The sequence below is a fragment of the Epithele typhae genome (genome assembly GCF_022376455.1).
Source record: "Epithele typhae strain CBS 203.58 chromosome Unknown BXZ73scaffold_37, whole genome shotgun sequence".
NCBI lineage: Eukaryota > Fungi > Basidiomycota > Agaricomycetes > Polyporales > Epitheliaceae > Epithele > Epithele typhae.
The window spans coordinates 1-129,947 of NW_025954228.1; the positions used below are offsets into that span (position 1 = coordinate 1).

Here is a 129,947-nt window from a genome sequence, read left to right on the forward strand (position 1 = left end):
TAGTGCTACCAATTGATTTACTACCGATTACTACTGGTAATAGTGAACTGATGCGCGCCTGGTTACACAAAGAAATAACTCTATCGAAGTATTGGCTGCTCCATGAGTCTGACTCACATCAGGGAACTTGCGGCCCTTGAGCACCTTGGGCAAGGTCCACAAGTGTCACAAGGGCTCAAGTTCCTAGTGATTTTACTGATGCTAGCTTAACCATAAAGTGTCTAGATCTCCTCCCTCTGAAACACACCCTTGGTAATTCTTACTATATAATTTTTTGTATAAATGCCTATACAGTTAGAGGGTGATAACTTGCACATTTTGCTACACATCTGTTACTTCTATCAGCATATAAATGTATGTCACTCCTTGAAAGCAAGGTGCGGCACTACACAGACTGAATCAGCACCTTTTACAGACCTTAGCTACCTTCCACAACCTCCACCCCCTCGTACTCAGACAGATGCAGCCCAAGTTCGCGCACACTCGAGATCGCAATCAGCAGATTGTGTGCGGGGTCGAATGTGCGCACAAGCTTGCCCATGTCCTCAAGCGCGAAATCCTCCATCTCCTCCATAAACATCAGGTTTTCCCGATCCTCGCGGATCTCCACCACCGGCTTCGTGGCGCGCCCCTTGCGCTTGTCAGCGAGCGCTTGGAGCTGTCTTTGCGTCGCCTCAGTAAGGCCCTGCACGTACTCGGGTGCGAGTGCGGCGGGGCCGCCCAGCACAAGCATCGCGTCGAGGAAGCACTTGTACAGGGAGGCGAGGAAGGTGGAATCGGATTCGGCGCTGATGCAGTTGATCAGTTGCGTGAAGGTCGCGCCGACCATCTGTGGGGAGAGCGTGCCGCTATGTTTGCCACATGAGAACAACACCGGGACAAGCCTGCGAAGCGTGTCAGAGTTACGCATGAGCATAAAGACGACAGGGACGTACATCGCGCACGCCTCCTGAACGCCGTCATGGATGTAGAAGCGAAGACCCGGTAACGCGAGTTCGAGCACCTGTGCGACATACGGTCCGAACCGTGCGCTGAGCGTCGACGCATGGATGAGAAGCGTCTCGAACGCCTGACACTTGTCGTCGAGCGCGGATGTTTTCACACCGACCTGCCTGCCGTCCAGGGAGATGCTCTCCCAGCCATCGCGGTCCTCGTGCTCTTCTTCGTCATCTATACAGGGTGGCTTAGGAACAAACCGGTAGAATTAGAGGGAGTGCGCGCACCGTATATTGATATGTCAGCTTTTGACCCTGCGACGCGGAGCAGAGGTGGCATGACGACGGGCAGGTAAGGCTCGAACTCTTCTCCAAGAGCTTGGCAGACCTTAGCCCACGTCGCGATAAGGAAATGGCTGAGCATGGTATCGTTTGGATCCTGTGGGCTATCTGGGGAACAAGCGCACGATAAGTTTTCGCGCGCGCGAAAGACACGAGGAGCGCACTCTGTATTCGCATCAACAGTTCTACGAACGTTCTTGAATCTGGACGGAAAATGTCGCGACCGACGGCGATTGCTACAAGCCTCGAAATGAGCAACCGTGGCATCGGACGAGGGTTCAAACCCTACCGATCAGTCCCGCGCACTCCATTGCCTTCACGCGTAACTTCCTATACTCTGGTCCATTGGCATTCTGCATGACGTTAAGCAGTAGCGGCATGATCGACGAGTAATGCTGCAGGGACTTCAGACATGCCCAACCACCAGGGAAATACAACACTCACTTTAGCAAAGGTAGCTTCACTGGCGTCGGCAACCATGGCAAGCGTAGTGATGACCTGTTCTTGAACATACCGCTTCGGTTGTTTTGACGCATCGGTCGCCGCCGGGTTGAGTAGTTTAAGCAGCCTCTCAACGATCGGGTCGAGGTACGGGATGAGCGTCTCACGCTCGACTCCCTCACAGAAGTTGATCAACGCCGCCGCTGCATGCGCGTGAACTCTAGGAGAACGTAAGCAGAAAGAAGTGTGAATGATGGACAGGAGTGAGCACCAACCGCGGTTCAGGGGCCTCGAGCGCGGGAATGAGGGCTGCGAATATTTGCTGGTGGAACTTTTCTTGTACGACTTCCTGTATGATTGAGTTCAGGGACACCCTTCTATCGGCAATGCAGGATACAGGGCGTACCTCAAGATCCGTGCAAAGCTGCCCGCTACCGGAAGAGGTGAGATTCTACCTCAATAGCCACAACGTAGGCAGACATACATGCACTGGCACGCAGCATAGCGCACTCTCGGGTGTGGGTCTGCGAACATCGGCGTAACGAGCCTGCACGAGACACATTAGCGCACAAGTAACTGACACATCAATAAAGCTACATACTCGACGACCTTCCCAAGCTCCTGCTGCATCATTTTACTTGTGCCCTCTGCGATAGCCGCAATAGCCATGAGCCCTGCATGACGCAGTCGCCAGTCGTGACCAAGGAGCATCGCAGGGATGAACGAAAATGCCGGCGGGAGGACCGCCGCGCCACCAAGGGCACACGCGACGCGATCTAGGGCCTGCTCGTACGTGTGCGGGTAATTGACATCCGTTGGATCTTCGGCGGGCTGCAATTCTATCAGTGAATATGGCGCGAGGCGACGCAGACACAACTCACATCGGCTTCGAGCCAAGTATCGGTGTCTTCTTCGGGTATCTCGCCCATGCCCTCCAAGCACCCGCGAACGAGGGTCCGCGACCACTCCTCCACACCTCGAAGCATCGCAGGCTTAGCCTCGCTGAGAGTGGTCATGAATTCAAGAGCGCCCTTTCGCACCTCGTCCTCTTCGCCCGACGGCTTGTCGTCGCCGTCCCCATTCGACGCCGGGGCGATAGGCGGGAACGAGAACGAGCCGCCGTGCGGGCGCGCGACGGTGGGGGTTGGACCGGCATCGAGGACAGGCATGAGGAGGGTCGGCAAAAAGGTGAGGAGAGCAGGGATGTGCGGTCGGAAGAGCTGCGCATTCGTGGATGCAAGCTCGGTGAGCACGGTGAGGAACGGTGGTTGCTGCGCGCGAGGTAGTGAAGGGAGGGTGTTGAGCATTGGGTACATGAGGACGAGCGCTTGTGCTTGCTGGCCTGGGTCGCAGGCACAAAGAAAAGAGACTGCGGCGCGGAGGGAGGCAAGGCGGACCTGCGGAGGGGGAGTGAGCATTGGAACAATGTGACAATGGGGATCGCCGTGAAGACAAAATCAGAATGGCAGTTACAGAACGCGCGGCGAAGCAGAAAGGGCACGAGTACCCTTCCCGTGTGGCCAAACCATTCAAAATTAGGGTCAAAGGTGGGAAGGTGTTTTGTACAGAACGAGGAAATGCGCAAAACATGTGAGTGGAGAGAGGTGCGGGGATGGCTGGACGACCAGACTTAAAGTCACGGCTTCGTGATCATACGATCGCGCGTCGAAGTTCTCTCGAGGAAACGCGGTGGCCTTGAAGGTGCGCCATCGCAGCTGCTCGAGATCTCATGACGGCGAATGCAACGACGAGCGGGACGCCTGCGCGCGAACGATCTGTACGAACCGCCCCACGCGCCCGGTGATGCTCCACGCTACGATCGCGCGAGCAGCAACCGGGTTCGCGAAGTCTGGTGCGTGCAATAATGCCTGACAGAGAAGAGCGTGCGCGCGAGGAGAGGTGACGCTTGCGAAGGATGGTGGCGCCGAAGGAGGCGGGCGTATCTGATACAAAGACCCGGGAGTTTGATATCCGGCAGGAAGGTGCAGAAGATGACGAGAAAAATGGGGGAACGCGGAAAATACGCACTTCGGTGCTCTGTGGGTCCTGCAAGCCTTTCTGGAGAATGGCGACAATAGCGTCCGTTTCGAGATCCATGACCAAGTGTGGGCAGCCGGCGAAGACGCGGAACGCGGACTCGCGCGTGAGCACGTCTGTTGAGTCTGCCATCGCATAGACCTGGGAGCGCAGGGCATGCCACGGGTGGCCGCGCTTCATGGCGTTGTTGGACAGATCGGTAACGGTATCGACTGTCTTGTGCCGGACGACAGAGGCGGGTTCATGGAGGAGGGAGTGGAGAAGAATCCGTTGCAAGGTCTCGATCGCTTGAGGGCCAAGATGGTCGTAGAGAGCAACGCGTTGGGCGGTGGAGGGACGGAAGAGGAGGCGACGGAGGAGGACGAGCGAGAAGGAGCGCATCTTGGAACGGCTCAGCGCGGGGAGCGGGACGGACGAGAGACGGACTCACGAGCTCGGAGTCGGCCGACGTCGCGAACTGGGCGATGGCGAGTAGATAAGGCTCCGGGTTGCGCGCGAGGCGGTCGTCGACTGCCTGCTCCGCACTGAGGGTGCACGGGTGGTCAGCGGAGGTGATCGATGCGGCGGGGGAGGGAAAGGCACCTGGAGCGGATCTGGTTGTCGCCGAGGACAAGGTTGGAGAGAATCTGGGTGATCTCTGCAGTCACCTCGGGCGGGACAGCAACGTCGGACATGGTGGCGGTCGCGGTGAGGAGGACGGCTTCGCGCGCAGAACAACCTCGGTGCCTCCCAAGCAGCGGTGGACAAGTCTCCACGTGCCCTGTTCTGCCGGACCGCTCCCCACCCGCGCGATCCCGCTTTCTCTGTACATAAGTAGTTGGTATCCAATTGCCCCCAACGCTATCACCCGACAAGCACTGATCCGACTCCGACCCCGGACTCCGTTGCCTCCGCTCTCCGCCCCTGAGCCAGCCCGACGACAACGAGCAGGCAGATGGATGCTCGCCTCGTACTTCTCCGTCATCCCGTTCCGTCTCTCCACCTCGGTCGCAGAAGCGGGGGCAATCCGAGCGACTGGACAGCGCGGTACGGAGCACAGTCCGCCCCTGGAGCCATTGCCCAATTGGTGTTTTGACTCAACCGCCCTCGTATCGATGTCCGAGGATGCTCGGGGTGAGATGTGGGGTCGTTGTGGAATATCTGGAACGCTTCCGCCACGGTGTCTGGGACCGGGGGTTCCGGAGGTCTGTGCATGTAATATGTGACGGTAACCCGTTGGCTCGAGTCGACTTTGTGCTCGACGTCGCTCAAGAACGCGACGTGCTGAGGAACTGCACGGTCATAATAAGTGCATTCAAGTGGAACCCGAGGGACAGTCAAGGTGTCGCTGCAGAATGCCGACTGTATATTTCGCCGCCAGTGGGTTCGCTCCTTGAAGTCTACAGTGGCGCGACCTTGTATCTGACATTTCTGTATAAAGTACTTACTATCCTCTCTCGCACTACTGGTGCCGACCACGCCATCGCATCCTCTGGACGTTGGAAAGCAACGCCCCGTGTATTCTGTACATTCTTGGATAGGCACACACGCTCACCCTCACGCCGGCGCACAGGTAATGTACGACCACAGCGAGCCCTTCGCACGCTTCACCTCCTTCACCTGCCATCCCGCCTCGCCCGCCCGCGCGGCGACCTCCTCATAAGTGCGCTCGTTCGCGTTCAGCATGCCAATCATCGCGCCGTCCAGCAGATAGCCGTTCGCACTCGCGCGCCCAAGGTTCGGCAGAAGCGGCGAGCCATTGGGTGCGAGGCGCCCGCGCGGGTCCGCAGGCGTACCAGGCGCATCGCACGCGCAGGGCAAGATGTTGTCGATCCATAACAACCGGGTGGAGGGGCCCGCACCGCGACGGCACTGCCTGAGGATCCTGCGCGCCAGTCAGCCCCCGGGTGACAGCGAAGTGAAAGAGCGAGAGACTCACTCGGTCGCCGGTGCGTCAGGCCAGTTGTGCGCGACGGCGCGCAGGATGAATACCGCGGGAGTGTCCACCATCCCCAATCCTGGGACATTGAGAGGCTCGTGCGGCGCGAAGAGATCTTGTGCGCGGAAACTGACACGTCCGGATGTCAAGAGGTCTGCACGCTTCGCGCCCCACGACTGCAAAGCGCAAGTTAGATGCCAGAACGTGCAAGGATCGACAACGCATACCTGGGGGGCAATAGCAACAACAGGTGCGCGGTCCTCGACAACGAAGCGGAGATGGGGGAATGCCTCTGCAAGCATGACAGAAACAGATCCGATGCCACCGCCTACGTCAACAACGACCGAGTCTTTCGGGAGAGATTCCCAAGGAAACCCTGTGATGCACATCCGTCCGCGTCAGACATTCGGGCATGCGCGCACACAGAGTAGGGCACCCACCGGTGAGGACGTTCTTGGTCACCTCCCAGTGTCTTTTACCGTTCATCGCGTGCGAGAAACGCGCTAGTCTGTGCTCATTGCCTGGAGTCTCAAGCCACGCGAAGTAGTTCAGATCAGTCTTCATCGCGTAGTGGAATGGGGTTTGGGGCTGCTCGGGCGTAGGAGTCCCTCCCGTCTCGAGGAACCAGTCTGTGAATCCGGTCTCGAACTTCATGAGTTCGTCCGTCCTGTGTACACCTTGTCAGTGATCCACCAGAAAGGCATCAAAGCACGGAAAACGCACGCAAGAGCTGCATATGCAGCCACTCCATCCGTTTCGTCATACTTGGTCTGTGGTCTGGAGATGTGTTCACGCGATCGATGGACGCGAGCTACGCGTATGACTACTCACGAAGCTTCAAGTTGCGATGGCGTTTTGCCTGAGTCCAACATAGACGAAAGCCGGTTGTTCGCGAAAACGTCCGGGGACACTTCACGCAGCCAGTGAGTTGTCGCGAGTGTGCGCAGGACATGGCCTGAGCGTGCCTCCGTTCAGCCGAGGCGTAAAGGGAGAACAGGCGAGAGACTCACTGAGCTTCGAAGGGCTGAGATCCGGAACCGCCTCGCCCGTTGTGATCGATCCACACCTAATCTCGACGACCGTCCTGGCAATATCGTTGACGTGCATGCCCCCTGGACCCGCCTCGCGGAGTATGTCGACGATGTGTGCGGTCTCAAGGAACTGGATATACGCGACTGTGACAGACTACAGATCTTCTCAGCACTCTCCTATATCTTTCACTATAAGAAGTCTGCGTACCTGGTCCACACTATCAACGAGCGAAAAGAACGGCTTGTGAACCGTTGCCATGATCTGCCCGCACGCAGCGACGATCCGGTTCGTCGCGTCGAAGACGGCCGGGTCCACCCTGAGAGCCTCTGCCTCCTCTTGGGCTTGTGGATTCGCACCGGCCGCGCTCGGGTAGAAAGGGGTGTCAAGGTCGGGGAAGTCGAGGTGAACGCCGAGCGCTTTGGAGCGCTGGGTGTAGGCGGTCTCAATCTCGAAGATGGAGGTGGTAATGATCGCCTGGAGCGAGCGTAGGTGAGATAGCGTCATATTGTGTATGGGGTGGTCGGGGTGGAGGGAGGAGGAGCAGGGGTGGGCCGGGGTGTGCTCGGTTGAAGTAAAGCGCAAGGAAGGCCGTCACGGACGGTTGGCAGTGATGTCGGTCGTCGAGGACAGGGGTGTCACGAAGTGTACCGAGCGCGGTGTGTGCGGTGGTCTCGAAGCCGAAGGTATCCATAGTCTCCCTTCGGCAGCCCTTCTTGCATTCAAAGGGGTATCCGGTGCGACGCTCTATGGGAATTAGCGCCGGCGACGCGCTGCAGCAAAAGCGACACCATTTCAATCATACTCAGCTTACTTGCATGATTGCATCCCCAGAGGAACATGTAAACGACACGGGCCTCCATCCGAATATGATGGCTGGCTTGAATTGGGTCTTGTAGTTTTTGAGATTTGGATGTCGGTAGGGCTCAGAACCACATTTCAGTTGCGCGGAACTTGTTGGATATCCGAGAAGGGAGGGCCCGTTGCTATGCCTCCGAGATCCCTGCAACGGAGATCGGCGAGGCCAAGGCCGCCCGTCAGAACTCGCTTCAGGCCGTAGTGCTTACTTGTGCATTGTCTTCGACCATGCTCGCTGGCAGCTGGCAGAGGCGCAGTGCTGCTGTCGTCGGAGATGGCACTCGTCAGCCAGCTGCCGGATACGACTCGGCAGACATCGCGCAAGCTTACATCTCATCAGTTAACAGTGATGAAACCTCATGGTTGCGTTGATATATACGTGATAGTACGTTCAGATATACTTAGTATGTGCATTGTGTTGTCAAACAGCTTCCTTGCCGGATCCCACTTCCGCACAAGTTTATTTAAGCCGACCAGCACACTGGAGGCATCTACGCAACATACGGAGCTCGAAAGTGATCCGTGACTGTTTTGATGCGCCAGGGAACGCCTTCGCCAACTCACATAACGGCTCTCCTTGCCTTCCTCGCTCACAAAAAGGCATTTCGACTATTTGGGACGTCGAATCCGATCTCTCAAAGGGAGTGAACATGTGACGCTCCCGCTGATCGCGATGTCGCCGCTGAGTAGTGAGTACAGTTGCGCACCAAGCCGCCGGAGAGGGGATACACAGTACAGTACATTGATAAAGACACTGGTAACAGCTACGAAACGAGTAAACGACAGTCAATGGACGACGCGTCCGAAAACGAGACGGCGCAGAAAGAAAGAACACCAAACGCGCAGCGCCCATCGACGCGGGCGCGATAACAATAAACTAAACCTCGACAACAGCTTCAGCTTGAACAACCAAGGAAGAAGGGAACGAACAGAACATCAAAAAAACTGCTCGCCGCAGCTCACGCCCTAGGCCCGCCGACTCGCCACACTGCCCGTCGAGTCCCGGAGCCTCATCCGCCGCCGCGCCTCCTCCCTGCCCTCGCGCTTCGCCTTCTCTCGCACACTCTCCTGCCTCCCAATCTCCGCTGCCTTCACCGCCTGTATCGCGCGCACGGTCGCGTTCACCACCTCCACATCCGACGCCGAGGTGAGCGTCGACGCACACCCCGTGCCCATTCCCGTAGACGCAGCAGTGCCCAGAGAGCCCAGGGACCCGAACGTACCCAGCGTCCCCAGGGAGTCCTCGCGCTTGAGCGGCCAGACGCCGTCCCTCTCGTTCTCGTCGATATCCAAGGCGGTCCACGAGCTGGGGGTCGTCGCGAGATCCACTTCAGGTGCCGCGCGCCGTTCCATCTCGCGCGGGTTGGGAGCGAATTGGGGGTGGGAGCGCGCTGCACTGGGACGCATGCGACGGTCGACGAGGATAGCGTTCGCAGTCGTCCATGGGCCGGTTGTGGCCAATGCGTCCGCAGATACAACAGCGGGGGTAGGGATGGGGAGTGCAGAACCGAGGGCAGCAGTCGGCGCGAGGTGCTTCGGGAGCGGGTAATGCGCCATGGACGCAGACTCGGGGCTGAACCACGACTTGGTCTCCGGGACGTCCGGGGCGGTCACGTCGATGTGGAGGCGGGAGAGTGTGAGCGCAGGGGGATGAGGCTTCGTAGCCTTGCTCTGCGCTTGCCGGGGGAGCGGGTGCATCGAAGCTTGTTCGAGCGTCTGTGAGAGGCCAGCCGGGGGTGCACGTATGGAGAGCGCGTTCAGCACGGGCGTAGCGAGTGGCGTCTCGAGGGGTGCCGCAGGACTGTTCGCGGGGCTGGGGCTCATTGTCTCGGGCGTCATGTACGCCGACCCGCTCGACATCACTGGCGACGTGGGGGTAACGTTGGATTGCGACTCGCCTGTGGACGCGCTCGCGCGGATGCTCCCCGACCATACACGCGTCTTTGCTCCTCCGCTTGCACCTTGCAGACCCAGCGCCCTCCACCGCTCAGAAAGTCGCCTCTTGCCAGTCTCCTCCGTTCCTGTCTCGGCGGAAGAGCCAATGCTGGAGCGGACCGTCTTGCTCGACATGCGCGTCGCCCGCTTCACATCGAACTCGAATGGGCTACCAGGTGGGGGCGTCGCAAGCGAGTAGGTGAATGTGGAAATGTGTGTTCCCGTGGTGCCGGGGCTCGGCGCGATCCCACGCACGCTAGCGAAGTCCCCGTTCTTGGGCTGCACGGTGTAACTCTCGCGCCTAGGCCCAGCTGGGAGCTCTTTGTTGCTGCGTGCAGAGGTGTCGCGTGTGAGAGCCGGAGGAGGGGAAAGCGGAAGTGAAGGTGGCTTGTGTTTGAAGCGCGTGCTCTTCGGCGGGGTGGGAGGCGGAGGCAGCGGGTCTCGTTTCTCCTCGAACGTCCTCGGCGACGGGGCTGCGGATGTGGGCGCGGAAGACGCGGAAGGGGCAAAGGGCGCGACGATAACTTGAACAGGGTCGAGACCGCGCTCAGGTCGGGTGCGGAACAGGAAGGGGAGCGAGAAACCACGCTTCGAGTCGCCGCAATTGTCCTTACTATCCGCCATCTCGCTATCCTTCCCCACGTCGGATTGATGGCGCGAGGATGCTCGCAAGGCCTTGGATCGGCGGCAGCGATAGTAAAGGATGGCGATAGCGATGAGAATGACGAAGAGGGATCCAAGAACGCTGGAGAGCACGATGGTGGTCTTCGGGATACTGGAGTTTCGGCGAGCAAGAGTCTTCATCGAGATGGTGGTTGCGGATGTCGCAGGCGTGGGTGCGGCGTTGGCACTGGATGTAAGAAGGAAGGTAATAAGGATAAAGAAGGGAAGAGGCATGCGAAGTGATGAAGCCGGAGAAACAGAAGCTTGAAGTGAACGTGAAGTGTAGAACATCGTCGACGCCCCCCCAAAAAACAAGCCCACAGGAAGGAGGGTGAAGAAAGGAGAGAAAGGGGATGGACCGGAACGGACGGGCGTCGACGAGACCTTGAGGCTGGCCACGGCGTGAGGAGAAATCAAACGGCGGACCTGGGCGGGGGCGAGAAATATGGACCGGCGGGCCCATCAAAGACGAGGGCATGATAGACTTCGATCTGCGCAGGGTGATGGCGGTGTCTGCGTCGGTCATGAACCGTGGATCGGGGCGGCCGTCACGTCTAGCATCTGTCATCTTCATCACTGGAAACAATGAGATCAACGGGCGAGCCAGAAGGGATGGGAGGGAAAACACGTACCCCACCGAGATTGCCGTCCACACTCGCTATCCAGGCAGGGAGGGGTGAACCTCTGCGACATGAAAAGGCCGCCGTGCGCCGGTGAAGGGCAGACCCAGGTCTGTCCGCATGCTGGATGGCGGACAGCTGCGAGGCGGTGTATGATGCGAGTCCGTCGGCTCCCTGGCCTCCTGGCGTGTTCTCGTGCGACCTTCGCAAAGCTGTCCAGATGTTCCCCTTCTGTGTCGCGGAATGGCGTAGACTTGCCTGGAGTGAGAGATGTAATCAACATGGCCAAATGTCGGGGCCATAGGAGGGAGCAGCCTGTCGCATGTGCTGGAGGGAAAACAGGAAAGTGAGGGCAGCTGAAGTGACCATACCGGCGTGCTACAAATAGCGAACATTGGTGCGTCGGCCGATAGAAGTCTGCGCTTGAGCTCGTGGGAGCGGTGTGTCTTCGATGGCGGAGTTCGAGTGTGTAACATCGTATGAATGCGATAGAGAAGAGATGTGAACCTGATGCATGATAATCGCAGTCGGGAAGGCCATCCAATCTGCCCGCTTGCATCTATAAATGATCCATGTGCGCATTGAGCGGACTCGGCCACAACAGCTAACATATCGAAGAGGGTTAGTGCGCACCATACCTCACTGGCGCACTGCCTAGACAAGTCGAAGGTATTTGACATCACTGCCATCATTCATAAAGGCCGCCATCGTCGTGCGCAAGGGCGTATGAGGTGAGGATGGGCTCAGAGTAGATGAAGTGTGGATGGGCTCATGAAGGAGGCGGTTGAACGTTGAGAGGTCGTGGCCCAGGTCCAGTGGAGAGCGCCAGTGACAGCGTCTACTGGGACGGCGGTACCACGTGTAGTCGCTCTGCACACTTCTCGGTTTGCTACAAGGCTTCAAAGACCACCATCAAGTTCTCTTTATACAACAACAGGGTTCACACTAAGTTAATGCTCCTCTCAGACCCTGGCAGTAGCAATATCATCTGAGTGACCGCATACGCTGGCGAGGTCCTGGTCTAGGTCTAATCGGTGGGTGCTGTGGCGTTGCGTGTTAGCTGAGTCCAAGCCTAGATCGCAAGGGATAGGACGCAGACCTTCTGGCCTGTCGAGATACTTCTCCTGCAGGTACCAAGCTCCTGCAGATGAGCACATTCAGCAACATCACCATTAACATCGACGTCGCAACTCACGGTCTCCCGTCATTGTCTTCTCAGACCACGTCTGGCCATCTCCGAGCCAGAACATGCTATGCTCGCCTTCGTCCCTGGACTCATAATCGTAGTCCTCCCAGCGCGGATGCTCGAGCGCCCGGAGCGCGTGCAAAGTAGACCCTTTGGTAGCATGTGAGCTGACGACGACTAAGGTACGCAGACGCGCAGACGTACCAGGCCAGAGCCCGACGACACGACCTTCTTCCTTCCCCATCTTGTACCACGAGCGGCACTTCTCGCTGTAGACGGTCTACAAGGCGCAAATCAGCCACAGTATCAGCATCACCCGTACGGAATGCCACTGGCCTTCGGGAAGTAGCTCTGTGAACGCAATCAGCATTACACTTCACCCTGGTTGGAAGTCCAGACAACTAACCTCCAAATACCGATCGTAGTCCTTGACCGCCTTTGTCTTGATCTCAATGCTTTTCAACCTCTCCCGTTGCATCTTGGCGACCGCCTGCACCGCGTAGAGGACTTGGAACTCGCTGAGGGCAAGGAGCGAGCCAGATCCTACGCCCGAGTTCGGCCCAAGTGCCATGAACATGTTCGGGAAGCCGTCGACAGCGACGGATAAGTATGCTTCAGGATGTGGAGTGAAACGGTCGGTGAGTGACTTTCCGCCACGACCAAGCACGGGGAATGGAAGGTGGAAGGAGACGTCATAGCCTGCGTGACGAGAGTGAGGCTTGTAGACGGTAAAAAGACGATTGACATACCGGTAGCGAGGAAGACGATGTCAAGGTCTTGGGTCTTGCCGTCGGCGGTCTCGATGCCAGTCTTAGTGAACGTTTTGATCCGCTCAGAAACAAAGTCGACCTGCGGAAGAGGCGCTGAAAATTGAGGCTATGAGTTCTAAAGACGAGCAGGCCACTTACGTTCTCCTTGCACAACGCTTCAAGATACCCAGGGCCGGGCGTGAGTCTCCGGCATGCAACAGGAAACTCCGGAATGACTGCGAATACCACTGTGTGAGTAGAGTCGGATGAGGCCTAATCTTACAACTCACGCTTCTCGGCGATATCCGGCCGGCTCTCCAGCTTCTTCACCATATTGGCACGGAAGAGCTCCTTGCCCATGATTTGCATCGGCGAACCCCGCTGAGTTGACGGGTGGGCACCCTGGAGGGGCGCGGTGGGGTTGTGAGGCTTTGTGAACGCGGAAAATACGTACATTTAGATCGTGCTCAATGCGCTGCCGGAAGCTCTTATAGAACTCCGGGTCGTCTCGAAGCCTCGCGAGCTCTTCAGGGGTGAACTTGTCTATGAAAAGTCCAAGGTCGTCAATGCCACCTTCGAAGCTGCACGACCTGAGAACAGACTCACAGTCCTCCGCATGCATTTCGTCGCGGCCTAACAGCTCCGCGAATGAACTGCTCTGGAACGGCACTGCGAGCCAGGTCTTGCCTCGGACATAATTTACCAACTTCTGAACCCGCGGTTGCAGAGCTGGAACCAGCTGCAGTGCAGAGGACCCCTAAGATGGCGTGTCAGCACACGGTCACAGACATCAGACACCAGCTGCACTTACCACCCCGACCACGCCCACTCGTTTATCGCGCCATTGCTCTGCCACCTCCTGCCACGTCTTCTCGCCAGGGTCGAATCCAGCTGAGTGGTGCAGCTCGCCCTCAAAGTCTTTCAACCCGGGGATATCCGGCATCTGCCAACGACTGAGTGTCCCGAAGGCCGTGAACAGAACATCCGCGCTGTCTTCAATCTCCTCCGTCTCTCCCGGGGCGTCAGGTTTGACCCGGCAGACGCGAACGTGCCATTTGGCTGTCGGTTCATCGTAGCGAGCATGAACAACTTCGTGGTTGAGCCGGATGTAGCGTTCGAGCTTGTGCTTGGCTGACACGGACTCGAGGTACTCGCGAATCTCGTGCCCCGGCGCGTAAAAGGCAGACCAGTCGCGCTACAGAAGACGCATTGTTAGAGAAGAAACAGCGATGTGCCAAGGCGACAAAACCTTTTCTTCGAACGAAAGCTGGTACTGTAGGCTTAATGTGAGCATGCGTCCTTGATGGAAGGATGGGACATACGCAGTGTGCAGGAATGTCGCATGCAAGACCTCTGAGACATGTGACGATTTAGATTCGCGGAGGGGCGATGAAGGATACGACGTGAACGTACGGATATCTGTTGTTGTGCCATACTCCGCCCACGCCCCCACTCTTTTCGTATATCGTGAGTTGTACATTGGGGATCTTCTGCGGGAAGCTGCAAGAGAGGTGTCAGCATAGAACGTTTTCACAACCATAAACGTCGCAAGAACGCGGGGACCGTTCGTGAAGAGGCGGAACGCATCGTTACGGACGAACACTCACCGAATGCCCGCAATGATACCGCTGAATCCAGCTCCGATGACAATGACTTTAACAGGCTGGTACTCGTCGATGGAGAACTCTCCGAGAGAGAGGTTGGCTGGCGCGAACCCATTCTCAGTGTGGCCACTGATCGTGTGTGCCCCAGGGGAGGTAGGAGACTTGGGGCCCGACTTGGAAGCGCGGTCGGGCTTGAAAAGCCGGGAGAGTGTATCGCCAATCGTCGCTGGCATGGCAAAGAGCTGAGTTCAACGGGGGATTTTGGTGTCCCAAGGGGGCTTTTCAAGCGTAATGAGTGGGAAGAATCTGGAACCCCGACGGGAAACACACCTGTAGCAGTCCCGTGATTTCCCTGTCCCAGCGTTCTCATGACCGATGCATCGCTAGGGGTGCGTGGTCGGTTGACACGGCATAGTGGGGAGAAAGTGGCGTTGTCGGGGGGCGGCGGGGCGATGGGGGGCCTCGGGGGGCCGACGGGGAACAATACTCACATGCGCACCTTTCTGGCCAGGCGGAGAATGAAGACCATGAGGGTGTGATAGGCAGGATTAATTATCCTAGTGGCCGGGGGGACGAGAGGGAGGCCGAGGAGTGTCGTGACTGGTCTCCAGACCGTCTTGTAGCGAGTGGATATCATCTGACGATGGAATCGGCCTCGAGTCCCCATGGAGAAAATGATGGCGCGAAGCTAAGTCTCGCGGTTGTCGCAGTCGGAGGCCGAACAGGATGCGAGGGAGCTGGTGAGAATAGTCATCGAGTGGGTGAACGGTAGAAGCAAGCAAGGGCGCGGATCTCATCTGCTGTACGTGCCCCTCTTTCCGCTATTGCTCCGCCCAAAGAGGTACGCTCGTTTCAAGGTCTTGTACTCAGGTCAAGGATCCGTTCCAGACACGAGATGCATAAACTGTGGGAATATGGTGGTGGGTATGTACATATATCGTCAGGGCTCACCAGCACCAACGACCTGAGCCGCATCTCCACCTACGAGCGACCTGGGGTAACATCACTACGCGAGACAAGTCCGTGTCCGTGTCCGTGTCCGTGTCCCTCTCTCGAGGCGACCGCGATCTCGAGGCGGCCGAGGCCGACACGACGCACGCAGCTGGCCAGGGAAATTAGAGGAGGACACCGAGCAGCGTGCCTCCCAAGCCGAACACAGCTGCGGCCACCACCCCCGCGCCTGACGTCAAGCTGGAGCCAAGCGCAACGTTGTTCGTTGTCGTCGCGCTCGTGCTCGTCGTGCTTGATGTCGATGTTGATGACACATTCGATGGCGCAGTGGAGGTCGACACCGTGGAGGACGTGTTGGAGGCCGTTGAGAATGGATTGGAAAACGTTGTGGCCGTCGCAGGCGGGAAGGTGAGGGAGGTGCTCGTGGAGGCGACTGCGCAGAATTGCTCGGTGATGTTCTCTACCGCAGCGAGATCCGACGTGCACTGAGTACCAGCAATGCAGGCGATGAGCTCCGAAGTGAACTTTGTCGAGCTGCCGTGAAGCACGAGGACAGTTGAGAAGAGAAGAGAACAAGGGCAGAAAAGGCGCGAAAAAAAGTTCGTCACCGTCTGCCGGGAACACAGCAGGGAGAGACGTACTTGGTTTTCGAGCAGAAGCAGTTCAAGTCTGCTAGACTCGAGCATCCAGCTTTCGAAACCGCGAGTCCGAAGCAATTGTTTGCTGTGCGAGTCGGGTACATTTGGCCGTGTGCAGCAGAGCGACTCAGAACTACGCACCACATTCCGACAAGCCGCTCAAGGAAGGAAGGTTCGCAGAGGAGGTAGAGGAGGCTGTCGATGATCCTGTTGAGGATCCCGATGTCGCGGTTCCAGTCGATGTGCCCGAGACGGATGAACTGGAAGCGGCGTGTGTCCCGGATGTGGAGGTCTGAGCCGCGACGAGGGAGCAAAAGGCGAGGGCGAGCAACGGAATCGGGAGCATAAACAGCATCGTAGATGTGCGGGACGGTGCGGTGGAGAGGAGTGGGTGTGGTGAAGACCGACTGCAGAGCGGCTGGGCGGACTTGCGCCAAGGGCCTGCGCCATGAACGGCACAGCGCCGGACCCCGAGCACCCTGTCCTGGCTGGCACTTCGCTGGCTGCGCACAACGCACTAGAAGGACCGGGAGAGAAGAGAGCGGGCGAAGGTGGTGAAGCAGCAGGAACCCATATCACCACCACCATCATCATCATAGGGACACTAGGTACATGAAGGGACTACTAAGCATAGACGAGGTACGAGCAGCGACGGCCTAACAGCAAACGTGAGCAGTACAAGACAACATACCAAACTCTCAATCTGAGTAACCATCATGAGCTAAATTACTTCGCTCAGAACAGGAGAAACGTACCGGAGAACATGAGTAAGTACTCTCAGAACTCGAGCGCGTCGTCGCCGTCTCCAGCTTCTGGAGCAGGCGTGTCCTCTGTCTTCGCCGTCTTCTCCTCCTTCGCCATCCCCTCATCCGTATCCATCTTCACCTCCGAGTTTCCATTTTGCTTTTGATTGTCGTCCGCCGAAGGCTTCTTATCTTCGCCTTCATCCTCGACCGCCATCGCAGTGTCTTCATGCGTGCCATCATCCCCTTTGCTGGCCTTCTGCCGTGTCTCCTCCTCTGCCACGCGTTCACGCAAACGATTGATATCCTCAATGCCCGCCGTGCGCTCCTCTTTGAATACCGACCATTCCAGTTCCGCCGCAGCTTGTATCTGCCGGTGAACATGTCAGCTCTGTGACGAACCGCGAAATTGAAATAACACAAAACGTACCTCTTCCTTGCGCTTCAGCAGGAATGTCTCTTGTGAGGGAAGCAGTTTCGCAGGTAGGTAGTAGATAGGTGGAGGTCGCGACCGGGGTGGCGGTCGAGCTGCTGCCGGTGCATCCGGGTCAGGTTTGGCCAGGACAACGTCTGACGTGAGCAGGAAGTTCGCCAGCACTGGGAAACGTGTTCGCCGTAGTTTATGCTACATACAGGGTATTCAGCGCATTAGCACACGGTGACGAGAGGAGAGATGACAGCAGAGCCACGCACGATGGAGTCTCTCAGCTGGAGCTCCTCCTCCTTGCGGTTCGCACTCGTCTTGTCCTTCTTTGCTTCCTCTGCGCGTCTGACAGTGTCAGTCTCTTTCTGGAGCTTAGACTGTAACCTTTGCTCGATCAGTTGCCTTTTCTTCGCCTGTCCCACCACGCATCCACACCCAGCAACAGTACCCGCACCGTCCCAACCACCGCGAGCACAGACAAAACAAACATACAACTGTTCAGCTCAAACAATACCCTCAGATAGAGGCAAAGACGCACCGCCTCGCTCGCATTCCGCTCCTTGTCCTCGTTCTTCGCCTTGTTCAGCGTCCCCAGCACGAGCCCGAACATCGTCTTGCCGCGTTTGCGCTCTCGCGGCGCGACGGCCATATCGAGTCGTGGCCGCTTTCGCCCAGTCTGCGGCTGCTCCTCCGTGGAGGGGGGCTGAGGTTCCGTCTCCGTTGGCGCAAGGGCCATCGGGGAGTCTTGCGCATGTTCAGGCTCGGGCGTAGCTTGCATCGGTCTGCGAGAGGCGGCGAGAGCAAAAGGTCGTGTCAATGAAGGCAGAGTAGCAGCACAAGACGAAGGGACGCACTCTTCAGTCGTCGCCATTGCTAGGACCAGGACCAGGGAAGGGAGTGAGGGGAGGGGGGAGACCAGCGTCAGAGCGCGCATGGATTGCTTACTTACTGACTTCAGCGCTGAACTAAAGAGTAACAAGTCGCTCATCAAAAGCGACTATAGGGAGACTATAGTCCACAGACTACCTCTGAAGCGCCCCCTCCTCGTCGTTCCATCCTCCCATTTGCTCCGCTCTTCGCCAAGCAGGACACCCGGAGTGCGCTCGAAACCGCGTACTTGCCGCATAAACGCGCCAGATGGATCCCTTCGAAGTCCGCATGCAGTTCCTCACGCTGCTCCGCCGGCTCGACGCGTACGTCCGATCTTCACTGCGAGCACCCGGCCTCCTGAACGACCTGCAGCTCCCAGACGTCCATCAAGAAGATAGTGGGCTACGCCTTGAAATACTTCCCCTCATGCGGAGAAGATCTCTGGGACTGCATTATGGAGGAATGCCAGAAGGTGCGTTCCGCTCATTTGCACGTACATCCCTCTTTGATTCCCCGCATGCAGGGCTCTCTCAACGTGCGAATTAACATCCTCTACCTCCTCGATACCCTCTGCGAGACATGCCTCCTCGCGCTTTCCCGACCCCCACTCCCACCCGTCCCCGGCCAGCTGCCGGCCAGCACCAGCACGAGCTCAACACACACCCCTTCCTACGTCGACTACGTCGCGCGCGACCTCCGCACCCTCGCGGACTACGTCGTCCCTCCAGGCGCACAAGGCACGCCCAACTACCTCTCCGCGGTTAAAGTGCTCGAGTCCTGGCGCACAAAACGCGTCGTGCCCGCCCCCGCCCTCGACGCCGTCCTCGCGACATTCGAGGAACGCCGCGCCGACGCGCTTGCGGCGGCGGCGGCGGCGGCCTCTGCCGCGTCGGTGGACGGGACCCCGATCCCCAACGCACCGGGCTCGGCGCTCGCGCTCGACCCGCACGAGATCAAGCGGAGGATGGAGGAGGACCGGGAGCGGCATAAGCGGCTGCGGGAACGGAGGTGGGTGCAGGTGGTCGGGGCCCCCACCGCGGCTTCAGCGCCGCTCGCGAGCTTCCTGCCGCTCCCCCCGGACGATGCGAGCCCAGAAGACAAAGAGAAGGAGAAGGAGGGCGCGGGGGCGTTGGACGTCGAGTTTGACAACGAATGGGAGGCGACCAGCGATTGGAACGAGGACGACATTGAGGCGGTTGCGGAGGAGAACGATCTCTGTTTTCCGAGGATATCGAGAGGGGGAGGTGGATGGTATGAGGGTCACGGAGAGGAGATGGACATATCGTGAGGTACTCAGGTGTGTGCCTCGTTCCTCTACGTGCGGCAGTTTCTTATTAGAATCCAGGATCTAGGATATGCTCTTTGACGACATACGTTCCTCTGCATTTCTCTCCAACGCTTCTATAACATGATGCCTGCCATGATACCGGCGTTTGAACGGGTGCGTGCATAGATGCTGTCATTGCTGCGGTTGTCCTGTGGCCACAATTTCCGCGAGGGGCTTTGGTGATTGACAGAGATGCGTGATCGCCGTGAATCTTTGCACAACTCAACGTCTACGATTCGAGTTGTGTTATCGTTAGTGCTCTTCTCATTGATTGTGGACACTCAATGCTGTTGTTTTCAGGCAATATGACGAGTTTTGGGCATAGATCAGACCGTCTTCTGATGCTGGCATGCTGCAACTCCACCGTTTCAAGACGTCCTAGTCGGATTGAACCCCGTTCTCGACGCTGCACATCCACTGCTAGGACGCCCCTACCTCGTACTTCCTCTCCCCGGCGTGACCGAGCCCCCGCCTGACGAACGCTGCCCGAAATCGCGGGCGGTCGTTGACCACACGGTACGTACTCCACCAAGGCGCCCAACGCCGCCCAAATCCACTGCGTCTTCTAAAGAGTTCTAACTCCTCGCTAGCAGCATCTCCTCCGCCGGCTCGGCAGAGCGTCGGAGAGGAGCCACATGCATTGCGCTTCTGCGGGGCCCCACTCGCATGTTGCATTTGCTTGAGCAAACCTTCGCAGCGGACGACGGAGGAATCTTCGACGCGGGACCCCGGCACGAACGACGATACGCTCGCGTTTGAAGTTCGTTGGATGGTATCGCGGCGTTTCTAGCGGATGTACCACTCCCCTGCCTGAATGCAACCACGCGGGCATTGATCCTCCCCTCCTAGGGCAGCGGAAACGTCACGGTGAAGGCTGTCACCCGACCTCCCGCCGGCCTGTATCTTTGGACAGCCCATAGCCGCCCTACGTGCATGCGGACAGGCAGCATGCTCATGACGTCCGCATCCTAGCTTTGCCGCCGGCGATACCGAACGGCGAGGGCAGCACCAGGAAGATAGACGGGCGTACCTCGCCCCTCGTGCGCGCAAATATAAAACGATCTCGTCCTCCTTCGCGATGACCTCGCGTCTCCGCCTTCACTCCCGCTTTCACCTGGCTCGCGTCAGCCATGTTCTCCTCCGCATTGTCCACCCTCCCCCTGCTTTCCGTCCTCTCCCTTGCGCTATTCGCGCACGCTGCTCCGCGGCCACACGCGCGGGCCCCATCGCCAGTCGTTTCGCACCCGCGCCCGGAGATGCCCAGGTTGGAGATGGCAGACGAGGACCTCGAACGGCCAGTCGTGAGCCGGAACGGGACACAACTGCCAGCCTACACGAAGACCTACTACTTCAAACAGCTCATTGACCACACGAACCCGAGCCTCGGCACTTTCTCGCAACGGTACTGGCACACGTACGAGTTCTACGAGCCAGGTGCGTCTTTTAATTCACTTCATCTCTTGGCATGCCGTTCTGGCGATGTTGCGGCGGCCGCTCGACTCTGTCGCGCCGAATGTGTGGTCGTGCGCGCGAGGCAAACGCCACTGCATCGCAGAACCAGGTCCGTCCGCCGTTCTAGCGTCGATAACTCCGCGGGCCTGCCTCCGATCCCTGGCGTTCTACTGGACGCTAGAACTAAGAATCATGTTGACCCCTGCCCAGGTGGCCCGATCATCCTTTCAACGCCCGGCGAGGTCGACGCATCCGGTAAGTCCGCGAATCCTCCGACGCCCCGTGACCTGACTTCCTCTTCTTCCGCCATATTCAACTCCCCTACGGCCGCTTTCTCGCCCTTCCGCATTCTCCGCTCGGCATCCGTGCTATCTTCGGACGTTGTAGGCTACACCTCCTACCTCACAAACTCGACCCTGAACGGGCGGATCGCGCAAGAGCTCAACGGCTCCACGATTGTACTTGAGCACCGATTCTTTGGATCGTCCAACCCATACGACGACCTTTCGGTGTCGTCGCTGCGAGTGCACACCGTGCAGCAAGCAATCAACGACCTCGCGTACTTCGCGCAGCATGTGCAGCTGCCCATGCCTGGGGGCGACGCTGTTCAACCGGGCAACGCACCGTGGGTCCTCATGGGTGGAAGCTACGCAGGGGCACTGACGAGCTACACAATGGCCAAGTAAGTCGGTTCTCAGTCTGAGTTCGGAATTCCACTGATGTCACATCCTCAGTGCAACAGATGTGTTCTACGCGGCGTACGCGTCGTCCGCCGTCGTCCAGCCCATCGTGTCTGTACTCTCCGCCGCTCTACCCATCCTATTCTCAACTGACAGGTGTGCACTCTCAGCAACTTCTGGGGATACTTCGAGCCTATCCGACAGTCAATGCCTGCGAACTGCTCTGCCGACATCGCCGCCGTGATCGCGCATGTGGACACCGTCTTGACCGCAAATGTCTCCGCAGACGTGCTCGCGCTCAAGAAAACCTTCGGCCTCGACGGCCTCGCGCACAACGACGACTTTGCCGCTGCCTGTACGTCTCTTTCTCCTACACCACACTTCCCTGTATTGACCATTGTGAGTAGTGCAACAGCCTCTGTACTCGTGGCAGAGTCTCCAGCCGGACAGTGGCCCCGGTCAGGCATTCTACAAGTTTTGCGACGCACTGGAGGTTAAGAATGGTGTGGGTGCGCCAGCGGAAGGATGGGGACTTGATTACGCGCTCGCAACGTGGGGAGCATACTGGGTGAACACCTACTTTGCGCAAAGTGCGTCCTTTTCATTGTTGCGCTTCCTTGGGCTGACTGTTGATTCCGACAGTTTGTGGACACGATGATGACGAGTATGTTTTATACCTTCAAGCACCCCGAAGCCGACACTGACCCTGCTACGCAGAACATGCCTTGGTACTTACGACACCTCAAGTATCTTTTGGACGGAGGACTACACCCCCAACGCCGCTCGCTCCTGGGACTGGCTCACGTGCGTCCCATCCTCCCAGTCCTCTTGCACGTCACTTGACGCTCCTCCGCAGATGCACCCAATTTGGTTTTGACTTCACCGGCGCCCCCATCAACCAACCTACCATTGCCTCCCGCGTCGTGACCCCCGCCTGGACCGAGGTCTGCTCTTCTCTTCTCTTTCCTCCCTCCCCTGCTCACCCCTGACCCTCTCCTTCGCAGCGTCAATGTGGCTACCGCTTCCCCGGCGCCTGGGGATCCTCAGCCGATGTCGCCGCGCCCAACGCCGGTGCCCTCCTCGCCGCCTACTCCGGGTGGAACACCACCACCTCCCGCCTCATCTTCGCGAACGGTCAGCGCGACCCGTGGCGCGAGGCCACCGTCGCCGCGGACGGTGCGACCAACGCCGGCTCCACCGCACAGCCGCACCTGCTCTCGGACGGGTTCCACTGCTCCGACCTGCTTGTGCGCGAGGGCGCGGCGAGCGCGAAGGTGAAGGCGGTGCAAGACCAAGCAGTGGAGATCATGAAGGGCTGGATCGCGGAGTGGGCGCCGAGTGCGTGAGTGGGCACGAGAAAAGTACGAGTAATGTTTGTTCACTGTGTACGTTATTTTTCGTCACTTGCAACGACTCCGATCTGCCGTAATGACACCTGCGGTATCAACTTGTGCTCATGGGTCTTTGGGCTGATTCTGAAAGCCCACAACCACGGGTTAACGTGTGGATGGGGAGTGCAATCGCAATGTCGCTCATCCCAATTGCGTTCCTGCTGCTCTTTTCACTCCGACTCATCCATGGAAAACGGAGATGAAAGTATAAGTTGTTTGCGTTCTTTGTGAGCCGGTCATTCAAAATATGCTACAGAAATTCGAAACATCCAGGGCCCGCCGAAGATTAAATCTGTAACGACCTCCCGGCTTTACTGCCCGTGAATCATCCTCGACACAGGCCATCCACATTTCCTACCGCCAACGTTCCCCGGCACCCTCTAATACCTAAGATGGAACCTGCCGATCGGTCCATCGACAAGCCCCAATAGATTCTCGTCATTCACCATGCCCACTTTGTCCGGGTGGAGGTTACTGATGCTTGACCGCCCGTCAGGCTCCTCCCATCCAAACCTACCTGCCATCCCGTTCCACACCATCGCGCCCCAGTTCAGCACGCCCAGACGCAGGCCGCACGTCGCGCGCCGCCTGAGAGCGTCTTGAAGCACCTCGCGGTGCACCGCCAGCGCCCCCCATGTCTCGTCCTCCCAGCCGTCGGGACGCATCGTCAGCGCCCGCCAAAGCGCGTGCCCCTGCTGCCCTTGCTGCGAAACGATCGGGAAAGCGACCGACAGCTCGTGCAGCTCGGTACAGCACGACGAGTCCCCGAGGGCCTGCAAGAGGTCGTCGGACCAGGGTCCTTGTATAGCGAGCTTCATGATGGTCGGAAAGTCGTGGAGAATGGCGGCGGCCTGTCTGACGGCGGAGAAGCACTTTTCGTGGCCGAGGTACAGGACGAGCTGCGCTGGGGTGCCGAGGGCACAAATATTGGAGAACACTGGCCGAAGACAGTTGAGGGGCGAGCGCTCTTCGCCGGCGGGCGCTGCGAACGCGACCGAGAAGAACTCAAAGTCAACTTGGAGCTCCGACCCCAGCGAGAACCTCAGGGTGGGAGGTTTGTTTGGATCCGTACATGTTGATACGGTGAGCACGCACGTGGAGAGCGGCCGAGGGATACCTTGTTCTATCTCCAGGTCCTTGAAAAGGTCGTACCACGCGCTACCTGTCCGGGGGACGGCGTATGGAAAGGACAAGAAGCGCATGACGGGCGAAGTCCCGGTTGACAGCAACCTCAAGAATGCGATGCAAACTGTTGTCCCGGCGCATAGCCGCACCATCCGCAAGCACGGGAGGGAGGCCTTTCTTCCAGTCTTCCAGTCTTCGTCCCAGTCCGCCTGCGGACGGATTGGATCTTGCATTTCCCAAAGGGGTACTGGCAGCGTCAAGATAAGCGTCTGGAGTTTTGGGCACTTTTCCAATGCCGCCACCAGGCGTAAGTTGCCCCGATCTCCTGAGCCAACGTCGACCATAACCGGTACCTTGAATAGCGGTTTTTTAAGACATACTTGGAACAGGGTGGGGCGGGTTAGGTACGGGAAGAGGTCGAGAGGGACGGGGAGCAAGGTGTGCAGGGCAGGAAAATGAACCCGCCCGAGCGCGTGGAACATGGCATCAGCTGGGTAGTGGTCGTAGAGAAACTCGAGGGGATCCGGCGGTGTTATACCCAACGTCTCGAGACTTGACACGCTGTAGGCTCTGAGGAAGCCGCACAGCACAACTATGCTCTCAACGTTGCTAATGGTGACAGAGAGGTTGACGATTCGGCTGGAGTGCGGTCCTAAGGCGGAGCTTATGGGCGCACTGGGGAAGCCATGACGCAGGGTGAGATGTAGCGGAGCGGCCTGAGACCAGTGGAGAACAGAGGTGGTGTACGCGAGACGACTGGCGTGCCGCGCTTCGAGGTTCTTGTCCAGGTATAAGCCGAGGTTGGATAGGGGCCCGATGGAGGACCCAGCGATGGCGGCCCATAAGCACGGGGTGTCGAGCGCGACTGCCCGCCATTTGCGGCAGACGTGAGCAACGACAAGCGCGTTTGGGTGGTCAGCGAGCACACGTTGGATGAATATTTCGGCAAGAAGCTCGGTAGGGAGGGTGCGGTGGATGAGAGCCATGGCGTTATGGAATGTGATGAGGATGTCGACAAGCTGACGGTACTCGTCGATGCGACTGTGCGCCCACGCTTGAGCCTCGTTGGCGGGTAGCCCGGCGAGTTGATTGAGATCAGAGGGCGGTATTCCGTCGACCAATGGCCATGTGCTTGGTGCGGTCTCGGTTGGCGAGCATTTGGGAGCGGTGGGGGAACTAGCATCGACCATCAGATTTATTGCTGCACGCTGGAGATATGAATGCCTGAAAGCGTACCTGCTCCTCCACTTCTGCATCCATCTCCTCTTATACTCCTTCAATCTCTCTATCCCATGTTGCACAGTTTTGGCCATTTTCGCGGGAACTTCGAATGATACAATTCAGGTGAGTCGAGGAGACGCGAGCAATGCAGCGCTGCCAAGCCGGACACGATGACGACAGCAGTATGCAGCAGTCGCCCCTGTGTGTAACAGTGCAACAGGGCAGTCATGCGACCCGTGTTCTGAGAGCGGTTGTATACACAAAGAGCATGCCGGCGACGGGCGTGTGTCAATGGTCTGGGCTGAGCGACAATTACAGGCGCTAACCGGTCCGTCTCCAGCCGCCGACCAAGGCACCATCCAACCTCAGCCAATGTGCAAGGTCTCGACGTTTCCCCCAACGGATCTGCGAATGTTGGATACCGGGTTTCTTAGCTCGGAAATATATACATTCTCGACAGCCCATCCAAGAACCAGCGAATCCAGTTCTACAGCCCCGGAAAGCTCACTCGCGCATTGACCACATCCCCCACGTCCGACCACGCCTTCGGTTCACCCCCTATGCCTTTCCCATTCTCAGCGACCCAGTGGCTGGCCAGCTTTCACAACAACGTCTCCCTACCCTTGCCCTCGAGGAACGCTCGGTTGGTCACAAGCACCATACCGACCTTGCATCGCGTGAGCATCACGTTCATGCGATTTTGAAAGCTCAGAAATCCGGGCTTCGCCGTGCGCACGACAGAGATGATGATATGGTCTGACTCATGTCCTACACAGTAATCAAACAGGCTTAGTGGCAGTGGGTGTATCCACGACAGCGAGACGTACCCTGATAACTATCGACGTTGTACACGTCCTCACACGGGAGCGCCGCGGCCTTGAGCGCATCCGTGATCGCCTTGCGTTGCGGGTCGTAGGGAGTGATTACGCAGAAGCTTTTTCCAGCGGCTTTGTACGCGCCCGCGATGCGAACCACGACCTGCACTTCATCCTTGTTCTTTACGTGGCCACGGTCAGCCGACACAAGAGACGCACGTGGATGTATACACACCTTCCAGCTGGACCCCACGCGCTCCTCCCGACCGATGCGAACGTCGACAAACCGGACGCAGTTGCGAGTGAGAATTCCGTGCACCGACTTCAGCTTTGCATCGTACACGTGCTTCGAGATGAAACGCCCGAGCTGGATGGGCATTCGGTCTTGCAGCCTCTAATTGAGTGCACGAAGGCGCGACTGAAAGAGAGTCCGACTTACATTGCGTGTCGAGGAAATAAGACCCAAGTTGAAGGTGTTCAAAGTCAAATATAGTCTGCATCTCCGGAGCGGTATCCTTCCCGAAGGGCGGCACTGAGCAGCATTAGTGGATTGTAAACACTACATTCACAGAGAGAAGTCCGCTTACATTGCTTCGGGTCACCGAACAAGCATACTTTCTCGAGTGCCTTGAACTTATGGAACAAATGCTGTATGAACGTTTATGATCGGCAGATCCTGCGCTAAGTCAAAAAGAAGATATATATACCATGAATTGAAATGCATCAATCTGTGACGCTTCATCCACAATCAAGCGCTGCACCGAGACGTGCTTGAAGACTCCAAATGAGTCCATGAATGGATTAGACAGCATCGAGACCGTGCAGAGTAAAATCTTCGTATCACCAATGAGCAGTCGCACGTTGTCCTTGTCGTTGAATAATTTGTTAGACTCGATGAAATGTTTAGAGAGGCGAAGATATAAATGTTCGTGCCTGCGTTCGCTCGGCATCGGAGATGAGCGATGCTTGAGTGAGTTTATGAGACGTACCAGTCGAAGTGGAACTCGTGCGAAACGATGAGCTTGAAGTCAACCCCACGCCTGCACAGTGTCTCGGCAATGTTCTTCACACCAACGTTCGAATGCGCGATCACCCACGCCGACGATCGGTTTTTCTCCCAGTACGTAAGGGCGGCCGCGATCGTTGTGGTCTTTCCGGTGCCCGGGGGACCTGAAGAGGCTTCATTTGAGCCCCTCTCCGCGCGGATACTCAGAAGCACGCACCATGAGCAACAACGAGCTTCTGCGCATCTCCTACCATTGCAGCGGCCACTTCCCTTTGCGAGGGGTTGAGCTTTGCGAACTGGGCTGGGTACACCATCATCGCCTCTCGCTGCTCTCTCCTCGCCTTCGAAGACGGTTTTGACCTGAAATTACCCGTCTGGGGAAACCATATACTCTTGACAAATTGTGACAAGAGGAGGTCTGCTTCGCCTTCCAGCAGCGCGAGAACGTATGCGTCCATGCACGTTTCTTCGTTCGTCGCTTCTTCGCGGCCTCTTACGCATACCGACTTCACTGCGCCCTGGAGCGCGTTTTTACCCAACGGCACGAGAGATGTCGTCTTCCCGTTCGTCCCCACCGCCCGGAAGTGGAACTTCCCGTTTACTTCTACGATCGTCTGTTTTTAACCCCGTTAAACATGCGCGACAAGAGGAACTAGGGGACAACCACTCGCCTTTTTGCTCCGGCGAACGCGCGACTTGTATCGCGAATTGGACAGCAAAATTCCCTCATCGCCCTTTCCATGTTTCACGGCGCCAAACTCGTTCTCGGACCTAGTCGGCTTTTCCATGTCGAGGAGCTCGACGTTGGTGACGAGGCGCGCAAGGCATTCGAGCTGGTTGACCTGGAGCTTCCGTGTGTCTACCTTGGCCTCTTGCGCGACGAGCCGCGCCCCTTTCGCCGTGGAGACGATACTAGCAGGGACAGACGTCGACACCGTCCACGTTCAGAGCGCTGATCACCCGCAAAGAGGAGACAAGGACTCACTTCGCAGTCAACCACGCCCGCAATGCGATATCTTTATCCTTCACGCGCTCCCACAGGCGATCTACGCCGTTGTGCCACACCTTCGCGAACCCGACTTTTTTTGCGAGTGACGCCGGGTCCTCATCCAGGTCTACCGCTCGTACGTGTACCCTGAGCCGGCGCCATAGGACGAGGGCAACACGGGGCGCGTTGAAGTCGGCGAGGACGACTGACGGGTGCGCCAAGACCTCCTCGAGTTCGTTGGGCCTTCCCTTCGACGAGTCGAACTTGACGAGGAAGGTGCGAGTAGATGAGCTGAGCGCGAGGGCTTGAAGCTCCCCGCCTTTCGACAATCGGAACGAGGCACCGAGGACGACAGGACCCGCGGACTGGGCGACGAGGTCGAGGAGGGGGCGGCAGTGCGCCGTGTTCAGGTGTGTCGTGGGGACGTCCTTGGGAAGGGTGGTTATGAAGGTCTGGTTGTATGTCTCTACCAGAGGCGGAGGCGGAGGCGGAGCTGGACCACGGGCCTTGCGCGAGGGCATTGATGGCGCCAAAGGTGGTGGTGGTGACGTGGTCTCAGGAGGTGTGGGCTTCGGTGCCTGTGTCGGAATGGGGATAGGTTGGTGTGTGGCGGATGCAGCTGGGGGCGTTGCTGGACGATCGGGGGACGGGGGCGGGCGAGAGGTGGGTGGTGGAAGGAGTTGGAGAGCTGGCCTGTGTTCGGGGGGCGAGACATTGTCGGGACGGAGAAAGGAGAACGTTGTGGGCGCTGGAAGAGGACGTGAGTGCGCGAGACAGGGAAGGAAGACACGGGCGCACGATAGAGGCTGTCGCTGGCGCCGCCTCGCGGCAGCGCTGGTGCCGCGCGAGGCCGACGATGTCGACGATGGGACCCGTTGGAGCTCCGTCGGGGTGCACGAATGCCTCCTTGCCGTAGCCGCGATCGAAAGTGGAGAATAAGACGATCGTTGCGAGAGAAAAGCGGGCAAGAAATATCCTTTATCTAGACGCCTTTACCATACACTGTTTCTGCGCACCTCCCAATTCGTTTAAAGCTTGCCCGACTCGGCGACCCCCTTCAAGAACTCCCCAATCTTCTCGCCCTCGACCGACCACGCCGGGCGCGGAATGCGGAACGAGTCGCCGACACGCGCGTACGAGATGTCTCCGTTGCGCGAGATGGGTCGCAGCTTCGTGATGTCCACGTTCCCGCGCTCGTTCAGCGTGTCGTTGCGGACGTGGATACGCTTCACAAGACCCAGCACGAGCGTCGTCGTGTGCTTCTTCGTCTCGGGATGGATGATGTCCACGGTTTGGAAGAGCTACAAGAGCGCGTAATCAGGATCGGAGCACTCGAGCGGGAACATGTGAACGTACCTCGCATTCCATGCTGAACGCGCTCTCCTTCACACGCGGAGGCTTGACGACGTCCTAAAACTCAGGCGTAAGCACCAGGTATCGCGCGTACGTGAGCGCGGGAGTACATACACTGGGCACCTTCGTCAAGCCCGTCAGGGGCCACTCGCTCACTTCCGTCGGCGCGTCGATGCATGAGAAGTTTGCGTTCTCGACGAACGTCTCGCTGATGATGTTGACGACGAAGCCTTTCGTCGCCTTGATGTTCGCTGCGGTGTCCTTCAGACCCGTCTTTGTCGTCGGGTTCGACGCTACTGAGATAGAAATCACAGGAGGATTGTGGGTGACCTGCCGTGCAATATAGCGTCAAAGCGGGAGGTCGTTCACGGGAAACGGGAAACATACCATGTTAAACCAGCTATGGTGCATGACAAAATGAGCACATATGCAAGACCTGAAGATAAGGTGCTCACCTGAAAGGCGCCAGGTTCTCCACGCCATCTTCACCAATGCTTGACACAAACGCGACGGGACGCGGGACGATGCCGCTAATCATGAGCTGATACTGCACTCTGTTCGCCTCAGCGTTTCTCAGGACGACCCGCAGAGACTCACCAGCGCCCTGAAATGATTCAAAAGCAACACACCGTCAGCACCTACTTCTCACGGCGCCCTCTTCCTTGCGTAGTATACGGAGATAGGAAGACTCACAGAGGCTCTACAGCAGCGGTGTCCACCACTTTCCACCCCGCCTTCTCGCCCTCAATCCACGTCTTCCCGTCTTCCGTCGCGTCCACACGCTGGCCCACCGTAAAACTCGGATTGTGCGCCACCGTGTACTGCGGCTTCACCGCGTGGGCGTATTGTGGAAGGTCGGTCATCTTCCTCGTCTGCTTGTTGCTGTGTGTTGGTGTAGATGGCGAGGTGGAAGGAACTGCGGGTCCAGAGGTGCTGAGCGCTCTCCAGCGAGATGCGCGAAGTAGGGAGGGACAAGTCAACAAGGAGCAACGCGCTCGGCCGAGCATGCGCGCGCACGCGTCGGCTATATTTCCGAGGGAGGCATGGCGTCGTCGGGCTGATTAAGACGGGCGGAGGATGAGAGCCTTTTGCGGATCAGGCGCGCCACGTGCTCACAGCGGCGGGCCGGGGGTCGAGATAGCGATCCTACGCGACTGCCGGCCATTGAAGGATGACGACGAAAGCCGACACAGTCATTGGAGTTTATAGAGCTCTACTCAGTGTTCGCGCTCTCAGTTTACCTGTCTCGTTGTAGAACACGAGCACAATCCCTTCCTTTTATACATGCATACACCAGCACCGGGTGGGGAGGTGCACGTCCGCGTCTTTGCTGCTCTTTTGACCACAACGCTCATCTCAAACGTAATGTGAGTACTAGTAAGTACTCTCAAATGTAACCTTCAGTAACTCGACCGCTCCATCGACTAGCTCTCCCAGCGCCGCCACGCCGTACGCATCCCAACCCGGATCATACGACACAATCCATCCACCTCGTCGACTCTTGTCCGTACCGACCGTCCCGCACCACGCCCTCCCGCCCCAATGCAACTGCTCCAGACGCGCTGCACCGCTCGACGCGCGCTGCGACAGCACCTCCACGAGCGTCGTCCGACGCGCCGCGAGCATCTCCCTCACGGCTTCTTCCCAGCCGCGCGGCTGCTCATTCAGCGCCTCCCACAGCGCGTGCCCGTCGAGTCCGGGCGTAGAGGTCACTGGGAACCTCACATCGAGCACACGGAGGGAGGGGCAACACGGCTTCTCCGCCGCGAGGGCCAGCAGTAGCGTCTGCGTCCACAGTCCCTCGAGCGCAAGGGTCTGGACGTATGGAAAAGCGCGGAGGATTTCGACGGCCTGGAAGATCTGGCTGGTCGCGTCCTTCGCCTGGTGCTCGAGGACGACGCGGAGATCGACGCTGGATCTCCCAGGGAGGCAGATGATAGCAAGCAGCGGCCGGAGTCGTTTGAATGTTGCGCCCTCGTCGCCGGGTATCACGGCGAACTCCATGCGGAGCTCTTGCTGGGTGGTGTCCTTGCTATTCAGCGTGAGCGTGAACTCGGTGTTTCCATCCGGGCGCGTGTTCGAGTTCAACCGGAGTTTGGAATCGGAAATGGGCCGGAGAAGACATCGTGCGACGTCCTCTTCCTTAGCGAGACCGACCCAAAGGCTGTCGTTGGGCACAATGCCGAAGGACAAAACCTTGTCGACATGAGGGGGGATCGACAGGAGCCTCAAAAGCGGGATGCATATGCTTGGATCGTGACCGGTGTGCACTGTCAAAGAGCACAAGGATGAAAGAGCGGCGTGCTTGCTCGTCGCCCACGGGTCGTCCCCAGAATCACCGTCTAGCCCTGTGCGTGAAAAACGTATGTCCTGCAGAGACATACGGAGCGTGAAGGCAAGTTTCTTGAGTCCTGGACATCGTTCCAACGCGATTACAAAACGCTCGCCCTTGTTGCTCGCGCTGATGGGTGCAGTGGCGAGTTCATTGAAGAGGGGTTCGTGGATGTGCACGCTCCGTAACGTTGGGCGGGACAGGAATGGAAAAATGTCGAGAGGGACGGGATCCAAAGTGCGAAGGGCAGGAAAAGTGACCTTCTCGAATCTTGCACACCTGGTGTGGCCGTAAAGTAACTGCGTGGAGTCCGGTGACCTGATCGACAAAGTTTGAATATTTGACACGTTGTAAGCCGTGATAAAGGCACCGAGCAGTGTCATCGTTTCGCCGTCCCGTATGCATACGTCGAGGTGTGTTATTCGACCTGCATGGGAACCCAATGTTGAGTTGATGGTTTTCGCAGGTATGCCGTGGAAGAACGTGAGATGGAGAGGAACGGCTTTGGACCGTCGTAGAACCAACTGGATGTAGGCGATGCGGTTGTCTCTCTGAGTTTCTGACATTGCTTTCCAGTCCCAGCGGGACAGATGATGTAGAGGCCCGGCTCGGGACCCAACGACGGCCGCCCACAAACGCGGACAGTCGAGCGCGACCGCTCGCCATCTACGGCAGATGTGCGCAACGATCATCGGATCGGACTGCTCCAAGGCAACGCGCTGAATAAAGACCTCTGCGAGCACTTCCGGTGGAAACGCTCGATGAATGGGGGCTATGGCATTGTGGAACGCGACGAGGATGTCGACGAGCTGACGGTACTTGTCGATGCGAGCACGGACCCACGCTTGGACCTCGCTGACGGTAAGCCCGGCCAGTGGTGCGCGTTCAGAGGCGGGCAGCTGGTCAAACAGGGGCCATCCACTTCCTGCGGTGTCATTTTGCGTATGCGAGCGAGTCAGGCGCATGCTAGACAGCAGAAATAGGTTAGATTAAGTATGCGCTTTTGGGTGGCGAGAAGTTCGAACGGAATACCTGTTCATCCACTTGCGCCTCCACCTCGCCGTAGATTCCCTCGTCCTCAAAACGCCACCGCTCAAAAATTTGACCATGCGTGCAGATTCGCGTCGCGGGCTGAGAGAGGAGGTGGACGGAGCGAACAAAGCGAGACAGACGCCAGCCGGTCTGCTCAATCGTGCTGAATAAGCGGGCGCTGCCCATTATATTCCGACTTTCAATGGTCTCTGCATTTCAACTTGTTCACGTACTCTAAACCGAAGTGCTCTCATACGTGAAGTTGAGCACGTCAACCACCCCGTCTACCAGTCTCTCGAGCTCCTTCACACCATACGCGTTCCGACCCGGGTCGTATGCCTCGATCCGCCCACTGCACCGTTGGTCCCACTCCCACCCATATGCCTTGCCCTCTCCCCGCCACGCGTTCTCGCCCCAACACAGCCGCTCCAGACGCACTGCGCCGCACGCCGCGCGCCGTGAGAGCACGGACGCGAGCGAAGCCCGATGCGTCGCCAGCGTCGCCCGTATCACCTCCTCCCAGCCCTCCGGTCGCCCGTTCAGCGCCTCCCACAGCGCGTGCCCATCGTGCCCGATCCGAGAATTCACTGAGAACCGCACCTCGAGCTCGCGGAGGAACGGACAGCACGGCTGCTCCGCCGCGAGGGCCGACAAGAGCAAGTGCGCCCAGGGGCCGTGCAGCGCGAGTCTTGTGAGCGAGGGGAACTGGAGGAGGAGCTCGGTTGCCTGACTTGCCGCCTCCCACCTATGGAGCTTGAGGGCGATGGTGAGGAGGCTGGGGGTTCCCCGTGCGCAGATGACTTCGAGGAGCGGCCGGAGTCGTTCGAGCGGTGCACCCTCGTCCTCGCGGCTCCCCACGAACTCGATCTTCAGCTCCTGCCCCGCGTCCTCGCTCATCAGCGCGACCATCAGGACGGAAAGTCCGCTCGAGTCCACGCTCGACGCCACCCATAGGTCGCACTCCGGGACAGACCGAAAGAGGGTCTGTGCGAGGTTTTCGTCCTTGGAGAGGCCGGCCCACAGGGTGTCCGCCCCGTTGTCCAAGGCGTCGAAGGACAGCACCTTGTTGACGTGGGACGGGATCGAAAGGAGCGCTAGGAATGGGAAGCAGACGGCTGGGCCGCGTTCGGCGTAGAACTCTAGTTGACGCAACGATGGGAGAGTGGCCTTTTCAGCAGTCTGCCAGGCTTGCGCAGCATCCCATTCGCTCTGAGGTTGCTGCAGCGAATGAAGGTGCATATTCCGCAGTGATGGCGGCAGGGAGAAAGTGAGTTTCTCGAGTCGTGGACATCTCCGCAACGCGAACACAAGGAGTTCGCCCTGGTTGAGGTGAGTATTCGGGGGTGGAAGGCTTGCGACTCTCTCTGCCGTCGACAGTGGAGCGAGGGGATGGACGATGTTTACTTCCCGTAGCGTGGGGTGCGGGAAGTATGGGAGGAGATCAAGAGGGATGGGGTCTAAGGTGCGCAGTACAGGAAAGTTGTCGCCACGCAAGTCATATTCTGGGAAGATAGAACGGATCGAACCATACGTGAAGATGAACTTTGTGTGCTTTGGCGGCCTGATTGACAGCGTCTTGATACTTGAACCCTTTCGGTGAGAAGACAAGAAGATGAAAAGCACGTTGAACGTGTGGAAGCTATCGATGTACACGTCGAGGTGGACGATGCGGCCTCGGTGGGAATGCAACACGCGGGTGGGTGGATCGGGAAAGCCGCGGTTGAATCTGAGGAAGAGAGGAGTGGCCTTGGACCATCGGAGGACGGAGGTGATGTATGCGAGACGGCTTTCTCTCTCCGTCTCTTGCAGAGCGCTCCAATCGAGGAAGGAACGAAGCGGCCCCACGCGAGAGCCAGCAAGTGCAGCCCAAAAGCGCGGGGTGTCGAGCGCGATTGCCCGCCAGCTGCGGCTGACGTGGATGATAGCGAGCGGAGTTGGGTACTCGGCGATGGCGTACTGCACGAAGATTTCTGCGAGCACCTCGGCAGGAAGAGCGCGGTGGATGGGAGTGAGAGCGTTATAAAGGGAAAGGAGGTCGAACGCGAGGTTGCAATATTCATCAGAGCGGGCAAGAGCCCTCCCCTGGACCTCGTTTCCGGAAAGCCCGACGAGCTGAACTCGGTCGGAGGCTGGCATTCGCCCGGCGAAGGCGGGGAACGGGAGGCTGTCTTCAGCGGGGGCAGGAGACTCCACGCGAATCGGAGGCATGATGACGTTGGGAGCAAGCTTCTGTACAGTGGTAGCGGGCCCTAAGGCCGAGCGCTAGCCTTCGGTGGAGGTTCGGGCTGACTGCCCACCGAGCGCCCACTGGCCATCCTACCCAGCTTAGTCCCTTTCTACTATGTGCAGCCCCTAATAAGTGGGGCTCGCGCTGGAACCTGAACTCGTTTCCACGCGTTCAGTCACCGGGAGACTTGGTCCCTCGTCCCGCGGGCTCAGCAGAGACTCTCCGTGCGTCAACCCACGCCCCACTGCCACGCCCGCGCGCGAGGCGGCCGACGAGGGTGTTCGAAGCAACTTCCTCCACGTGCACCTTCCCTGGCTCCGCGGGGATGAGAAACATCACTTGCAGAGGATCGAGTTCAGAGAACTGTGTGTCTATATTCTATGTACATGCGCAGATCGCCCGTCGTTTCCTCGTGGAAACACAAGCAAAAACACCAGCCTAGAGCTTGCACGCGTCGGACCCCCTTTTCCATCTCCCTTGCAAGACAGGACGACTGCGAGTATCGTCCACCGGCAGCGATGGAAACGTATCCTCTGTCAGTGGCGCCCCAACGTACGATTGCACTGGGCTCGCCTGCGCCTTGATCCCCTCCACACTGGGCGAAGGGCGCACATTGGCCGCTGCGCCCCATCGAGGCACGAAAGCAGGCGAGAACCCTCCCATCGACGATACGGCCCCCCTCGGACGCTCCGCAAGCCTACCAAGAGGCGAAGCAAGCGCAGTGTTCGCGCTTTGCCCGACCCGACGTACGCCTGGGAGCGAGATGCGCCCAGCGGAGACCTCCAGCGCGTCAACCCATGTCCCGCGGTCGTGCTCCTCCCAATGCTGCGCGAGCCGGCCGAGGAGCGTGTCCCAGCCGGGACCTTTGAGGAAGCTGCGCTTGGTCACAATGACCATGCCCGCAGTGCAGCGGGTAAGCATGACGTTCAGCCGGTTGAGGGACTTGAGGAACCCGGGTGAGGACGTGCGGACGGTCGAAACTAGGACGTATTTCGCCTCATGACCTGTGCATGCGGTTTCTGATTAGAAAACGACACTCAATCAACACCATAGCGCGTACCTTGGAAGCTGTCAACATTGTACACATAGTCCCACGGTAGGCTCGCAGCCTTCAGCTGGTTCTCAATCAAATTGCGTTGCGCGTCGTACGGGGTGATGATGCAAAAGTCCCGGGGTCTGTAATAGTTCTTCACCAGGTTGACAATAGCACGAGCTTCCTCTAAGTTCTATGCGTCCCAGTAAGAATGGATCATAGGCGCGGAGAGATCGAACGACAGAGTACCTACCTGCCAACTCCCACCCATGTACCCCTCCTCGCCCTTCCGCACGTCCACGAATCGAATACATAAACTGTCTTGGTTGCTGTGCTCCGACCGTAGTTTTGAGTTGTACACTTCTTTGGAGATGAATTCGCCCAAAAGTACCGGCATGCGATACTGCGTGTTGAGGAAGTAGGCCGCAGGCTTCAGATGTTTGAAGTCAAAGATGGTTTTCATGTCCGTGGTGTTTTCCTTTCCATAAGGGGGGACTATTCCTTGAAGTGTCAGACTTTGTCAAACGCTAGGAACAGATCACGGCGCTCACGCTGCTTTGGGTCCCCAAACATGCACACCTTTTGCAAGTTGTTGAACTTGTAGAAGAGATGCTATGATGGCACTTCAGTATATCCCATGCGAACACTGAACTGTTTGCACTGACCATCAATTCGAAAGAGTCGATCTGGGAAGCCTCGTCGATCACAAGCCGCTCAACAGGCACCAGGTCCGTCAACCCACACCCGTCCAACGCCGGGTTCGAGAGCATCGACAGCGTGCACACAACGACTTGGGAGTCATCCAGCATGCGCACAGTGTCCGCCAGCTTGGTGAGATCGTCGGATACTATCAAGTGATCTTCGACTCCCCCGTACAGATGCTCATGCCTGCGACCTCATAATGAGATGTAAGCGTGAGCACGTGCAAACGGTCGACGCACCATTCGAAATGAAAATCCTTCGAGACAATAAGCTTGAAGTTAATCGCGTATTCCGGTTTGATGAGCGTCCGCGCTATATTCTTCGCTCCAACGTTCGATTGCGCAACGACCCATACCGGCTTGCGCGCAGAGCTCCAGACCCCGAGCGCGACCGCGATTGTTGACGTTTTCCCCGTCCCCGGAGGTCCTGTGGTCTCCTCAGCACCCCATTTTTTTCGTCCTAGGAAACGCCCAAACGTACCGTGAGCAACCACCAGCATTTCTTCCGGGTCTAACATCGCCTCCACGACCTCTTTCTGTGACCCGTTCAACCGCGGGTGAAAGACGCTCGCTCCGTCTCGCTGTCTCTTCTGCACTTTCGCTTGTCCCTCGGTGAACCACAACGCGTTCACGAAGTGAGCGGACGCAAGCGGCCTCGTCTCCCCCCGCAGCGCTCGAAAGATAAAGCCATCTCTCGCCCGTTCCGCGTTCGTCGCCTCCTCCCGGCCCACAACCCGCACGCTCACGATGGAGCCATCGAGCACCTTCGGCCCTCCCTTCAGGAACAAGCCCGTGGCGCGCCCGGACGACGTTACCGCGCGCCCAGTGAAAGTCTGCGTCTCTGTCTCCACTACCACCTGGGTCTGCGCAGTGTAGGTGAGCACCACGGCCCTCGTCAAAGAAAGGTTGGGGGACCGCACCTGCTCGCTTGCCCGGACGCGCGTCTTGAAGCGTTTGTTGCGGACCACGAGGCGTCCCTCTTCGTCAAACTGCGCTTCTTCGACCTCGCCCTCCGTCTGAGTGGGCCGCAAGGCCTCGACACGTTCGACGCTCGCGTACTGCACGGCGAGACACGTAAGGGCCGCGGCGGGAAGGTTTCGCGTGTCGACTTTAAGCGCGTCTCGGATAAGTTCACAGGACGTGTGCGCGATCCTGCGCGGGACGAGCCGAGTCAGTCAACGGCCAACAGCAGCAAGACGCAAAGACCCACATAGCCGACAGCCACGCCCGCAGGCACACGCTCCGCTCGCCGGCTTCGCACCACAGCTGGTGCACCTCGCCCATGGGCACCCCCCGCGACACCGCATCCCTCGTGCACTCCGCCGCGCTCGCCGGTTTGTCCCCTCTTCCCAACAGCACCCCGAGGTCGACACCAACGACGTGTGCCCCAAGGCGGCGGTGGAGGTGCAGGGCAACCCGCCCCATGCTGAATCCCGCCAGTGGACGCGTGCGGTCGTCCAGCAGGCGCGCAAGAGCAATTTGCGTAGCGCGGGGGAGATCCTGCCGGAGAGCGATGGAGAACACGGCATGAGGGGTGGCGAGGGCGAGGAGGTCAACGTGTCCTTCCTCCGAGATGCGGTAAGAGACGCCGATGGCGGGAGTGGTGTGCGTTGTGGCATGGCGCGCGAACCAGGCGGGGTCGGTGGTGGGATGGGTGTGCAGAGGGATGCTGCTTCGGGCAACAGGTGGGGGCAAGAAGTCTTGAGAGAGCGATGTAGACATTGCGATGTGGATGAGAGGGTTCGACGGTAGCAGGGGTGTTTGTGCGACAACACGACAGACATCCCTTCGGTGAACACACAAAGGGCTTTGGCGCTCGATGCTGCGGTAGCCGACCCGCAAAGGTAAACAAGGAGATTAGCTGAAGATTGCGTGGACGCGGTGACCACATACCTTCTTCCTCGCCCGACAGTTGACAGTCACGCAACGCCGCCGGGAAAGAAGCGATAGACACGGGTATCATATTCGGACAGTTCAGAAGTACAGCAGGAATATCCAAGACGCACAACAGTTCCGGAAGCAAACGCTATCAAATGCAGCACAGCTTCCGCATGACTCCCTTCAACCGAACGAATGGCGATGAGGATGAATCCTCGCTCGCATCAAGCTTCTTGTCCGCGGCTGCGAGCACCGCTTCTTCGTCGAACGCAGCCTGTGAGAGAACACTCTTTCCGAGCGATTCTCCGACCTTGACTAGCGTTTCGATAGGCCTAACAGAATTCTCGAGCAAGTCCTCGTCGAACCTATGGGCAAGAAGACACGTCAAAATGGTGCATGTACGAACACGGCGTCGAGAACGTACTGGCAGACCCCAGGAGGGAAGATGACAACCACGGTGCTGCCTCCGTACGCAAAGTACCCGAGCTCATCGCCGCGATTGACCACAGACCCCTTTGTGACCGTCCAGACAATGCTTCCGACCAGCATCGCCCCGATGGCGACAATTGCGACAGGAGCGGAGGACTGTTTGTGCGTCATGTACATGACTGAGCGTCGGTTCTCGGTGAAGACGTCAAAGCAGCTCTCGTTCACCGCCATAGGATTGACAGTGTAGTACTGCCCTGGGATCTCGGTGATGTCACCAATCACGCCGTCGATGGGACAGTGGAAGCGGTGGTAGTCCTGTGGCGCCAGTCTGCAGTCGTGTCGTTACAATTACAATGTCGGACAAACGAGAAGGGGCCGGACGAACCTGAAGATAGCAATACTCCCGCCAAGGAACATCCGCGCCCGCACAGACCGTGGAATTTCACCGATGAGAGACGGGATGGAAAAGTGGCATCCCTTGATCCTGGTTCGATGGTGTAAGTGCAAAGATTTTGGATGAGAAACGTTGGCAAGCCTACCAGAACTGCTGAGCTGCTCCGACCGACGGGTACACAGTCAATCTACTATCCGCCGCGCTGCAGAACAGCGCAGTGTTTTCGGGATCCTTAACTGGTCGCGAACCGGGCTTCAGCTTGCTGTGTGCAACAACGCTGCGATCAATACTCGAATTCCGGCACGACATCACATACACGCACCGGTGGAAGAAGTCGTTGAAATTCGAGTACTTTGCAATATCAGGCTGAAGCAACTCGTCCAGGCTCAGGGAGTATGTCTTGATGAACGACGGTATTGACTGGATGGACTGTGGTGAATCATATATTCGCCCCTCCTGCGAGCAAGCGCGATGAGTTCTTGGCACCGCATGGAACCAAAAAAAATGAGAAGACATACGCGTTCCGAGAGTTCCTTGAGAAGCTTGATAATGACGGAGGTTCGAAGGAGCTCTATTTGAAGCGCGCCGTAGAACATGAGGTGCATTCCCAGCCTGCGGACGTAGGCATCAGTATTCTGACTGCCTGTGTGCGCTTTCTCGTGGAGGATAGTACAAAGCGGGAAAGGGTTCTCTGAAGAGACCCCGCCTACTCCGCACATAAAATCATGTCCACCCACGAAGGTACGGATCACATCAATAACATCGCACACCCGCGAGCCATGCATGCACTCTGTGCTCATAATGTATATATGCTCGTAATGCATAGCCAGGGCTGTGGAGAAATCGCCATTCGCTACCCAGCAACCGTCTCATGGTGCATATGTATATGCTCATAATGCACAGGCCGACGCGTTGACCGACGCTACGCACTCTGAGCTTTTCATATCGCCGGCCCCACCCTCCCTCCAAACATGCACAACAACGTGAACCGCGAAACTCACCGCGTATACAACGGCATGCTCTCGAACACCTTCCCGCCCTCCTCCTCAGGATCCTTCCCCCTGACCGCGACGTAGTTGCCGTAGTGCCAGCGGTTCGCGAGCTCCTCGAGCCCGGGCAGGCCGAGGAAGCCCTCGAGGTGCGCGGACTCGTCGAACGGCGCGAGTGCGGACGCGCAGACGTCCGCCTCCGTCTCGGAGCGCGCGACGAGGGCCTCGAGCGCGGCGACGACGTCCGCTGGCTTCACGAACGCGGGGAGGTGCGCGTGCAGCGCGGCGACGTCGTCCTCGAGCGGGCGCGCGCCCGCTGCTGCGGCTGAGCGGTGGGCCATCGCTGAGCGGGGAGCGAGGCTGAAGCCAGAGGACTGATGGCTCGACGCGAACGCTGTCCCGAGAGCGGGTGGGAGAGAAGTCGGAGGTGCTGGGACGGGTGGAGGTGGGAGGAGAGGGGATAAGGGCTACGGCTCGAGCTGTGGGTGCCGGTGCATGCTGGGCACGATTAAGTTAGGTACGTGAATTCATGACGCGCTTGCGAGTTGTCGCTGCCGAGCGCCATGCGCAGCAGCGGATGCGGATGATCTTGGATCAATTAATAGCGGGTAAGTAGGAGGTAAGTGGGAGCAGTACTTAGGCACTACAAATGGACTCTAGTAGGAATAAATAGCTGGCATCTAGCCAATACACGGCTTGATGCTGTTTATAGTCCGCTGGAAATAGCTGCGCTGCCTCTTACGGCCATACATTCACCTTCATTCACGCTCAGGCACTCGTCCCAGGCCGTCACGCAAGGCCGCCGACACGACAAATGAGAGTACATTGTACCGCCAAGCATTCTCATACCAAGCTGCGCATGTTGATGGGTTGTCTGAACAGAAACAAACGTCCCCGCACATCCCGTGAGTGCTGCGGCGTGATAGCAAGTACAAACGCCAGCATTCAGCGTAGCGTGCAATACTGCATACAGAAGGTACAATCTCAGCTAACGCGTCTCTCCCGCACATCGGAAATGACCCACATGTCACGCGCTCTCCATCTCGACGTCGCCGTCTGCGTCCGGCTCTGCCCCGTTCACGTCTCGGGTGTCTCGCAGGAGCGCCTCCGCCGCCACACGAATCGCCGCGATCTTGGCGCGCATGACCTTGACCGACTCCGGAAAAAGCTCCTGTGGCGTGTATGGGCCTTCGGATTCAACGCTGACTGGGCATCGAGGTCAGCTGGGCACAGCGCGAAGGGCAGAGAGCGAGGTGTGGGGCGGGTAAGGGGAGGAGCAGAGAACAAGGGACGCACAGATGAACCAATCACGAATACGCTTGAGCTCGACACAGCCCTCAAACTCCTTGTGTCGGAGTGCCTCGCGCGAAACCGTATCCGTGCGCAAGTACCGCTCATCGACCGTGACGGTCCTATTCGCGCCGACCTTGATCACTCCCGGGCTGAAGCATTTGGCAAACTTGTCAGCGTGCTCCGGCGGCACAGGTTTTGACGGGTTGAGGACGATGAGCGGGTGCAAACGGTACGTAGCGGTAGCTGTGCGTGTAGCGCAAGCGTCAACGTGACACCCTCCTTCGCGCAAAACAAATGTGTAAAAATCCGGCACTCACCGACAGGGCTCCACTTCGCGTGCTCTTTCCCAACCCCTTTGATCGCATGGAGTTCCATATCCACCACTTGCCCAGGCCGCAACTTCGCGAGTACGATATCCTTGTTGGTAGCCGCGGCAGGCTTGTCCGCAAACACGGACTCCTGCTCGCCTTGGGGGACCCATACAAGGTCACCACTCGTGACATGTTCGTGGATGTAAGGAGATGCATCTTTTGTGGATTTGCGCGCCCGTTCGCATTGGACGTTCAACCTGCGGAAGGAAGGTGAGGGATGGGACTGTGGAAGGGGCGAGGGGGCGTACTGGAAGACCAGAGTATTCCTGTCGGTGGGGACACCTCCCGTTGGACGATACTCAAAGTAGCGAGGGTCAACATTGAGGGGTATGAGGCCGATGCGTTGGGCGAGGACTTCGTCTTGAATCACGGAGGTGTTGTTATGGACGTATACATCCTCTATTGCGATGGTGGGAACCTGAGGTATTTGTCAACACAGATGCGCATATCCGCGGGCGTAGGACGCGGCCTACGCATGAGGGGACGGGGGTGACCAGTGAAGGAAGGACTGACCTCCGCGATCAATACTCGTCGGAAGGCGTTCGCTATTGATGCGTCCACCCCAACCAAGTCGAACTCGACCGATCGTTGGGACAGTCTCTTGACTGATACGCTCATTTCCTATGTGCAGCCGTGTTGGACCGTCTAGTTCCGGCGAGCACCAGCGGCGAAGACGCACCTTTTTGAAGTCATCCAGGTTCCAACTGTGATCCTCACCGGGGTAATGGCCGGGGAACTCTGTGCTTGCGACGTCGGATACGCGCTCTGCGTGGACACCGACATGTCGCCGTGGGTTGAGGGCGGAGGAGGGGAGGGAGGAGGAAGAGGACGCCATCTGTGCTGAGCGGGCCGTCGCTGCAAATTGACTTTCCTGCGCGCACGTGGGAACGATGGTGTTAGCGCTGCATACAACCCCTTGAAAGGCGTGGTAAAAGTTGAGTACTGTTCCGAATCTCCGACGGCGCTTGTGAGACAAATATTTGATCGGAGATGCTACGTACGCCCAAGGAGCCTTTCGTTGCGAAAACGGCCTCGCATCGCGTAGTATTCCTCTTCGACATCATCAAGTTCGAACTGACCCATTTCCGCTGGACAGGGTTTCCCTGCAACTGGCTCGATCCTTTGCCGGCATGACCAGGCGACGAGTGATGCCGATGTCAACCCCAAGGTTCAATGCCCTGTTTGACGTCCAGTGAACGCTGGGGAGCCGCCGGGTGGGCCCACTACCGCAGCACAGGCCATGGTCTCTTCTCGCTGAGAACGCGTTCCATGAGGCCGCCGCCATGCCCGACTCCGTCGAGCAACACTTCCTTCCCTCTCTTCCCTCCAGCATCCCGCTCTACACCTCGCCCACCCACGGCCCCGCCTGGTTCGCCCAACATGTCGCTGAGCACACCAACGATGTGTCCTCCATCGGCGTCGCCTGCAGGCTCTCAAAGCGCGGAAAACTGAACCTCATCGCCCTCGCCACCCCTTACGCCATCTTTAGCCTCGCCCTGCTCTTCGAGAGCGATGCCACCACCTACGCCGCCTCCGACATCGCCAGCCTCGTTGGAGATCCTGCTCGCCCACTCGTCGCTTTCGGCATGGAGCGGATTGCACTCCACATCCACCGTCGTTTTCAGACGCGCACAGTCGGTGTCGACTTGGTCACCATGAACGGCAAGCCCCGGAGCCCAGCCCAGTGGGCGGCCGAAGTTCTACCAAGCCAGGTGTTGAAGCCTCGGGTCCACGAGCTCTGGTACACCGAAAACGTCGAGTGTGTATGTCTACGCGCATGGCTCGCCGCAAAGTATATCCTCCTCTCTCTATTGTGCCCCCAGCGTCGCTGACTGGATTTTCTCAGGGTAGCCCACGCCCCCAAGGTCCACGATCGCGTCGCGGGCACCCCCAAGATCGACACCCGTAATCTTTCCCCGCCGGAGCTCTTGGTGCTCGCGAAGCTCGTTGCCAATGTCGAGCGCCTCGAGGTCGCGAAGCCGACGGTCTTAGAGGGCGAGCTGGACCACGCAGAGACAGACGCGGACGGGCGCCTCCTCGTCCAGAACGCACGGTACAAGACCCGAATTCGCAAGGGCGAACAGGTACGCCCCGAATCCATCCGCTCAAGCACTCATTCCAACATCCCCGTTTGTGTGCTCTAGACCCAAGTCGTCTTCGAGACCGACGAAGGCAAAGTCACTGGAAAGGCCATGGGCGCCGATGGACGCACGACCAACGTCAAATTAATGGAAGGCCGTGTCCGCGGCGCCATCCGGAGCGTGCGCGTCGAGGGTCGCGAGGATCCCACCACTGCTGACCGAGCCAGGGATACACTTGTGCGTCGTGCGCTCCAGGACCAGGACTTGTCTATCGCAGACGCACTGTTTGTGAAATTGCTGTGGTTCCCAGACCAACATGTCTTGTCCAACGGGCAGATGGGCAGACAACCCCATGTCGGGGTGCTCCTTGACGAGGATGGGAAGAAGCCTCTCAATCCATCACAGAAGAAGGTAGTTGCTGCGATGTTGGATACGGCAGAGCCGATGGTGGTGGTTCAAGGTGCGTAGTCGGGCATTCACATACAGTCGTTTTCTGACGTACATCATTCAGGCCCACCCGGGACGGGCAAAACGTCGACTATCGCTATTGCTCTCAAGAAATGGTGCACCCAGAACGAGCCCGTGTGGGTCATTGCTCAGTCCAACGTCGGAGTCAAGAACATTGCCGAAAAGCTCGTGGAACCTGGGTATGCTGTTGATTTCAAAATCATCGTATCTAAGGAGTTCCATTTTGAATGGTAAGCCTCATGCTCTGATGTATCGAGTTGGCAATAACATCTACAGGCATGAACATCTGTATAAGCAGGGTGTCGAGGAGCACCTGATCAGGTCGGACGACCTACGACTTCATGCTGACACTGAGCGCATGTTGAAGGGATCAAAAGTCATCTTGTGTACTCTTGGAATGCTCTCCAACCCCGCCCTAATCGACTGCGGGCTCCTACGACTTGTTCCCGTTGAGCGCCTTGTGGTTGACGAAGCTTCACAGATCGACTCATCTGAGTTTTTGGTACGCGTTGGTTTCTTATATGCCAGTATTGGCGCTGAACTTTGGATAGCATCTCTTCGTCAAGTTTGATAAGCTTAGGAAAGTCTGCATGTTTGGCGATCCGGATCAACGTGAGTTCTTTGATGAGAGATTATCCCAATGCTGAGTTTCGACTATTCACACAGTGCCTCCATACGGAAGAGAGCATGCGCCAGAAATGGCTACTATCTTCGACTTTGCCCACCTCAAGCGCTCGAGGCATTTCCTTGACACGCAGTACCGTATGCCTGTCCCGCTCGGAAATTTCATTTCGAAAAGGGTTTATCGTGGAAAGCTCAAGTCCATACACCCTATCACTAACCTTTCCTGTATCCGATTGGTCGATGTACACAAAGGAGAGGAAGCTTTTGAAGGTTCAAGTTGGCAGGTGAGACGCCTTTGTTTTTGCCCCTTTTCACCGAGCTGACTCTATGCACCCGCAGAACGTCGAAGAGGTGTATACGATCGTCAACCTCGTCAAGCACTACTATAGTGCCCGTGAATTTTGCATCATCACCCCGTATGACGCTCAACGAAGTCTGATTGTCGCGCGACTTAAAGCGGAGAATCTCCCGTGGCAGCATGTGTACAACGTCGATAGCTTTCAAGGTGTGCACTATCTTCAATCTATATCCCGTCGGATCCCTCTAACGTCCTGCCTGACCAAAGGCCACGAATCTCCCTTCGTCCTCATCTCGACCGTCCGCACGTCGGCCCCGGGGTTTCTCAATTCATTCCGCCGGATGAACGTAATGCTGTCGCGCTGCTCTGCTGGAATGGTTTTCGTTACCAATCGCGCCTTCCTCCATAACGTCGCCGCGCACACGCTCCTTGGCAAGCTTTCCGCTCAGTGGAGTGACCGAGCGTGGATAGACCCTATCGCGGTCTCTAACGTAACCGCCGTCCTTCCCTCGGGCCTCGATCAAGGGAAGCGTGAACAGCGGAAGGCTAGCCGTACGAAGCAGCAGCCACCTCGGGTTGACACTCGGGTGGTGCGCGCAGTGGTCGATAAAGCCCAGGCCACGAGCACTAGTACCGTCCCTTCATTTGCCCCTACTATTGCTGCCACCTTGTCTCCCTTGTCGTCGTCGTCGTCGTCGTCGTCCGCTCCGACTACCACTCCGATTACTCCGGCGTCCAGCACTTCTCTACTCCCATCCGGTTGGAGCGCGGCTAAAAAGAATGAATACACTGTGTCACCACAAAGGGATGTTTCGCAGCCCATGACACGGCTTCCGAGCGGCAGAGGCGTCTCGCATGGAAAGCCCACGACCACCGTCACAACGGCTATCCCTGCTAGAAAGTCAATTTCCGCCATTGGCCTCGACACACCCTCTCCCCCGCGCCCCGCACCCCCTGCTACCTTCTCCGCTGAAGCCGCTTTGCCGCAGAGTGCCGCTCGCTCGCTGACCAAAGCACCTCCTCCGACCCCCCCTCAGACCACAACCGCGCCAACTTCGAACCACGAGAACTGTAGAAGCGTTGCCTTGAAGGTTCAATGCTCCACTCCCCCACGCGCTACAAAGGTCGTGCAATGCGAGGATGAAGGCGAGAATCGATGGAAGACGACACGAGGTCTCGCCTCTGAAACCGCGCCCACTCGCCCTGGGACCAACACGAACTCCGCACAGGCTGCACCTGCCTCGAAGCCCCCCGTCGTTGCGCCAGCGCGTCCCGAGCACCATCGCGCCGACGGGGTGACGTCCCACCTGCCCGCGCCGCCCTTGCCCCCCAAAGCATACCCGTCCGCGCCGCCTTCGTCCCCCAGAGCATACCCGTCCTCTTATCTCGGAGCGCAGGAGGTCCCCTACGCGCCCCTCTCGACGCTGAAGACGACTCCCGCTCCATCCCGCGAAACAAGACAGCCGCAATCTACCAACACGACCACGACCGCCGCGATCACCATGACGTACCGCAGCAGTGCGCCCACTTTCTCTTTCGTCCCCACCGACAAGGCCTCCACCCTCGCTGCCACACATTCGACGATCGCACCCGCCTCGTCACGGTATCCCACCGCCCACCGTGTTCCTACCTCGTCGAACGCTCAGCCGCGAGCCCCAGACCGTACCCAAACTTTGTGGAGCAACGCCATAAAGGACACTGTTGCGCGCGCGGAAGCCGCGCAGCGTGCGCAGGCACAGGGTCAAGACAAGACGAAGAGCAGTTGGTGGACGAGCATAACGTCGATGTTCGGAAAGTGGTCCTGAACGAGCAGTTCCCGAGAAGTCGCAGTATAAAGTCTTGGAAGTCTTCCCAGCGCGACACGGTCTCGCGCATGTACCATACGGATTTTTCCAATGTGTTAGCTTATCCAATATGTGGCGCGCCGGGCGCACGAGCAACTGGGCTCATTCTATGCACAGGTAGTGGCCCCCACCCTTGATCAATCACTCAAGGCAATCCTCCCACCGAGGGCGAGCGCGGAACTAGGCCGACCAGAGTCAGACCGCCAGACAATATATCATCGGGAAACCGGTACGTGCGTACGGGAGACAGCGGGAGAAGGAGGCAGCACTGCCGACTGCGGGGTAAGTATATATGTACAGAGTGCGCCGCACGGGCTCGCTCGCTCTCGTCTTCTTCGACTTCTCCCTCTCTTCCTTTACAACCAGACTGGACAGCCGCAACCGGGCGAGTGACGCGGGTGATGACGGGAACGGGGGAGGAAAACACCAGGGCGCAGAATAATATAAGGTACGAATACGGGTGACGACGGGCGGGCGGGGAACGGGCGGCGGGAGTAGGACGGGGGCCGTTACGTGGGGGTGGATACGGGTAGATGGGAGCTACGTAGTAAGGAAAAGGCCGTCCATGCTGAGTAAGTATTATACGAATGCGAACGCGGGCGGGGCGTGAGTTGAGGGCAGGCTGAAGCGGCAACAGCATAAAGGGTCACACGCGGGGACGTGAGGGGAGGGTGGAGAAGCGTGCGGGGCGAAGGATGGGGCAGAGGCAGCAGGAGGACGCGCAAGTCTATCAATGACATCCCGCACAAACGGACAAACCAAGAGCAGGGCTGAGCAGGGGCGCGCGCCGCACCAGGACAGAATTAGAGGCCGAGCTCGTGCGCAGAGTGGGGATGCGCAATGTCCCAGGCGAGAGGCAGGAGGCGGATGGGGTGGATGGATGGATGGATGGATGGATGGATGGATGAGAGGAGTCGTCCAGGATGGGAAGTCCGACGTTGTCAGTGTGGGAAACCACCGTCCTTCGTCGACATTCGTCGTCATCGTCGGCCGGTCTCTGCCAGCTGTGGTCAGTGAACAAGCGCCACGCAGCGGGTGTGGGAGGCCGCTGGCACCAGCCTCGGCGCGACTGGTAGAGTGCGTCCGAGTTGGCCGGGAGGTTCGATACGCGATGGGCCGTGCGCCATGTGGTGTGCCTTGTACGCCCCGCGAGCCCTGTTCCAACTCGTTCGAGCATGGCTTGGCTGCAATCGCCGGGGTCCGTCGAGAGAACAACGGAAGGACCGTAGGGCACTTGGTGACCGTAACCGTCGGTGGGCGAGGGACACGAAGAGCGGAACGGGCCGCTTACGGCTTGGGCGGCAGAGAACAAGGTCGGCAAGGATGGATGGCGGAGGATGATGCGAGCGATGGGTGACGCAGTGGTGCACCGCCCCCTTCAGCGGTGGAACAACGCGGGCCAGTCGACGTTCCTTCCGGGCGGGCGCGAAGGGCGGACAAATATAGCCGTAGGACGATAAGGAAATCCCGGACAAACCGGAGGTGGAGGATAGGCCGAGAGCAAGCGCGGAGGGATGGAGAGGCGGGTAGGCGAGCCAGAATAGGCCGGACTGGGAGAATGTGGGAGGGGAAGGGATACCAGATGGAGCGACAACATACAAAAGCGACGAGAGATCATGAACGGGCGGACGGGACGATGGAACATGAAGATGGAACATGCGTGCGTGTACAGACAGACGTGAGGCAACGAGCGAATGCGTAAATGCGTGGTGGGACCCTGTGCGAACGGTGACCTCTGATAAGCACCGTGCACGCGCACTGCCCCTGGGCAGGCAGAGGAGGGAAGGCGAAGACGCACCTGACAAAACTAGACATGACACTAACCTCCCCGACATGCAACAATGACAGTGCGAAACATCGAACAGGGGAGGCGAGATTAGAGGATGCCTGAGTCCTTGAGCGCGTTTTGGAGGATCGTCTCCTTCACGGCCGCAAAGACGAGCCGGATATTTGACGTATCAGTCGCTTGTGTCAAGCTGATGCTCACGTTAGCACACAGAGACGCAGGCAACCGCACCGACGGCGAACGTACTGTGGGTACACGCTTAGTCGTGCCCGGTTTGCCTGCATGAATCTCCAGAGGATGTACTTGGCCGCCTTGTTGATGTCGGGGCCGCCCGTGTACTCGGGGAAGTAGCGCTCTAGTGGCACTTTCGGCAGCTTGCTCTTGAAGACGTCGATCTTGTTCAGGAAGAGGATAATGGATGTCCGGAGGAACCATCTTGAGTTGATGACCGACTCGAAGAGGATCAACGACTCTGCCATCCGTTTCTGCAGTTCGCAGTCAGTTCTGGCCCGCACTCTCAAACCTCATGCTCAGACGCACCTGGGTCTTGTCCTCGAGCAGGACCTGGTCGTACTCGCTCAACGCAGTGCAAAAGATGATGCTCGTGACACTCTCGAAGCAGTGGATCCACTTCTTTCGTTCTGACCGCTGGCCCCCAACGTCGAACATGTGTATTCTGCACACAGCCGGTCAGCGGACGGATTCAGGGAGCGGACGGTGGGCAAGGTGATATGGAAGGGGGAACTTACGATAACGGCCCTAATGTAAATCGTGTCTCGGTGATGCCCCTACTTGTCGCTCGAGCGCGGAGCACGTCCGTCTCTGTCGGCACGTAGCTCGCGGTCCCTATTCGGAGGGCCTCGGTGAAGAAACTGCAGGGGGCAGACTGAGTCAGCTGGTACTCGGGGGGTGCGAACGGAGGGACGAGGACTGGTGGGGTGGGAGGGAGATGAACAGGAGAATGGGACTCACTAGCTCGCGCTGTCCATGAGATAGAACTCGCTACTGTGGTCCATGACCTTGGTGATGACCGGGTCCTTCCAGAGGTCGTAGATCGCCTGTGCAATATCCTCGGCAAAGACGGACGTGGGCTCTGGGTCAAGCTGGTAGCCGGTGATCCTGTCGAGCTGCGCGCGGTTGTTAGGGTCCTCGCAGTCGAGGGAGAGCTTGCGCATGGCACCGATGATATGGTTGGCGGAGTCGAGGAGGTTCTTGTATATCGTAGGGCGGTAGGTCATGCGCTCCTCGGGGGTGTAGCCATTCTGGTGGATGATCTTCATCTGCTTGACGATCGTGGACTTGCCAGACTCGCCCGAGCCGAGGAGGAGGATCTTGCACTCCTTCTTGAGCTTGCGCGAGTCCTCCTCGATCCGTTTGTCTATCTCCTGGGAGCGTAGCTGGGCCTCGCGGTCCTGCGCCGACACGCAGTTTCCCATCGCGGCGGGGACGGGGGCACAGGGCGGCGCGCGTGAGTGTGGGGAGGGGCACGGGGGAGGTGGGCGCAACGGCCTTTGTCGGTGATTGGGACGCGGGGGGAGAAAGCAAGGAGAGCGGGGGAACAGGGGAGGCGGTCCCTGGCGCGAGAGGAGGGCGGCGGGGCGGCGGGGGAAGATAGGGAGGGGAGGAAGGGGTCGGAGGGGTCGGAGGGGAGCAGAGGGAAAAGGCGAAGGAGAGCGAAGGGCGACGGACGACGTCGGTGGGGGAAGAGAAGGCAGCGCAGCGGTCGCCCGCCGTCCGCCCGGCCCGTGATGGGCGCACCGGGGCGTGACGTGACGGGTTTGCCGGTGGATAGACGCTCATTGCCTGGCAGATTAAACCATCTGTCGCGGTGCAGTCTGCCAACGACGACCGCGCGTACCCTCGCCGCCTGCACTCGTCCGCACGCACCACTCTGTCCAGATTCCAGGGGCCCGTGTCCAGGAGCCCGTCGCGGTCCGACGTCCTCGCCGTCGTCTCCTCCCGCCTTCATTAGCGTAGCGCTCCACCGCAATATAACCCGCCTCGTCGGGCCCTGATCCGTCTCGCTTCACCGCGCGCCGGCGGCCGAGCAATATGGCCTCCTGGGGACCCCTCGGCGCTCGCCGCTCGTTCCTAGCTCCGGCCTCACGGTCACGCTCCCCGGCCGCGGTGAACTGTGGCGTGCGCATACGACTCGCACAGCCTGTGGACTTGCAGCTCACGCATACGATCGGACCGCAGGAGGTGTCACGCCCCTTTTGTCCAACTCATCCTCTGCTCTAGCACTGTGGCGCTGCCCACCCGTTGGCGTTCGCCCGATCCCCGATCGTCCCGCGCAGCCAGCGCCAGCTCACTGTATATTTCATCCTCGCCCCTTAGAGGTCCCACAATCCCAAACCCGACAGATCCTCGGCTTCCTCCCGTGGCCCGTCCTCGTGCTCGTCATCATCGTCCTTGCTGTCGCTCGACCAACGATCGTGCTCGAGCGGCGGGAGCCCGCGCCAACGTTGCACGCGTACGCGGAGGAGCCGCACGATGTCCGCCGGGGTCTCAGTGCGCGCGAGTGCCATGCGGAACTTGGTGAACCACGGGCGGCGCCCACTATCCTCCGCCCGTCAGTCTTGGTATGGATGGCGTGTCGGAAATGAACGCACCATTTTTTTTCGATAAAGTGTCGGACATGCATCTGCACCGTCTGCATCGTGGCCGTCTCGGGGTGCTCTTCGACTAGCGCCAGATATTCGAGCGAGATCTTGACCGGATCCGGGACTTTGTCCGCGAACAAACTGCCCGGTAGAACGACTCTGATCAGCTGGTATTAACCTCCCACGCTCAAGTAAACCGAGGTCCACGGTGCGCACCATGGATTTGCGAGCAACTCCTCCCCCACCATGACTCCATCCGCTTTCGTCTCCTCCAAATTCCTCCCAATGTCCTCCCAGGTCCGCACGTTCCCGTTGCTGACTACTGGCACATGCACGGCACTCCTCAGGGCTCCGACATAGGCTAGGTCCGCGGCTCCTTGCCTGCGCCGCCGCGCGGATACCTGACGCGCGTGCAAGGTGAGCCAGGACGCGCCGGCGGCCTCGAGACGTGCACCGAGCATGGGTGTATGTGCGGGGTCGGGCGTGAGCCGCACTTTACAGGAGACCGGGACCGGGAGGGAATGGGAGAGCGCCGAGACTATAGAGGAAGACGTCAGCGTGGGTTTATGGTAGGGTGAGAGGCATATGAAGCGCGAATTGGGCTCAAATGCACCGGGAAATTGACGGGCTTATGCACGCAGCTCTCACTCCGGCTTGGATGAGGCGCTGCGGCTCGAAAGCTTGGTAGATAAACTCGTTTTAATGCATGTATGCTCATAAGTACTACGTGACCCGGGGTATGAACAAACATGTGTGCCTTACCAAGCACCTATATCCGGAGGTACTCCGCGCTGTGCACTATAAACGTTACGCATGCCCAATTGATTGGCCTCACACGAACGTGTGACTGGACTGCGTTCCCGGGCCTGCTTAGTGGACCCCAGATGCTCAGCGATGTGACCACCCAGCGTCAAAGCTCGGCAAGCCTTACAGAGATCCGTCATCGATGTCATCAAGGAAACACGCATGCACTTGTTCTGAGCGCAGAACAAGGCAGGAGAAGGCACCTGAGCCCTGCATACGTTCGCGTGATTGGCGAGCGAAAGAAGGGCGCACAGTACCTCATATCCCTTCAATCCATCACTCAGAGAGTCCTCGCAAGCGACGAGGGCACGGAGTCCAAACCAAGGACGTAAAAAACAACGCACCTATGCTCTCCACCAGCGGCCAGTCCTTCTGGCCAAGCAGGTACCCGCCGTAGTGAGCCTCCCTTGCCGCGTCCTGCGGACAGCCCAAGTTCAAATCTGCACGTCTTCCCCCGTCAACTCCGATCGGCCTTCGCTCAGATCGTTCGATCCGCTCGCGGAGGCGCACCTATGGCGTCTGCACGGTGAACGACGGTGCGAGCAGCACGGACGACCGTCTCCGGGTCGTTCCCGCAGAGCTGGACCACGACGGGGCGGTCGTCGCCTTCGCGCAGGCCGCGTGTGTGGAAGGCGAGGTAGTCCGGATCGGAGAGGAGGCGGTCTGGGAGGAGCATCTGGGTGTAGGCGAGCGAGGCGCCGTAACGGCGGACGAGGAGGCGGAAGGGCAGGTCGCTCTGGCCGACCATCGGGGCGGCGATGCGCGAGAGGTCGAGGCTGTGTGAGGCGGGGGTTGCTGCCGGCATAAATGTGGCTTGTTGGCTATGACGGGAGGCGAGGGCCTTTGGCAGGAGTCGGCAGACGACTCAGCAGAGATTGGGTTGTCGAGAAGGCTAGCGGAGAATGCCGACTGTCCCCGGAACGGACGCTTTCCGTCTCCATCTCACCCGCCCAGTGCGCGTGATCGTCGAGCCATGTGCGCGCACACCGCGTCCGTCTTCACCAGCGAGGCTGACCAGTCACCAGATGGCAGAGAACGGCGGCGACAGTGTTCGACAGAGCCGGTCATCTGATCCTGTTCCGCCGCGCCGTTCGCGCCCGCCTGGGCTCAATCTGGGCTCGCCGGACTCGCCCCCGCTGCCGCCGCGGGGCACCGCGCTCGGCCACCGCGAGCACAGACGGCGAAGGGTGGCCAGTGCTTGGCGCGGCGCAGGCCCAGGCGGAGACCGCGCGGTCAGAGGCTGGCGGGCGGGCTGTCGAGTCTTTCTTTGATCGCGATTCGCGACACCTGTGCTTCTTCGCCCTCATACTTATAACCTTCCGGGCCCGTCCCTCCTCCCTTTTTCCGCCCCCGCCGCCCCCGCTCTCTCCGCCGCCCTAGGCCGCGCTCTCCCCCTCCCAACAACCTAATGACCAAACCACGAAGGCTCACGATCTCCCTCCTCACCTCCCAGCCCCGTTGGCTCCTCCTCTCCATCTTCCTCATCCTCTGGTCCTGGTCCTCTGGCTTCCGCCGCTCCTCCACCCCCAAGACCGCCCAGGCTGCGTTTGGTCTAGGCGTCGACGCACGCGCGTTCCCCGACTCGCGTCTCTACAGGCGGGTGTTTGGCCTCCCCGAGTGCGCCGAGCAGTGCGCCGACCAGGCAGTGCAGGCTGTAGGTTGCGGCAACGGACTGTGAGTATTCTCTCTCCGCGCTCCCTCTGCTGGGCATCCCACCCTTTGGACTTGGTGGGACGCTCTAAAAGTGCTGCTAAGATGAGCCATCGCGGTTCTCGAGTGACAATTCCACACACTTTCCCCACTTGATCCTCGCGTCCACCACACCCCCCCCCTCTCCGCCTGGATCCAGGCATCACGTGAATCCTGACACCATCATGCAGGAACTTCGACTGTGCATGCCACAATCCCGACTTCATGCCAGACGCCGTCAACTGCATGACCACTGCCTGCTCCGCGAATGACAAGGCGACGGGCCAGGCCACGCTTATGACCGAGTGCGTGCTCGCTGGTACGTTTCTCCTCTCGTAGCTCCTCTGTGCCTAGCTCAGGGGAGCTGACGTCGCGCTCAGGAACCTCGGTCTCCGTGCCCACAAGCGCGACTTCAACGAGCACCACCTCCATTAGCTCCGGTGAGCCTTTTTTCTGACTTTAGAGTTGTGAGAACGTTTTTGACACATTCGGAATCCGAAGGTATACCCCCTGTCTCCGGCCCGTCGTCCTCTGCATCGTCCAGCACGTCAGCCTCGGTCTCAACCACCACCACCGTCACCGCGTCCATTTCGACAACCACCGTCTCCTCGACCTCGACTTCAGGTGTGTGTTCTCTCGTCGACCCTCTTCCCTCAGCGCCTTGGGAACAACTCGCGTCCTATCCTGTGCCTTTCCTCCGATCCTCTGACTGACCCGTCGCCGCCCACAGTTCCCATTACAGTTGTAACGACGGTTACAACCCAGCCCCCCGCGACGTCCACCCGCTCCTCCACGAGCGCGCGCAGCACCGAGACCGTCTCACAGACCGTCACCGCTCCGCCCGCCCCCTCCACGGGCACTAGCACCGGAGCTACAAACACCGGCGACGCCGCCTCTTTCGGTGCATGGGGTGCGATGTGGGCGGTCGTAGTTGCGGTCGTTGGAGGAGTGCTCGTGTTGTGAGTGAGGCCGGAGGCCAGGAAGGAGCCGAGGCAGGCATGAGCAGAGGCAGAGGCAGGGAGCGACCTGCAGCGCGGGGCGCGGGCGGCCGCGCCCTTTGTAACATCTTACGCGCGGAAAATGTACGTTGTGCTGTAGCCTGGATCTGTACGTTGTACGTGTGTATCTCTACCGACCATTTTGGTTATGTCTCATTGTGATACCCACCGAGAGAGTGCCCCGAATGCACGAACGAACTCGGTCTTGCTCCCCGCCTTCCGCCTACGCAACTTCCTCATGCTCACCCAAGAAAGCATCTCGGCATATCGACATACGCCTACTCAACTCCTCTCAGTCCCAGCCGTCGAATGTCACTCAGAGCCATTGTCACTCAATGAACGTTGATGCTGAGGGTCAACGGGGAGAGCTGGCCCCTGCATATGCTACGCGTACCCCGGCACAAATCTCTTCTTTTCTTCTCGTCCACTACTCAAACAAACGCTCCCAGCTGCAACACGTCTAATGCACTTAAAGCCTGTTCTTTCCTGATGTGGGGCATTTTAATCCTGCTGGTGGGAGCAGTGACTACGCGACATGCTTTCATAAATTCAACATGAATGAGCTTCTAGCGTCATTTCAAACACTCGGAGCTGCTGTTTCCACGCAGCCTGGCCGCCATGTGCCTGAGCGGTCTGACTGACCCTGGCTGACCCAGGGAGATCAACGAGCTCTGAGCTAAGAACTGCTAAGAAAGGCTGTCTGAAGGATATGATGCGATTGGGAGTCAAGGCGAGTCGCCGTGGTATGTCGCACGCCCTCAAAAGGGAACGGCGACTTACCCACACGCTGCAGGCTTGAAATACGACCCGGGAAGGTGGATTCCGTGCCCCGCTCCTCGCCATGCTCCTTGCACCCCCACGCGACCCGAGTCCGACGCCCTCCTCGAGCGTCGACTCCAGCACCGACTTCTTCAGCCTTCCCTCCTCCCCCGCGTCCCCCAGCCCCAGCTCGAGTCTCTTCTTCAGCATTCCCGACCTCCCACGTCTTCCCATCAAGGTCGGCCTCCACCTCATCGACGCGCTCGGCGAACAACTCCACGCCGCCGCCATCGCCGACTACGCCGCCCACAAGTCCCCAGCGCACGCCGCCCTCCGCCGCTGCGCACTCGTCTGCCGCGCCTGGCGCCCCCGCGCCCAAGCCTGGCTCTTCCACACCCTCGAGCTCAACGACCGCCCCGCGCTCGCCCACCTCGCCGCCACCCTCCGCCGCGCGCCCTCGCTCCGCGCCCACGTCCACACGCTCCTCGTCCACTGCACCGTCGCCACGGGCACCCGGAAACAGTACCCCCCCGCGAACCTCGTCGCGCTCGTGCCCCCAGTGCTCGCGCGCTCGCTCTCTGGCCTTCGCGTGCTGGAGCTCCACGCGGGCGCGAACCGGCGATGGCGGGAGAGGTACTCGCCCGCGGGTTTCCTGGTCCACCTCCCCGTGCACCCGCGTGGGTGGGACGCGTACCGCGCGTTCGCGGCGCTCGACCTGCTCTGCCTCGACTCGATCGTCTTCCAGAACTTCGCCGACCTCGCGCGGCTGCTCGCCGCGGTTGGCACCGTGCGCGAGCTCCGGATCTGGGGCGTGCGCTGGGACGTGCTCGGGGTCGTTCCGGGCTTCATGTGCGGCCCGTGTCGGCCACAGTCGCGGGCAGGTGGACCGTTCTTGGGACGGCTGGAGGTCTTGCGTGTGAGTGCGTGCGTGCGCGTGCGCGGAGAGATGCTGACTGCCGTTTGTCAGCTAGATGCCATTGGAGCGCACGGGCTCGAACGCATCGTGCGCGCGCTCACGTCGGAGGCACTTGCGTGTCTCGATCTCGACTTGCCGTACGCGATCTCTGCACCGCACTCTGCTGGTGAGTGACTGCTCGTTCCGTACAGACACGGCTACCAATTGAGATCCCACTGCAGTAGATGCAGCGACTGGGCAACCGCTGGGACTCGATCTCAAACGATTCACGGCACTTCGTGAAATCCATGTGACGAATATGGGCAATCCACTTGTCGCTGCAAGTTCGCAACTCTCCCTTTTAGAAAGCATCTTGAGCTCCTGGAGCACTCCAATAGAGCTTCGCACGCTTGAGATTCAAATTTCGTCGCTCCCACATCGCGCGCCTCGGCCACGAGCTGAGTACATGCACCTCGCATGTTCTGTCGTTCGCATGATCGAGGAGTACTGTTACGGTGAGTGGCTAACTGCGCTTACCTACGCTTCACTTACGTTTAATGATCTTTGACCTGTGTGCACAAGGTACACGGACACCGGTCAAAGTGAAGTTGTGCGATGTTCCCGAGATTGAAAGTGTTAACAGCACCAACGCTTTATTGTGGGAGATACGTCAGTGCTGCCCAAGAATGCACGCCCAAGGGCGTTTACACATGGACATAGGTGGGTTGGAAGTCACCACTCGATCCAGAGCTGTCGCGACTGAAACATTCTTAGAATACGATTGTTACGGCCGGTGGACGGATATTCACCCACTATGACCCCTGCTTGCCCCCCGTTTGGCGCGTCGTCCACCTCGGTGAGTCTCCGTGTTCGCCATCTATATATTGCTCACTCGGCCCTCCAGAATCTCCGCATGTGTTCTTGGATTCTCAAACTTCCCAACGGAGATATACCACCCGCTGTGCGACCCCGGTGAACCATCCTGGCACGCACGTTCCTGCCTTGGCTCGCCAGCCACTCACCACCCGCGGACCCAGCAGGCCCGTCCGTACTCTCTGCCGCCGCGCACATACTCCCCTTTTTGGTCTCCCACCGACCAGTAGGACATGGCGACGCCCGTTCATCCAGGACAACTCCCATCCGGAGGACACGCTGGTCGACATCGCAGCCGGGCATCGGCGGCGCACTGCGGACGACCGTGCTCTCCCGCAGAGACAGGGTTCTGGGCGGGTGGGGCGCGGTCGAGGTGCGCTTCGTGATACACGAGCGGTTGATGGGGCCCTCGGTGTGAGTCGCACGTACGGTCGTCGCGGAGGCGCGGAGGGATGTGTGGGGCTTGTGCAATTGCCGGGTTTGTGAGCGCCTGCTTCCCATGCTTCTGGCGATCTGACGCGGTCATCTAGCTGTGAAAACGCTGCTGGGCGACGGGGACTAGTTGCGTAGCGCAGTCGTGAGTACTGTGCGGAGTCCCCTCGTGAATCATTGCTGTGCCGATGCCTGGCAGATGTGGATGACGTGGATGAGCATTTGACGTAACTGGTAGAACAGTTCTTAGACAGAGGTGCCGGATGCTATGTGAAGTCGAACGGTCAGGGACCATATCATCCCAGCGATAAAGGGGTCAGGGGGTGTCATCACATCTCTTCCCATTACCGTCATCTGCTCACACCATGACGACTCAATCCGCTCTTCCTCCGCTCAGCACGTTCTCAGACTCAGGCGTACCTCCAAATGTCAGTACAGGCTACACTACCCTCGTCTGCTTACACGGGTTCATGTGGCATGGAGGTGCGCCAGCCCACTGCAGTCTCGTTGGCAATGAATACTGACACGCTCCCGCCGCAGCGTCCTTCGCGAAGATGCTCCCTCTCGCCGGCCAGCATAACGCGCGGGTCATCGCAGTGAATCAACTCGACTACCCCGGATCGGCGACGCACTCGCCTGAAGAGCTCGCTGTACTCCAGCGCGCCGTCGCCGCCACCCCCGATGACGGCGAAGCCGCGGCGGAGATGCTCGCGTACTGGCGCGCCCGCGCCCGCGACGTCTTCGACTACCTCGTTGCGCTCGTGCGCGAGAAGGGTATCCCGCCTATGCAGGGAGATAAGGGGGGCATCGTCCTCGTCGGCTGGTCGTTCGGCACACTCTGGATGTCCGCATTCCTCGCGTTCCTCTCCGAGTTCGACGACCCCAAAGGCGTAGAGCTCAACAAGTACCTCCGCCGGGTCGTCTTGTACGGTACGCGCTTCCCCTTCCGGCCGAGGGCGCATCTTGAGATACGTCGCTGACGAATCGCGCAGACGGCGGCTGGTTCTTCCTCGGCACCGCACCGCCCACCCCCTCCCCATACTCTCCCGCGTCCGACCCCGCGTTAACGGAACGCAGCGCGCTCGTGCCCGTGTTCGACCGGTGGCTCTGCAGCTACTACCCGCACACCTACCCGCCCACCGCCGAGGCGCTCGTGCAGTCGACCGCCGCGCCGCTCGCGGACCCCGCGCCCGCGGAGGGCGACCGTGCGTCTGCGCGCCACGCGCCCCCGGAGGACTTCCACCCGCAGGACTGGCTGCTCATCGGGGCGTCGCTGAAGCAGGGCACGCCCCGGACGCTCAAGGCGCGCGCGATGTTCTCCGCCCCGGCGGACTCGAAGTGGAGCGCGCTGCGGGTGGAGTGCGTGTTCTGCGCGCAGTCGTACTGGGAGCCCGTCTGGGGCGCGCACCAGCTCGAGCGGGAGCTCACGGAGGCGAGGCGGGCAGGGAAGCCCGCGAGAGAGGTCACCTTCCTGCGCGTGGACCGCGTGAACCACTTCGTGAGTGCTCACTGGCTTGTTTCGGTGGGACACGGCTCAAAAATCTTACAGGCGCATTGGGTGGTACCGGAGAAGATACTGAAGGTGTTCTTGGGAACTCGTTAAATGCAGTACCAGGACTCTGGCCCAATCTGTAGCCTGCCTGTATCGATATTCTTGGAAGACATGTGTCCCCGCGTGTATAGGCAATGGGAAAAAAAGGAATATCACCGAGTACTGTAGTACTCGGTACTCAGCGCTCAGCGTCCATGTCCCCACGAGGCGCGCGCGTTTCTTACGCCGTGCTTTGGCAAAGCTAGGTGCGAACTTTAGACATCTCCCATACGATGAGCATCACACGGGAACACCCCTCTCTGCGCCTCTCAGTCCTCCCGCAAACGTTCTTCGTTCGTCAGACCACCGAAGTCCCCAACGACGCCCTTGCCAGGCTCTGCGCGGATCCGCGAGCGTTCCTCTCCATCACCCGCACTGCGGACGAGTGGTCGCTCGTCGGGGAGTGCGCGGACGGCGACCTCGACGGGAAATGGATGTGCATCAAGGTTGCGGGACCGATGGACTTTGGTGCGTGCGGCTCCGCCGTGCGGGCCCTGCTGTGCGGGAGATCGCTAGGGTGTCGTGAACCCGTCTGAACCTTGGGCGCAGGGCTGACGGGCATTATGTGCGACTTGAGCACGCCGTTGAAGCGTGCTGGAGTACCGATCTTCGCCATCTCAACATGGTGCGTCCTTTCTGAGGCGTTTGACTCGGTGCTCATGCCGCCTTCGAACTCGACAGGAACACGGACTACGTCCTCGTGCCCAAGGAAAAAGTGGGCGACGCTGTGCTCGCCCTACGCGGAGATGGATGGCTATTTGACAGTAGCGTGCCGGAGATGAGCTCCAGCCAGGGGCCTGGTTGATGGGCGTGCAGTATTTGTACATGCCACTTGTTAACAGTCGACGCCATGTAGGATCCCTTCCTGGACCATGGCAGCTCGCATGGGCGAGACGGTCGTGAATGTCGTGGAAATAAACCAAAGCAGGAGCGTGGGAGTCAGGTGTATGATGCACGGCGGCAGCGACTGCTTGCTGTCATCCACATCCTCCTTGTATCCATGTCTTGCCCTCCACGTCCACCTTATTCCAACCTTGCGCTGCCAAAAATGACCGGGCGGTGTGTATAGGCTTCTGCCAGAAGGGCGATGCCTCACAGTATATCACTGTAAACGTGCTCCGACGCCAAAGCTTTGCCCTCTCTCACTCCCCCATGCGACCTCGAGATGGACTCTTTGCTCGAAGGATGTCCTCTTTCTATGTATCCCTTTCCCGACTGCACATCCTCGCTACCCAGCGACCCCGAATCCGTCGCCAAGTCCACATCTCCGCATGTTCATCCGTATTCGCATGCTTCGATCATCTGGCAGATTGAGGTGAATTGCTCACGTGCGCGCTTTGCATCTGGCGTACCTTCCGGAAACCCGCTTCCACGGATCGGCTCGCGTCAAATGGGAAGATCATCCGATGGTGGGTGTAGCGGGTTTCTCGCGTTCGAACGTCCCCATGTGGGCTGCCCCCAAATGCTTCTCCTCGATTGTGAACCAGTGCCTCAAAGGCGTCGTGTCCTTGCGGATCTCGTGCTCGGAGCCACCCAAGTTTTACGAGCCCGAAGACGCACAAAGCTCGGACAACAGACAGGAAAATCCATCCACAGTCCCTCAGCCTGCGCCAGTGTCGGTCCATCCGAAGACGGTTCACGATATGTGTTTCCCGCAGGTTGTCTGCAGAACCCTCAGCCGTTCCCTCCCCTCTCTTACTCGACTCACCATCGCCGGCGTCCGACTTTGCAACTTCACCGACTTTGCCAACGTCCTCGGCGGCTTCCCGCTTCTTAAATACCTCGCGTGCCGCAACGTACGCTGCTCACAGCTCGGGCGTGCACCGGGGTGGGTTCCCCGCAGGCTTGCGAGAGGCGAATTGCTCGCGCACGGTCGTGGTACGTGTCCACAAGGTCATGCGAAGCCAGGACAGCGCTGATGGCCATGCAGTGTGTCCCCGCGCCCGGACATGCAGGGTTCATTCCAAGTCTGCTGCAGATGCTCCTTCCTGATGTGCTCGACTACCTCCACATCTGGGGATTCCAGGAGCTCGTGGACGTCGAAGATTCATCTCTTGTCCACTTTTTCGTCGACGCGCGTCCTCATCGTGTGGTCGCAGGCATGAACGACGGTCTTTCCCTCGGCCGTTTTTCTTCGCTCCGCAAGCTCGAGGTTGACCTGAATTGGGATGTCCTTCGGCTCCGGCAGATTGACGACGTCATCGTCGTCCTCCAGGCGACGCTTGAGAAGTGGTCCGTCGCGCGACCCCCGAAGCTGGTGCAGGCAGCACCGAAAAGCGCGGCGAGGAGCCAGTGGTAAGTGCGAACTAGGCCTGGGGCCTGGCGATTGCACTCTTCTACGTGCTGAGGCTGTTGATGGGGCATTTGTGATGATGTGGGCTTGCAGATCTGGACGATACTGCGGTCGACGTGCGGCTCACACCTACACCGCCGCGGACGGAAGAGGATGAGCCGATGCAAATGTACCTCTTACGGCGGGCGTGGATTATGCATGGGTGACATATGCTTGAGTATGAAACAGGTGAGTACCTGAGAATTCAGCATGACATGTACAGCTGCTGAACAGACTACCAGAGTACGACGATTGGGCCTGAGATCTGATGTCAGATACCTCCCGAGTCCCGAGCGTAGCGCTTTTCGCTCATGGCGTTGGGCGCTGTAGTCGGCTCCTCAGCTGTCGACTCGTTGCTCTACGTCTTTGTGTAGAGATAACTAAGCCTTCGGAACACATCTTCTCGGGTCATCTCGGTGGAGGCCAGCCGGCTTGCTAATTCCCAGCCGATCACAGCGAACTTGGGGCGCTGCGCGTGCTGGAATCGTTCTCTGGCCCCGTCCGCAGTACTTCTGAAGTGTTCGTGGGGAAGCCGTCCTCCTCGTGCCGGGATGCGGAAAAAGCGAGTCAATGGGTCTCCACTTCTCTGAGGCAGAATAAACAGTCTCGATGACATCTGGACGTGTGTGAAGGACCAGTCGCCGGCTTTCTATGATTGGAGCGTGAGAAGATGACGACCACACTCTCTGCGTTTTGAGTGCGAGCTCCGTCTCATCCTCTCCTCGCTCTCCCGCTAGTCCTTTCTCAGCCCTACTTCCCAGTCCACTGTCTGCTTCGTCGAGCTGGCATGCTCATCACCACTTGTAACTGAACGCACGAACACGCCGCAGGGGTATTTCCTCAACGACAACGTCTAGACGCCAGGATGTCGTCTTCCTTTGGCCTGAAGGCTTGAAGGACCTCTCAACCGTTCACCATGTCAAGCCCGAGTCTGCTCGCCTCGACATGCTCACCTCGACGCCGCGAGTCTGATCGTCGTTGTCCACGCCCATCTTCGAAGCCAGGCTCGCGCACCCTGCGCCATTCCATCCGGCCTCCTGCCCACACCGGTGCTCACCAAGATCCCATCGCGTCCGGGGAGGCCGTGGTCCACCTCGAGTGAATCCGGGGCTATATCCGGCGGCGGGACTCCCAGGCCCCCTCCGTCTCCGTTTCTCGCCCCCCGTTGCGCAGCGTCATGGGAAGACACACCTTCGACATCCACTTCCCCACCCCCGTCAGCCGCCACGCTCTCCAGCTGGCGTTTATATACGGCCCTACCCCCTCGCCAAGACTGTTGTGAGCATCCTCTGCTACTCTCCTCGGCATCCTCTGTGCGTCTCCTCCCCCCAGTCGTCGCTGCTCCTTCCCCCACGACGCAATCATGGGCCTCAGCCAGTCGCTACCCACCCCGGCACCCTTTCCTCTCACACCTTTTGAGGTCAAGGCGCGCAACCATGCCCATATCATGTTCTTTGCGTACCTTGTAGGCCTGCCGCTTGGCGTCTGCCTCGCGCGGTACCTGCGCACTTTCATGCACGGGTGTGTCTCGGGTTGTCGCTGTGTATCTACACCCTTTTTCAAATTGACCCTCTTGCATCCCCCAGATGGTTGCTTCCGCATGCCCTCGTGAACGGGCTCTTCGTCGGGCCGCTGGTGATCGCAGGCTACGCACTTGGCTTCCAAACTACGACCGCCGCGGGGTTACCACACTTCACGGACCCACACCAAGTACGTGTCTTTCTGCTGCTACCCACCGTTAAACGCGCTTTGCCGACGCATACACCCACTCCCCGCACAGAAAATCGGCCTTGCACTCTTCGTGATGTACCTAATTCAGGTTCTTCTCGGAGTGTTCATCCATTGGGTCAAAATTCCCGCGTACTGGAAGCCGATGCTCGGTCACCGCCCGCAAAACTTCGTGCACATCGCGCTCGGGCTCTCCATTCTCGCGCTCGCCTCTTACCAGGTGCGTCTCGCCCGACTTCTTGGTGCGTCCCTGTGTTGATTGGGACGCCGGGCAGACGCACTACGGCCTCTTCACAGAGTGGGGTCTCATCACCGGCAACGTACATCCGACCTCGATTGGATGCCGGCGGTTCTGGCTTGCGTTCGTTGTGGTGAGCACTTGGCTGTTTGTCTCGCCTTGCCATCATCTGCCCTCCTACCTCATGCCATCTGCTCTTCTCATTCCCCATTGCTTCGCCTTTTTCTCTGTTGACGGACTCTTGCTGACAGCCATCCCTCAGATCACATGGGGCTTCTACATCATCGGCCTCGCACTCCTCCCGCGCCAGGTCCGGCAGGAGCGTCGTGCGCTCGAGCTCAAGGACTCTGACTCAACCGAAGGCAAGGCTCCCATTGCCCAGTCTGCGGCGTGAGCGTGAGACCACGTGCTGGAGGGTACGATGTATCATGCGTAACGAGTGCAACTATGATGATGTCTTTTCATTCGTGTACTATATTCTGTACGACTTTTCACGATATACCATGTTAACGTTTTCTTGACGTTTTTTTTTGTTTGGAGAACATGTTCGCCGACTTGATAGTTGTTACACAGCGGTGCGGCGCGGGGATAGACACATAGTGCGGATAGACGGTCGTCAAACCTTTGGTGCAAATGGTACAACTCGTACTTGACGGGATCGACAGCCTGAGGGGGAGATTAATGAAGATGCACAAGAGCGAGAACGTTCATGTTCCCGGCGCGGCGGGGTAACGACCCTCGCGATCTCCCATTTGTTCGCCATTACTGGATATTGTCACGGGCGCGTCGTCTTTGAGCGAACAAATGCCGCCTTGCGAGCCTCCCGGGCCCTTTCCCTCCCAAGCTCAAACGCGGACTCACAGGAGTGCCGACAGCCCGTCGGCGATTGCGACTCGGCAGCGAGTCGGAACGATGTGAATATAATATTCCGGAGATGCTTCGCGACCGGGAGGATCGCTCAGGGAGGATGGATCTATGTATCTCTACCTCCCAGCATGCACTCCAATATTCCGGTCCTCTTCTCCCAGCGCGTCACTTTACCCGTACTAGCCTGTGACAAAGCCCCCGTTGTCCCACCGGACAGTCCTGCTCGTCCATCCCCGCCCGCTCCGATGACCCGTTCGCCGATCCACTGCCGCTCTCGACCTCCTCCCACAGCGCCTCGCCCTCCCATCCGCCCACGACCGCCCGCACCTCCACGACCCGCACGTGCGGGAAGCCCGGCAACGCGCCCCCGTCCTCCTCCCGCACCCGCCCCAGCCCTCCGTACGCCCCCGCGCCCCCGTCGCGCCACACGCGCACGCGCTCGAGGCGCGGCACCTCGCTGCGCGCGTCCAGCCAGCGCGCCGCGGCGCCGCGCGCCGACGCCGCTTCGATCCCCTGCGGATCGCCGTCCGCGCACGGGCAGAGGTCCAGCGCGCGCAGCATCCCCGCGCGCAGGAGCAGCGGTGGCGGGTCCGCCCCGTGGGACGTGTGTCCGTATCCCGTGTCGTCGCCGTCGTCGGGGTGGGGGTCCAGGCGCAGGGTGAAGGAGAACGTGAGGAGGGTGAGCGCGGGGCACAGCTCGTCGAGGCGCGCGAGCGCCGGCGACGGTGCCCCCGGCTCGGAGAGGCGGAGGTCGAGGTGCGCGAGGCGCGCGCCGTGGGCGGCGAGGAGCGCGTGGGGGGATGCGGGGCACTGGTGCGCGGCGAGGAGCGCGTGGGGGGATGCGGGGCACTGGTGCGCGGCGAGGACGCGGAGGCGGGGAAGGATGAGCGTGTCGACGACGAAGTGGAGGAGGAGAGGGTGCGTGGCGCGGAGATGGAGGGTTTCCAGCGCGGGGAGCGTGATGGGCTCGAGGGCTCCGAGGGTCGCGTCGGGGAGGTCGAGCGCGGCAGGCACATGTGAGGAGGTGGAGGGTGTTTCGAGGTGCAAAGAGACTATGTGCGGCGCGGACGAGAGGAGTGTGTGGAGAGAGACGAGGTGGGGCCCGTCAAGGCTGAGGGAAAGGTCGAGCGTTTGAAGGCGGGAAGCGAGGTGATGGCGGATTGCCGCGTTCGCTGGGCCTACGTCGGGGTAAGTAGGGAGGAACCATTTCGGATTGAATGCATCGAGGACTGGATCTAGTGCTGCGTTTGTAGCCTTGGGATTGCCTAGCGGGAATTCTGGGTGCGGATGGAAGGAGAGAGCACGCAAGGATGTGCAACGGGTGAGGATAAGACAAAAGGCTTCTTGGATGACATCAGCGCAAGGAGTCCAGACTACGCACGAGTCCAATCGCAGCCACTTCACAAGCCTAGCAGGATCTCCAGACAGAGATCGGTGCGTGCGTGAAGCCAGAGAGCATGGATCCAATGTACGAGCGAGAGCAACTATTTGTCCCATTCGTCGAAGTACGATATCTTCGTATAGTACCTCAGACGCGGGCCCGAGGAGAGTCTTGCAGACAAGGGTCAGGGTCTTGCGTGTTTTGAGACCCGTAGACCACGAATTTGGTATCTCTTGATTGTTCAGCTGGTCATAGTAATGATGATGAGGAGAACCTGTAGCCCTGAATATATGCAGCAGAAGTTCGTGTGGAAGCTGCGAGATCTTCGCCGCTTCTGGGCGCTGTGCATGCTGTATAAGTGACACCGCTACAGTGAGCTCGCAGTGAAGCTTACTGGTCTGCAATCTTTACATGATGTTACAGCACTGGCAACCCTTTGCCGGCCAGCACGAGCTATCTCGAGCGCAATAACGTTGTGGGGATCTTCTGACATAAATTGGGAAAGTCGGGAGATTCTGCGAGACACAAGTGCTGGGTTAGAGGAGGTGACGGAAACAAAATATGGACACAGACTGCACAATCTTCTATCAGGTCGACTGCCCAGGTGGCCAAGATTCGGACATCATCGTCGTCTTCAGGCTGTACTCTGGTGGCGATGCCGTGCTGACGTGCAGGCCGAGTCGCACCGATTAGATAAGATCAGATCCACGGTCTCAGCTGGGAACCTCGCACGCTATACGATACGGCCACGCCTCGCAGTATCACGGCTCAGAAGCACTTAAGAGCGTATGTATCGGAGAAGGAGGCTTGGAAGCTTATAACGACCGCTTCCAGAACGTAGCTCGTGTGAGGCCGTGACGCGAAAGCAGCGCAACGATGCAAAACGCCTCCTTGAAATCCCAGATGAGGCCGGTACCAGCACGCCCCGGGGCAACGGTGTCTCAGGCCATGACAATGGCGACAAGCGAACGGCCGCCGCCGCTCCCAAACCCCACACTCTCATCTATTCAAACACGCTACTGCGTCACACGTTACCACGCATGTCGCAACGCGAAGCAGAAACGAGGCGATAACTTGTCACACCGCGCGTGCGCGGCCTGAGGGAATCTGAACAACCCGATTAACGAATGGTATTACAGAGCGTATTTGGTCAGGATGCCTCTACTGCAACGCGCGAGCGACGACGGTGCGCAGGTCTACTTGCCGAAGACCTTGACGCGCTCCTCGACGGGCGAGAACTCCTTGGCACCCGCGGGCGCGGACGGCTTGCCGAATGGCATCTGCGCGACCAGGCTCCAGGTGTCGGGGAGGCCCCAGGTGGAGAGCACCTGCTGGGTGATGAGCGGGTTGTAGTGCTGGAGGGTGGCGCCGAGGCCCTCCTTGGCGAGCGCGGTCCAGATGATGAACTGGAGGATGGCCTGTGGTGCGCGCGACGGTCAGTGCGCGGTCGCGAGAGGATGCGGAGGGACGGGAGGAGAGCGCGCGACAGGAAAGAGACACGCACGGAGGAGTGCTGCGACCAGCCGGGGAAGTTGTCGGCGTAGATGGGGAAGGCGTCCTGGAGCTTCTTCACGGGCACGGAGTCCTCGAAGAAGAGGACGGTGCCGTGGCCGGCGGCGAAACAGCCGTTGACCTTGCCCTCAGTGGCGCCCCATTGGTCGGCGGGGACGATGGGCTTGAGGGTGTCGAGGACGAGCTGCCAGACCTTCTTGTGCTCGTCGCCGAAGAGGACGACGGCCTGAGGGGAGACGGGGATCAGCGCGGGCGCACGAAAGGCAACAAGGGAGGAGGCGTACGCGGGAGGACTGCGCGTTGAAGGAGGAGGGGGTGTGCTTGACGGCCTCGGAGACAATCTCGACGATCTTGTCGTCGGGGATGGTGGACTCGGAGGTGAGGGTGTAGATGGAGCGGCGCTCCTTGATGGCCTCGATGAAAGCGGCGGACATGCTGGGAGTAGTGGCGACGGCGGCGGCGGGTGCGGGGGTGGGAGCGGGTTTGGCGTCGGGCACGGGGGCGTCGGCGGGCTTGGCAGAGGTAGAGGCGGGCTTGGAGAGCTGCTGGGAGAGACGACGAGGGAGGGTGAGGGACGAGCGCAGGAATTTATACGCAGAGGACATGGTGAGTGGGGGCGTCGGCTGAGCTCGCGGCGCGATCGCGCGTTGAAATGCGCGGGCGACGCCTCCGCTCGCGCGTTCGCGCGCATCCCGGGCTGAATCAGCCGCGCAGACAGGCGGGCGAGAAGCGTTCTCCCTCGTCCCCGCAACGCCTGCGAGAGGTTTCGGCCCAAATAAGGACAGACGCCCACCACCACCGCCGGGCGCCGCGTGACGGCCCGCCCGGATTGGCACGCGTTTCCCACGATCGCGATCCAGCCCAGACACTGCGCGCCCGCCGCCGCCCGTGGCTGGACATACCAGAGCGTTGTCTCCCCAGCACAGAGAGCGCACGGCGTGGTCTGCGCGCGGCAGATGGCTCTGCCTGCGCTCACTCTCTTCTCCGTCCAGTCGCGCCTGCTGCAAGCGGATCCTTGTTCTCAGGCGCGGCGGGCCATCCAGGCACCTCGATGCAACGATCGATATCGGCACCCTGGCATTGTTGTACCATACGCCTCCAGAAGGCAGCAGTGATTCAGCACCCGCACAAATTGGCTAAATCTTATGACACTCGCTACTGTCAGCATTTGTCGACCATGATGCGTTGGAGGTCTATCACGCACGTCGATGTGCTCAGATAAGTGCCACGGGTTGATCCGCGAATCTTCCTGCCCCAGCGGTCTCGTCCTCAAGTCATCGAAACATCCAGACGTAAGTATCTTGAATCTTCAAATACTTTATCGCACATGACGAGCCTTATGACCTGACTACTGCGCCCGCGACGCAGACATCAGTACTGCTAATTCGCAGCAACATGCCAGTGTGGTCCGTACCTGGCCCGCACACAAGCGCTCTTTGACAGGGGGACAATTACGCTGATTGCTCATGGCTTCAATTGTCCTCCAGCTCGACGTCGGCCTCGGTCCCCGCCCTCGTGTCGTCATACCAGTCCTCGTCCTCGCCATCTTCGCCCTCGACCGCGTTGATGGACGCGCCAAGGGAGCCCACCATCCGTTCAAAACGGATGGTTTCTGCGCCCAAACCGGTCCCGGTCAGTGTTGAAGGGCTGTCGGAGTGCGTGTCTCTGTTGACAGACTGGAGGTGGACGAGGAAGCGGGACACAAGGAGTGAGGTAAGCCTACAAAGCTGATTAGCACCGCCTGAGTCAAGACTCGATGCCGACGTACGGGTCTGTGAACGTCGTTACGAAGCTGACAGGCGTGACGGGTCCGCCGAACTGTGTTTGTAAGTTGAGCACTTGAATGAATCGCTGAGTGACCGAAGGCCGAGGAACGCACCTCCAACACCGTCAGAGCAATGTGAAGGGCGTTCAACACAGACATAGCGCTGAACGGTGTGAGACGGCTGTCCCTAAGATATTCTAGTCAAGGTGCTTACAGAAAGTACAGCGATCCTACTCATGCGTGAGCTAGGACCATCTGAGGCTGTATACATGGGAGGACTCACCATCGCGCAGGAGCACGTCCGCGAAAGATGCTCGACCTATCTTCGTCTGTGTACTTGCACCTGACCGGACGAGCGTGTACCAAGTAACGAGGATAACCAGGACGTCGGCAGAGATGAGGGATGCCCGAGAAACGACTGTCACTGAAGCCACTCAGTTATCGGATGCTCTCCGTGAAGGTCGTTTCTGGTACGTACTACTATACGGACGTCAGCACCAATACCGCGTCAAGATCAACCCACTCACTTCCTCGCGAACTCGGGTGTTTGTATGCTCTGTGCTATGCATGTACCGCTTGACGCATCCTCCACTGGGACCATCTGTACGATCTGCAGCTGTGGGTAGAACATGAGCGCCACTTCATCACGAAAGATCAAAGTAAAAGTAGACGCACAATGTTGATCGGCACTGGGACAATCGCCAGCAAGAAAATCACAAGCGCCACCGCCCGCGCCTTCCAGACCTGTACATCGCGCAGCCTGCACAGCGCGAGCGCGCGCAGCGCGGAGAACGCTATCCGCGGGCCGCGTTAGCTACCTGAAAGCTGTGAACAACGGACGACAGCGACTCACCCGCCCAGACTGCGTACTGGGAGAGGTCTAGCGCCTGCCCCGTCCTCGGCACGGCCATGCAACTAAAGTTCGAGTGGAGCGTGAGCGGGTGGGATAGGGATGGAGATTAGGTGCACATGCCTCTGAAAATAGTGTAAGTAACGAGGGCGACGGGTCGCAGTCGGAAAGCACTCACCTCGACAGTGGTCAGAGGGAAGAAGCCAGATATTAGGAAGTACAACGTGAAGAGGAGTGTGATGTAGCGGTTGGCGAGGAAGAGAGATGTGGCCCCGGTGAGTTTTCTGATCCAGAAGTAGGTCACTTCTTCCCTCAGGAGAAGGAGGTACTCGAATAACACGAGTGCTGAATATTGAATCACGATGAGAGTCCGGTATAGCGAATCGGAGTGCTGGTGCCTACCAATTGACGCTATGCCACAGTAGCTGCTTATTATTCTGTAGGTAGATGAACACGGAATATATAACATGAGATAGGATGGTCTACGCACCCATTGTTCAAGTCGGCAATGAGCGCCGAGATGTCTGGCGAGGAGGTGTCCATGGGGAAGAGAGAAGGGCGACGCAGGATCGGGTTTCGCGACGCGGCCACCGCACGGGCTCTAATACTGCCCCATACTTTCCCGCTCCACGCCTGCTCGCCCGGGATTTGAGTGCATCACTGGAGTCAACAAAAGAAGTACCGGTTTTGACAGATGCGGTGCCGTCGTTTTATTCCTTGATGCGAAGGCAATGTTGCTGAGCCCGGAAAAGTAGACGACATACTTACGTAGGAGTCAAAAGTAGAGTTCCGTATACGTAATGGCAAGACATACGATGTCTTCCTGAAGAATGACCCAAACTCGCCAGGAGTGAACATGTCGCATACATTCGTCTTGGACCCTTGCTCTTGCTCGTATTTCACTAGTTCCGCACCGAGTCAAGGCATGGTCAGAGCACGGTCACACCGGGGAGCGACTGCCATCCGCTGGGCAGACTGTGGTGAAGTTGTCGTCGTAGCCAGCCCCGTGGGCGTCGAAGAGGACGGCGGCCTCCGATGTCAACACGGCCAAACAACCGCCACCCGGGCCGTGCAAGACCCCGGGGCCGGGTCGCGATCGTGGGCCGCTTGCCGGTCTTGCGCCACCTTTTGCGCTCTCCTCGTCATGACACAGTAAACCAGCCCTCCTCGCCCTCCTCGCCTTCTCCCTCAACGATGTTCGCCAACTCCGTCCGCCGCCAGCTCGCGGCCGCGACCCGCTCCTCAGCTCGTCGCGCATCCACCTCATCCTCCACCGCCTCGTCCTCCTCGTCCTCCTCTCCCCTCTGGCGACGCGTTCGCCTCACCGCCGGCGCGACCGCGCTCGCCGCGACCTCCTACTACCTCGGCGCGCTCTACCCGCCCGAGTTCGCCCACCTCCTCTCCCCGCGCAGCGCCCCGCCCCCGCTGTGCCCAGACGACCCCGCCGCGCTCGCGCACGTCGCCGCGCTCGAGGAGGAGCTCCACAAGCTGCCCGTGCTCCTGGCGCACCGCGCCCAGACGGGCGAGGACGACTGGTACGAGGCGCGCCCGTACCTCAACATCCCCGAGGAGCGCCGCGTCAACAGCCTCACCGCGGGCACCCTCAAGGGCCCCGGCAAGCTGGCGGTCGCGCCGCTCGTGCGCGCGCGCCACGACGCGCGTGAGAACTGGATCTTCATCCACGTCGGACGCGCGCTCTGCGGGCACGAGGGGGTCATCCACGGGGGGCTGCTCGCGACGCTGTTGGACGAGAGCCTGGCGCGAGTGGTGAGTGCTTCTCTGTTCTGGCGATGCTCCTGCGCGTTCCGCGACCCGTGCTCGCTTCGAGAGTGGAAGAGGGAGGTGCTGATGTACTTGCGTACAGGCGCTCCTGAACCTCCCCGAGAAGGTCGGCGTAACGGCCAACCTGACGATTAACTACAAGGCGCCGACCCGCGCCGACCAGTTCATCGTCATCAAGGTGCGGCTGATCGAGGCCCAGGGGCGGAAGTCCCGGGTGGAGGGCACGGTCGAGGACATGTCGGGCAATGTCCTCGTGGAATCCAAGTGCGTATCCTCTCCCCCCGAGAACGCTCTCGTCGCTCATGCCGACCGCGTCCCAGTGCTCTGTTCGTGCAGCCGCGGTACGCCAAGCTGCTGAACTCGACGGCTGTGCGGTCGATGCTGGGCGAGCCTCCCAAGACGAAAAAGGAGATCTCGCCAGAAGGCACGCCGCAGCCCGTCCACCTTCCAGGCGGCGCACAAACACTAGTGAAGAATGACAGTTAGGACGTTCACATTTAGGGCTTGACGTTGTCTTTTCTCGCTATCGTAGACCTTGCCTATAGACACACGATTTGACTTTTTACTATGGACGCAAAAATGCGGTAGGCCGCCTGCGAAGAGAGAACACTGGCTTCCCCTTTCTACTGAATCTGCTCGCGTCGTTGCAGACCACGGGAGCTGAAGAGCAATATTACGGTCGCTGAGGAATCGGGTCCCGGAAGCAAACGTCGGGCCGCAAGTTTCGGTGGCGGTGTCCCAGCTGCGATACTACTGCGCTCCCATTCAGAGGATCCGGAACACATACCCGCAAAACTGCGAACAACGCCCAAGCAACCTGCGAGCAGAGACATGGCCTACCAAATTTTACAGAGTCTTGGGCCAGCCTCACTGAGGCGCAAGGCAGTCACGACACAGGTGCGTATGGTTAACGTGCGGGCGTAAACTTTATTGATCGGACTCGAGCAGCGGTTCCAGATTTGTGCTTGCGATAGACGCCAAAGAGGTAACATAGCCGGGTCCTGGAACGGAAGTATTCTCTCGGTGTCTGCTACCGGACCTCGCGAGGAAGCTGCGTTGCACCCATGGCCTTTCCGACAGCGCGATGCAGTGCGGGAGTGTCCTCCCCACCCCGCTCTCTACGCGCCGGGGGCGAAATATAAGTAGGCTGTTCGTACCCTGCGACATAGCTCATTCGTCTTCAGAGGCACTCTCGTTTTCCACCTCCACTCCGGCTTTCTCCAGGCATTTTCTTCGTCTTGATTGCTTCATGAGGTCCGTACGCGCGCTCTGCTCTTCCGCCCTGCATCTTCACGCACCCATAATATAGCCCGCCTCCATTATTCGTACCCCAGCCGGCCAGGGGCGGATTTGCTCCCCAATACGGTTACCCACCGCCAGTACATGCGGGATACGACCCGTACCTCGAGCCGACAGCACAATCCTACGTGCGCCCGTCCTCGGATGTCGTCGCACCCCTCAACCCGCCCCACGGCGGTTACAAGGGGAACCAGATACCCGTCGACTATCGCGTTGCTGCTGCGCGCACCCCCAGTCCGACTCCGAGCGAGGCAGACGCACTCACGGACAAGCAGCGGAAATCCAAAGGCCTGAGGCAGTATCTCAACGCAGAGTGGTTGAAGGAACCCCGCAACCTCTGTGAGTCCTCCTTATTCCCGAGCACCGAGCGCGAAGGATGAACGCGGCCACGCGCAGTCACCGCAGTCGTCACCCTCGTCCTAATCGGCGCGGTGATTGCGTTCGTCGCGCTGCAAAGCACGATCATCAACGCGATGAAGCCCGCGACGAATTGGCTGCTCAAGTGCGTATTCCCTCTGCGCGTCGCGCGCACCGTCGATCCTGACGTCCAACACAGTACGCCTGGCGCGTGGACCGTTCCCATCGGGATTATGATCATACTCTCTTTCCCTCCGGTGCGCATCCCCCGTGCGTTCCCGCTTCGCACGTGCTGATATCTCCCTCGCCAGCTCTTCGGCCATGAGCTTGTTGCGCTCTTCACGGGCGTCGTTTGGGGTCCTTGGGTAGGTTTCGGCATCGTCGCGGCAGGAACCATCTTGGGCGAGCTCTGCACCTACTTGTACGCCGCTCCAACCTCCCCGTAGTAGATTGTGCGCATTGAACTTGTTCCAGCGCCTTCAAGTACTGCTGCTCAAAGCGTGCACAAAAGCAGGAGGAGAAGAACCTCAAATATGCGCTCACCGCCGAAGTTATCAGGGAAGGCGGCCTGCTCATCGCCATCATAGTCCGCTATAGCGCCCTCCCCGGCCACAGTACGTCCATACACCCATGCTTCGCGCCCACCACCTCTTCCTCACCCCTTACGCTGACGCAGTGGCGACCGCGATGTTTGCGACTTGCGGCATGTCCGTGTGGACCTTCTTCCTCGCCACCTTCATCTCTCTCCCCAAACAGTTCGCTGCCGTCTACCTCGGCTACTCCGAAAACGTCTCGAAGGACGACGCCAACTCCAAGCACACCAAGGTCGTCAAGATCGTCGTCATTACCGCCACCGTCTTGGTCACGATATTCGCGATGCGCTTCATCAACGCGCGCATCGAGGCGATCAAGGTCGGCTTCATCTACCGGCGCCGCAAGGCGCGCCAGGCGAAGCTATCAGCTGGGCGTGAATAGAGCGCGAACGCGGCATCGATGTGTGACTGTGTAATGGGCGCTTGATCAAGTAGAGCTTATATAATCTCTGGTCACTGCTGGCAGCAAAGCCACTAGCTCATTGTTCGAACGAGTGCACCTCTCGACGCGCGATCCATCAAGTCATTCAAGAGCCAACAACTGGGCTTAAGCATCTGCTAAATCTTCCAGTGCAGTCGAAGGGATCGCTGCTACCATCTGATACGTTCCGCATGGCTCGTGATGCCCTGACGTTATGCAATGGCGACTGCCATGACCACATCATCTCAGAAAACGTATTCCTGAGAAAAGAGGTCTCAGAGCTGAAACATGTATATTTTTGTTCGCTTTATTGAGGCACCACTTGACATCCTGGTTTGTCTACAGACGCTTCATTCCTTACAGCTCACCGCGGCCACGCTGCTGCATTATCTTGGGGTAAGTGGGTCCTTCAAAAACATTCATGTACACATCCTAAAAATGCGTTGCATGTACCATTACAGGCTTCGCCATGCATCAAGCCTTCGAAATCCTTCGATAATACCCCTCAAGAGCTTCAGCTCAGGATCTTCTCAGAAGTATTCCCTAAGCCATGGCACCACTTGGATCCGTCCGTCTCTCAATCTGGAGACAGTCCATGGCTGCGCGCCCTCAAAACGAAACTCGAGCTTCCTCTGATATGCAAATCGACATGGTGGGCAGCGTCCAAGGTACTCTACGAAGATATCGTCATCCGACGCATGGACCAGATTGCTCCCCTCGCCAAGACCATGTCTTCTGACGCCTATCCCACCTCCCAACTCCGCCTCATGGTCAACAGTCTCCGCATGGACACGTGTGTCGTCTGGCACGAGGCCTTCGCCGATTGCCGAACCTCACTCGCTTCCATCCTCTCTCGGTGCTCCAACCTCACCTCGATCACGCACCGCTCGCACCCGGGCTTTGGGTTCGTCCCAGACACCCTGGTGTACGCGCACGCTGTTACGGGTGACATGTTTAACCCAACTTGGTTGGTCGCGCCGAGCTGTACAGGGTCGGATGTGATTTTGTCCATTGTCGCATCTCAGTTGACGCGCCTGGACGTCCATGCCGACCTCTCCAACTCAGTAGGTGTGCATGATCTGCACGCGGTTTTGAAACACGCGCCCTGCCTTCGTTTCCTAGTGGCGTGGCGATGGGACTCGGGAACCTTCGCTGTACCGGGTAACGGTAGCCTGCGAGACGACGCTGTTATTAAGCAGCATCATGACTTTCCTACACTCATTCTCCCTTCCCTGCTCGAACTTCGTGTGGACTGTAGTGCCATGCCCTTCCTCCCACGTTTCATCATCAACTACTGGATGCTCCCGAGCCTCCAACAGCTCACCATCAGGATAGGCGCCAATCCCATGGATCCGATGGAGGTAGTCGAACGATTCGGCGTCGGGCTCCGTTTCCTCCAATTCTTCCCCAGCTCTGGGAATGCATCCTTCACTCCAGAGCAGCAGGACCGCCTCACCAGCACATTAGAGTCGTGCTGTCCTCGCCTTGAACATCTCGTCCTCCCCGCCCTCAAACCTGCCGCCATCGCCCAGCATCCCATCCGCTCCCCGTCGCTCAAGTGGCTAGACATATGGATCGTCCACTCCACCGCGTTCTCGTACTACCCCCCTCTTTCGTGGAGGACCGGGCTCCGGCGTGTTGTGGTGTCCCCCACGGACAGCGCCGTGCCCGCGCTCGCCTCCGTCCGCCTCCTCGACGGCTCCGACGAGGCGTACAGTTCACAACCGGCGTCCTCCGCGAAGGCGGGGTGGCCGAGGCGCTTCCACCCCCGCACCCTCCTTGAGCTCGGCAGGGAGGGCAAAAGGCGCGCGCAGAAGGCCGTCACGCATCGGCTCCCCAACTGCGTGTTGGTCCAGACGGAGGTCGCGTTGGTGCGGGACAATACGGCGACGCACTTCAGACTCAGGGTCCGCGACGATCTGGTCACGCAGGCGGCGCTGGACAAGATAGCGTACGTCTCTGGAATCGACTGGGATTACGTGGACGGTGTGCAGTTGGAGAGGTGAGTAGGTGGCGGTAACAACATCCATTCTAATGCGTCAACCGTGTTCCGCAGCGAGGGCGATACAGAGCTCTCAGGAGAGAGCTACGCAGTGGACGAGGACGACGACAATCCGGGGGGAATCCACTGTACAGAGTACGACTCCCGGAACGACGACTCCAACGACTACGACTCTGAAGACTACGACTCCGACGACTTCGACTACGAGGAAGACGACTCCGACGACTCCAATGACTCCGACGACAACTCCGACGACTCCGGCGACACTTGGGATGATGAAGAAGTTGCTCACGATGCTGAGCTTCTGCGGGGCTTGAATGGGGAGCTAATGAGATAATCAGTTGCTCCAGGGGATCCGTAGTCACAAGCTCCTTAGAGCAAATACTCCATGATACTGTATTGCACGACGAACACATGACAGTGTGCTCCACGAGTGACAGGATCCATTCCAATAGGCTAACGGTGTTGCGCAGCCAGAGCAAGACAGAGGAGAAGAGTAACTAACGGGGCGATGAGCACGAGACCGAAACGACGTGCCCGTGTGGGCTTGACGGATATGATGCACCGCTGGTGAAGGCTACGATATCCAAGTTAACAAGCCTTGGTTGTGAGTCGAAATCCGCGTCGTTCTCACTCACCATGGCGTGCCTAGTGGCAGTTCTTCCCCTTGACCGGGTTCACGTACCCCGCCACTCCCTCGTACGTGTACCCCAGCGATCCCACCGCATTGTTCTTCTCGTTCACGTTCGTCGTGTAGAAGTGGTCCACCGCCGAATTCGAGTACATCCGGTACAGCGGGACGCTCCCGCACTTCGCGCTCGGATACACGTACGCGGCGACGCCCTCGCCCGCGTACCCGAGCTTCGACATCGCGTTGCTGCGCTCCGACGTGCTCGTCGTGTAGAAGTGGTCCGTGCCCCCCGAGCTGTACAGGCGATAGAGCGGAACCGCGCCGGCGACCTTGGCGTGGAAGACTTGAGCCGCGGTCCCCTCGTTGGAGTACCCGAGCGAGGTGACGGCGTGGTCGTGCTCGGCTTTGTCGGCGGTGTAGAAGTGGTCGGTGGCGGAGGGGCTGTAGGCGCGGTAGAGCGGCACGGTGCTGTCGCAGCACTCGGGGTGCGCGGGAGCAGTGGACTGGAGAGGGCCATGTCAGCCGGAGCGATCGGAGAGGAGAGAGAAAGGAGATGAACGCACGTGAGGCGGAGCACTGCTGGAATGAGCGCGAGTGGAAGTGTGGTGCACGCTGCTGGGGTGGGTGGAAGTGTGATGCACACTGCTCGGGTGGGTGGAAGTGTGATGAACACTGCTGGAATGCGTGGACGTGCGATGAACACTGCTGGAATGCGTAGACGAGGGGTGTACGCTGCTGGAATGCGTGGACGAGGGGTGCACGCTGCTGGAGTACGGGGAGGAGTACGGGTAAGAAGTACTCTCGGGGTACTCGGAGGAGGGGAGCTCGCTGCTCGAGTACGGGGAAGAGGGAATTGCACTGCTGGGGTAGGGCTCGGAAGAGGGGAGTGCGCTGGTGGGGTACTCAGACGGGGGAGCACTGTCAGAGTACGGGGAAGAGGGAAGGGCATGCACGGAGAAAGCAAGGGCAGACAGAACGAGAGCAGCAAAAGAAGACTTCATGGTGACGTGACGGAGATACTGGAGGAAACTGGAGAGGCTGGAGAGGACACTACAGTAGCTGGTGGCTGAGTGAGGTCTCTGCAAATTGACGAGCCTTTTAACCTGCAGGGAGACGCGAGAAGGCATACGTTCCATTATCCGTGCCCTGGGTCGAAACCATTATTGATGCCTGTCGTACATTGCTAGAAGTGTGTCGGAGTAGCAAGTGGCACAGATATTGGGGCTTCAGCTAGCGAGGCGGCAGGAATGACCGGGAGTGACCATTGAACCGACACACCGAGCACCACAGTCCAAACAGAAACGAGCAACCAACGTGAAACGGCGAGATGCTTACTTTCGCATCCATGGCCGCGGCGGAGCGGTGCAGACTGCGCTGGCGGCCGGAGCGACCCGGAGGGGCTTACCTCATCAGCCCATGTGATTCCGTCGTGAGAACACGAGCGCCGCTTTGGAGTTTGAACGTTTGAACGCTCAGGAGGCCGCCTTCGCCTACCACTAAGATCACAACTAACGATCGCGCTCGATATGGATGACGCTGAAGTGTCGTGCAAAGGCATATCCACCGACGATTATAGAACTGCGGTCACAGAGAACGCACTTCTGAGACGAGAAAACTCGGATTTGCGCCAGGTTCGAGTCGCTTTTGTGCCAACGAAGAACCGCTCATACCCACATGTTGCGCACACAGAACTTGCTCTGCTTGCAGTCCACTGTTGCCACGCTTCTAGAATCTCTTGGAGTATGCTTTTGTTTTGCGTCCCTCCGATTTCATGATGTCGCTGAGTCGCGGTCTTGTCGCAGTTATCACCGCGCTACACTGCAGCATTGACAGCCATTGGTGACATTCCATCAGAGCTTCAACTCAAGATATTCTCCGAGGTTTCTCCAAAGCCATGGCACGAAATGGATCCCTCCGTCGCTCAGTCTGGCGACAGCCCATGGATGCGCGCCTTTCGGGCGAAACTTTCGCTGCCTCTCATCTGCAGATCCACATGGTGGGCCGCGTCGAAGGTGCTCTACGAGGATGTTGTTATCCGACGTATGGGCCAGATATCCTCTCTTGCAAGGACTATGTCTTCCGAAGCACCACCAAGCTCAGACCTGCGCTTCATGATCAACAGCCTCCGCATGGACACGTGCATCGTCTGGCACGCGGCCGTCGATGAATGCCGAGCCGCGCTCGCCACTATCCTCTCTCGATGTCCCAATCTTACCTCGATCACGTACCGCTCGCATCTAGCCTTTGCCTTTGCCGACACATTTCAGGACTCGGTCGCATCGATGGACGGCATGCTCAACCCAACCTGGTTCGCCTCCCCTAGTTCCACCGGAAATGTACTGCTGTCTGTAGTTGGATCGCAGTTGACACACCTGGACGTCCATGCCGACCTGTCAAACGCGGCAGGTATGCATGCGCTGCACGCGGTTTTGCAACACACACACTGCCTTCGTTTCCTAGTGGCGTGGCGATGGGACTCGGGACCCTTCTCACCTTGGGAAAGGGCTCGCCTGCGAGACGACGGTGTTGTTGAACAGCACCATGACTCTCCTACACTCATTCTCCCTTCCCTGCTCGAGCTTCATGTGGACTGTAGTGTCATGCCCTTCCTCCCACGTTTCATCGCCAACTACTGGACACTCCCGAGGCTCCAGCGGCTCACCGTCGGGATCGGCGCCAATCCCATGGATCCGATGGAGACAGTCGAACGATTCGGCGTCGGGCTCCGTTTCCTCCAATTCTTCCCCAGCTCCGTGAATGCATCCTTCACTCCAGAGCAGCAGGACCGCCTCACCAGCACATTAGAGTCGCGTTGCCCTCTTCTCGAACACCTCGTCCTCCCCGCCCTCAAACCTGCCGCCATCGCCCAGCATCCCATCCGCTCCCCGTCGCTCAAGTGGCTCGACATATGGATCGTCCACTCCACCGCGTTCTCGTACTACCCCCCTCTTTCGTGGAGGACCGGGCTCCGGCGTGTTGTGGTGTCCCCCACGGACAGCGCCGTGCCCGCGCTCGCCTCCGTCCGCCTCCTCGACGGCTCCGACGAGACGTACAGTTCGCAGCCGGCGTCCTCCGCGAAGGCGGGGTGGCCGAGGCGCTTCCACCCCCGCACACTCCTTCGGCCCGGCGGGGAGGGCGAAATTGGGGCGAAAGCGGTCGCGCATCGGCTCCCTGACTACATGTTGGTCCAGACGGAGGTCGCGTTAGTGCGGGACAGTAAGGTGGCGCAATTCAATGATTTGGTCCCGCAGGCGGTTTTGAACAGCATAGCGGACGTGTCTGGGATCAACCGGGACTCTTACGCGGAGGGTGTACAGTTGGAGAGGTCAGTAGGTGGCGGCAGTGATGTCATCGTCCCAGTGGGCTGACGGTGTTGCGCAGCGATGGCGAGACCGAGGACGAGTCGGGAGAGAGCTACGTGGACGAGGACTCCGAGCCCGGAGAAACCGACTTCATGGAGAACGACGAAGACGAGGACTCTTGGGATGATGAAGAAGTCGCTCGCGATGCCGGGCTTCTGTCACGGCCTGCCGGATGGGGACCTATGGCATAATCCGTTGCTCAAGGGGATCTGTACTTGCCCGGCGTGAAAGCGCGCTGATTCGTTTTCAAAAACGATTGCTACATGGTAGCGTGAACCTGAAACCTTTTGCCACCCATCCGAGCTCGCAGTTGACGGGACTCCACACCGCAACGGACTCCAATTTCGTTCACGGCATATGATATCCCCAGCTTAAGGATTCGAGCCCGCGAGACGTGGCGAGATCAAGGTGAACCCGGAGGACACGAAGATGTACATGTGACGGTCGGCGGCCGGGACGTCACATAACCTGCCCGTAGGTCGCAAGCGGGAATCATGGGCGGGCATTGCGCTGGGACGACCACCGAGCGGTCCGTGATCACGTTGGAGAGGAAATTGGCGTTCGCCCACACACCATAGGGGCGAAAGTTGTCCGCAGAACCAACTTTTTCATATGGGTGCACTGCATCGCGAGCATTAGAGACCGTTCGGGCGGCACTAGGATGCCTTGAGCACGCGATCGCATACTTACAGCCAGACCCGTCCATGGGCTCACTTTGAATTTCACAAGGAAGATTGATGGGATGGTTGAACATGGTTCTCCCACCGCGCCCGCTGTTCAATGTGGCCACGTTGCGCTACAGGTCCAACCGGCCACCCTCCTCTCTCCGCCTCCGCCCAGACCATCCGGATGAGCACGTCCTTCTCATACGCACACTCCGTCCGCCCCTGGAGCTGTGTGGGCATTGGGCAAAGTTGACGAGATGCGCCGTCGCAGATTCTGGGCGCGCGTCCCGGGGCGCTAGGGCCACGAATTTCCAGTTGGGTGTATTTGACATGCTCCTGACCCCCGCGAGCGCGCCGGCAGACGACAGAGGAACGCACGCGCATCGTCCTGAAACGGTTGTGGATTTTGACAAGTGCAGAGGCTCTATTCGTAGAGAAGGCGGTGCCTATGGGCCAAGAGATGACCCAGACAGATCCATTTCAACATCTGGCGGAAGAGATGACGGGCCGGGGGAGGAGCTGGGAGGAGGGCGCGCAAACGACGGGAAACGAAGGTTCTCCACGTTGAAATGCAGACAATGCGCCGGGCCGCGGAGCTTCGCCCCAAGCTTGAGCAGAGTTTGGCGGTAGAGCGGGGTGGGGTGTGGGTTGCGTACCGTCCACGGGACCGGGCTACGCGTGGTCTGGAGCATGGGAGGCCGGAGCGAGAATGGTGAGAGGTCCCGTCGTTCTCCATCACGGCGGTGAATGAGGGGTGAGAGGCATCTCGCATCGAAGGCGGCGAAAATAGGCGGCGAACGGCGAAGCTGCTGCCGTGGCATCGTTCGAGCCGAGCACGGCCACGACAAGAGGGCGGGACGGGCAGGGAGCGTTGCAGCAGGGCGGCGACTGTCAGTGTGAGCGGAGCCGGTGCGCGGAGCAGGGACTGGTGCAGGCTCGGTTGGGACGCGGAGGCGCCCATGTCGCGCGCGGGATCTTGGCGCGTCAGGTCAAATTCGAGCGTCGCCGCCGGGACCGTGCGCGTGAGCGCGGGCCCAGTCTTGGTCTACGCCCCTGCTCGTTCCCCTTCCGTTCCGCTGTCCACGTTCCCGCTATATAAACACGCCCAAGTGGGTTCCCCGCCGCTGAGAGTTCTTCCCCACTCCCATCCTCCCTCCCACCAGTCGCTCGCCCCCTGCACAATGAAGTTCACCGCCCTCTCCGCCATTCTTCTCGCCGCCTCCGCTGTGCATGCTCAGAGCACGACGAGCTCCGCGAGCACCTCAATCCCGTCGGGCGTCACTCCCTGCATCCTCAACTGCGTCTCCCAGGCCGCCTCCGCCGCCGGCTGCAGTGGCTTGTACGTCTCCTCATGCACTTTCCTGGTCCACGCTCGCCGCGTCCCCCACACTGCCCCGTACTGACGTCATGCCTCGCAGCTCGGACCTCGCGTGCGTGTGCACCAACACCCAGTTCCAGCAGCAGGCCCAAAGCTGCCTCGAGAGCTCCTGCACCCCCGCCGAGGTCGCCGCCGCACAGGCCCTCCAGAGCTCCGAGTGCCTCGCAGGTCAGTCTTCTTCGCCCCATCACCTCGGAGAACGCCCGCGCGCTGCCCCATGACGTCACAACGCCCCGCTTGTGCCAAAGACGTCCCGCGCACGCCCCATGTGGTCGCGCGCTTCCGCAAGGTGCCCGCGCTGCAGTCAGAGCAGGCGGTCATGTGCGTGTCGCACCTCGCAGCGTTCCCATGTATATGAACGCGCTGCTTGCTCGAGCGAGGTTGACAGCACAGGCGGAAATTTAGAGCACCGCGCTGACCCACTGCCTTCCAGTCTCGAGCGCCGTTTCCTCTGTCGCCTCGTCTATTACCTCCTCCGCGTCCTCCGCCATCAGCTCCAAGCTTTCCTCCGCCGGCTCTTCCCTCAGCTCCGCCGCGGCCTCCCTCACATCAGGCACGTCCGCATCGGGATCGAACACCGGGGCCGCCCGGACGTCCAGCGCGGCGGGCGCGCTCCGTGCCGAGTGGGGGCTCGCGCGCGGCGGCGCGGCGGCTCTCGCGGTGGCCGTCGTCGGTGTCGTCGCGGGCGCGGCGATGGTGTTCTGAAAATGAGAGCATGCACCAGGATTCGTGGGGCGCTCGCACGGTGCCGTCCGTCTCAGTAGACGGCCATGACAATCCAGGCGGGATGATATTTCGACTTTGTGATTCTCCAGTTCTAGTTCATGTATACATCTCCGCGAGTTATACCAACACCATAATCGCGTACCTACCGGTCTTTTAATTGGAAGAACCGAGCCCCTTTGGCCAGCTGAGTCGATCGGAGTGCTTGCTGCGCACACCAACTTCCCTTGGACCATCGGACTACGGTGGCCCCTAAACGGAAAGCAAACCACCTTTGGATCGACGTGGGGCTCTGTCTCCGCACCCACGCGGTTCAACGTTCAAACGTTCAACGTTCAAGGCGCGCACTCCAGAACACCCTCGCGCGGAAACTGGCGGAAATGCGCGATTTCGATGTCTCACCCTCAAAGGCGCTTCTCAACAGGCGCCCAAATCGACGACGCAACCAGCGTCGCGTCTTGAATTCGACCATCATCATCGCTTGATCGAAGCTCAGCGCCGCCCATTCAAGCCTGTATCAACCCCTCTCTTGCTGTTGATACGGAAGCCAGGTTCTAGCTGATGTCTTTGTCACGACTCAAGTAGGTGCTCTTACAGACTTACGCTGCATCTCTCGATCATCCCTGCAGCTGTCATGAGTCTAGGCTCAATTCATGTTGTCAAAGAGTCTCCACTGAGCCGTCAAGGCCCCTGAACCGTTCATGAATACTCCGCAAAGGCAGCATGCGCAGCACACGTAAGTTCCCGACATGCGGTATCTCCTCTTCTCTCGTGACCTTTTCACCCGCGCGTTCGGCGCGCGAGAAGACACCCAGCGCTCCCTTGGGTCCGTCAGACGTCTATGTAAAGCTCCCTTTGCAATTGTGGATCACCATAGGTGCGTCGGCATCCAAACTTCTTTCCCCCTGTCTTGGCGGCCTCTCACTCTGACTGGAGTCTGAACATACTAGTCGGCGACTGGCATAAAGTTGAACTCTGATCGATGCTTTTCGGCACATATCGAGGTGTAGCCTCCGGCCTGTGTTGCAAGACTCGTGAACTTATCTCTGGTACCTACAGAACGCGGAAGCAACCGCGCGCGCCCATCAACCCGTCGAATCCGAACCAGAACCCTGATGAAGGCCCGTGTTCACCAACACAGGTCAGGTCGCCTACCACCCCCGAGCTTCTCGCCACCCGCAGCGCTCGCATGCTCCAACCAGAGCGCGCTCGGTGCGCCGACGATAACGCTATCGACAGATCATATCCGGGATCAGCGTAGCGGACGTTCGCTGGGAGCCTCTGCCGTCCGCCGCCGCAGTTTACCACACACATCGGAGCCGCACACAAAGCGCACATAACATATAGGCCCAGCTCCCTCCAGGCCTCAAGGAGCGCCCCACCCTTCACACTCGCCCCCGCACTCCTTGTCCACGCGCCCGATGACCATCGCGACCCTGCGCGCGCTGCACGCCGCCATCGGCACCGCGCTCGACGACATCGAGCGCGTCTACAGCGCGCAGGCGCTCGACTTCCCCTCCCTCGACGCCGCGTTCTACGCCACCGCCCCGCACACGCCCGAGGAGGACGGCGCGGAGGCGCTCCGCGGCGACCCGGAGGTGGACCGCGCGACGAAGCACATCGTCGCCGCGTGCGGGCAGATGAGCGCGCTCGTGCACAAGCCCTGGTTCGGGCTGATGGCGGACGCCCAGGCGGTGAGCTCGAGGGGTCCGACGGGATGTGCATGCGGTGCTGATTTGTGCGACCTAGGGCCAGCTGGCGGCGGCGATCAGATTCATGGAGACGGCGAACGTGGTGGAGATCTTGAAGGAGGCCGGCCCGGAGGGGATGCACGTCAAGGACATCTACGATGCCATTCTGGACTTGCTTCCTAAGAACGTGGAGCCCAAGCATCCCAACGGCCTCAACCCGGTCGGTCTCTGTCAGTGATGTTCAGTCCTTCGCGCGCGCATGGCCACTGATCCCCGCTTGAAGCGCACATCCTCAGGCTGCTCGCGACGGCCCATTATCTACGTGAAGTCAAGCCGGATGTGTTCACCAACAACCGACGTTCCTCGTATATCGACAGCGGCAAGACTGTCGCTCAGCTGCGCGACGCGTGCGTATCGTCCATCGACGCGTCTTCCACGACGCTCATGATGACCCTCCAGGCCGCACACCAAGTACACTGACACGGACGGTGTTGCCGCTTTCGTAGCACTCTGGCACGTCCCCCGAGTCTTCTGTTTTGGTCGGACCTGTAGCTTACTCAACATCCCCTGCAGCGGCGATGAAGCAATCAAGTTCATCTCTGTGCTCACCGACTGGGCTATCCCTGCCGCGACGAACACCTTTGACACCAAATTTACCCAAACGATCACCAACGTCCCTGCAGCTCCCGACGCCCCTGCGCCCGACTCCGACAACCTCGAGGTCGCGCATTCGTGGGCGCCCTTCAACCTCGCATTCGAAACCAAGCTCGGATACTTCCCCTGGCTCGAGCTGCCGGAGAACAAAGACCGGCTGAACCGCTTCGGCCACGCGATGACCGGCACGCGCCAGTGGGACGTCCAAGGGGGCATCCTGCGCGGTACGTCCTCGCTCGCGCCGGACTTGGAGACCAGCGTGCTGAGCCGATCGCGCAGGGTTCTCGTGGGACGAGCTCCCCGAAGGCGCGGTGCTCGTCGACGTCGGCGGGGGGATAGGCGCGCAATCGATCCAGGTCGCGGAGGCGCACCCCCACGTGCGCGTGCTCGTCGAAGACCGCATCCAGGTCACGTCGGCCGCCGTCTCCGTGCGTCGCGATTTCTTGTTGTTCCAGCTGGGGGCGTCGCGCGCTGACTGTGTCCACTCACGCATGCCTCCGATCAGGCGTGGGGCCCGGACAAAGCGCCGCTGTTCGAGTCGGGACGGATGGCGTATCGCGCGCGCGACTTCCTCGCGCCGTTCGCGCCGCCGCTCGAGGGCGCTGCGGCGCCCGCCGTGTTCCTCCTCCGGCTCGTGCTGCACGACTGGCAGGACCAAGAGGCCGTGAAGTGCGTCACCGTTTATCCCCTCTCGCTCCGCGCCCCCTCCCCCGTTTTTTCTGCACACGCTCACGCCCCAGACAGGATCTTGCGCCACCTGCGCGAGGCCGCCGGCCCGGACACCAAGCTGCTCGTCGGCGACATGCTCCTCCCGTACGCGTGCCACGCCCCGGGCTCGCAGAGCGGCGAGGACGACGCGCTGTTCTCCGTGAGCAAGCCCTTCGTGGACGCGGACTCGCCGCTGCTGCCGAACCTGGGCCGGGCGAGCATCCCCGGATACCTCATCGACATCATGGTGCGTTTCGTCTGGGGGCTTCCGGAGCGCGCGCAAGAAGAGCTGCGTCTGATCCGCTTTCTGCAGATGATGGGCATGTTCGACGCGAGGGAGAAGGCGGTGGGGGAGATGGCGGCGCTGCTGCTTTCGGCGGGGTGGAAGGTGGCCGAGGTGCGGCGGAGCACGCCCGGCGCGTTGTGGGCGTACACCACCGCTGTTCCGGTGTGATCTGGAGGCTTGTGAGCGGATCGTGTATTGCAGTAGTCGATTTACAAGGGGGATCTGTAGGAGTAGCAGTGTATGTACAACAGTGCATCCCAAGTACACGTCACATCTCGCTGACGTCACGGCGGGTATTTGATAGGCGCCTGTCCAAATCTGCGTTGGCAAGGAGCCGCCCAAATTTAAAACGCGATTTTGCCTACACCCGATGCATCGATGATGTCCCTCAAACCCAACCACGGTCATGCACGAGGTGTCGCGGTGACATGTGGCATCACGTCCTCATGGTTCTTGTTGGCTCGTGGGTGAGCCCTGTCCGGCGATGACTTGCGAGCTCACAATGTAAGTTGTTGCCCACAGAGCATCGGCACGATAATGCTGGCACGACATTATCACAAGGAAGTCGGCCCAGCAGATGTGGGGCCGTCTCAGTGCTGCGCAACGCGGATTTCAGGTTGTCTCAACGACCATGGAAATTGGCACTCAAACTTCGAGGTTGCTGTGCCTCCACCACAGGTGACCACCCCGTATCCTCCAGGCCTGCAAGGCGATGGGTTTAAAATACATGCGAGCCGTATATATGGTCCCATTGCTGCTCCTGCGGCTCTTCATCCAGCACTTCCCCGTTTACGACCTCCATCCTCTCATTGTACACTCGTCGCGCCCTCTGTCGCTATTTCCTTCCCAGTTTGTCGTCGATCGACCTTGTCCTTCATCTCGTCTGCACACCACACGATCACGATGTTCGCCCACACCAAGCTCGCGCTCTTCTCCCTCGCGCTCCTCTTTGCGGGCATTCATGCGCAGGGCGCAGCCGACACCACCGGCGCCGGTACCGGTACGTCTGCCCTCACTGCCTGACCATGCACGCAGCCAATCTCACCCACCCTCCAGACACCTTGGCCAGCAGCTCCGCGGCGAACGGCACCGCGGCCACCGGCTCCGGCGCGGCCAGCACTCCCGTCGGCAGCGACACTCTGTCCTCCGCCGCGACGGACACCGCCGTCAAGGGCGGCGGCAGCTCCGTCGAGACCGCCACCGGGGTCGCCTCCGCGTCCGGCTCCGCCGTCAAGTCCGGCTCCGGCGCGGCGACCACCCTGAAGACCTCGCAGGCCGCGGGGGCGTCTGGGGCGTCCGGCTCCAAGGGGTCAGGCTCGTCGGGGAGCAAGTCGAACGCCGCGCGCGGGGGACAAGTGCCCGCGCTCGGGGCCGCTGGCGCGGCGGCGGGCGTGACGCTCCTCGGGGCGCTCGCTGGGGGCGTGCTCGCGCTCTGAGGCGGGCGTCGGCCTGCGAGGGTAGTCGCCTCGGAGCCACTCACGAACCGTAGTAGTATGTAAAACATCGTTACGACCTGCACGTCGCCCATGGACTTCCGCATCCGGTTGTAACGCGCGCTATTGGTGGTGCTCGTCTGCAATGAGCCCATGATGTATTGATGTATTCCCGAGCTTCACGCTAGGATTTACGTAATCGCATGAAGTGGTCGCGCTCCTACTTCATTGGCGGCGGATGCTTCAAATGTGAATTTCTCACGAATAGCACATAGGCACGTGACTGGGGTTTGATCGGTTGATCCCCGAGCTGGTGACGACGTTGGCCAGCGTGCATGTACAGTTCTCTCTTGCCATCAACACAGGTTGGATGCGTCTTGGTGAGGGTCACGTCCAATTTTTTTACGAGTCCTCGGAGGCTAAGTCAAGTCTCGTGGTAAGTCGATCAATCCTCGATCACAGTTTATCACTCAGCTGTGGGCCAGAATGCCGTGGCGCACATACCATGACCAGTGTACCAATATGCGCACAGAGCCTGGACTAACGATCAGTCTACAACAGTGCGAGGGTCCTCAAGAGGAGCGAAAACGCTGTGCTTGCATCACTTTCATGTACACATCTTTGAAATTTTTGTTTCCTTCGTCGAGCATGTACTTACACCCGCGTCCCCTTGTAGGCACAATTAGCAACGTCTCCTTCGTCGCGCAGTTAGTGCCTCGTCTGAAACCGGGGCCCATACGCAAAGCTTTGCGAAGGCGACACCCACCAAACCGCGTTTCAAGTTGCCCCTCCAAACATTGGAGGCGCTGAGCGCGGCTCGTGGTACATCTCTGTCCGTCTGTACGACAAATGAAGGGGACGATCGACTTGGTGACGGTAACCGTCTTGGGCAATATGCACCATCCTTCCTGGGCAATCCCATACTTACATGCTGCCTCCAGTCTTTCTCATTAGAACTTTCGGCCCACGTCCTCGTGTTCGACCTTGCGCACCACGCGTCCGACGATCCATCGACGTACGCGTCGTCATCATCGCAGGCGTGGGCCCTCGTTGCAGAGCGGTGCTACCAAACTTTCCGGACGCCGGCAAAAGCACGCGACAAAGGCGCGGTTCGGACAGGCTCGAGGCTGCGCTGGCCAGACCTATTCCGGTTTTAGACACAGGAGCTGGGCCGGGTCGCTCCATTCCCACTGCTCTGTGGGTGGCTGTACGCCTGCTAGCAAAGCCACGGCCCCCGGAGACGCTACGCAGTCAGGTCTAGAGCACACACCCCGCATTTGCGGATCCAGTAGTCGCCACAAACAACCTCCTAGGTCTGGGCCACGATTGCAAGGAGGTCGCACGCGCTCGATCGAGCACGACGTCTCGAGGCCCCTGGCGAGCGCGCCGGCCGCTCGTCCCGCCCGCGAGGACGCAATGATCGCCATTCGAGGGTGGTGTCGGATCTCGATCGCACCCAGTGTTGGACCCATTGGCGGGTGGGACCCCTCTGCGTACTGAGCGCTGCCGAGCCTGCCGCCTCGAGCCGCGCCTCTTCTCTCGGACACACATGGAACCCCTCTCCGTTCCGACTTGTATCCCCACCTTGACACCGATTGCTGCCTCTCGCTCCTCTGCTCCTCCCACCTTCGAGCCCTAAACACTCGCCTCTCCCAACCGTTTCGGCTCTGCGATTTTTCGACTCTCGGTACTCTGGAGAATCCCAAGACCCTGCGATGGCTTGGCCCGACCACTCGCACACTCTACCGCCACCGTTGTTAGACGCTACGGCGGACGCAAACGTCTATCCTCATCACAACCAGATCGACTCGTCGCCGTCATCCGCCGACCCGCGACAGAGCGCGACTCCGCAATTCACTGCAGCCGTCTTTCGCATTCCCCCAGTGGCGCATATGCCCCTGCATCACACTGTTTCTTTCACCTCCGCCAGTCCTCCCCTTGCATCCTCCCCTTCTGCCTCCTCCCTCTCCGCACGTCGCCAGCCTCTCGCCCCGCTGGAGCTCGACCTCTCCGGGGCCTCTGTTGTGACCTCGCCGGCGGCTTCACATTCCTTCCGCAATCTTACTAGTGTGGATTCTGAGCTTCCTGTCTCTGCCGCTTCTTCCTCCACTTTTTCCTTCTGCTCTTCTTCCACCGCCGTCTCCCCGAACCACCCTGTCGCCGCCTCCTACAAAGCCAGAGTAGAAACCAGAACGATGGCCGTTCACTCCCGCTCCTCATCCTCCTTCTCCCATTGGCGTCTCAACTCGCTCCCCGCTATTGACATGGAGTCGGACCGCCTCGCGCGCGCCTGCGGTCAAGGCCCTGTCCTTGCCTCACACTCCGCATCGAGCTCACCACTCCAAGCCGCGCGCACGATCCCCGCCCCCGAGCCGACCTTCCCCAGCCACCTCATCCTGGCCCCCGCGTCGAAGGTGCCCGCCCCGGAGCCCTCACCAGCACTGAGGAGTTCGAAGCCATGGGAGCACCCCGAGTCCGCATCCATCGGTGGACCATGGACAGGGCGGATACGCGCCCGCTCCGTGCGCGCAGGCCCGCGCAAATCGCCGTCGCCGTGCCCTCCACGCCCGCGGGCGTCGAGCCAACCGGCCGTGGTGCCAGTCTCCGCGCCGAGCAACCCCCGGTCGGTGCTCTGGAGCCTCCGGGAGGTTCTCGAGCAAGGCGGCGACGAGCGCCCGCTGGACGAGTGCCTGGACGTGCAACGCGTGCTCGACAAGTGGGCCGCGCACCAGAAGCAAACGCTGTGGGCTTGGCGGGGCACGGGCGCTGAGGCCGGCCTGGACCCGCGTTCGGACGTTGATACGAGTACGTACCGATCCTGCCCACTGAGTCGGCTCGCGGTCTCGGCCCTGCGCATGGCGCGTCTTTGGAAAAAGCGTCCGGCGGTGAAGGGGCCTTGCGGCCGCGTTAATGACATCCCGGACATGCTCTGACCGGGGATCTTCACACAGGGATCTTCGGAGCCCCGGTCAGCGTCGCCATCCGGAGAAGTTCGATGGTCACGGTGCTCGGAGGGTACCAGCACCCCATCCCTTGGGTGGTCTATGCTTGCGTTGAAGAGTTGAACCGCACCGGTGAGTCCAGCCCGCGCACGACATTTGCACGCCAGAGAGCTGATGACGGCTATGTTGGCGTCTTACCATTCATCACACAGGTATCTACCAGCCAGGCTTGTTCCGCTCCGCGCCACATCGGGGCCGGCTGGCCAAGCTCATCGCCGAGTTCGATAGCCCTGCGTCACCCGCCTCATCGTCGCCACCGAGCGGGCAGACCTCTCCCGCCGGTGACTCTGCCCGCCTCTGCCCGCCGCCCCTCACCCCGACGTCCTCCTGCTCTTCACGTACGTCCCTGCGCAAGGAGAGCACGGCCGATATTGGGGCACTCCTCAAAAAGTATCTCGACGAGATGCCGGAGCCCCTTCTGGACGAGAACCTCGTTTCTGCCCTACATGAGGTCTGCGTCGTGCCGACCCTCCGCCAACAAGAGTCATCAGCAGCGACCACAGACGGTGACGGTGACATGCAAATGGTCGACGCACGTACGGTCTGCAAAGACTACTTCTCGGTCCCGTCCGGATCTTCCTCTGAGGCTCATCGAGCGCACTCCGCGCCGCCTTTTGCGCTCTCCTCACACATGCTCATGACTCCCTCTGAACGCCAGCGTGCGGCTCTCTCCGCCGAGTCCACCCAAGTCGCTGCTGCCCAACACCTCCTCCGTCTCGCGCCTCCACCCCAATGCGTCCTCTTCGCGTACTTGCTCGCATTCTTCACTCAGCTCCCGCTCTCGCCCGACAACGGGCTCACCCTTGACGATGTCGCTCGCATGTTCGGACGCTCGCTTGCCGGGGGTCCTCTCGGTGTGCGCAGCGCGGTACTCATGTGGATTCTCGAGCGCTGGGCTCGCGTCTCGGATGGACTATTCGACATAACGTTCGGCGAGGACGCAGGTGAAGATGAGCCGCACCCCGACCTCGACCTCGGCGTGCAGCAGGGTTTCAACACCACTCCCGAGGGCACGCGCAGCGAGCCCATCTCGCGCGCGTTCACGGCATCGCCCATCCCGGTGGACGCGTCTATCCGTTCGCCCTCCTCCACTACTTCGCCACGCGCCTCGTTGGTGCATCACGACTCGACGCCGCGCGGGGACGTACATGGGTCGAGCATCCTCACGTTCTGCGAGGAGGACTCGCACGCGCAGTATGTCTTCCCGCGCGCGCACTCCGACTCGGTCTCGACCTCCTCGGACGGCTCCGCGTCGACCGGAGATAGTGAGGGCACCTCGCACGAGCTTCGTACGCCCTTCAGCGCGGACTGCTGCTCTCTCCCGGCGTATCACGTTCAGTCCCCGCACCACTACACGCCTCAAGGCTCTCCAGAGGCGTACGCATTCCCGCCGTACGAAGGCGTCCGCGCCTCAGGTGGCTTTGGCTTCGGTAAGTCACGATGCGCGCTGCTCAGGAGTTCGGCGACGCTGACACAGATCGGACCCCTTTCTGACAGAGGAGGACGCGTACTCGCGCGGCCGGTTCTTCGCATCACAGCAGCAACAGGAGGAGCACCACGCCAAGCTCGAGGCAAATTCCGGGCGGCTCGGGCATGAGCATTCAGGCGTCCATCGTCGGCAGAATCGATAGTCTGTCCGTCCCCGCTCTAGATGCAATCACGGGCCATCGACCTCCCCCCTCCCCCTGTTATTTTCTCTGCATTCTCTCCGACTCGCGCACAGGCAGCGTCGAGAACGGGAGGCGGCTTCTAATCCTGTAGATTCTAGTCACCCATTCGGCCACATTTTCGTCTTCACCATCCTCCGTCTTTGCACTCAACAAGACCTGGTAATCTCTACATGCTCGCCGCTTGCGGCGGCGCGCTCCACACACTCGTTAGCAAGCATATAACATACTCTCACAGTCCCACGTTCTACTCTGGGTTCGCGGTCACCACTCTTTAGTCTCTAGACGTCACGATATCTCATGAACGGATCCAACACCGCCTCATCTCCGCCATAAATTGGCGTGTGCCAGTGTGGTACGCCCCCTCCTCAGCTCGTTCCCCCTCATCTCTATTTATTATTGCTTCACCATCCTCACGACGGCCCGGGTCTCAGCCACCATTTATCTCGTATTTATTATGTCCGCTGCCTCCTTCCTTCCCCTCGTCCCGGTCTGGTCTGGAATCCGTCCACTTGTCTTCTGCCGCTTCACTCTCGTCTCGTCTTCCTTTTACCGTGGATCTCATAGGCTTATGTGCGCTCGTTCCTAAGGCCTTAGGGACTGCTTTAGTTGCGGTGGTAGTAGTGTACTTGTAGGTAATTTGCAGTAATTATGCATATGCACCACACCTGTTTCTAGAGGCTGGCAGGCGCGCTTGCTATTGGGTGCCCGTGTGCGACGATGAAGGGGGTTGGATGTACGTGAGGCCAGACGAGGCCCTACATGATAAACTCTGAGCTCTCGCAGATTGGAATAGGTGGCTCAATACGAGTTCGAAGCTTGTTCTGAATCCTGTCTTATTTTTGATGTGTGCTTCCGCCTGCAGTCATCCGCTGTATCGTCTGCACCTGCATCTGAATCCGAGAGGCAGATAAGATAACAAGCCGCAACAAGCGCCCTTCCTCTAATGATCGTCGCTTACGAGAGTAAGTCCAGATCGCTTCTAGTCAAATTTCGCCGCTTGCCTCCAGCCTCCGTGCACTCTCACACCCTCCGCCTTTCATCCAGGCCTTCACCGCGCCGCGCGATCATCTCACCGCCACCTATTTTCCACTGCCGTGAACACTGGCTTCCCCAGTCTATGAAACAACGACCGCATCCATAGCTGCCTCAAGGCCCAATTACTCGAGGACCATGGACGGAGCTTTCGAGCAGCCAAAGATCCTTTTTGCTCGCGGTTGAACATCACCGACATGCACATTTCAAGCCCTTGGTCTCATCCGACGCGCTCGCGTCAGCCCGAAACCCTCGACACCCGCCGATGATTATCTGACCCTTTGGTCTTGCGGCGTTTGCGCTTTCACAAGGCGACTGGTACCGGAACGAGTGGGATCACTGCTGAGGCCTGAGGCGAGTCCCGCATATGGTACGGTGGGCCGTGGTGGCTGACACGAGGGCCCCGTCCGAAAGCCTTGGGCCTCAGCCACCGCGGCCACATCCAAATCTCGGTACAAGCTTGTCCCTCTTCCTCCTCCCCGCCTGGCCGCCATCTCGCTGCCTCGTCTTCCCTGCGCTACCTTCATACCCATATCCCCATGGCCGCTGCGTCAAGGTCCGCGTCAAGCTCGAGCCATGGATCCGACGCAAGCTACCCATACCCCGACAATTCCGCCATGCACGCTCCCGAAGATACCCGTCCATTCGCGCGCGTGAACGCCCTCCTCGTCGCTCTCCATCCGCTCCTCGAGGCCCGTGCTGGCTCGCACATCGCGTGGCAAACACCATACCCTTCCCTCCCCCACACGCGTCTGCTCGACACCGTCGCCGACCTCTGCACCTTCCACCCCGCATGCGCGCGAGCCGCCACCGCGCTCGAGGCGACTTCGACACAAATAACCCTCTTCGTCGCCGCGTCGCCCCAATCTCCTTCAGACGCTATCACCAACGGTGCATACTCAGGTTCATGCTCGGCATGCGTCGGCTCCCTCAACTCGCGCTTCATCCCCGACTTCGAGAGCTGGGTAGACCGCGTATGGCTCCTCGCCCGCGCACCTCGTCAGGCGGGCTTCGACGGCGTCACCGACCTCCCCGACTCACAGCTGGTCATCGCGGTCTACAAGGCATGTTACCCCGTTTTGCGCGACCGCATCCGTGGAGAGCTCAGGGTGTGGGGCGTGCTGCGGCGGCTGGAGGAATGGCGTCAAGAGGAAGCCGTTATCGCGACACTCCCGCCTTCCTCCCCCACATCTGAAGGGCCTTCGGACGGCATGGACTGGGCGAGTGCTGGCCGCGAGGAGGGCTCGCAGCTGCCGTCACCGCACTCGGACGCGCTTACGCGCCTCTGCCGCGACATCCGGATCCTCCTCAAGCTCACCAAGGAGCATGAGATAAGAGAACCGTATCAACTTCTTGCGATCCACCAGGCCTGTCGACGCGTCGCGGCCCAGATGCGCGTGCCCGACTTCCGAACGTTCTTGGGCAGCATCTGTACGTACTTTGCGTGCCCCGAGTCACGTTTTATGCGCGCACATGCTCATATCACGCACGCAGATCATGACGCCATCCCTGCTATTGACGAAGCATGCACATTATCCCGCCTCGTGAACAACCTCATCGCCCTCACCCGCTCCCATACCATGGTCGGTGCCCTTGCGGTGCCCTGGCACGTCGTGTGGCTGGATACGAATGGTGCCACCTCCTCGTACTCAGCGCCCGCGCCGGCATTCCAGGCAACGCTCGACTCCGGCATGCTCGCGGACTGGGTCGCAGGAATCGACGGCTGGAAGGGCTCCGACCTCGGTGTCCTCCCAAGCTGTCCACCAGACGTCACGCGCTGGCCATGGAGCGAGATCGTGCGCCCTCTAGGCAAAGTCGCCGTTGCCGGCCTCGTTCGCGAGGAGGGCCGGAGCGGCAACGGCGTGCGATTCTCGCGGTACGTCATGGAACCATGTCCCAAGGCGCAAGACTTCACCTCCACCCACGGCCACACGCACGGGAGCGTCGCGCTGCACTGCGAGACCCTGCTCCTTGCGCACCTACACAACTCCCATGCCGTGTCTCACGCGTACATCAGCGTCGCTGGGATACACCCCGCCCCTCCCTTGACCTGCACGACCCCCTCCGTACTCGAGGACGTGGAGCTTGAAGAAGACGACGACGATTGGACGCCAGCATGTTACGCGTGCACCGCGCTCGCGCGCACGCTCGGAGACGTCGGCGGCTCCGGTTTCATTCTCCGCGGACGCCCAGATGCGGACTTCCGCGCGCGCACACGCGTCGTGCTTCCCTGGACATGCCCCACCTTTGTTGATCCGGCAGCCCCGGTGCCCACACCAAAATTCGGTGCACTCAACGGCGTGCAAGCCCTGTCTTCCTCGAGCTCAAGCCTCCCGATCTCTGCCTCTGGGCTAGTCTCTCCCCAGCCCATGGCGCTGGATTCCACTGCAACAAACACCTCGCTCGCGCTTGAGGGTCTGATGGAGGACCTTCTACTTCGCGACCTGCAGAGCGTGCTCGTACGCGAAGCGGAAGGTGCTGTCGTGCGTCAGGAGATCACGGCCCTGTGTCAGCTGCCGCTCGACGTCGCGCTTGACGTGGGGACTGCGCGGGCACGGACGCGGGACGGGGAAGGGCTTCGCCGCCGGCTAGATCTGGCTCTGGCCGCGGCGTCGGCTGCGATGTAGGGCGGAAGGAGGATGACATGACGAAAACGGAATGGTGACTCTCACGAATCATACGATACGCACTTTCGGTGATGCCTCTTGACCATGAAGTAATACAACAGGACGTATGGACGGCCCATCTGAACCTCCTCCGGCGAGTGATGCACAGGCGACATAGTCGGTGCGAAGCCGCGATCACCCCGGCGCTACCGTCAGCATGTTCTTCGTCGTCACTTGACCTGATCCCGTCGTTCATTGGATGTGGAGAGCACTTAAACTCGACCATCGCGCTCAAATTTTGTCGCCTACGTACGTTCTCTACCGATCCATCATAATTGCTTAGCGAGAATTACCAACACGAACCTCAACCTTTACCCCTGTGAGCGGGTCAAGGCTTGCATCCTGATAACAGCGTACTAATCCATAGGCGTCATTCGGGGGTCGCCGCAAGCGGAGTCATCGTTTTTTCTTGGGAGAGTGTTTGTTCGCTTCTAGCTCGCAGCTCGATTAATCACCATGCCATACATACATATGCACGTCACGATGCGCACCCTTCGGCATTACCATCACCGCTCATCGCCAAGCGTCTTTTGATTCTAAGTTGGCCAAAATTGTGGCCAGTGCCTCCTGTCTAACCTCCGCGTGCTACATAAGGGATCAGACGCAGTCTTGAGTCATACAGAGTCATACACTCGTCTCCCCACTCTTTCACTACCTGCTATAGCCATCACCATGAAGACCTTCTTCACTGCGCTCATCCTCTCCGCCCTCGCCCTGTCGGTGCAGGCTATCCCCACCGACAACGCCGAAGATGTAAGATCACGTTCGAGATCTGGGCTTCCCACCCAATGCGCTAACCCATCCTCACTTCTAGGCTCTTCGCTGCTGCGGGGCCACCACTCCCTTCTATCGCGCGTACAGCCCTTCGGCGACCGACCACTTCTATACGACCTCGGTCTCCGAGTACAACACAGCGACGTCCAGCCTGGGCTACCAAAAGGAGGGCATCGCCGCACGGGTCTACCCGGCGACCGGGACGCACGGCGTGGGCGCCGTACCCTTCTACCGTCTCTACAGCGCCTCGGGCACGGACCATTTCTATACGACCAGCGCGTCGGAGCGGGACAACGCGGTGCAGATCGGGTACACGTACGAGGGCGTGAGCTCGTACATTTACCCGAGCGCGTTGTGCAAGTCGGTGCCGTTCTATCGACTCTACAACCCGACTATCGTCGACCACTTCTACACGACGAGCCTGTCCGAGCGCAACAACGCTATCAACAACTTGGGTTACAACAATGAGGGCGTCGCCGGGTACGTGAACTCGAAGCGCTCTGCGCTTTGCTAGTCGTACGGACAGGTGAGTGTTATGCGCCCAAGGGTCCGGCCTATGCTCATCAATGTACGCAGGGGGTTTAACGTGCTCCACCCACGCATGCCTTTCATATCTCGCATGAAGGCGTTATGATGTGTACGTCGGCATTGCAAAGTTCTTGGCATGGACACAACATGAGATAGTGTAAATATGTCAACGTGTATGACTAGGTGGTCTGTCGCTAAACAGTATAAGAGCCAGTTCAGAAATTGGGATCGAGAAAGCACTGGGGCTCCGGAGTTTTCGGGGGTGTGCAGGGACGTGAAACGCCCACGAAGAGCGCAGTGGTTTGAAACTGCCAGCAAGCAACACTTGTCCCCTCTTGATTCCTCCTCTCCTTCCTCCTCTCCGAGTCGAGGAATGCTTACACTGCAAGTGACAGACGATTCAACGCTTCTGTGCATGGCTGATGAAGACCGACTGACTTTCATTGATCATATCGATATCACGGGCAACATTTTCCCAGACGTACACAGGCGCGCCTGACTCGGACCCCAGACAATCAGGCTTGCTCTCACACCGTCTCGCGCACCATGACGAACTTCACTCTCAAGTCCACCGTCCAGCTCCGGGGCTCAGGTTCGCTTCCAAGTTATCTGAAGAGTTCACTTTTCACGCTAACGGATCCACAGGGATTGAGCTCCCGCTTCTTGGACTCGGTGTTTATCGCAACGATGACTGCAAGCCAGCATGTCTCGCTGCTCTGAAGCATGGATACAAGTAAATGAATTCATAGATTCAGCCCTATACCTTCATATAACTGGACATTCTCTCTCTCTCTTTGCAGGCACATAGATTCCGCCCGCATGTACCGCAACGAAGCCGAAGTGGGCGATGCTCTACGAGAAAGCGGAGTTCCACGCGAACAGGTCTTCATCAGTGTGTCCAAGTGCTCTCACGCTCTGCAACTGGCCTGACTTCTCTGTTTTTTTAGCCTCGAAAGTCAATAATCCTGAACATGGCTACCAGAAAACGAAGGCGGCGATTGAATCCTCGCTCCGAAACTTCAACTTTGAGTACATCGACCTGATGCTCATGCACAGCGCGATGTCAGACAAAGAGCGCCGCCTCGAGTCTTGGCGCGCTCTCGTGGAAGCCAAGGCAGCTGGCACGGTACGCGCAATTGGAGTGTCAAACTAGTACGTCCCAGTCAGTGCTTTACAATTGCTGGTCACGCGGTTGACGTCCCTTCTTCACAGCGGCGTGAAACACATCGAAGAGATACGCGAAGCTGGGTATGAGATGCCTGATGTCAATCAGGTTGAGGTATGTTTCGCTTCTTCCGTGCTTCGAGCAGACAACCAATCGTCCTTCCAGCTCCACCCTCTCTGTCAGCAGAAACACATCGTCGATTACTGCATCGCGAATGGCATCGTCGTCGAGGATTACTGTCCGCTAATTCGCGCCCAATGGAACATCCCCGCGCTCCTAAAGGTCACAGAGAAGGTACGCTTCTCAGCTTACTGACTACTCACGGTCTCTTGATCGTAAGTATCACAGCTCGGGAAGACTCCTGCTCAAGTACTCGTTCGCTGGTCTCTACAGCGTGGGTACGTTATACCGTCAAATACCAAACTCACAGCGCTGAGAAACTCTCAGATTTGTTCCGCTCCCTAAGTCGTCGGATCCCGACCGGGTGGTCACGAATGCGGCTCTATACGACTTCGAAATCAGTGCAGAGGACATGAAGTTGATCGACGCCCTGGATCGCGGCAAGGATGGCGCGATCAGTTGGAACCCGGTGGATGTTGACTGAGCAGTCGGAGCGATAGCAGTATGAACCGGATGTACAATCATGAAGCGGCAAGGCAAAAAGGACGGAAAACGTGGTGGCAGCATATAACCAAGCAAGGAGCCAGCGGCCATGTTGGGATAGCGTAAGCTCCGACTACTTTTTCACGTTCAGTTACTCTGTATTCCGCGTTCCTCAATACGGCCCAATTCTCCGCTCTAAATAGGGCTGCCGCTCTTGCCACTTTACCGGCACCGTTGTCCAAGTTGATCTCGTGATCGCCAGAGGTGACGGTGGTATCCGGATTCCGAATCGCTGTCCGAGGAGTGATCATTTGGAGATACATGTTGACCTTGATAGCAAATGAAGCGTCATCTGCGATCTTCAGGCCTTCAGGTGGGCACTTCAACGTTTCAACGTTCAAAGGCGCTCGCGCATTCTCACGACCAACTCACATGGTTTGATTAGGTAAGCCTCTTCGTGTGAGTCGCTCAGGCCCGGAGTGCCACCAGCAGCGTATTCTGCACCACTCCGGCAAGGTCCCATGGATCCGGAAGTAAGCCTCTCGTAACTTTGTATCGGCTGCCAACTTGTGCTCAGTTCATCGTGTGGTTCTTGGTGTCAATTCAATGCTTACCCCCAGACAGTCATTCCTGCCGTCTCGCTAGTCGAAGCTCCAATATCTTCTGTGCCACTTGCCACTCCGACACACTTCTAGCAATGTACGACAGGCATCAATAATGGTTTCGACCCAGGACATGGACAATGGTACGTACATATGCCTTCTCGCGTCTCCCCACAGGTTAAAAGGCTCGTCAAGTCGCAGAAACCTCACTCAGCCACCAACTTGCAGTGTCCTCTCCAGCCTCTCCAGAGTCCTCCAGCATCTCCGTCACGTCGCCATGAAGTCTTCTTTTGCCGCTCTCGTTCTGTCCGCCCTTGCTTTCTCCGTGCACGCACTTCCCTCTTCCCCGTACTCTGACAGTGCTCCCCCGTCCTCCGAGTACCCCACCAGCGCACCCCCCTCTTCCGAGCCCTACCCCAGCAGTGCAATTCCCTCTTACCCGTACTCGAGCAGCGAGCTCCCCTCCTCCGAGTACCCGGAGAGTACTTCGTACCCGTACTCCTCCCCGTACTCCAGCAGTGCGCTCTCCTCGTCCACGCATTCCAGCAGCGTGCACCCTTCTTCTACGCATTCCAGCAGCGTGCACCCTTCTTCTACGCATTCCAGCAGCGCGCACCCCTCGTCCACGCATTCCAGCAGTGTTCATCACACTTCCACTCATTCGAGTAGTGTGCATCACACTTCCACCCACCCCAGCAGTGTGCATCACACTTCCACCCACCTCAGCAGCGTGCACCACACTTCCACTCGCGCTCATTCCAGCAGCGCTCCGCCTCACGTGCGTTCATCACCTTTCTCTCTCCTCTCCGATCGCTCCGGCTGACATGACCCCCTCCAGTCCACTGCTCCCGCGCACCCCGAGTGCTGCGACAGCACCGTGCCGCTCTACCGCGCCTACAGCCCATCCGCCACCGACCACTTCTACACCGCCGACAAAGCCGAGCACGACCACGCCGTCGCCTCGCTCGGGTACTCCAACGAGGGGACCGCGGCTCAAGTCTTCCACGCCAAGGTCGCCGGCGCGGTTCCGCTCTACCGCCTCTACAGCTCGGGGGGCACGGACCACTTCTACACGACGAGCGCGTCGGAGCGCAGCAACGCGGTGTCGAGGCTCGGGTACGCGGGCGAGGGCATCGCCGCGTACGTGTATCCGAGCGCGAAGTGCGGGAGCGTCCCGCTGTACCGGATGTACTCGAATTCGGCGGTGGACCACTTCTACACGACGAACGTGAACGAGAAGAACAAGGCGGTGGGATCGCTGGGGTACACGTACGAGGGAGTGGCGGGGTACGTGAACCCGGTGAAGGGCAAGAACTGCCACTAGGCACGCCATGGTGAGTGAGGACGCGGATTTCGACTCACGACCAAGGCTTGTTGACGTGAATATCTTAGTTTTTACTAGCGGTGCATAATACCCGTCAAGCCCACACGGGCACATTGACACTGAAGTCGTTCCGGTCTCTGCCAATCGTCTCGTCACTTGCCCTTCCTCATACTACTCCGGCCCCGCCTCGTCGTTCGCATATTCATCCCCGTAATCCACATCACCCTGAGAGTTGCCCCCCTCATCCTCCACCCCGTGTTTCTCCTCTTCGACTTCGTCTCCCTTGTTTTCTCCGTCGTCGTACTCCCCCTTGATGCCATCGTTCTCTTTGATGATCACGTCGTCTTCGTCCACCATCTCGGTGGGGTCTTCGGGCTCATAACACGGCCTCACGAATATATTCGGATCGTGGTCTCCATCCGAGTATTCCGCCCCGAGCTCTGCCAATGCCCCGTTTTTCTGGACGATGTGGCCGTAGGACAGCGTGTCTCTTGAAATGTTTATTCCGGCTCTGGGAGCCACGTGTAAGAGATGACGAACGGCGCTTCTTCCGGCACCAGTGCTGCTCGGGTCACGGTGTACTTGTCGCACTCAGTGAGTCTTATTCGAGCTTCAGCCCTGGATCGGCCGACGAAGCCGCTGCGTCGGCCCAGTGCCAGCTCAGTGCCGGCCACGACCTTGACGTCGCTTGTTTTGAGAAGGTCGGTCTCCGTCCTTATAACGTTACATATTGAACGGGTCTACCAAGACCCATGCCATGTTTAGATTAGCCTCGCGGTTTAAGAAAACTCCAAGTCGCGGATGTAGGGCGCCTCCTTCTTCGCCCCGGACGCCCAACACATCCGTTACTGGCTCCGATATCGTCAGCACGAGCTTCCTCGGTTGCGTTTCCGTAAGCACCTGTCAGAAAATCTCCCATTTTTGAGCGCCCACAAATCTGTCGAGGTGCAGGTTCGGCCGCGCATCACTGCTGCGTCGAAGAGCGATCGCGACTCGCCCCTGCTCCGTGAGGTTCCACCGCCGCAACCACGCGACACGGCGCGCGCAGTCGAGGCGGCGCTCCACGCGGAGGCAGACTCTCTTCGTGTTCGAAGGCACATGTACGTGGGAGGTCAATGGGGGGGCGACCTCGACAACACCATCGCTGACATACTCGCCATCGCGGGTGGCAGCGCGCTGGCGGCTCACGGGATGAGCTGCCCGGCGGCGTCCATGTACCGCTCGGGCCGCGCGAGGAAGCCGAAGCCGCAATACATAGTCGAACATGCTCCGGTCACCTTGGCAGCGTCATGCTCACTACGCCACTCTTGAACTGCAGCAAAGTGACAGAAAACAGGAGTCGCGTCCGTCAGATCTAGGGTAAAGCCTTCGCTTCAGCCGGGCCGGGTCGTTGGGCACAGGAGGCAGCGGGTGCGATATCCATCCAAACGGTTGGTTATCCGTTTAGCGCTTTAACCCCAAGGTCACAAGCACGTCGAGAACGCATATCTCATACCGCTGATGTCGCCAAGACGACCTACCAGTCGCAGAGGGTTCTACACGCGACACCCGAGTTCCATAGCATAGGGATGTGCGATCGCAATGTCACGATCCGCCGCAGCGCGCTCTCCTCAGCCCTTGTGATGAGGCCATCGTGCTTTCGCCCCTTTTGAGCGCCGCCTGCGTAGTACACGTTGTGCGGCTGTCTGACCAGCCCGATCGCACAGCAGCCCACTTCAAGACCAGAAGCTGTGCCTCCACTTTGGCCACGAGCGGGCTCTTCTGCCCGGGTGCGAAGTGCGAAGACATGTACCGGCCGAGCCTGTTGACGCTCTGCCGCTATTGCCACACATCGCGAATGCTGGTTCTTGGGAAACAATGCTCAGCTTGCTCGACTCATTCCGTCCTGTCGCGGTTGAGACGGGCTGGCGAAACGACGGCTGAACGCTGAGCGCCGAGCGAGCTTGAGCCTTGGGGGCACGCGCGGATGCGGTCTCGACTCTCGGAGCACGCTCTCGGAGCACGCGCACGTCCCGACTTCCGACGCGGTCGGCACGCGCTAGTGCTTGGGGCTGACGCCGGGGCTGAAGCGATGGCGGGTGACGGCGCGGGGGTGCGACGGCGCGGGATCGAGCGACATCGGACTCGTGGCGCTGGCAATGGCGCCGGCCGCGTCTTCCCAGTCGCGCTAAGATCTCGTCCTCTTCTCCCCCGCTCTCGCTCGCCGGCACTTGGCTCCCTCTCTCTTTCTCCCTCCCCTTCTGCCGGCCTCCCCTTTTCTCCCTCCACCTCACCACTCCTTGCCCTCCCCTCCCCCCTCCTCCCTCCCCGACGCAGAGAATGGAACAACCCCGGCCAGGATACCTCGCGCCTGTGAGCAGCAGCCTCGACTCGCGCTCATCCGCCTCGACCCCCGCCGACTCTTCGCCCTTCCTCAATCCGGCGACCAAGGAGGTCTACAACACGTATGCTGCGTCTTCGGCCGAGCCAGCGCGCCCCCTCCTTCGTCGCCCGTTGGTGTGGTTGGCTGCCGGTGCCACCATCGCGGCCATCGCCCTCGCCGTCGTGCTCCCGGTCTACTTTGTGGTCATCAAGCCTCACGACTCAACCTCCTCATCCTCTAGCGGCCCAAACAGCAGCAGTGACAACGGCGCGTCGGGAAACAACTCGAACCCTGACTCGAGCTCGAACCCGACTCGTGCGATCACCACCGGGGGTGACGGAAGCACGGTGACGAAGGAGGACGGGACGACGTTCACGTATGTGAACCCGTTCGGTGGCTACTGTGAGTCCCTTGTCTTGCGCTCTCCGCACTCTCCTACGTTTGTGCGTCGTGGCTCGCGCTTCGTTCCATCGGAATGGCTGGTCCCACTTCGTCGCCCTCTCCGCTCACGCTTGACCCGCGTATATGCAGCGTCAAGTAGAGCGTTGTGGCTTAAAGACTTCGCCTCCCCTTTGGAAGTGTGGCTTGGGGCTGTGAGGTGCTGTCGAACGGTGCTGCTGCCCAGTTCCGTACGCAGTTGCGCGGGTCGCGCGATGAACGGTCCCTATGACCGGCGAGAAGGTGCATGGCCCTAGCACACGCGTAGGCCTTGCGCTCCTGCATCCCCTGAATGGGACACTGCGGAAACTCTGTCTAGTTCGCGCAGGGTTTCACCCCAAACTCTGGTGGGCGGCGCGCGCTGCAGAGGATCCAGCCCGGCCCGGCACGCGCTTGTTAATTTTGCCGCGAATGGAGTCCGTGTGGATATCGCTTCCGGCGATGCGGCCTTTAGTCTGCTCAAGAACTGATCAACCACGCCCCCAGGGGTTTCCGATCCCAAGAATCCTTTCAACAACTCAGCCAAGGCAAATTCCTGGACGCCCGCGCTCAGCGAGACCTGGAAGTGGGGCGAGGACCGCATCTGGGGTGTCAACCTCGGTGGTCTCTTCGTCCTCGAGCCGTTCATCGTTCCTGCGCTATACGAGCAGCACGTTGGCGCCGTTGATGAGTGGACCCTCTCTCAACTCCTCGGGGATTCGCTCAACGCGACACTTACCAACCACTACGAAACGTTCATCACCGAAGAGGACATCGCTCAAATCGCCGGCGCCGGTCTCAACTGGATTCGTCTCCCCATTCCCTTCTGGGCGATCGAGGCTTGGGATAATGTGGGCGCTGACCCCACTACCGGCCAAACAGTTGCGGAGCCGTTCCTCGCCAAGGTCTGCTGGCAGTGAGTTCGATCTTTGCTTGCCTGCATTCCAAGTCTCACTTCGCACACAGATACATTCTTCGCGTCCTTGGCTGGGCCCGCAAATACGGAATCCGGGTTAACCTTGACCTTCACACTGCGCCCGGTTCGCAGAATGGGTACAACCATTCAGGCAAGATCGGCGCAATTAACTGGATGAAGTCTGTTATGGGCCTCGCCAACGCGGAGCGAACGCTCGACTACATCCGTATCATCACCGAGTTTATCTCCCAACCTGAGTGGCGCGATGTTGTCCCGATGTTCGGCATGCTCAACGAACCATATCTGAACAAGGTTGGCACCCAGGAGGTTGAGACTTTGTGAGCACGTTTTGTCATTGGTAAACTCTGCGGTCCTGATACTCCGCCAGCTACCTCAAAGCGTACGAAACCATTCGTGGGATTACAGGCACTGGTGCAGGCAACGGTCCCCTCATTGCCATGCACGATGGTTTCGCGGGCACTTCTTCGTGGGCCGGGTTCCTTGCCGGTGCCGATCGTCTCGCCCTCGGTATGCACTGTGCTCCTTTGTCCCGCTCGCTGCTGATCCCTACCTATAGATACGCACCCCTACTTCGCGTTCAACGGTAACGCGAACCGTCAACCGGTGAACGTCTCCGCGACGGGCAACTCGGCCATTATGGGTGGTCAGTGGCCGCTCCAGGCTTGCAACGCTTGGGGCTCAGGCATGAACACCTCTCGCTCTGCGTTTGGAATCACCGTCGCGGGTGAGTTTTCGAACGCGTTCAACGACTGTGGCCTTTTCGTGCGCGGTATCACCTCCACCGGTGCCGGCAATCCCGCCATGTACGGTGACGGCTGTGACTACTGGTCCAACACTGCGAACTGGTCGGACGCGGACAAGGCGGGCGTCAAGGCGTTCGCGCTCGCTTCGATGGATGCCCTCGGTGATTACTTCTTCTGGACCTGGAAGATCGGGAACTCGTCCGCCAGTGGCAACGTCGCTGCCCCACTTTGGTCGTACCAACTCGGCCTTCAACAGGGCTTCATGCCCACGGACCCTCGTGAGGCCGTGGGCGTTTGCGGATCCCTCAGCGGCGCGGACAGCAACCCGTTCGACGGCAACTATGCTGCCGCTGCTACCGGCGGCTCCGGCGCTGGCACGATCACCTACAACACCGCGTCACTGGCGTGGCCTCCGGCCCAGTTCACCGACGTCGCGGCGGCGGACATGACCCGCATTCCGCAGTATACCCCCACGGGCACAGTCGCGACCCTCACCGCGCCCACGTTCTACCCGAGCGCGACGGTGAGCCTCGGGGACGGCTGGGCGGACGCGCAGGACACTGTTGGTGGGATCACTCCCATCTCAGGCTGTGCGTACCCCTTCGCGTGGGACGCCGAGTCAGCGACGATCCCCGCGGCAGGGTGCACGCCCGCGCCGTGAGCTACGCGTTTGATCGGACGCTACATAATACCCGTCGTGCCGTAGGTTAGGCACGGCATACTTTCCTTCCTCGTCATAGTTCGTAGTACGGTAATTACGACATGATATGGCTCTTCGCTCTGGTTCTCGGACTATGGACATTGCGTTTACCTGGATATTCTCGACATCTCTCCGTCCTCCCTCTGCTCTCCGCATCTTGGAACCTTGGAATATCCTTATCGCCCTCTTCCTCCCCACTTCCCCCCAACCTGCTCCACCCCGGCGCCCCTTCGTTCTCGCTCTCTATTTTACGGCACTGACGCTTACAGACGTTCTAACGGGTATCTACGATATCTTCCGCTTGAAGTTGCCCCCTCGGTTTGTCCGTCCATGCAATGAAGAATAATACGCTTACCATGCGCTTACCTCTTAGGCTCAGTGCCGGCTCGGCCAGTCTGCAGCGACTCAGATAGCTGGCTAGACCCGCCGAGACGTGACGAGGTGTCTGCCTCGATACCCCTATTTGCCGTTCCTCCCTCCCATTGCGACGATCCTTCCACATTTAACAGACACATAACGCGAGCGCTGCCGTTGACAAACGCGCGGTATCGTCCGGCAGCGCCATGTGCATAAGCACTCCACCTCTTTTTACCTCTGGACGTTGTAATCCACGCGATGCGCTTCTGCCGCTCCGAGGAGATCGCGAGCTTGTCGCTCGTCTGTTACGATCTTGGCATTCCCGCCATTCCCGGAGTCAAAGAAATGCTCGAAGCTGGGGTGCAAATACACACCCTTCGGGCTTTCTCATCGCCCTACGACTGCATCAGACGGAGAGAGATCCGAGAAAGGTTTAACTTGGATATATGTACGATCCGAGCCAAAGCTCGCGAATTCGGGAATCGCACTCGCGGGAAACACAAAGGGTGAACGCAAAAGCACGAACGCTCTGCCTCGTGACGAATTCGCAGAATGCAGCGCGAGAGTGGCACGACGGCTTTGCGATCGCACACTGACTTGAGAGCACGAGATACCGGATCGAGATCGCGGCTAGCGCCAAGGCGAGAGACGCCTGTGCTTCGAATTCGGAAGCCGCCCGCGTTATGGGCGCCTTTGTAGATGGTCCGTGCGCGGGAATATGCGTGCGGCTGCTGTTGGGGTCAATTACGCTGTGACGGCCCAGTCGCGATCTGTCACCTCCCTCATTCCCGTGACGCCTGCGCAATGCCGTCCTCCTCCTCCGGCAGCGCTCTTGTCGTCCCCCACAGCGGCCTCGTCGTCCCCACCACCCCCCTTTCGGTCATGACCGCGCCTTACAAGGGCAAGCACGCACGCTCCTGGCAGAACCTCCCCCCAGAGATCGTCAGGTATGTTACCGCTATTGTTCCGCCTGTCCTGACGCCACCGTCCCGCTCAACATCGTGGACAGGCTGATCGCCACCTTCTACCTCCTCGATGTCTCCTCAACGTCGTACTGCCCCACCACCTGGGAGTCTCGCGATGCCTGGCCGCAACGTTTTGCCTTCACAACACTCGGGGAGGCTTTGGAAGTCGAGCGGGTCATGTCCCTCTTCCCCGCGTGGAGGCCCCATCGTGAGTCTCCACTTTCGTCATCTCCTTCCTGCCTCTCCTACTCTCTCTGCGATGGTCTGGCATCCGATGGTGGTGCCGGGACGTGCCATGCGTAGCGTATATGCGTTCCTCTGCACGCGTTCAGTCGCGTCGCGTCTCGTGCGTCGGCCGTATTCACTGCCACCCGCGCCTCTTCGATCATTCTTCGGCAGCAGTCCATCGTCGTTATTCCTTCTGCCGGGTACTGCGTTCGCGTCGATGTTGTGCCTGCCATCTACGCCAGTTCCCGCTCCTTCCGTTATGCCGCGGTCGTACGACGCTCGTTCCTTCTAATCTTACCATGCCATACCGTGTACCCCATGCTGACTTGCCGGTCCTAGTCGAGAGCCATCTGTTTTGGAACAAGGCATGTGCCCTGCTCGACCCCTGCGGAGTGTACAACCACCACCTTCGTGTCAGCGCCTTCCATCCCGCCGTGGGCTCCAACACCGCCGCCCCCATTCCTCGCATCACCATGTATCGCCACTATCGGAACATGCTTGACACTTCATGCACTGTGTGTCGCATCAACTTTCCTCACAATAACCAAGGCCTCTGCGTCTCCGGTATCAAGAAAGGTCCCATGAATCCTTCTCTCGGGCCCATCAACGTCTGCAAAGATCACCGGAAAGGTGGCGCTTATTGCGGCGTCTGCCTGCGAGAGGCGCCCCAGAACGAAGTCGAGGAAGAATACGCCCACACCGCTCCCGTCTACTGCCTCGACAACGAGGACGACGAAACGTGGCCCAGGATCGAGACAACGTGTCGCGCATGTCGAAGTGAAGCGCTTTGGCGTCGCGTCAACATGCGCGACCAGTGGCGTGAAGCCATCGACATCTCAAAATACGCGTCCCTCGATTGGGAGACTCGTCAAGCCGTCGAGTCTTTCCTTGACCTCTCGGAAGGGTCAATACGGGACGTGCTCGTCATCGCCGAGGACAAGCTCTGGCTTCGTCGACACACCAAGCTTGCGGATATGCTTCAGCAAGCTGTAGCGGCGCAGAGGTACGCTTCAAGAGCAGACAGCAACGATCCGTACGGTGAAGACGATGCAAGCGACGAAGAAGACGTAGAAATGCTCAGCTTCACCGAAGAGACTCACAATATCCGCGAGCTCGCTCTCAACAACTGGGCCCGCAATCGTGTACTGGACGGCCACTGGATCAGCCCTGCGGATGAGTGGTTCGGCTCCTACAACAACGGTCGCCCCCGCTTCGCAGCAGCTCTTCATCCTTGCCCATGGAACCGAGGAGCCGTCTATGAGGGTGCCCTCGACGAAGGACAGGACGACGAGGCTCAAGAGCTGGAACATCCCCGCCCAAAGACCGTTATCCCCCATCCCCCCTCATTTACACTCTGCGAGCACGCTTTCCGTGCTTTCCAGAAGCAGATGGGCGAAGTCCTTCGACCCGCAATGATGAACATCGTCGCCAAGCTTATGGTCGATTGCGCCGCCGATGGTGTGGATCCTGCGACCCGCGCCGCGAAGATGACACCCAGCGACATCGTTCACGAGCTACGAGACGAGTCTGTGTGGTATAATGGGATCGATTGGCGAGAGCGTCGGGCCAACATGCGCATTGAGGAAGCGCACCGCCGAAGAGTGAAGGACGAAGATGAGTCATCCACGTCTTCTCGCTCCGAAGGATCGCACACCACAAGCCCTGTGCTCTCCACCACCACTCTGCAAACGACCCCGTCTCCGCCACCGTCCGCGAAGGGTGATGAACATACCGTATCGTCTCCCCTAGCAGGCGCTCCTCCCCCTTCCGTCGTCACGGCCATCCCTCGACTGCTTCACCCCATCCCCTACGTTCCTACAAGAACCGACCATCTCCCTACCAATAGCCAGGAAACGATCGGCATGGTGAGTTCTGTTGCGGAGTTCTGTGCAGAGTTGTACTCACTTCTGGTCAGATTTGGCGCGAAGTTTGCGCTCCATTATACCACTGTCAATGTTCCATCTGCGAACGCGCCATGTTGAATGCCAACATGGCCGGCGGCGTTCCAGTTCAGACTCAACCCACCACCGAGGTCCAACAGCCCCAACAAACCACCCAAGCGCCGCTTGAGATCAAGATCCAGGAGTCCCCCATCCTCGCTATCTCCCCGGACGCGGATGTCGAAGATTTCAACGACTCCGAGATTGAGGACTTCTACGATGGCGAGTCGGAACGCAGCGAAGACGTATCGGTGTCAATCCCCGAATCCCCCGTCCCTGTTCCTACTCTTCAGGTGATATCGAGGAAGCGATCATGCTCAGACCTGGAGCTCGACGCACAATCGCATGTGCTCACCACGTGCGCCGACCCCGACGACCGGTCGAGGACCCCTCCAAAACGTGCTCGCCGCGAAGACTCTTACGAGTACTCCCTCTCCCCCGCCGCAACCGTGCCTCCGTTGTCCAGCTCTCCGTCACGACAAAGGAAGAGGTCGAGCGAAGAACTCGAAGGAGGTGACGAAATTTTTCCAACGTCAGGCAAGAGGTTACGTCCAGAGGTCACCGACGTGCTCTCAATGTCACCGATGTCAACGCCTGCCGCTGTGGAGAGGCTTGCGGTTGCAGGAACCGTGTCTTCGAACTAGGCTGGCCAGTAGCAGTGCGTGGTCAGGAGATGGAAGCGGGGAGCAGGATCGTGGTCAGGATGGGGGTTTGGGCGAAGAAGAGGCGACTGGACGCCAGCGGGTCGGCTGGTTGATATACCGCTGCGAGGCGCCCCTCGTGGACGCCGCGCGTCGCGTCGACACAATGTGCCTCGAACAGCAACCGCGGTTCGACGCTCGACGCGCGCGCGTTAGGCGGGTCCATGACGCGGCGTGACCGGACGCGTCAAGGCTTCGCGGCTCACGCACTGCGATCGATGCACGATCTCCGCTCCGAGGACGCAGATCTCGCGTCTCACGCCGGCGGCAAGCTCAATCACTCCGAACCCGCTTGGATGTTCCTGGCGCGCGCACAGGCCCCGCAACATCTTCCCTGCGCCTCGCGGTCGCTGCACTTTCATGGGCGTCCGCAAGAACTCGACTTCCGGGACCATGCAGAGCCGACTCGACATGGACAGTTCGACGCCGTGCTGGACTGAAGGAGTTGACTGCCGCCTCACCGCCAACTCTTCCGCCGTCTCCTTTCTCCCTCGCCTCATTGCACGTTGGCCGTGGTTTCTCCGTTAGGCTTTGCCTTCACCATTGGGCGAGATTGCGCCTCGTGCCTGCACTATGCACCACCTTTCTCTTTCCTCTTGTATACTAGCGCCCTCGTGCAGGACGTACTGCCTCCGCTTTATCCCACCCCACCCCACCTCCGCCTTGCACATTCTGCTCAAAGGATTCACGGATCTGTTTTGCTTTTCTCCCTCCTTACTTATTCGGCGTTGTCTTCCCTTCCCCCCTGCTCCCCAGCCCCGGCGGTGCTCCCTGGTGTCAAGTCCCTTGTGCAGGTATTCGTCGGTCGCCTGGATCTTCGTTGTACTCACCCATCTCCAAACCCCATTCCCCTTCTCATTCTTGTCTCGCCACGCTTTCGAACCACGCTTTGAAGATCTCCCTGCTCCGCTCCCACCCCGACACTTCGTTCCCCCTCAACCCCCATAAGAACCGCGCCGTCGCTCCCCCGTCGACACGGAGACGCACGGAGCGTCGGGCTGCGTGTACATTGCGATTGTGTAGATAGTTTAACCAGCCCCCTCGTAGTGAAATGACGGCCCGCGTCCCGCCAATGTCCTGTATCCTCGCTCCTCGTTTGTATTTGTAATATCCGCTCCGTTGCCGTTTGGAATACACTCGCACTCGTGCATTCGTGGAAGGCCTTACGTTGTCGTGTGCTGCCTCGTCTTGTGCGGCCTACGTGCTTCGATTGAATAGGGAACAAATAGTGCATACTTGGCGTTGGAGATGGGCGTCTGATCCATAGGAGATAGTGGTTGGCGCAGCTGCCGTGGTTTCCGCGAGATGAAGCGGTTCTGTCGCCGCGGGCACGGCCTGTGGGCGCATGTATGCGCAGGCCGCGAGATGAGCGGGGGAAGGCGTTGAGGGTGATCGGGGGCTCGAAGGACTTGGTCGCAGATCGTTCCACCGCCAGGAATGTCTCCTGGGCTCTGGGTGAGCCATCACCTTGGCCCAGACGTAGACAAACACGTGCTCGCTGTACCCTCGTATGTAGTCGAAACGAGACGTTCTCGGCAGCGGCCTACGCCCTCTTCGTCGACCTCCGCGAGCACGCATAGAAGACCCTCGGGCAATACGCGCAAGCCTAGAGCGCGTACGCGCACCATGGCCACGTCCATCCCTCGGATGGCCTCGTCGTTATTACCCGCGTCGAGGTCCCGCTTGTGGCAGTGGCGCCCTCTCCGCCACCTTGCTCTAAGTTATCGCCTGCTCATTGCTGGGGCCTTTGCGCAACTGTGCCCCAACCTCTGTCCCTCTCGCTACCTCTGTGCGTACCTTCTCTAGCTGCAGAGGGCTTCGTATCGCGCCCTCTGCTGACTCTCTCTCTCTCTCTCTCCTGTGCTCTCTTCCGCATTCTCTTGGGGCTTCGTATCGCGCCCCTTGTGATTCTGTTCAGTTGTTCAGCTGCAGAGGGCTTCGTATCGCGTCCTCTGCTGACTCGCTTCGCCCCGTCGCTTTCTGTGTGCTCCATGCACATTCTCTGGTGTGTCGCGAGACACCATCACTGCTGAGGTCGTCGCCAACGTCAGTGATGCCACGGCTCATCCGCGTCGTGCGGCTGGTCCGTCTGCGTTATTGGACAACGGGGCGCGCTCGCCGGCCCTCTCAAGGTCCGTTGGATTATACGGCTCGATGCTATTCCCTCAAGTATGGCGGGTATTATGTCGCGACGGTGTCGTTTTCCATATCTCATCGTCCTTCTGCTACTGCTCGCTGCCCTGCTGCCCTGCCCCCGTCTCGTCTGCTGTGTGGGTGCTCCTATTTCCGGGGCATTACCCCTATGTTTGGTGACTCGCGACAGGAGCACCCCCTGGAGGCTCCGGCGGGGACGGGTGTCAGCGACGTCCGCGTCTCTAGAATATGGTGACACTGCCGTTTACATATATTCCATACTGCTTGCCTGCTGAAGATCATGCAGCCCTCCCTCCAATGTCTGCTCTGCTCCCGCCCGCGCCCTCCCACCCTGCGACCGGCAACGACCTTGATGAAGTAATGGCTAAGCTCGATCTTGACTCCGTTGAGGAGCCAGCTGTTCCACAGTGGCAGCGCCTCGTCGCACTCGAAAGTCGGGTCGCCAGCGTCCGAAGCGCGCGTCGGATACGTTCCAGCGCGAGCTCTACCCGGCTGTTGATGCCCTGCAGGTCGCCTTTCGCGAGGCTCAGCACGCTGTTCTGCGCGCGAAGGACGAGTGCGCCAACGACGCTGGTGCCCGCCACGTTGGTTCCACTCTGCCTGGATGGCTGCGAGATCGCAGTCGTTGAAGACGTCACGTACGTGTGACTGGTGTGCGTATCTGCTGCACAAAAAGAGATATAATGCAGAGCAATCGCGACCACCATGCGCGGCTCGACGCAAGGCAAACGCGCGCCTCTCTCTGGCGTCCACCCTCGGAGATCTGCCCCCAGTTATTGCACGAACCCTCTACTACGTGCATATCGATCAGCACCTCATTGCGGGAGCCGCGCTTGACCCTGTCGTCCGGCCTAGTGACCTCTCCGCGCTCAACTCCTTCCTCCACACCTTCCTTCGTCGTGTACTTGTCCTCTCCAGCGTGTCGCCGCTAGTTCCCCTCTTCACTATGACGGGCATATGGCCACTGTAGTTCAGACGAACGCTCGTTGCTGCGCGTTTCCTCAGAGCTGTAGCTGCTGGCCCAGCAGTCCTCCCGAAGAGGGCCCTTCAAGTGGCATGGAATCTAGCCATTGCAGGACATTCCGCGTGGTGGTCGGACTTTCTTTGGGCGCTGCGGAGGCTGCCTACTGCGCAGGTTTACGCTGTCGCGGATGTCCCCACACCGAAGTGGTGTGACAACGTCATTGCCGTAGTTCATGACGCCCTTCGGACCTACCTCTATAACAAGACCGTCGCAACACATCGTCTCACGCTGTGGAAACTCGCACTCCTCCCATCCTACGGGGACAAACCGTCCCTGGCCTCGCTCTGTGCGCCGCGTGCGTATCTGTCCCTCCCCAGGCCACAACGATCAGCCATCTTGCGTCTCCTCTCTGCCTGTCATCCGTATTTGGTGGAGAAGGCGAGGCATAAGACCAAGCAACACGGTATCATCCCGTACGCGAGGCGCAGCTGGCGCTTATGTCGATTCTGCGAAGTGGGCCGAGTGGAGACTGAGCGGCATCTCGTCCTTAGATGCACGGGACAGGAAATGGCACAGTGAAGAGAGGAGATTTTGGGAGAGCTTGAGGTGCGGTTCCCCAAGGGTTTTAGTTTCTTTGCGCGGTCGACGAACTGGAGGGGGGACATGGTGTTCCTCGCGGCATGGATCAGACATGAGGGTGCTGTTGCGTTGCTGGCAGATCTTGTCATTCATACTTTCCATCTGTGCGGTGACTGCTCACTGCTTCAATAGACCTGTGTCTTTCGTACATACTATACTACAGTACACACTATATGTGCTCGTGCGGCCACTTGTCGGACGGCGGGGCGTCTACAGGACAGCGCGGGAGTCGGCGTGCTGCCGTGCTTATCTAAGTAGCGTTCCGGGATCGCCTCCGGTAGAGGAGGTGATTGAACTGCCCTCTCTCTCTCTCTCTCTCTCTCCGAACGTACTATTTCATCACAACACCGCGCGCTCGCCGCAGAGGCTACACACAAAAAGCGTACGTCTTACACTATTCACAGTCCTTGTCCGAACTCAAAAAAATACCACATTCTGGCTCAAAGCCACACATCCGCGAGTTGCTTGCGGGCCGTCTCGAGCCGCTCGCGCTTCTTCATGAGCTCTTCGCGGCGCTCCGCGACGTGTCGGGGCTCCCTGATATACTCGGCGCACTGCGCTCGGCCGCCGTCGCCGCCGATGCCGAGGCCCGCGTGCAGCGCCTTCTCGAGGGCCTGGTCGCGGTCGAGTGCGAGCACGAGCTCGTGGTCGAGCGCCATCGGGATGCAGTCGGAAAAGCGCTTGTACGCAACTGTTCGGAAGGGAGGATCCGCGTTGCACAGCATGAGCATGCCGGAGAAGACGACAGATGAGCGGGCGGATCGGCGGCTCACCCTGGAAGTACCCCCGGACGCTCGCCATGATCTCGAGCGCGGCGTCGTACTCGTCCGCGGCCCCGATCTTCGCGATGTCGACGGCCTGCGCGCCGCCGTGCCCCAGACGGGCGAGGCCGGAGAGGACGTCGTTCAGCGCGGCCTTGTCGTCCCCGTCGTTCGCGGCGGCGGCCTCCGCGATGCGCTGTGCGAGCGGGGGCTGCGTGTCGCGCGGGCGCCAGGCTTTGTAGTGCCCGAGGAACCGCTGGCGGTAGTCGGCGTAGTGAACCTCGTTCATCGTTCGTGGGCGGCGCTCCAGGGCAAGGAACCAATGAATGCGGGCGAGGGTCTCCTCGGCGGACTTCTGCACGAAATCGGAGGCGATGGCCCTACGGGTGCGCGTGAGGTGACATAAAGGGAATAGGCCGCGTGGGGACTCACGAGACGCGGCTCTCGAGGAGAGGGAACTGCGCGAACTGGGTCTTTACGAGCTGTTTGACGTGCTTGAGGAGGATCTTGTGCACCTCGCGGAACAGCACTTCGGCGGGGTTCAGCCAACCGCCGACAATCGAGACGATGTATTGCTGAGTCACAACGAAGGGGTAGTGTGCCGGGAGCTCGCGGGTCCTGGCCCTGTGAACGAGCTTCAGAGGTGTATACGGAACCTCCCATTTAAGCCACTTACTCGTTTGCGCGCTTCATGACATCATCCAGGAAGATCGCCCTCGAGTTGTCCGGAGGAGAGAAAGGGGATCCCTCGTTGGAGATGAACTCGGCCACGACAAACTTGTGGTCGTCTTCGTGACTGGAGGCAAAGGCCCGGTCGTAGGGGCGAAAGTCCGGCTCTGTCGCGCGAATCGCTTGACAGAAGGTGTCGCAAGCGGGCCTAATGGACTGCAGCAGCCCGTCCGCGGAAGGGGTACCCTCGATGTATTTTCCGAGCGCCTTGGTGAACGTTGACAGCATAAAAAGGACCTCAGAGAGAGGATCCGCAGACGGCGGCTTTGGCAGTTGCAAAAGTTTCGTGTGGGTGTCCGCGAGCAGCTTCTGCAGCTCATCCTGAATCATCGGGAGTCTGCAACAGATCAGCAACACAGAGACATGCGAGAAGCAGGAGCATTTACCGTTGGGATATACGATCTGACAAAACGTCGCTAAGCCGGTCGACCAGCTTGTGCGTCCCCAGACGGTTCTTGTATTCTAGGTCAAGCGCGTTCCAGGGGGAGACCGTTGAAAAATACTCTCGCTCCTTCTCGCGCGCGTCTTCCCAAGTGATTCCGCCCGCGATAGCACGCGAGTCCGGCTGCTTGACGCTAAACCAGCCGTGCTGAAGGGGTTCAGCTTGGTTTCGGATGTACTTCAACCAATCATCTTCTTCCCCGGAGGGGATGCGGTCTGGTTTCGTTAAGACTCCTGTAGTGTATGTGTTACTTTTGACGATAGTAGCGCATATGCCAAAAAGGGTACCAATGGTACGCCAACCGTCGGGGTCGTGCTGCTTCGTGACTCGGTGAGCACCTTGGTTTTGAAAGTCCGCTATGCCACGATTCAGTAGGTAGTCACAAAATGTGAATGACTGGCTTACTTTCACACGCGACTGTGAGCAATATGATGCAGCTGTCACGCTCGATGTACGTTGTGACGAGAGACTTCACGAGCTCAATGTCGTTTTCATTTTCATTGGAGCCGACGCTCGCGATGAGACCTGGATAGATGAATCAGACGAGACGCTTGCTCCCAAGCTAGAAACGTACCGGGGAGGTCGACGAACGAAAGGTCTTCGACTTCCGGACCGCTGATCTGCAGGGAAACATTATTGGTCGAGAATGTTAGCTCCTGGCGAGACGTGTCTCCGGCGTTGTCAAAGTCATCGCCTAGGAACTTCTGTGCATCGGTGCCCGGGTTCAATATTGCTTTTTGAGCGCGCCGAATCCGGTCTTCTACTTGACCCTTGTCATAAACCACGTCTCCGAACTGGTCGTTTCGAGGATGACCAAGGGCCTGACCGTCGCTGTCCGTGATGAAGTGCAAAGACACAGTACACTTCCATGGTTCTGTGGAGTTTGCCAAGCGGCACTCCGTCGGACAGCTTCACTCAAACGCTATGAGATGGTACATGGGTGCGCAAGCAAGCAAGCAAGCGGAAGAACGTACCGGGTGCAAGTGCCACTCGCTCGCGGAAGCGTGATTCCGGAGATCGCCTCGATTAAAGACGACTTGCCAGCACTCTGAGAACCGATCACTGCAATGAGTGGAATATCGACATCCACTTGCACACTGGAGCACAAACGTGAGCGCGTAGCGAAAGGGTTGAAGCGGGCTGACTCACCCAGTAAGATGTAGTGCGTTTACGACGTCGAGCATCTGGCGGCGTCGGGAAGCCACTTGAGAGTCTGAGAGCCCCGGGAGACGATTGACGCCATCCGAGGATTTGTCTCTGTGAGGCATCATGCGAGATGAAAAGTGGGGGAGAAGATTGGAAGGGTGCTGGGACACTTTGCGCCCTTGCGAAGACCTTTTTGTACGGCCAGCCGGAACTGGGGAAACACCTGCGCGCGTTTAACTGCGGTAGGACTCTCAAGGGAATGCGATGACGTACCATGCGTTCACCCTCGTGCGTCCTGTGGACAGAAACGTTCCATTTCCTGCACCAGCAATTTTCCTGGAAGATACTGCTCGGAACCGCCGGTGGAGTTGACGGGTTGCTGCGGTAAGAGCGACTGGCCCCGTTCGTCAGCTGTTGGACATTCTAGGCAAACACTTGGAGTAAGTTTATTGAGCAGTCCAATTAGGGCTTTGCTGTCTCCATTCTGGTATCGGGCTCTAACGGGGCGGTATGCGTCAGTGAATGTAAGAGAGTAGAGTTCCTGCCGGAGGTGACTACACGGCGAAGTTTTGGCGCTAATGACATCGGCGAAGCGGCGTCTATATGATAAAGATAAATCCGAGGCCTAATTTGGCAGCTGCCACTCGAATTACCGCCCATCACACCTTGCTCTTGACCTATATGTCGGTCATATAGCAGACTAGTGAGTAGTAGTGACCATCTACGCTACCGCAGACAAGTTGAGGTACTGTTTTAGTCTCCTCAATTGCCGTGAAGTGAGTCCAAATGTCACCTCCCGCAGTAGAAACACCAAATCTATGTGCCGCAACACAGTGAGTTCACGCCGTAGGCCCAGTGGGGTAAGATCACCCCTGGACAAGTCCCTGTAGGTTTATTCCATCCATACCACACCGTCTGTGTACGCATCACAGCTCATGTGTAGACACACGGCGTTGCCATGACGAATCAAGGCGGCGAACGCTCAAGCTCCCTTAGTGGCAAGTGCGACATAGTACTCCCCAAGAAGCATAGTCAGACTCCCGAGGCCGACAAAGCGATGAATTTGCGCAGCAGATAAGAAGCTTCTGGGGCTCACGTTGACGTACGTATTCCGAACATGAGTAAGTGCTCTAGGGCGGCGGTTGTGAAATCCCTATTCTATGTCTCAATCCCTCGTGAGACGATGAGTCTATGCGGTGCAGAATGAAGATTGGCACAGGTATTGATGTAATTCAATGGTTTCTTACCAGTTTTCAGATATCTTGAGCACTTGTCATTGGCAGGTGTGAGGTGTGAACTAGATCATCAGACATCCTGCTCTCAGTAAGTCCGCATTTTCTGCCGACCTTACGTTTTTGAGCTCAACTGCTCGTAGTTTTGACGACCGTCATCCGCATGCGACCGAACGCGCTGATGGACGTCGCATCGAGGCGGCCTCGGGGCCTAGGGCTCACCGTCTTCCCCATTCGATCACACGAACTCCGCCTCGGCATCGATCGCGCGGGAGCCATGTCCAATACACATCCCACTGCTCGACCTCCCCCGCCCGGGGCACGTACGTGAGAAGGCTTCCTGTGCGCAGACGTTCTGGGTTCCACCTTCTCGACCGCAAGCATAACCGACACCCCCGCCCGCTTCGCCGAATGCAGGCTCAGGTGTGTGCAAGTGCGAGGGGCGCGCCGTGTACGTTTAGGCGATCGATCTCCTTCCCGAGCCCTCCTCCTTGTCGCAGGCAGACGCTGATTGCAGCCCCGATCGGTGGTAGCGCGCTCCAAAACCCCGGCTGGTGTCTAGCCAGCATCCCGGCCGGCACGCGGCGGGGCGGGTCGGCGTCCCGCAAACCCGCGGTACTGCCAATGGCAAAACCCACGGTGTCGTCCGAGTTTCGGTCATGGCCGCAGGCCCATCTCGGATCTCCGCACCACCCCGCGCGGTCTCGCTCCCGCTAGCGCCACGCGCCTCGCGGGCAACCACATCCTCCAGCGGCGCGGGGGCGGTCCCAAGGACATTGTGGGCGCACGCGCGCACTGTCAGCACCTATGTACGGCCCCCGACCCCGCCCCACACGTACTAGCTATACACGCGATCTATGGCCGGCTTGGTTTGTCTTGCGATAGGAAGCGCCCACGGTGCACCGTCGCACGGCACCGAGGCCGCGTCCGGGGCGGGGGACCGAGCACGCGTGCCGCCAGATCTCTCTGTGGGGGTCTCCTCGTCAGCCTCGGTGAGTGGGTATATAGCCGGCGGCCTGTGGGTGCAATGACATTGACTCCGACGACCCTACAGAAGTCCTCCACGACACCGGTCGCTTCATACACTCATGATACCTGCCTCCGCCGGCGCTTACTACAGCTCACTCGCCGCAAGGCCAGGACCGCAACGAGCGGATACTTCCCTGCCGTTGGTCCTCGTCGTCGGAGCATTGGGCTCGACGGGGAGGAGTATCACCCGCGGGATGCTCTACTCCGGAAAATTCGTGAGTTATTTCTTGCATCGCCTTCCGTAGACTAATAATCAATTTGAACCCCACCCTTTTCCTGCCTATGAATAATTAGCGCGTTGCAGCGATGGTCCGACCCGTATCCATGAACAAACCTTTGACAGAACAACTGCGCAAGGCAGGCGTCGACATCCGTCCCGGCGACCTCCACGACGGTGTCGACCGCCTCAAGACCGTCCTCCGCGGGGTCAGCATCCTCGTCAGCGCCGTCGGCCCCGACGCAATAGCAGACCAGAAAGACCTCTTCCGTGCCGCGAGAGCGGTCGGAGTCCAGCGGGTCGTCCCCTCCGAGTGGGGCACCCCCGGCGCAGAGGGAGTAATCCCCGTACGCGACGCCGTACGTACCCAGCCGCTTCTAGCCGCACCCGTGGCCGCCCGCGTGCCCGCTGACCTCCTCCTCCACCCCCTCGCTCCTCTTCCTCTCGCTCCCTTGTACAGAAAATCGCGATCCGGAGCTTCCTCGCCGCCCTCAGGCTGCCGTGCACGGTCATCGACATCGGCTGGAGGATGCAGACGTTCCTCCCGCTCCCGCCGCGATCCCGGGTGGACCCCCGCATCCGCGCGCTCACGCACCGCGCGTTCGCGTTCGCGGCCTCCGCGGACCCCGCGCACACGCTCCTGACGGACCTCAACGCGGTCGGGGCGTACGTCGCGCGCGTGCTCGCCGACCCGCGCACCTCGGACCGCATGGTGATCGTCTGGGAGGACGAGCGGCCGGTGAGCGCGGCCGCGGCCGCGGGGGAGCGGTTCAGCGGGGAGGGTCCGGCGATGCGTTCACAGCGAGCGACGGTGAGTGCGCCGTTTTCTGTCCTTTTTTCTTTCCTTTTTTTTGCACGTTCGCAGCGGGATTATCCCTGTACGCCATGGAGACAGACATGGAAGACGAGAAGGAGGTCAGCCTCGTGCAGGCTTTCCCCCCACGCCGTTCATTTAAGCTGTCATTGGTGGCGTTGTGGAAAGCAGCCTCGAACCTTCTCGACGCACACTACTTTCGCCAGGCTAGCTTGCAATCTTCCGTGTCTTCATTTCCGCTGCGCCGGCGTGATCGGTGTCAATCAATCTCCCCTTCCACGGGCGGCCCGCTCGCGCCGGCTCTTAAATGACACGCTCCCTGCTCTCTCTGTGTACGCCTCTCTGACACGCATTTTCGCACCCAGATCACAGAACAAGACCTCACCCGGCTCGAAAAAGAGGCGCACGCGCTGCTCGCGGCGGGCGGCGGCGCGCACCCCGACGCCGAGCAGCTGGAGCTGCAGATCTGGTGGTGCGGGTTCGCGCGCTCGGTGTGCGTCCTCCGCGAGAACACGCTCGAGAACGCGCGACGGCTCGGGTACGTCGACGCGCGGGCGCTGTACCCGGACATACGCGCGAGCATGCTCGAGGAGTTCGCCGGGCGGTTCTATCGGATGAAGGACCCGAGCGAGGGCGGGTGGATGTGACTGGGATGGCCCGGACGAGGGCGGACTGGATGGGCCGAGAAGAGAACTAGAACACTGTATTTGTGCGCAGCTCGTCGAGGACAGGATACCCCCTGTATAATCCATAATTGGATGCGGTCGGATATCCCAGGGACGATCCCAAGTCACGTACGTTGGGGCAAGGCACTCGTGGGGGATGAAACAATCAAGGAGTTTTCTCAACCGCGACATCTCCCGCAAGTCGAGAAAGGTTGGCTGTCGGCTGTTACATCGAGCGTCGAGCCAATTCGGACAGAGCCCTGAGTGCTCTGGCACGAGCGCGTGGTGAAAGCGCCGAGTATCGCCAACCCTCATAAGTGTGAGAACACACCGGGCCATTTCGTCGCTCGCATCGGTGGACGCTTGTGGATAACCCGACACCCGAGCCCGAACCCGCTCCCGTCTGTGAGGTCGGACGCGGGCGGCACCGCGCTAGTTAGCGAGTGTCGAAAAGGGGCTCTGACACCGGCGACTTGACGGAGAGCCGCTCCCACGACCGTTGAAACACCGCCACACAGACGCACAGGTGTCAAGTGCATCGACGAGCGAGAGGCGGCTGCATGACCGAAGCAGACTAGTACGAACGTGAGATGACGAGTGTGAGAGGGCGGTCCGGCTCATCCCGCTCGCGTGGCCGCCACATGGGGCTCCGAAATACTTTGGAGTCGCGGCAGACAGACGGGCAAAGGCCGAGCTTCGGGGGGACAAAAATGAATAGGAAAAGCACGGGCAGAAATGAATCTTGCCGCCTTTGATTGGCTGCTATTTCCTGTGCATCTTCGCCCTCCGAAGCTAGGCTACGAAGACAGCCCTGCTGAGGTGGCTAAACCGGGTCAAATCACGGGCATCTCAAGGCACGGCGCCCCCGCCAAGGGCTAGCCGCTGGCCTCGACGTGCTAGCGAAAGTAAGCGCCGTGGCGGTAGAAGGTGACTTCGGAAAGGATGCAAAGCAGGGAAGCGGCCGTACGTGGGTGGACACGCGCACGGGCTCGACCGGCAAGATAATCGCCGGAGAAGTCGGCGATGCTCGCCAGTTTCAACTGGCACTGAGTCCTGGGAGAGCGGGGTCGTCGTTGACTACAAAGTATGACGATGCTCTTGGCTTGTCTTCACGCCTCGAAAGCGACAAGACCAGCTGATGGCGACATGGTCAGATAACGACAAACGGGCACGGCGTGGGCGTGGTTCCAAAATTAGCTAAGCGACATTGAACGGCGCATGGGCGAAGCTGAACCCATGAGGCCTTGAGGATCCGTCTCCACATGAACAGAGATTGGGCCAGGAAGCAAGCCCCGAGGGAACTTCCGAACGAGAGAAGGCTGCCGTATGGGTCGACAATGGGGAACGTGACTGGCAACGTATGGAAGTTGGTCGTCGTGTGATTTGTTCAAATGAATACGGCCGGCAGTCGCCCGTCGTTCGCGCAGACCAGCTCGAAGGCGAGTCATCGTGGAGTGGAATGAGGCAGAGAGCCAGCCGCGGCCACCCAGGCCTGTGTAGTGCAGAGGAGGGAGGAACAAGAAAGGCAACGGGAGCGCCGGCCTCAGTGGTGCCGGAGCAGGCCGGCAGAGCCCTCAGCCGACGGGTTCCGCCGACGGGTTCAGCGGCAGGGCGCAGGGGGACGAATTCGGCGCGCGCGATGTCGACGACCGCGACGACCGCGTGCTCGTCCCTCGAGCCACATCAAAGGTAACGCTTAGAGCCCGGCCCCACCGCCCATATATCCTCCGCCCTCTCCCGCCCAAGATGCTCCTCGTCGACCCCGCCGGGCTTACACCTGACGTCTGGAACATCATGCGGGCCTCCCTCAACATTGCCCACCGCGGCTTCCTCTGCCTCACCGCCTTCCTCGCGTCCTCCAGCGTCGTGGGCAATGCTGCCGTCCAGGGTGTCGCGGCGGAATATCTCCTCGGTCTCGGTGAGTTCTGTGCATCGTGCTCACACACTCACTCGTCTAACGCGCCACAGGCATCGGAGATATCACTGGGTAGCTATATGCTTCTTCTATGCGCTGCTTTCAGTCGAAGCTGAGACATCATGGGTAGCCCGGTGGTTGAGACGAACATGATGGTGAGCACTCTTGTCCTCCCTCAACAATGTCGGGATCCTTGCGCGCAGGTGCCGGGACTTTGGGAAGGAGAGCGCGCGAGAACCTCGGTCTCGTCGGACGCTAGAGCTTGCAGCCAGGGTCGGCATCACAACGGCGCCGGCGTCCTCAGCCGTCTGCTCGCATGCGAGAAGTGATTGTCCGTGCTGCGCGCCCTCCTTGTTCCTCGCGCTCCCACAGACAGCTCCATGGAAGACGTCTGTGCCTTGCCTGGCGCATGTGTTTTGTTATGCGGCACTTGTGCCTCCACTAGCAACCGCATGTGTTATCGCGCAACTTCTGCATCCCGAGGGGAAGACCTTGGAGCGGATGTGTATGGGAATGCCCCCGTTATCCCGAGCTCGCGGGTGCACTCGCCTTGTCCTTCTCGTTGGTACTCCATGTGCAAAGAACTGCTGCTAATTCACTCCACAGGGTTATGCCAGTCTGGCCCAGACGGACACCGGCCTCCACCTTCGGCAACGCAGCCGCGCGTGGATTGTCGCCGACTCTGCGAATCCATCGAATCGCGTTGTGTTCATCAACGCGGACATCGCCATGGGCGACACTGGCATCCGGCGCTCTATCGTCAACGCTCTTTCGACCAAATACCCGGACTTGTACAACAACGACAACATCGCCCTCGTGTCTACCCACCAGCACTCCGGGGTTGGGGGCTACCTCGAGAACCTCCTCCCGCAGCTCACGGCGCTCGGATACGTCAAGGAGACGGCTGCTGCGATCGTCCAAGGAACGGTGCTCGCTGTCCAGCGCGCGCACGACAGCCTCGCGCCTGGGTCGCTGAGCCTCGGCAACACGACCATCGTCGACGGCAACATCAACCGCTCACCGAGCGCGTACCTCGCCAACCCTGCTGAGGAGCGCGCGAAGTACCAGTACGACCAGGACAAGGAGCTCTCGTTGCTCCGTTTTGATGACGTCAGCGGTAACGCACGCGGATTCTTGAGCTTCTTCGCCGTCCATGGTACCAGTCTGTACGAGGTAGGCGCATATCATACACTTACTCCGACAAAACCGTGCTAAATGGACACTCTAGAACAATACATTGGTCAGCAGTGACAACAAGGGCATGGCTGCCTATCTCTACGAAGGTAGCATCGTTTACTGCATTTTTGCGACGCCTGTCTGATAATCTTCTAGCCATGGTCGAACCCAACGCCATGCCCGGGAACAACACGTTCGTTGCCGGTTTCACGCAATGTATGTGCTCTCGACACGTCTCGATACATCATAGATCTTGACAGTGGACCTAGCCAACGTCGGCGACACTAGTCCCAACACGTGAGCGGAACTTATTTCTCGTCGATATCTTCATCTAACTCGACTACAGTCTCGGCGCCTTTTGTGAAAGCCCCGGCGAAGAGTGGGATGGCCAGCCTTGCGAATTCGATCACTCTACTTGCGGTAACAAGACCGAGGACTGTCACGGTCGCGGCCCTGGCTTCACGATCTCGGATTTCGAGTCGAACAGGATTATCGGGCAGCGCCAGGCGAACGGCGCCAAGACCCTCATGGGCATGGCGCTTCCTCAGGTCACCGGCGCAATCAACTACGTGCATGCCTACATGAACATGTCGTTCCGCGAGTTCACGCTTGCCAACGGCTCGACTGCGATGACCTGCCCTCCGGCAATGGGCTACTCTTTCGCCGGCGGAACTACGTGAGTGTCCACCCCCGTTCCCCTTAACATATTGTAACCGACCACGACGACCTCGATCAACAGCGATGGCCCGGGAGCTTTCGACTTCATCCAGGGTGACAACACATCGACCCCTCAGTGCGTTCCAATCACTTTCTCTTCATGGCAACATATGATCTGAATACATGTTCATCGGCAGGAACCCCTTCTGGGAGATTGTGAAGGGTGCGGTGACGCCAAACCCACCTCAGGTGCAGATTGACTGCCAGGCTCCGAAGCCGATCCTTCTCGACACGGGATACGCTACCTTCCCGTACTCGTGGTCGCCCAACACTGTCGATATTCAAATGCTCCGTGTCGGCAATTTGGTCATGCTCATCATGCCTGGAGAGCTGACCACCATGGCCGGCCGTCGTATGAGGTAACGTCACGTTCCAGTGCGATGTGATCTGCGTTCTGACGCCGTGCGTAGGGATGCTATTCGCACAAAGCTCATCTCTGAGGGCGTCATTGGTGAAGATGCGTACGTCGTCATCGCGGGCCCCGCGAACACCTACGCGCACTACGTCGCCACGCGGGAGGAGTATGCCGTTCAGCGGTACGAAGGCGCGTCCACTATCTTCGGGCAATGTACGTCTTCCCTTCCTCGTGCCGCATGACGTCGATTCTGACCACGCGACTCGTGCAGACACCCTTGAGTCGTACATGGACAAGTATGGAAGTCTCGTCGGGTACCTCGCGGACGGCAACACTTCGCAACCCGCCTCGGATCCCGCGTCGCCTGATCTCAGTGGCAGCGCCATCTCCCTGCGCGTAAGTCATGGTCTCCCGGTTTTACTCCTCGGCGCTGAAAGCATGTTATCACGTAGACTGGTGTTGTCTTCGACGGTGCGGGTATTGGTCACAACTTTGGCGATGTCTCGACCGACGTCGCCTCAACGCCATACTCTGCCGGCCAGTCCGTCTCGGCGGTCTTTGTTGGGCAAGTACCCCTTCTCTTCGTCATCTGAGCCCGCGCTGACAGTCACGATGCAGCGCGAACCCGCGAAACAACCTCCGCCTTGAGGGCACCTTCCTCACCGTCGACCGACTTGTCAACGGCGCCTGGACTGCCGTCCGCTCCGACTCCCATCCGTCGACGACCTACCAGTGGCTGCGAACGAGCACCGTACGTCCTAGTTTCGTGTGACGCTTTGTTTTCCTCGGCGCTTACACTGGCCGTAGATCCTTGGTACGAGCACCGCCAACCTCACCTGGACGATCGAATCTGGTACCCCTGCGGGCACGTACCGCTTCACTTACTTTGGCGACTCCAAGTCGCTCGGGGGTACCATCACGCCCTTCGTCGGGCACTCGGGCAACTTCACCGTCGCGTGAGGCGCCAGGGGGTGAGACATGTACGTTCTGGATCTGGAGGTGCGAGTTGTAACGATACCGCCCGCGTCCGCGTGGGGTCTGATGACCTGGACTCTCGTGTTCTGTTTGTACGGTTCTTGGAGGCGGCTTGGTGTGCCGCATGGCGAGAACCCGGCAATGACGTTAATCAGATACCACTGTTTTGACTCTTGCTCGACCGCCCGACGCGGCGAAGCAGCTCTCCAGCACGGAGTACACCGGCGAGGCGGCGCCAATGCTCGTCACGGACCTGTGCAATATCAGGTCGTGGGTCGCACGCGTCGTCGCGGATCCGTGCACGCTCGATCAGGCGGTGATCGTGTGGGACGACGAGAAGTCGCAGGGGGAGATGCACGAAATCGTCGCGCGGGCGTCTGGTGAAGGAGAGCCTCGAGGCAAGGTGAGTGGGGCAGACGACGTCTGATGATCTCAAGGCTAACAATGTAGCGGCCAATGTGGCCAGGGGGCAAGGGCCTAAGAAAGGGTTGTACATGGCGATGATCAACCGCCGGGGCGTGGTGGTCCCCGTTGGTATTGTCGTTTTGCATGCGACGAGCAAGGACTTCGTGATACTCGTCGCGAACGGGGAGATCAAGAGGGGCGCTAAGCTGGCTCAGTCGTGGGGCGCAGTATGTATTCTCCACGAGCAATAGCATTGCTGTTATATGCGTGTACATTAGCTGGACCCATAATACGACCGATCCACCCCTTGTCCCCGGGCTCTTCACTCCGTCGCGAACTCCTCCGACGTGAGGCGCGGCGCATCTAGTAGGTACAGCTCCCGGACGTCCAGGTATCCGAGCTTTTTCGTGTTCTCCGGTCTCGCGCAGACCGTGCATGCTGAACAGGATATATCTCGCCGCGTCGAAGATGACCAAGTCCGCAAGCCTCCTCCGATTCGATGGTGCCACTCTTGTCCTGAGAGCATTTCTCCTAGAAGGCTAGAAGTGCCAAGGCGGGAGACATCCGCCGAATCGTACTTGGTCTGCACCGGAAGCGGAAACGTCTGAGAACGCACACCGGCGTGAGCGTTGCCGCGCGAGCACTGGAGCTGGAGGTGCATCTGGTTTGAGATACTGCCGTTGCTCGCGGAAACCACATACTGCAATGTGAACTCTCGTGAGAAGAAGGTGCCGAAGAGGTGCAATGCATCGTCCACATACCAGCCTAACCCGCACTTAACACCACGCTCAAGCACAACGGATTATCCATGCGCTATCCCCATCGAGGGGCGTCAAATCGCCATGGTGAAGTGGGCATACTCTGCATTGATAGCAGAGACGCGGTAGAGCGAGAGAGGTGCGGAGTAATCATGATTTGAAACCTCAAGAAGACTGTTTGAAAAACGAAGATGCGAGAGAGCGTCGAGCCAAGTGGTCATGAACGTTTGAACCGTGGTGGAAGTGAGAGAGCAAGCGATGGCAGAAGCCGGTGTTTCCTGGTTCCGCGATTGCCGGAGTCCGACTTGCAGACACGCATGGACGGATCATTTCATCGAGCTCCTCCTCCTCCTCTTCTTCCTCAATGGACATGTCACTATTTCCCATCCCTTTTTCACGCATATTGACAGGCTTCACAACATGCCCCACCGCCAATATCCCTAATGTCCACCCCGTCGACCTCCTCGACAAGCCCCTCGGCGTGCACAAAGCCACTTCCAAGACCCCCCATCACCTTGTCGTCCCTCCCATCCCCGTTCCTGGCGGGAGCGAATTGTCGCCAGCATGGGAGGCATGTTTTTCAAACGGTAGTATCAACCCTGGAAACAAGACGGCTCCTCCTGGCGGTTTTGGTTTCTACTTACATGGACCTCTGCCATTTGCGAAAGCACTCAAGGAGTTGGGGGACGAGGAAGAGGTCATTTTTAGCTACGATGTGCTCTTCGACGAAGGGTTTGAATGGGTCAAAGGAGGGAAGCTGCCTGGCATTTGTGAGTGCTCTTGTTTTGCCCCCTAACAAGGAGATTCTTATTCTGGCGCAGACGGTGGGGCTGGCGACTCTGCGTACGGCTGCACTGGGGGTCGACAGGAAGACAGATGCAGGTGTTTCGACCTCCGGTTGATGTGGAGGTAGGTTGTGAGCCATGTCGAGCATGGGGTTCTGTGTGCATGTGCTGATTTCCCTTCGACCACGTAGGGAGAATGCAGTTGGCGAGTTGTATGCATACCTTCCCCACCACGACAAGAACACAGAGCGCCTCATGGCCGTCCCACCAAAGTCTATCAGGCATCCGGACTACGGCTTCTCCGTAGGACGCGGCGCCTTGAAGTTCGAGTCTGGGCGGTGGATGCGGATTGCAGAGAGAGTGAAAGTCAACGACGTAGGCAAGGAGGATGGTAAGTACGTGAATTTACGTTCTTATGCGCCTCAGACGAATGCCCCCGGTCATAGGCGAGATCGAGGTCTTCGTTGATGGACGCTCGGTCATGCATGCGAACGGCCTCGTAATCCGGACGGAGGAAGGAGCGGACGGTCGTGTGCAGGGCTTGCACATGCAGACATTCTTCGGCGGTACGTACCCCCCTGAGACCACCTATGCTGGGGGCTATATGCATCACTTCCAGGTCATTCACCCGACTGGGCTTCACCCAAAGACCAGCGCGCATGGTTCGCAAACATATCCGGTGCCATTCTCAAGCGACAAGTTCGACATAATGAACTGTGAAAGACCGCGTGTCTTTTCGCCTTGACTACGCTAGATCGAGTATATACACTTCATTGGACGATCGCAGGCTTTGCTCCCAGCATTAGTTCGCTGTAGAAGCCGTCTTGTTGTCGCCGACACATCTATGATGACCGTTGGCGATCGAAGTAACATTCAAGCACAGACGAAGGCGGCGCTTGAACCTTAATTGGAGAAGTATAAGGCGTTCTCGTGGGGACCCTCGCTTCTTGTCCCAAGACACCCTCGCTGC

The 129,947-nt window shown here is 59.3% G+C and overlaps 45 protein-coding genes across 45 annotated transcripts; 25 read left to right on the forward strand and 20 right to left on the reverse strand.

The window, feature by feature from the left end:
• Window positions 1–418: 418 nt before the first annotated feature.
• BXZ73DRAFT_49673 (ARM repeat-containing protein) lies at window positions 419–4,429 on the reverse strand (the record flags this gene model as incomplete). The annotated part of the gene is made up of 14 exons (XM_048020295.1): window positions 419–884; window positions 936–1,170; window positions 1,224–1,385; window positions 1,442–1,513; window positions 1,567–1,672; window positions 1,722–1,938; window positions 1,994–2,067; window positions 2,125–2,149; window positions 2,203–2,265; window positions 2,320–2,549; window positions 2,600–3,115; window positions 3,747–4,136; window positions 4,186–4,279; window positions 4,338–4,429. 14 exons carry the CDS (start codon window positions 4,427–4,429, stop codon window positions 419–421), a joined length of 2,742 nt encoding a protein of 913 aa, XP_047876088.1.
• An 862-nt stretch (window positions 4,430–5,291) lies between these two features.
• BXZ73DRAFT_49596 (S-adenosyl-L-methionine-dependent methyltransferase) lies at window positions 5,292–7,209 on the reverse strand (the record flags this gene model as incomplete). Its single annotated transcript, XM_048020275.1, has 8 exons — window positions 5,292–5,619; window positions 5,674–5,849; window positions 5,901–6,049; window positions 6,114–6,340; window positions 6,397–6,450; window positions 6,505–6,628; window positions 6,684–6,858; window positions 6,913–7,209. 8 exons carry the CDS (start codon window positions 7,207–7,209, stop codon window positions 5,292–5,294), a joined length of 1,530 nt encoding a protein of 509 aa, XP_047876089.1.
• A 1,317-nt stretch (window positions 7,210–8,526) lies between these two features.
• Window positions 8,527–10,392, reverse strand: BXZ73DRAFT_78838 (uncharacterized protein; the record flags this gene model as incomplete). The annotated part of the gene is made up of 1 exon (XM_048022943.1): window positions 8,527–10,392. The coding sequence occupies one exon, from the start codon at window positions 10,390–10,392 to the stop codon at window positions 8,527–8,529; it is 1,866 nt and encodes a 621-aa protein (XP_047876090.1).
• A 1,348-nt stretch (window positions 10,393–11,740) lies between these two features.
• BXZ73DRAFT_90995 (FAD/NAD-P-binding domain-containing protein) lies at window positions 11,741–14,550 on the reverse strand (the record flags this gene model as incomplete). Its single annotated transcript, XM_048025824.1, has 16 exons — window positions 11,741–11,850; window positions 11,878–11,919; window positions 11,974–12,114; window positions 12,169–12,244; window positions 12,371–12,663; window positions 12,714–12,813; window positions 12,873–12,949; window positions 13,004–13,115; window positions 13,168–13,256; window positions 13,320–13,470; window positions 13,525–13,908; window positions 13,963–13,986; window positions 14,036–14,066; window positions 14,127–14,213; window positions 14,321–14,417; window positions 14,448–14,550. 16 exons carry the CDS (start codon window positions 14,548–14,550, stop codon window positions 11,741–11,743), a joined length of 1,917 nt encoding a protein of 638 aa, XP_047876091.1.
• Window positions 14,551–15,432: 882 nt separating this feature from the next.
• On the reverse strand, window positions 15,433–16,503 carry BXZ73DRAFT_103024 (uncharacterized protein; the record flags this gene model as incomplete). The annotated part of the gene is made up of 3 exons (XM_048015453.1): window positions 15,433–15,802; window positions 16,048–16,347; window positions 16,418–16,503. 3 exons carry the CDS (start codon window positions 16,501–16,503, stop codon window positions 15,433–15,435), a joined length of 756 nt encoding a protein of 251 aa, XP_047876092.1.
• A 180-nt stretch (window positions 16,504–16,683) lies between these two features.
• Window positions 16,684–17,809, reverse strand: BXZ73DRAFT_49749 (uncharacterized protein; the record flags this gene model as incomplete). The annotated part of the gene is made up of 4 exons (XM_048020309.1): window positions 16,684–17,019; window positions 17,080–17,274; window positions 17,343–17,486; window positions 17,612–17,809. 4 exons carry the CDS (start codon window positions 17,807–17,809, stop codon window positions 16,684–16,686), a joined length of 873 nt encoding a protein of 290 aa, XP_047876093.1.
• Window positions 17,810–18,210: 401 nt separating this feature from the next.
• Window positions 18,211–19,231, forward strand: BXZ73DRAFT_49758 (CTD kinase subunit gamma CTK3-domain-containing protein; the record flags this gene model as incomplete). Its single annotated transcript, XM_048020311.1, has 3 exons — window positions 18,211–18,266; window positions 18,316–18,415; window positions 18,467–19,231. 3 exons carry the CDS (start codon window positions 18,211–18,213, stop codon window positions 19,229–19,231), a joined length of 921 nt encoding a protein of 306 aa, XP_047876094.1.
• Window positions 19,232–20,541: 1,310 nt separating this feature from the next.
• Window positions 20,542–22,748, forward strand: BXZ73DRAFT_49586 (peptidase S28; the record flags this gene model as incomplete). The annotated part of the gene is made up of 10 exons (XM_048020273.1): window positions 20,542–20,704; window positions 20,933–20,977; window positions 21,110–21,404; window positions 21,457–21,513; window positions 21,573–21,757; window positions 21,810–21,992; window positions 22,045–22,066; window positions 22,120–22,206; window positions 22,259–22,346; window positions 22,407–22,748. 10 exons carry the CDS (start codon window positions 20,542–20,544, stop codon window positions 22,746–22,748), a joined length of 1,467 nt encoding a protein of 488 aa, XP_047876095.1.
• A 2,003-nt stretch (window positions 22,749–24,751) lies between these two features.
• BXZ73DRAFT_49636 (uncharacterized protein) lies at window positions 24,752–25,108 on the reverse strand (the record flags this gene model as incomplete). Its single annotated transcript, XM_048020284.1, has 1 exon — window positions 24,752–25,108. A coding segment is annotated over one exon (357 nt), but the record flags the coding sequence as incomplete, so codon positions are not given.
• An 820-nt stretch (window positions 25,109–25,928) lies between these two features.
• Window positions 25,929–28,469, reverse strand: BXZ73DRAFT_49763 (P-loop containing nucleoside triphosphate hydrolase protein; the record flags this gene model as incomplete). Its single annotated transcript, XM_048020312.1, has 9 exons — window positions 25,929–26,135; window positions 26,190–26,338; window positions 26,394–26,486; window positions 26,542–26,602; window positions 26,662–26,887; window positions 26,944–27,124; window positions 27,178–27,564; window positions 27,628–27,872; window positions 27,946–28,469. The coding sequence occupies 9 exons, from the start codon at window positions 28,467–28,469 to the stop codon at window positions 25,929–25,931; spliced, it is 2,073 nt and encodes a 690-aa protein (XP_047876097.1).
• Window positions 28,470–28,976: 507 nt separating this feature from the next.
• BXZ73DRAFT_49698 (uncharacterized protein) lies at window positions 28,977–30,164 on the reverse strand (the record flags this gene model as incomplete). The annotated part of the gene is made up of 6 exons (XM_048020301.1): window positions 28,977–29,249; window positions 29,305–29,358; window positions 29,416–29,631; window positions 29,689–29,701; window positions 29,757–29,855; window positions 29,995–30,164. The coding sequence occupies 6 exons, from the start codon at window positions 30,162–30,164 to the stop codon at window positions 28,977–28,979; spliced, it is 825 nt and encodes a 274-aa protein (XP_047876098.1).
• A 2,080-nt stretch (window positions 30,165–32,244) lies between these two features.
• BXZ73DRAFT_49699 (uncharacterized protein) lies at window positions 32,245–32,598 on the reverse strand (the record flags this gene model as incomplete). Its single annotated transcript, XM_048020302.1, has 1 exon — window positions 32,245–32,598. A coding segment is annotated over one exon (354 nt), but the record flags the coding sequence as incomplete, so codon positions are not given.
• A 3,355-nt stretch (window positions 32,599–35,953) lies between these two features.
• On the reverse strand, window positions 35,954–38,231 carry BXZ73DRAFT_6003 (P-loop containing nucleoside triphosphate hydrolase protein; the record flags this gene model as incomplete). Its single annotated transcript, XM_048021701.1, has 8 exons — window positions 35,954–36,118; window positions 36,179–36,420; window positions 36,477–36,537; window positions 36,591–36,813; window positions 36,867–37,053; window positions 37,108–37,483; window positions 37,547–37,778; window positions 37,837–38,231. Coding segments are annotated over 8 exons (1,881 nt in total), but the record flags the coding sequence as incomplete, so codon positions are not given.
• Window positions 38,232–38,655: 424 nt separating this feature from the next.
• Window positions 38,656–40,657, reverse strand: BXZ73DRAFT_49670 (phosphatidylserine decarboxylase-domain-containing protein; the record flags this gene model as incomplete). Its single annotated transcript, XM_048020293.1, has 7 exons — window positions 38,656–38,869; window positions 38,929–39,261; window positions 39,319–39,417; window positions 39,473–39,589; window positions 39,650–39,783; window positions 39,846–39,939; window positions 40,329–40,657. 7 exons carry the CDS (start codon window positions 40,655–40,657, stop codon window positions 38,656–38,658), a joined length of 1,320 nt encoding a protein of 439 aa, XP_047876101.1.
• Window positions 40,658–41,343: 686 nt separating this feature from the next.
• On the reverse strand, window positions 41,344–42,815 carry BXZ73DRAFT_91000 (insert subdomain of RNA polymerase alpha subunit; the record flags this gene model as incomplete). The annotated part of the gene is made up of 6 exons (XM_048025825.1): window positions 41,344–41,522; window positions 41,613–41,852; window positions 41,927–42,177; window positions 42,229–42,398; window positions 42,494–42,601; window positions 42,660–42,815. 6 exons carry the CDS (start codon window positions 42,813–42,815, stop codon window positions 41,344–41,346), a joined length of 1,104 nt encoding a protein of 367 aa, XP_047876102.1.
• Window positions 42,816–43,263: 448 nt separating this feature from the next.
• Window positions 43,264–45,657, forward strand: BXZ73DRAFT_49706 (P-loop containing nucleoside triphosphate hydrolase protein; the record flags this gene model as incomplete). The annotated part of the gene is made up of 8 exons (XM_048020306.1): window positions 43,264–43,772; window positions 43,827–44,064; window positions 44,125–44,521; window positions 44,573–44,759; window positions 44,806–45,031; window positions 45,081–45,141; window positions 45,196–45,437; window positions 45,493–45,657. Coding segments are annotated over 8 exons (2,025 nt in total), but the record flags the coding sequence as incomplete, so codon positions are not given.
• A 3,514-nt stretch (window positions 45,658–49,171) lies between these two features.
• BXZ73DRAFT_49668 (G-protein alpha subunit) lies at window positions 49,172–50,517 on the reverse strand (the record flags this gene model as incomplete). Its single annotated transcript, XM_048020292.1, has 5 exons — window positions 49,172–49,271; window positions 49,328–49,566; window positions 49,622–49,757; window positions 49,831–49,953; window positions 50,054–50,517. The coding sequence occupies 5 exons, from the start codon at window positions 50,515–50,517 to the stop codon at window positions 49,172–49,174; spliced, it is 1,062 nt and encodes a 353-aa protein (XP_047876104.1).
• Window positions 50,518–51,414: 897 nt separating this feature from the next.
• On the reverse strand, window positions 51,415–53,293 carry BXZ73DRAFT_49692 (FMN-linked oxidoreductase; the record flags this gene model as incomplete). The annotated part of the gene is made up of 5 exons (XM_048020299.1): window positions 51,415–51,640; window positions 51,694–51,825; window positions 51,901–52,222; window positions 52,833–52,949; window positions 52,999–53,293. 5 exons carry the CDS (start codon window positions 53,291–53,293, stop codon window positions 51,415–51,417), a joined length of 1,092 nt encoding a protein of 363 aa, XP_047876105.1.
• Window positions 53,294–53,896: 603 nt separating this feature from the next.
• BXZ73DRAFT_78849 (uncharacterized protein) lies at window positions 53,897–57,058 on the forward strand (the record flags this gene model as incomplete). The annotated part of the gene is made up of 11 exons (XM_048022944.1): window positions 53,897–54,162; window positions 54,369–54,496; window positions 54,558–54,617; window positions 54,679–54,801; window positions 54,920–55,136; window positions 55,276–55,291; window positions 55,472–55,529; window positions 55,832–55,918; window positions 55,991–56,850; window positions 56,902–57,016; window positions 57,042–57,058. The coding sequence occupies 11 exons, from the start codon at window positions 53,897–53,899 to the stop codon at window positions 57,056–57,058; spliced, it is 1,947 nt and encodes a 648-aa protein (XP_047876106.1).
• Window positions 57,059–58,499: 1,441 nt separating this feature from the next.
• On the forward strand, window positions 58,500–59,737 carry BXZ73DRAFT_49612 (Alpha/Beta hydrolase protein; the record flags this gene model as incomplete). The annotated part of the gene is made up of 4 exons (XM_048020280.1): window positions 58,500–58,617; window positions 58,675–59,064; window positions 59,127–59,632; window positions 59,684–59,737. 4 exons carry the CDS (start codon window positions 58,500–58,502, stop codon window positions 59,735–59,737), a joined length of 1,068 nt encoding a protein of 355 aa, XP_047876107.1.
• A 221-nt stretch (window positions 59,738–59,958) lies between these two features.
• BXZ73DRAFT_49617 (ACT domain-containing protein) lies at window positions 59,959–60,530 on the forward strand (the record flags this gene model as incomplete). Its single annotated transcript, XM_048020283.1, has 3 exons — window positions 59,959–60,193; window positions 60,275–60,350; window positions 60,407–60,530. 3 exons carry the CDS (start codon window positions 59,959–59,961, stop codon window positions 60,528–60,530), a joined length of 435 nt encoding a protein of 144 aa, XP_047876108.1.
• A 640-nt stretch (window positions 60,531–61,170) lies between these two features.
• On the forward strand, window positions 61,171–62,024 carry BXZ73DRAFT_103039 (uncharacterized protein; the record flags this gene model as incomplete). Its single annotated transcript, XM_048015454.1, has 2 exons — window positions 61,171–61,521; window positions 61,656–62,024. The coding sequence occupies 2 exons, from the start codon at window positions 61,171–61,173 to the stop codon at window positions 62,022–62,024; spliced, it is 720 nt and encodes a 239-aa protein (XP_047876109.1).
• A 1,396-nt stretch (window positions 62,025–63,420) lies between these two features.
• BXZ73DRAFT_91003 (uncharacterized protein) lies at window positions 63,421–64,417 on the forward strand (the record flags this gene model as incomplete). Its single annotated transcript, XM_048025826.1, has 4 exons — window positions 63,421–63,578; window positions 63,644–63,767; window positions 63,838–64,005; window positions 64,061–64,417. 4 exons carry the CDS (start codon window positions 63,421–63,423, stop codon window positions 64,415–64,417), a joined length of 807 nt encoding a protein of 268 aa, XP_047876110.1.
• A 1,286-nt stretch (window positions 64,418–65,703) lies between these two features.
• On the reverse strand, window positions 65,704–66,495 carry BXZ73DRAFT_1509 (uncharacterized protein; the record flags this gene model as incomplete). Its single annotated transcript, XM_048017508.1, has 1 exon — window positions 65,704–66,495. A coding segment is annotated over one exon (792 nt), but the record flags the coding sequence as incomplete, so codon positions are not given.
• Window positions 66,496–67,467: 972 nt separating this feature from the next.
• Window positions 67,468–68,217, reverse strand: BXZ73DRAFT_49639 (Nitroreductase; the record flags this gene model as incomplete). The annotated part of the gene is made up of 3 exons (XM_048020287.1): window positions 67,468–67,689; window positions 67,776–68,009; window positions 68,068–68,217. The coding sequence occupies 3 exons, from the start codon at window positions 68,215–68,217 to the stop codon at window positions 67,468–67,470; spliced, it is 606 nt and encodes a 201-aa protein (XP_047876112.1).
• Window positions 68,218–69,255: 1,038 nt separating this feature from the next.
• Window positions 69,256–70,941, reverse strand: BXZ73DRAFT_103042 (uncharacterized protein; the record flags this gene model as incomplete). Its single annotated transcript, XM_048015455.1, has 12 exons — window positions 69,256–69,502; window positions 69,552–69,601; window positions 69,663–69,711; window positions 69,763–69,778; window positions 69,832–69,966; window positions 70,122–70,164; window positions 70,224–70,342; window positions 70,402–70,435; window positions 70,518–70,523; window positions 70,577–70,743; window positions 70,801–70,835; window positions 70,889–70,941. The coding sequence occupies 12 exons, from the start codon at window positions 70,939–70,941 to the stop codon at window positions 69,256–69,258; spliced, it is 954 nt and encodes a 317-aa protein (XP_047876113.1).
• Window positions 70,942–71,592: 651 nt separating this feature from the next.
• Window positions 71,593–72,666, forward strand: BXZ73DRAFT_91005 (Thioesterase/thiol ester dehydrase-isomerase; the record flags this gene model as incomplete). The annotated part of the gene is made up of 3 exons (XM_048025827.1): window positions 71,593–72,165; window positions 72,263–72,444; window positions 72,501–72,666. The coding sequence occupies 3 exons, from the start codon at window positions 71,593–71,595 to the stop codon at window positions 72,664–72,666; spliced, it is 921 nt and encodes a 306-aa protein (XP_047876114.1).
• Window positions 72,667–73,429: 763 nt separating this feature from the next.
• BXZ73DRAFT_103044 (snare associated Golgi protein-domain-containing protein) lies at window positions 73,430–74,811 on the forward strand (the record flags this gene model as incomplete). Its single annotated transcript, XM_048015456.1, has 7 exons — window positions 73,430–73,434; window positions 73,490–73,818; window positions 73,876–73,981; window positions 74,036–74,093; window positions 74,148–74,257; window positions 74,311–74,450; window positions 74,513–74,811. The coding sequence occupies 7 exons, from the start codon at window positions 73,430–73,432 to the stop codon at window positions 74,809–74,811; spliced, it is 1,047 nt and encodes a 348-aa protein (XP_047876115.1).
• A 530-nt stretch (window positions 74,812–75,341) lies between these two features.
• On the forward strand, window positions 75,342–76,856 carry BXZ73DRAFT_49694 (uncharacterized protein; the record flags this gene model as incomplete). The annotated part of the gene is made up of 2 exons (XM_048020300.1): window positions 75,342–75,963; window positions 76,030–76,856. Coding segments are annotated over 2 exons (1,449 nt in total), but the record flags the coding sequence as incomplete, so codon positions are not given.
• A 644-nt stretch (window positions 76,857–77,500) lies between these two features.
• BXZ73DRAFT_91006 (uncharacterized protein) lies at window positions 77,501–78,484 on the reverse strand (the record flags this gene model as incomplete). Its single annotated transcript, XM_048025828.1, has 2 exons — window positions 77,501–77,951; window positions 78,387–78,484. The coding sequence occupies 2 exons, from the start codon at window positions 78,482–78,484 to the stop codon at window positions 77,501–77,503; spliced, it is 549 nt and encodes a 182-aa protein (XP_047876117.1).
• Window positions 78,485–79,312: 828 nt separating this feature from the next.
• Window positions 79,313–80,590, forward strand: BXZ73DRAFT_3250 (uncharacterized protein; the record flags this gene model as incomplete). Its single annotated transcript, XM_048017822.1, has 2 exons — window positions 79,313–79,947; window positions 79,987–80,590. Coding segments are annotated over 2 exons (1,239 nt in total), but the record flags the coding sequence as incomplete, so codon positions are not given.
• A 2,101-nt stretch (window positions 80,591–82,691) lies between these two features.
• BXZ73DRAFT_78857 (uncharacterized protein) lies at window positions 82,692–83,593 on the forward strand (the record flags this gene model as incomplete). The annotated part of the gene is made up of 4 exons (XM_048022945.1): window positions 82,692–82,849; window positions 82,929–83,056; window positions 83,137–83,238; window positions 83,322–83,593. The coding sequence occupies 4 exons, from the start codon at window positions 82,692–82,694 to the stop codon at window positions 83,591–83,593; spliced, it is 660 nt and encodes a 219-aa protein (XP_047876119.1).
• A 1,439-nt stretch (window positions 83,594–85,032) lies between these two features.
• Window positions 85,033–87,118, forward strand: BXZ73DRAFT_49691 (S-adenosyl-L-methionine-dependent methyltransferase; the record flags this gene model as incomplete). The annotated part of the gene is made up of 9 exons (XM_048020298.1): window positions 85,033–85,305; window positions 85,361–85,532; window positions 85,586–85,709; window positions 85,762–85,850; window positions 85,986–86,180; window positions 86,236–86,384; window positions 86,462–86,625; window positions 86,701–86,911; window positions 86,978–87,118. The coding sequence occupies 9 exons, from the start codon at window positions 85,033–85,035 to the stop codon at window positions 87,116–87,118; spliced, it is 1,518 nt and encodes a 505-aa protein (XP_047876120.1).
• Window positions 87,119–87,853: 735 nt separating this feature from the next.
• Window positions 87,854–88,386, forward strand: BXZ73DRAFT_78859 (uncharacterized protein; the record flags this gene model as incomplete). Its single annotated transcript, XM_048022946.1, has 2 exons — window positions 87,854–87,950; window positions 87,986–88,386. The coding sequence occupies 2 exons, from the start codon at window positions 87,854–87,856 to the stop codon at window positions 88,384–88,386; spliced, it is 498 nt and encodes a 165-aa protein (XP_047876121.1).
• A 2,261-nt stretch (window positions 88,387–90,647) lies between these two features.
• Window positions 90,648–93,016, forward strand: BXZ73DRAFT_78860 (uncharacterized protein; the record flags this gene model as incomplete). Its single annotated transcript, XM_048022947.1, has 4 exons — window positions 90,648–91,188; window positions 91,335–91,457; window positions 91,538–92,815; window positions 92,883–93,016. The coding sequence occupies 4 exons, from the start codon at window positions 90,648–90,650 to the stop codon at window positions 93,014–93,016; spliced, it is 2,076 nt and encodes a 691-aa protein (XP_047876122.1).
• A 1,610-nt stretch (window positions 93,017–94,626) lies between these two features.
• BXZ73DRAFT_78861 (uncharacterized protein) lies at window positions 94,627–96,714 on the forward strand (the record flags this gene model as incomplete). Its single annotated transcript, XM_048022948.1, has 2 exons — window positions 94,627–95,518; window positions 95,582–96,714. 2 exons carry the CDS (start codon window positions 94,627–94,629, stop codon window positions 96,712–96,714), a joined length of 2,025 nt encoding a protein of 674 aa, XP_047876123.1.
• Window positions 96,715–97,425: 711 nt separating this feature from the next.
• BXZ73DRAFT_103052 (uncharacterized protein) lies at window positions 97,426–98,041 on the forward strand (the record flags this gene model as incomplete). The annotated part of the gene is made up of 2 exons (XM_048015457.1): window positions 97,426–97,506; window positions 97,568–98,041. The coding sequence occupies 2 exons, from the start codon at window positions 97,426–97,428 to the stop codon at window positions 98,039–98,041; spliced, it is 555 nt and encodes a 184-aa protein (XP_047876124.1).
• Window positions 98,042–98,601: 560 nt separating this feature from the next.
• BXZ73DRAFT_103053 (Aldo/keto reductase) lies at window positions 98,602–99,824 on the forward strand (the record flags this gene model as incomplete). Its single annotated transcript, XM_048015458.1, has 8 exons — window positions 98,602–98,647; window positions 98,701–98,788; window positions 98,856–98,947; window positions 99,003–99,207; window positions 99,268–99,334; window positions 99,386–99,514; window positions 99,569–99,618; window positions 99,668–99,824. The coding sequence occupies 8 exons, from the start codon at window positions 98,602–98,604 to the stop codon at window positions 99,822–99,824; spliced, it is 834 nt and encodes a 277-aa protein (XP_047876125.1).
• A 1,478-nt stretch (window positions 99,825–101,302) lies between these two features.
• BXZ73DRAFT_49651 (uncharacterized protein) lies at window positions 101,303–101,749 on the forward strand (the record flags this gene model as incomplete). The annotated part of the gene is made up of 1 exon (XM_048020289.1): window positions 101,303–101,749. A coding segment is annotated over one exon (447 nt), but the record flags the coding sequence as incomplete, so codon positions are not given.
• A 2,319-nt stretch (window positions 101,750–104,068) lies between these two features.
• On the forward strand, window positions 104,069–106,869 carry BXZ73DRAFT_49599 (glycoside hydrolase; the record flags this gene model as incomplete). The annotated part of the gene is made up of 5 exons (XM_048020277.1): window positions 104,069–104,513; window positions 105,036–105,444; window positions 105,495–105,782; window positions 105,833–105,972; window positions 106,022–106,869. The coding sequence occupies 5 exons, from the start codon at window positions 104,069–104,071 to the stop codon at window positions 106,867–106,869; spliced, it is 2,130 nt and encodes a 709-aa protein (XP_047876127.1).
• A 1,200-nt stretch (window positions 106,870–108,069) lies between these two features.
• BXZ73DRAFT_78864 (uncharacterized protein) lies at window positions 108,070–111,042 on the forward strand (the record flags this gene model as incomplete). Its single annotated transcript, XM_048022949.1, has 4 exons — window positions 108,070–108,212; window positions 108,275–108,438; window positions 108,798–110,323; window positions 110,374–111,042. The coding sequence occupies 4 exons, from the start codon at window positions 108,070–108,072 to the stop codon at window positions 111,040–111,042; spliced, it is 2,502 nt and encodes an 833-aa protein (XP_047876128.1).
• A 4,254-nt stretch (window positions 111,043–115,296) lies between these two features.
• Window positions 115,297–118,056, reverse strand: BXZ73DRAFT_49751 (P-loop containing nucleoside triphosphate hydrolase protein; the record flags this gene model as incomplete). The annotated part of the gene is made up of 10 exons (XM_048020310.1): window positions 115,297–115,547; window positions 115,630–115,997; window positions 116,050–116,241; window positions 116,294–116,683; window positions 116,733–117,021; window positions 117,076–117,144; window positions 117,194–117,313; window positions 117,363–117,697; window positions 117,763–117,885; window positions 117,938–118,056. 10 exons carry the CDS (start codon window positions 118,054–118,056, stop codon window positions 115,297–115,299), a joined length of 2,256 nt encoding a protein of 751 aa, XP_047876129.1.
• A 2,198-nt stretch (window positions 118,057–120,254) lies between these two features.
• On the forward strand, window positions 120,255–121,873 carry BXZ73DRAFT_49609 (NAD-P-binding protein; the record flags this gene model as incomplete). The annotated part of the gene is made up of 4 exons (XM_048020279.1): window positions 120,255–120,410; window positions 120,490–120,771; window positions 120,873–121,223; window positions 121,592–121,873. 4 exons carry the CDS (start codon window positions 120,255–120,257, stop codon window positions 121,871–121,873), a joined length of 1,071 nt encoding a protein of 356 aa, XP_047876130.1.
• Window positions 121,874–123,685: 1,812 nt separating this feature from the next.
• BXZ73DRAFT_91011 (Neutral/alkaline nonlysosomal ceramidase) lies at window positions 123,686–127,014 on the forward strand (the record flags this gene model as incomplete). Its single annotated transcript, XM_048025829.1, has 15 exons — window positions 123,686–123,809; window positions 123,860–123,878; window positions 123,937–123,961; window positions 124,413–124,979; window positions 125,035–125,089; window positions 125,139–125,198; window positions 125,252–125,279; window positions 125,329–125,658; window positions 125,722–125,775; window positions 125,837–126,058; window positions 126,110–126,267; window positions 126,326–126,450; window positions 126,507–126,619; window positions 126,673–126,805; window positions 126,862–127,014. The coding sequence occupies 15 exons, from the start codon at window positions 123,686–123,688 to the stop codon at window positions 127,012–127,014; spliced, it is 2,166 nt and encodes a 721-aa protein (XP_047876131.1).
• Window positions 127,015–128,556: 1,542 nt separating this feature from the next.
• BXZ73DRAFT_49672 (uncharacterized protein) lies at window positions 128,557–129,697 on the forward strand (the record flags this gene model as incomplete). Its single annotated transcript, XM_048020294.1, has 5 exons — window positions 128,557–128,962; window positions 129,014–129,101; window positions 129,169–129,368; window positions 129,424–129,543; window positions 129,597–129,697. 5 exons carry the CDS (start codon window positions 128,557–128,559, stop codon window positions 129,695–129,697), a joined length of 915 nt encoding a protein of 304 aa, XP_047876132.1.
• Between the last annotated feature and the right edge of the window lie 250 nt (window positions 129,698–129,947).